This window comes from Eschrichtius robustus, chromosome 19 (genome assembly GCF_028021215.1).
Source record: "Eschrichtius robustus isolate mEscRob2 chromosome 19, mEscRob2.pri, whole genome shotgun sequence".
Taxonomy (NCBI): domain Eukaryota; kingdom Metazoa; phylum Chordata; class Mammalia; order Artiodactyla; family Eschrichtiidae; genus Eschrichtius; species Eschrichtius robustus.
This window is the reverse complement of record NC_090842.1, coordinates 63719789-63857834: the sequence shown is the minus strand read 5'-3', so window position 1 is coordinate 63857834 and position 138046 is coordinate 63719789. Positions and strand designations below refer to the sequence as shown.

General features: G+C 54.0%; 7 protein-coding genes and 3 non-coding genes across 11 annotated transcripts in view; 6 read left to right on the top strand and 4 right to left on the bottom strand.

Annotated features, from left to right (window-relative positions):
• LOC137753725 (Friend virus susceptibility protein 1-like) overlaps positions 1 to 3898 on the top strand; it is a 6205-nt gene extending 2307 nt beyond the window's left edge. Inside the window, exons 3-4 of one of the 2 annotated variants that reach the window (XM_068529029.1) lie at positions 1121 to 1150; positions 2596 to 3898. In XM_068529029.1, the coding sequence (XP_068385130.1) occupies positions 2607 to 3440 (834 nt within the window). In that variant the 5' untranslated portion in view covers positions 1121 to 1150; positions 2596 to 2606 and the 3' untranslated portion in view covers positions 3441 to 3898. The remainder of the gene's footprint in view (positions 1 to 1120; positions 1151 to 2595) is intronic. The other variant, XM_068529030.1, reaches the window with a different exon arrangement.
• Positions 941 to 1036, top strand: LOC137753983 (small nucleolar RNA SNORD88). The gene has a single exon (XR_011071665.1). It is a non-coding gene; the product is annotated as a small nucleolar RNA SNORD88 (small nucleolar RNA).
• LOC137753985 (small nucleolar RNA SNORD88) lies at positions 1954 to 2042 on the top strand. The gene has a single exon (XR_011071666.1). It is a non-coding gene; the product is annotated as a small nucleolar RNA SNORD88 (small nucleolar RNA).
• LOC137753981 (small nucleolar RNA SNORD88) lies at positions 2434 to 2524 on the top strand. The gene has a single exon (XR_011071662.1). It is a non-coding gene; the product is annotated as a small nucleolar RNA SNORD88 (small nucleolar RNA).
• A 1873-nt stretch (positions 3899 to 5771) lies between the features above and the next one.
• Positions 5772 to 12259, bottom strand: ACP4 (acid phosphatase 4). The gene is given in 14 exon segments (XM_068527163.1): positions 5772 to 5923; positions 6002 to 6180; positions 6419 to 6543; positions 6981 to 7063; positions 7146 to 7278; positions 7969 to 8064; positions 8253 to 8320; positions 8323 to 8366; positions 8670 to 8688; positions 8691 to 8799; positions 9995 to 10081; positions 10155 to 10259; positions 11831 to 11947; positions 12137 to 12259. Coding segments are annotated over 14 exon segments (1440 nt in total).
• A 15034-nt stretch (positions 12260 to 27293) lies between these two features.
• Positions 27294 to 28279, bottom strand: GPR32 (G protein-coupled receptor 32). Its single transcript, XM_068527162.1, is given in 6 exon segments — positions 27294 to 27329; positions 27332 to 27388; positions 27390 to 27598; positions 27601 to 27735; positions 27738 to 27871; positions 27873 to 28279. Coding segments are annotated over 6 exon segments (978 nt in total).
• Positions 28280 to 45000: 16721 nt separating this feature from the next.
• On the bottom strand, positions 45001 to 47562 carry CLEC11A (C-type lectin domain containing 11A). Its single transcript, XM_068527807.1, has 4 exons — positions 47007 to 47562; positions 46564 to 46753; positions 46058 to 46249; positions 45001 to 45677 (listed from the first exon to the last, which is right to left on the bottom strand). Exons 1-4 carry the CDS (start codon positions 47151 to 47153, stop codon positions 45232 to 45234), a joined length of 975 nt encoding a protein of 324 aa, XP_068383908.1. The 5' UTR covers positions 47154 to 47562; the 3' UTR covers positions 45001 to 45231.
• A 3702-nt stretch (positions 47563 to 51264) lies between these two features.
• SHANK1 (SH3 and multiple ankyrin repeat domains 1) lies at positions 51265 to 97302 on the top strand. The gene is made up of 24 exons (XM_068527834.1): positions 51265 to 51303; positions 53788 to 54085; positions 54283 to 54486; positions 54977 to 55048; positions 56130 to 56238; positions 56336 to 56487; positions 58149 to 58316; positions 58774 to 58890; positions 64043 to 64120; positions 64364 to 64430; positions 64703 to 65033; positions 65943 to 66136; positions 69918 to 70031; positions 70209 to 70284; positions 70751 to 70777; positions 78424 to 78506; positions 78717 to 78841; positions 79419 to 79554; positions 79838 to 79918; positions 80709 to 80777; positions 81240 to 81358; positions 89534 to 89630; positions 91317 to 94410; positions 96388 to 97302. The coding sequence occupies exons 2-24, from the start codon at positions 53828 to 53830 to the stop codon at positions 97106 to 97108; spliced, it is 6492 nt and encodes a 2163-aa protein (XP_068383935.1). The 5' UTR covers positions 51265 to 51303; positions 53788 to 53827; the 3' UTR covers positions 97109 to 97302.
• Positions 97303 to 99894: 2592 nt separating this feature from the next.
• On the bottom strand, positions 99895 to 109857 carry C19H19orf81 (chromosome 19 C19orf81 homolog). Its single transcript, XM_068527161.1, has 6 exons — positions 109778 to 109857; positions 108555 to 108622; positions 102517 to 102589; positions 102293 to 102413; positions 100943 to 101082; positions 99895 to 100090 (listed from the first exon to the last, which is right to left on the bottom strand). Exons 1-6 carry the CDS (start codon positions 109855 to 109857, stop codon positions 99895 to 99897), a joined length of 678 nt encoding a protein of 225 aa, XP_068383262.1.
• A 7231-nt stretch (positions 109858 to 117088) lies between these two features.
• Positions 117089 to 130300, top strand: SYT3 (synaptotagmin 3). The gene is made up of 8 exons (XM_068527842.1): positions 117089 to 117239; positions 120589 to 121114; positions 123366 to 123753; positions 124434 to 124652; positions 127090 to 127210; positions 127611 to 127782; positions 127892 to 128024; positions 130235 to 130300. Exons 1-8 carry the CDS (start codon positions 117089 to 117091, stop codon positions 130298 to 130300), a joined length of 1776 nt encoding a protein of 591 aa, XP_068383943.1.
• The last annotated feature ends 7746 nt before the right edge of the window (positions 130301 to 138046 follow it).

Below are 138046 nucleotides of genomic sequence, written 5' to 3'. Positions count from 1 at the left end.
CCCAGTGTATGTTTTTGGGTTTCAGGGAAAAGGACTAATCAGAAATCTAATTTTCAAACTCAGCAGAAGAAAAGAAACAGAAGGGCTCGAAGCATTATCACTCACACTGCAGGGCGGTGGGGGTGGTTTGTAGACTAAATACAGTGTACCTGTCAGCAAAGATTATGCAGCTTCCTGTGCATCATGCATATGTAAACTGATACAGTTGTTACGGTTACCCTCAATTTATACAATACTTGTTGTCAGAGAACATGGTTTATCTGGAGAATGTTTCATAAATGTTTCACATTGGAGACAGTTTCACAGATGTTTCAGAGAGCTAAATAAATCATCAAATGGGCATGGGTATGTGTGTTACCCAAAAAGAAACAAGTGTTCCCAGCTCTAGGAGGGTTTTTTTCTCTGTTCAATGAGGTCTGGACCTAAATCTATATTCCCATTAATAAGGATGACTTTTGATACTAATACAGGTATGTCTTCACCTGTATTTAGATTACTTTCTAAATACATAATATGGAGAACTGGAAGTGTAGTCTGTGGGGTTCTCAGAGGTTTAGATTCTCGCTGACGGGTACCTCGGGGGGGTGAGAAGCTGCGTCCTGTGAAGGGTTAGCTCAGAATGCGGATCATCTGAGCATCTTTCTGGGGGGCTGTTCTCTTCATCCGAGGTGTCCTCTGCAGAGCTCTGAAGGTTCGCTGTGGGCTGAGAGGGAATTTCTGGGATAGTGTGGAGTAGGGAGAGTGTCAGTTGGGCAGGGATGTGTGAGGGGGGTGAGAAGAGGAAACCCTGACAGCAGGATAGGGAAGCCCGAAGGGATGTGTAACATCTGTCGATTTCTGAGGCGGTGCCGTCCAGCAGAACTGGCAAAAGGGAAATGTTCTGTTCTGCATTGCCCAGTCCGGGGGCAGCGGAGTTGGGGTGTGGGGTTTGAGGGTACTGGGACCCCCATGATGTCCAGCACTGGGCTCTGATCTCTGTTGAGGACACAGTGCCCCCCGGGACCTTTGACACCCGGGGGTCTGAGTGGGGGGGTCCCGTCTCTGGGGAGGGACGGATGGGGGCCATGGTTGCCCTGCACCCTACTAACCTCTCCATTCCGCCATCCCTTCCTGTCTGTAGGTGGTTTCCCCAGGAGTTGAGCAGCCCTCGGTAAGAACAGAAGACGACTCCCCTTACTATTAATACTGTAATAATCATATTAAGCGTATTATATTATAAATTTATTGTTAGTATGGTAATATTAATATAATAAGGATAGATGCTGAGTACTTAGTCTGAGCCAGGCCGCGTTCCTAAGTACTAGATTCAGTTAATCGTCACAATAACCCTATTATTTGAAATAGGTGCAGTTTTGTCCGTATTTCACAGGAGATGGGGACACGTAGAGGTTGTGGTTTGCCCACACTCGTCTCCTTGTGGCGGGAAGGGGGCTTATTTCTGCAGCCTCCATCCACGTTCAGGTGCAACAGGGTGATGGGGGCTTTCTCTGCCCCCCCCCCCTTCCTACAGTTGAGGATACAGGACCAACGAGTTTTGAGCCCCGGTTTTGATCCCCGGTTCTGCCACTTTTGGCCTTAGGGCGCCTCCGTGATTTGTCTGCACGACCGGGCTGAGGGGTGGGCTCCCTGGTGCGTGTGCTGTGGGCCTCCCCTCCCCGCCGGCAAGGTCCCGGGCCCAGCCCCTCCTGGGCTTGTGGAGATGCCTCAGCTGGTACTGCGGGGGATCACCGGGATCGTTGAGCGCCAGCCTTTCCCCGCCGCCCCCAAGTGCTGCGTCGTGCCCTGAGTTCTGTGGCATCCACTGCAGAGATGGGGGTGGGGCGCGTTAGAGGCGGCGGATGCGGGCGGGGCAGGGATGAGAAAGGGATGAGAAACAGCCAGCCCGCGGTGGGGGGGGGGGGCATGGTTTGCAGTGAGATGTGCTCAGGTGGTGCCTGAAGGGGCCGTGCTTGGGGACCCCTGTGATGTCCAGCTCTGGGCTCTGATCTGTGACGACACGGTGCTCCCCCGGGACCTTAGACCCCCGGGGCTCTGAAGGGTCCCTGGCTCTGGGGACAGATGGATGGGGGTCATGGTTGCCCTGCACCCCGCCAGCCTGCTCTTCCCCCCCTCCCTGTCTGCAGGCAGTTCCTCCAGGAGGCCAACAGCTCCACCAGGCCTCTCGGTGAGAGCAAGTTCTTATCAATACCGTAATTATATTAAGTTTACGGTTATAAAGTGGAGAGATTATGGTAATGGCATATGTACAGGCAAATGCTGAGCACGTGACTTTCCGCCAGGCACAGTCCTAAGCACTAAATTCATTGAATCTTCACAGTAACCCCGTGATGGGGGCGCAGTGGGTGGCGTAAGGGGAAGTTGGTACAGGAACGGCTTGGGGTGGGGTTTGCGGGGAGACATCCAGTATGAGGGCTCCTGAAGGGGCCGCGCTTGGGGCCCCCGTGATGTCCAGCACTGGGCTCTGATCTCCCGTGAGGACACAGTGCCCCCCAGGACCTTTGACACCTGGGGGTCTGAGGGGCTCCCCCCGCTGGGGTGAGGCTGGGGGGTTGTGACTACTTCCCCGCCCAATGCCCCTCTGTGCCCTTCCCGCAGCTCCCGTGGCCATGGCGGGGCAGGGCGACCGCTACTACACGTACACCGAGCTCCTGGCCATCGCCCGGCGCTTCCGGCAGAACCCCAACGAGCTCATGATCACCTGGATCCTGCGGGTGTATGACCAGGGGGGCCTGGCCCTGGCCCTGAATTCCAGGGAGCTGGTGATGCTGGGCGACCTGACCGGCGATGCCGTCTTCAACTACCGCTGCAAGGCCCTGCGGGGCGACGGCAAGACACTGCTGGCCTGGCTGCTGCTGGCCTGGCGCCAGCGCTGGGAATCCTTCCTGCACTTCGAGGGCACCGAGCTGCCCTTCCGACCCTGGACCACCATGGAGGAGGGCATCCAGCTGGTGCGAGAGCTGGGCATGCTCGACTGGATCTACCGCGAGCCGCCGCCGCTCCCCGAGCCCGAGTGGCTGGTGCCCGAGGACGTGCCCTTCACGCAGGGCCTGCAGCGGCGCCTGCTGACGGCCGCGCCCTCCGAGCTGCGGCTCTCGCTGGTCGGCCTGCTGGCCAAGGGCGTGACGGTGCTGGAGGCGGTCATGGTGATCCAGAGCGTGGCCGACGTGGGCCTCCTCTGGCGCCAGAGCCAGCCGGGCCGCGCCAGGCCCACGCTGGGGCCCAACCCGACGCGCAGGGACCTCGTGGGCTGGCTGCTGAGCCACGGCATGCCCAAGGCGCGGGTGGAGAAGCAGCCCACCAAGGTGCTCCTGGAGCTGTACGTCCAAGAGGCCAAGCGCAGCCACACCCGCGACGCGTACGGGCCGGGGGAGGAGCAGCCCCCGTGTCCCCCGTACTCCGACCAAGCCTGTGGGGCGGAGCCGCCCGTGCGCCACGACTAGGCCTCCCGGGCTTCGGGGCGAGGAGCCGGACATCGTGGGGGAGACGCAAAGCCTTGGTCGGCTGCAGCCGGTGTTCAAGGAGCCCCAAAGAGGGGTGTCCTTGCCCCCAGCCCACCCCGTGGGCGTCACCAGCCAGAGCTGGCGGGGGACAGGCAGCTGGCTGGTAGCTGCTGTTGCTGGATGCCAGAGTCTGTTACGTTTCAGTCTGTTACACTTTGGCCCGATGGGCATGGTGGGGGGGCCCCCGCCGCTCTGTCACACGGGCCTCCGAAGCACTACAGGCCGAGCGGGAGACCCCGCAGCCCACGCCATGAAAGCACCTTGAAGCTTGTACCCTTTCTCTTAAGGCTTTTTGTAATGCGGTATTTTTACCTGTTACTTTATACAACACTTGGCTTTTATGGGCGCTCCTTTCCCCTTTTGCGAAGGTTTTTCTATTAAGTTTTTCTTGCAATGCCTTTCTCTTTTAAAATTGAATTTTGCGCTTTGCTCGCCTGCGAAGGGGGCGGCCAGTCCCTTCCACTTTCTCTAGCTGCGCGTGTGGCTGGTACCTCTGGGCGAGGGGTGCTGGGGCCAAGAATCCCAGCTTTGAGGATGGACAGCCCCGGCAGGCGGTACCAGGCACCCGTCAAGTAGCCCGCAACTGCGTGTGAGCTGCGGCGTCTGACTGCCAGAACCCTCCCCGGGTGAGGATGGAGAGAGGCACGGCAGCCCCAGGCAGCCCCAGCGAGGTCCCCCACCTCCGTGGCCCTCCCAGCAGTCTGCTGAGGGGGAGGCTGGGCTCACAGCCGCGGGGTCAGGTAAATCGGCTGCAACTTCCTTTGGGTCTTCCACGCATCTGGAAGCAAGAGGCTGCACCACTGCAATTCCAGCCCCGCCCCCAAGCAGGACCAGGAAGTGAAGTGCAGAGGGCATCCCTAGGCCTTCCCTCAGGCCGTGACTGTCCGGTACCAGCAGGGGCAGGGTTAGGCCACGTGCGGATGACAAGAGGCTCCCTTGGGGGCCCAGGGCAGGTGGTGCTGGGCTTGTCCACGTGTGAAGACCGGGGGGGGGGGGGCGGCTGCTGACCCCTGACTTTTCCCTCCCGTGCCCGAAGTGTCCTGGCAGCTGGGGGTGGTTCTCGTGTCTGGCTGCCCAGCCCCACCTCTGACCCTCCAAGCCTCCCCCATCTAACGGGCACCAGTGGCGGTTACAGAGTACACACTGCACACCGGGCTGCCCACCAACAGCCTAATGGCGTGTTGGCACGTTTGCCTGATGATGCAGATACGATCATTGGTGCCCCAGACTGCTGCCTGGTGCTTGGCGTGTGGGGAGGGCAGAGCCGCCTCCTGGGTTGCAGGGCTAAGTGCAGCAGCGCAAGTACTGACCTGGGACGGCCTGGTCTGCGACGAGCACCGGTAGCGGTACCTTTCCTTAACGTTCAGTGCTGTCCCGTGGAAGCTCCCTGTCTGCGCTGCCCGTTACCGCAGCCACTTGCCGCGTGTGGCTAATGAGTGCTTGAACTGGCCAGTACGACTGGGACCTGAATTTCACATTTTATTTATTTACACGATGTGAATTCAAGCAGCCACGCGGCAGCCAGTGGCTACCGTACTGGACAGTACTTGGGTGGGATCCCGGGATCCTGCCCCCTCCAAATCGGAATTATAGCAAGTGCTACGCCAGGTAGCCCAGAGGGGATGCCACGGCCCCCCTCCGCTGCTGGCTGCCCGGAGGCTGGCTAACCTGATGGAGGCGTCGCGTGCCAGAGGAGACGGCGGTGCAGAGACGATGCTTAGCCCAGAGTCACAGCCTCCGGGTTGGTCCCAGCAGGCTGGCTGTGTGGCCAGGCTCCGAACCCCGACCTTAGCTCTCCCACTACCAGGCGGGCGCCAAAGCCAGGCTGAGTGAGCTGGACCCCGGCCGCGCATGGCCCGCGGTGGGGAGGGGGTCACCCCGCAGGCTCGCACACATCACATGTGCTGCACCTACAAATAGAGGTTCCTGCATGTACACCATGCGCTTCCAGGCATGTATAGAAACCTGCACGTAAACACTGATGCGCGTATCACCCGCACATGCAAAGCACCACATAAGCGTGTGCGTGTACGCCGAATACGTGTATACACAGATCCGTGCAGGAGCATATGCATGAATAGACATCCACGTATGTGCACGCGTACACAGACCTGTGCATGTGCATTAACACGTATATGCACACTTAAGCCCACACGTACATAGGACCGCTTGTGACTTCCAGGCCTGGGAGCCCTCCCTGTGTTCCCCCGGCGCGCACAGTAAGTCACAAAAGCCAGAGCAGCAGGTGAGCAGATGTGTTGGAACCCAGTGTCAGCTGCGGGGGAAAGGGTGCCGGTTCCGTGGCTCACAGGGGCCCCCCCCCCAGGCCCGCAGGCAGCCGGCTCTGCAGGCCAGCAGGCCCAGCCCCATGCTGAGGGCTGCCAGCACGGCCCCAGCCCCAGCCAGCAGGGGCACCACGGTGGCTGCAGGGAGAACGGGGTGGGGGTGTGAGTCTCCAGACCTGAGCCCCCCACTCCCAGCCCAGCACCGAGGGCCGTCACCTGCGGGGGTGGCGGGCTCGTGGAAGCCATGGCAGGGGATCCCGCGAGCCGGAGGCCGGGCGGGGGCAGTCAGCTGGCGGAAGCGGCCTAAGGGGCAGGCCTCCGGGCACCCGGGGAGGCTGAGGGTCAAGGGTAAGCCAGCAGAGTCGTTGCGGTAGAAGAGGGAGATGGTGACATCCCTGGAGGGAGAGAGGAGGTGGTGGTACCCAGGCCCCTCCTTGCCATCCCTACTGCTGGCCTGAAATCTGGAGAAGAGCAGCTGGATGGAGAACTGGGCCCCCGACTCCTACTTCCTGGTACCGTCCCCAGTAAATCCCCCTCGAAGCCTGTGCCTGGGCCATGCCCTCTACCTGGCACCCCATCGCTCCTCTTGAGAGTTCTGGGCCTGCCCGTTCCCGGGTACCACCCCCTCCTCACCCTGCGTCGTCATCCGGGTCCCCAAGGCGCCTCCGGAACTCAAAGCCGAGGCAGGCGGCATAAGGCGGTGTGTGCCCGTCATAGAGACCCAGGGCCCCCTGGAAGGCCAGGAGAGCGCTGTCGCGCTGCAGGCGGATCCAGGGCTGACTCGGGGCTCCTCCAGATGTCTCCTCTCTCCTGAGCTTGTGCATCCAGCTGCCACCCAGATGTCCCTCAGACCCCTTAGAACCAGTCCCCCCAAACCTGCTCACGCTGGAGGCAGCCCCACCAGTTACAGGTGGTCATTTAATACAGATTGGTTAAATAGACACGAAATATGATGACACCTCAGTTAAAAAGCCAGTCCTTCCAGAAAAACTGAATTCTTTCCCATGACACCATCACCTCCCTCCTTCCAGATTCCACGCCTCTAGTGATATGGTCCAAGAGTATGGTTTGGAGATATGAGTTACTCAAGGCATTAGGCTGAGGTTCCATTGGGACCACAAGTCCTTCCACACCCAAATTGCCCCCCCCCCATCCCTGTGCCCACGTGGTACTGCCTCCCTCCCCAAAGACTCACAGCCGAATACATAACCATCTTGAGGGGCAGCCCCAAGTGCTGCACCCGAGAGAAGTCGGCAAGGATGGCATCCAGCAGGATTCCTGACAGGGCAAGACACAGAGGGCTAAGAACTCCCCAGAGGAAGGCACCTCAGCCTCCCAGCCTCCCGGCTCCACACCTCACCCCCAGACAGCTGGGCCTTCTCTGCTGCCCCGGGTGGGCCCACGTGTGCCCCAGTATCCAAAGCCGAGATCTGAGCTAGTGTCTGCAGGACATCCGGGGAGGCCCAGGATGGGAGGAGGAGACCATGGGCTTGCTGGGGAGAGAGAGGGAGGGGACAAAGTGACCGCCACCTCCTGAACTCTTCATGCTCCCCTTAGGCCCTCCTGTGTGGCCCCCATCAGCTGCAATCCTCTCTCCCAACCCTCATCTGAACCCCTCGTGGGCTAGGTCTGGTCAGGAAATTATGGGGTGGGCGATAGCGATTATTAATTAAGCATAGGAATGACCATCATTCCAGAAGGCCTTATCCAAAACCTTGGGTCCAGAGCTGTTCTAGAATTCAGACGTTTGGAATTTTAGAAAGGTACGGTGGTGAGGATACCTTATACCTCATAACACACCCAGTGGGGTCTGGGGCAGCCCCCGTAGACATACATTCCCATAAAGTGGGGTAAGAAAGGACTACCAGCCTCACGCAGCTCCTGCCGCCGAAGCTTCAGTTACCGGCGCTTTTCCGACTATGGAACTGGGGGATTGGAGTTGCAAGCACGCAGACTGAAAGGCCTCACTGTGTGCCAGGCGCTGTTCTAAGGCATCACGTGAATTAACCCGTTTTGATCTAAACAGCAACCCAGGGGGTGTTGATACGTGTGTCGCCATCCCCACTGTGTAGATGGGGAAACTGAGGCACTAAAGGTTAAGTGACTTGCCTGAGGGAACAAAGCTGGGATTTGAACCCAGGTGCCATAAACGACTTGGCTGCGTGGGTAAGGCAGGGACCCACCTGGCAAATAAGAGGGTCCAGAACTTTCCACGCCCTGCGGAGCGGCTCCCCGACCAGCGACAGCCCCGTGAAGTTCTCCAGGTGAGTCAAGAAGTCCTGGACGCACCGGACTGGGCTGGGTGAGCCTGACAGACCTCCGAGCCCGGCGGGTCCCACGAGGTCCTGCCGGCCCCGCCCCGCTCCACTGGCCCCGCCCTGCACCGCAGGTCCCGCCCTATCCCGCCAGCCCCGCCCCGTCCCGCCGGCCCCGCCCCATCCTGCCCCACCGCACGGGCCCTGATCACCGTCCAACCGTCTAGGGCGGTCTGGTACTCGGCGGCCTCCGTGGCCTCCCTCAGCAGCTCCTGGTGTGGGGACAGCTGCGTGTAGGGAACCTCAGCAGCTGGAGGAAACGGAGGCTCAGACGGGACAGCAGCGTGACCGGGGCCCGACTGCAGGCGGGGGGAGTCGGGCTGTGGGGCCCTGTCTGCGGTCCAGCGTCTCTCCCAGATCCGGCTGCACAGTGCGGGGTAGGCAGCTCACCCCATCAGGGCAGCTCAGTCCCAGGGAAGGTCTGGGTGCTCTGGCTCCCGGGAGCCACCCATCCAGGCCCCGAGCCTCCTCTCTGAGCCGCTGGCCCTCTCCATCTCTCGGGTCCCTGTCTCTCTCCATCCCTCCCACCTCCAGGCCCTGTCCAGGCCCCTGACCTTGTCCTCAGTGACGGCACCGTGTGCACAGGGATGGCCTCCAGGTGGCCTCGGAGCGCCCTGGGGCGGCCTCAGGGAACAGCCCCACTAGGTTGGCCTGAGCGCTCTCCAGGGTCCGGTCAAAGTCTGTGCTGCGAATGTACACCTGGGTGCGGTGGGGAGAGGCCAGACCAGGGTACCACGGTCAGGGTCAGAGGTCAGCTATAGCAGCAAACCAAAAGCTTCAGATTAAGTTCAGGGTCGAAGTTCAGGTGTTGGGGGTCAAAACTCAGGGTGGGTTCAGGGGCTGGCCTTCAATGTTGGAAGTTGGGATCAAGGGTCAGAGGTCAATGTCAGGAGCAGTTGGGTTGGGGGTCAGAAGTTGGGTGGACATGGAGGATTAAGGGTGTCAGTTGAGTCAATGAAAGTCAGAAAGGAATATCAGGGGCTTCCCTGGTGGCACAGTGGTTAAGAACCCGCCTGCCAATGCAGGGGACACGGGTTCGAGCCCTGCTCCGGGAAGATCCCACATGCCGCGGAGCAACTAGGCCCGTGCGCCACAACTACTGAGACTGCGTTCTAGAGCCCGAGTGCCACAACTACTGAGCCTACGAGCCACAACTACTGAACCTGCGAGGCACAACTACTGAAGTCCGCGCCTAGAGCCCGTGCTCCGCAACAAGAGAAGCCACCGCAGTGAGAAGCCCGCGCTCGCCGCAACTAGAGAAAGCCCGCGCGTGGCAACAAAGACCCAACATAGCCAAAAGTAAATAAATTAAATAAATAAATTTTTTTAAAAAAAGGAATATAAGAATCGCTGGAGGCTGGAAGTTAGAAGTCAAGATGAGGAGGGCAGATTGGAGGTCATGGGGTCAGAGTTCAGTACATGTGTATCAGGGGTCAGAGGTCAGGGGTCAGGAGGAATGATCCTAATTGGGGCTCTGTCAGGAGACAGAGGAAGGTATAGGAAAGTCAGATTTGAGGAAGGGTAGAGGTCAAAGGTTGGAGTCAGAAGGGCAAGTAGGATCAATGAGGGTCAAAGACAAGTTGAATCAATCAAGTTTCGGAGTCAGAGGTCAGAGGGTCTGGTTGGAGTCAGGGGGAGTCAGCACACAGAGGTGGAGGACAGAAAATAAAGTCAGAGATGATGGAGGTCAGAGGTCAAGATGTGACTCAGGTTGAGATAGAGTCAGAGGTCAACGTGGTTTAGTCGATGGTTCAGGGGTCAGAAATCAGACATAAGGTGCAGGTCTGGTTGATGGGGGTCAAAGGCCAGAGGTGGAGGCCAAGGGAAGCACTAGAGTCAGTGGGAGTCAGAGGTGGAAGGTCAGGAGGTAAGATGGAGGTCAGCAAGGCAGTACCTCCTCCCACTGGTACTCGGGGCTCAGAAAATCCTCGTAGCGACTCCCCAGGAAGCGGCCCAGCTCCAGCTGCTGGCGGACCCCTTCCTGGGGACAGAGCAGGCTCAGCGGCCCCCTCTCCGCCCTGCCCCACCCCTTGCTCCCATCCCCAGCTTCTCACCCCGGTCAGCTGGCCCAGACCACGTGGCCACAGGGTAGATGCAGCCTCCTTGTGCGGGTCAGTGGGATAGGAGGCCAGCGGGGCCCGGTCGCCATGGCGGAACACCTGGGGAGGGGACCAGGTCAGGGCTGGTCGCCCTGGCCGCCACACAAGTAAATATGGGGGTGGCCCACCCCACCCCTCTGATCCACTTTCCACCCTTCTCTGTCCAGCTCTGTGCCCTTGAGGAAGCCTCTGTCTTCATCTCCATGCTGGACCCCCTGCCCTCTGGATCCCCTTTGGGGTCAGCCAGGGAGGGGAGCAGGAACTCCTAGGATGAGAGGTACTGGCTGCAGTATAGCCTCCTTCGGGGAAGCCCCTGTCCCTTGAGGTTCTGATGACATGGATCTCACCCCTTGACGCCTAGAGGTGTGTATTGGTTTGCTAGAGCTGCTGTGACAACCACAAACCGGCTGGTTTAGACATCAGAAATTTATTGTCTCCCAGTTCCGGAGTCCAGAAGTCCGAAATCAAGGTTTCGGCAGGGTTGGTCCCTTCTGAGAGCTGTGAGGAAGGACCTGCTCCCTGCCTCTCCCCAGCTTCCGGTGTTGCTGACAATCTTTGGCTTATAGAAGCATCCCTCCAGACTCTGTCATCATGTGGCCTTTGTGTGTGTCTGTCTCTGGGTCTCTCCTCTTCTTATAAGGACACCAGTTATGACCTGATCTTAACTTGATTTACATCTGCAAAGACCCTATTTCCAAATGAAGTCACATTCACAGGTACCAGGGGTGAGGACTTGATCTTTGGTGGGACTCAATTCAGACCCAGCTGGGTGGCAACAGCTCCCCAAGTTTCCTAAGCCCAGTGCTGCGCTGTCCTGCCAACTGTGAACGTGGGCCCTGCATTAAACTCCCTCCAATTAAACCTTTCTGAGCTGCGCCTGCCGCTTTCTGCTGCAACACTGAGTCAGCACGTCCTTCCAGATTTTTCAACACACACGTTCTTTTTTTTTTCCTGCCGCACCACGCGGCATGTGGGATCTTAGTTCCTCAACGAGGGATCGAACCCGTGCACCCTGCAGTGGAAACGCAGAGTCTTAACCACTGGACCGCCAGGGAAATCCCCACATTTTAAAAATATATGTACTTTTACCAAAATGAGATCATATCGCACATGCAATTTTGGAACAATCTCCCCCTTTCCATGTCAATAACACTTTCATCTCATCTAACACCCACTCTCCTTTCAGAGGTCCCCAATATCTCCCCAAATATCCTTTACAGCTGATTTATCCAAACCAGAATCCAGTTCAGGATCACCCATCGAATCTGGTCTTACGTCTCTTATGGATTTGTTTAAGTAGAGCAAGTCCATTTGCCTTGGTTTTTTGGGGGACACAGACTTGTTGGAGAGACCATGCCAGTTGCCCTGTTCAATGTCTTGACTTCTGGAATTTTCTGGTTGGTGCAGTCAGGTATCATTTCACAGCTGATTCTTGTCATTTCCAGCATTTATGTTGCATAAAGTCACTGGGAACGCGGGATTAGCAAATACTGAATCATTGCTTCTAGGGAAAATGTGTGTGTGTGTCACGTAGATTATAATCTTAAATCCAAAAAACTACTCATCCTGGTAGATCCTTATTTTTTTTTCTTTTTTTTGTTTTACAAACTAGAAAATTTGCCTCAGGCCACCCACTCACAGGTGCCAGAGCTGGGATCTCCAAACCCATCCCTCTGGCCCCAGAGCAGGAGCTCCTCCCCAGCACTGACCCCTCCTGTCTCCAGCCTCTGGGCAGCTCTCTGCTTGAGCTGAAACAAGAGAGCAGAGAATTGTCACCTTGATCAACCACAGCTCAAACTTGTAGCCACTCTGGGCAGAGATGGAATCGCGGATAATGAGGGCTGACTGCACTGGTTTCCTCTGTCCTCTGTGTTTCTGGTAACCCCAAAGTTAGTTCTAAAGGTGTGATGGACCCAAAGAGATTTAGGTCTACAAACTCTCGGGAGGGCTGGCGGAGTAAAAGCCAGGGACCGCCAGAGGGCCATGGGAGTCCCGGGCACATCACCGTCCCCGTGGCCCAGAGACGGGAAAGCTGCTGCCTCTGCCACGATTTCTACCATTATAACTGCTGCTCCCGTCCCCAAACTGGTGACCAGGCTCTGGAAGGCTCGGTCCTCCCCCTGCTGTGTCCTCTAAATCTTGCAACTGGCAGATACCATTGGAGGAAAGTTTGCCTGGACCACCTCATCTGCTCTCTGGCTTCCAGTCTCTTCCTGCTCCAAGATACTTCTTTTTTTTTTTCTTCACTTTTTTCTTTTTTCATTTTTTTTTTTTTCTCCAAGATATTTCCGGCACCCAGAGCTCACCCCGTCCCTCCCCTGCTCGCAGCCCTCTCACGGGTCCCCAGCACCCTCCAGGGTTGCAGGTCTGGACTCTCCCATCTCAAATGTCCCCACTCCATGTGACATTCTGTACCCAAATGCCGCTCTCCCCCAAGCCTCTGCCCCAAGGTCCCCTTACCCAGAATGCCCTTCTCTTGTCACCATGGCCACCATTCTGGTCTCCCAGACGACCCTCTCTCAGGTTCTGCTGGCTGATCTTTCCTCTCTGGCTCACAGGCCCAGGAAAGGGAGAGGGAGGCCAAGCAACCCTGCGGCTGAGACCTCTGACCATGAATTTTCAGGAAGTGAGGAGGGGTCCGGCAGGGGGAGGGAGGCCTGGGGTAGGGGTTGGGAGAGGGAAGGGAAGGGATGGGTCCTGACCTCTGACCCCTCCACCCAGAACGTGACCCTGGCCATAGCCGTTTTCACCATCCTCACCTCCATCTACTTCTTCAACAAGGTGAGTGGGAAGAGGGCGGGGGTAGCAGGCTAGATCCTCGGTCCTTTTGTCTTCACGTTATCATCCTGGCCTCTCTTTCTATCCCACGTTTCTGTGTATCTCTCTGTCTCTTTTCCTCTCTTAGGCTCAGCAATGAGAAGAAACAGAACCCCTAATCCAAGAGCCCTGCCTCTGCCCTGACTGCGACTCTGGCCTCTGAGACCAAATAGACGTGACTGAACCAACACACCGTGGCTCCATCCCACCGGCCCGGCAGGCACACAGCCTTGGGCCAACGCTGTCTGAGGGCCAGGCTTCTGGGTCAGAGAGAGGAGGCCTGGACTCCTGGGTCTGGGGACGGTGGGGACTAGGGGGAGAGACTATCAGGTTTGAGGCTAGGTGCCCAGAAACTGAGCTGTGTTTTGAGGGATGAGTAGGAGTCTGTCAGGAGCATTTAGAGAGGGGGAAGGACACTCCAACTTTGAGTGCAAAAACACGGGAGAAGGAGCAGGGATGATTCACCACCTGGTACCAACACCGACTGCTGTGTACTTCAGATTTATTCCTTCTCGCTGAGTCTTGGTTTTCCTCTCAGTCAGACAAAGGTGAAAATCTTGGACCAGTGGGCCCCAGAAGGCCATGGCAAGGACAGCCTGAGATCAAAGATGTGAACGGAATTTGCAAGCTGCAAAGGGTCTGTAGTGATCGTCTTCATTGCTATATTGTATCAACACATCTTTCTCTTTTCTTAGCAAACTCCTGTTCAGCCTTCAATACCTACTGTAAATGCCCCTTGCTTATAAAACTGTCCAGACCTCCAGATATACAGTCAGTTACCAGCTCCCTCACTAACCGCCTCCTTCCCACTCCCTGTCTCCATCCCCAGTAGGTGGAATGCCATGGGTGACACCCCAGCCTTTGGTCAAGTTTCATCCATTTTTCTCATCAGATAAACAATTTCATTTCTCCTCAAGATCTGAAAAGGCAGCTTCTGAGTAGGGTGACTGAACATCCTGGGCTTCCTAGGAAAGGCCTAGAAAATTCCAATTAGAAACGAAGTTATAGTTTCACTGTAATTTTAATTGGTAATAGTGTCCTCTTTAACTCTCCTAAGCGTCCTGATTTAGAAGACAGTCTTACTTATAGGAGACCTTGGTTGCAAAGCTAAGAATAACCACACGGAGGCGGTGTTGTACAATGTTCCCAGCCAGAAGTTGGTCGGCCCTGCTCTAGCAGGGAAGTCGATTTCCGCAAAACAAGAATTCTGACACCTGAGCCGGGTGAGCGGTCCTTGAGGCTTCGTGCCCTCTCCCAGGGGGCTTCCTCTCTCCCTGGAAGACCTTCAGTCTTCATAGGGGTCATTCTACAGGCAGAGGTGACCTATCCTTCCCACGGCTCCCCAGAACCCCTGGGACAAGAGTCCCAGCCCCTCAGCCTGGCATAGGAAGCTGTGTTTTGGGGTTGGTTGGTTTGTTTGTTTTTGGCTGCGATGTGTCTTCTTTGCTGCGTGTGGGCTGTGGGCTTTCTCTAGTTGCTGGAAGCGGGGGCTCCTCTTCGTTGCGGTGCACGGGCTTCTCACTGCGGTGGCTTCTCTTGTTGTGGAGCACCGGCTCTAGGGGCGCAGGCTTCAGTAGTTGTGGCACGTGGGCTCAGTAGTTGTGGCTCCCGGGCTCTAGAGCGCAGGCTCAGTAGTTGTGGCGCACAGGCTTAGTTGCTCCGCAGCATGTGGGATCTACCCAGACCAGGGATTGAACCGGTGTGCCCTGCATTGGCAGGCGGATTCTTAACAACTGCGCCACCAGAGAAGTCCCGGAAGCTGTGTTTGACCTGACGCCCTCCCGTCTTTTTCTTTTTTTAATCGCACCCACCTCTTACGCCCCCTCTGTAGTATATCTTAACATATATAACTCACAGATGGTTTAAAGAAAAAAAAGCCACACCCCAGGGCCTTTGCACATGCTGTACTCCCTGCCCGGAGTGCCCTTTCCCTCCTACATTGTGTGTCAGCTCCACCTGGAAGGCTTCCTAAAAACCTCTCCCAATCAGAGTCAGCTTCCCTGCCTCTCTTTCCACCCCCCCACCCCACCTCCTCCCCACCCTTCTTGGCTGTGACTGGGAGCCTGAGGCTGGGGGTGCACAGAATAAATCTGACTTCTGCTGGACCACCAGCTTGGGTCTTGGCTATCAACGTTTGGAAAACAAACAAATATTGACAAAGAAATCGATCTTTGCGTCCCTCCTCCCCACTTCCACCTCCAGGGTTTTCAGCCATTGAGTGCTGGGTTTCTCAATCCCCTGGGAGCTGCCAAGGTTGCATTTGCACAGCCACAGGCACTTGGAGATGGATGGGGCTCAGCCCGCTGCCCGTGGGACTTCCTGGCAAGCTTTTGAAACTCCCAGAGACCAGCTCTACCCTAGACCACTTAAACCACAACACCTGGGGATGGGGCCTGGGCATTGATTTGGATTTTAAAAGCTTCTCTGGAGATTCTAACGTGCAGACAGGGTCAAGAGGCATCTACTATAATGCATTTTCCAAAGACGGAAGAGATAGATTTTCCCCCTTGGAGCTTAGTGCATTTCTGAGGTAGCACCATGGATGCATCAAACGACTCAGAACGTGGCGCAAAAATTAACCTTTAGTTTGGAAACATTTGGGAGTTTGAAAACCAAAGATGACCAACAACATCCTTTTCCAGGGGCGGGGGCATGGTTAGGAGGCGCGTGCATATTTCAAAAGGCAGCAAGAGAAGACGAATGATAACTAGTGTCCTGGAGACCCAGAAAATCCGGTGGCCAAGTACTGTCCTGTGTTACTCGGTTCCACTTGCAGGGACCACGGCATCCCAGCGTGCATGAGACTTTCCCGGTTTTAGCTCCGAAAGCCCCATAGCCCAGATATTGTATTGCTAAGTCCTGGCATACCCAGGATGGTCGGTCGCAAATTCCTAGCCCATGTCTATAATCTTGTGTTTAGATCCAGGCCCGTGTCTGTCTGTATGTCTGTCTGTCTCTCCCTGTCCATCTGTCTCTCTCCCCACTCATTCTCCTCTCCTTCAGTCAGAGTCTAGTTCTATTTCCATCTCCTCCTGGGTCTTTGTCTCCGTATCTTTTTCTGTCTTGTCTCCCACTTGGTCCCTCCCGACAGCCTGACCCGTCTCTCGCGTCCTTTCCCTGCCTTGGCCTCCGTCTGCCACCGCGTCTATGTGATGCTGTCACGTCTGCGTCGGTGCCCATTCCTCCCTCTCTGCATCTCTTCCTCCACTTGGCCTGCTTTCTCTTTGCAGCCTTGTCTCCCTCTCTCTGGGCCCCTGCCCCCCACCCCGGGTCCCTGTCCCCCTCTCTCAGCATCTCACATTCTCTGGAGTTTGATAAGATGGGAGACCCCCCCACACACTCCCCCTAAATGTCCCCAGCACCCCCCCAGGAATTTCCCTCCCGGTCCCCACAGGACACCTGGGCCTCCCTCCCCAGTGCCAGACCCACCCCCCCCCCATCTCCTCCTCAGACTCCCCCACCTGGCAGGGCCAGGGGGCCCGCCCGGCGCAGGTGCTGCCTGGAGGCCTGGTCCTCTCAGTCATAAAGCAGCGGGTTGACGCAGCCACAGGCCCCTAGCAGGGTGAGCCCCAGGGGGCTAAGCAGCGCCCGCACGTCCTCTGTGTCCAGCCCGGCCTCTCACATCCCCACCAGCATCAACAGAAGCAGCAGGTGGAAGCAAAACCCGCAGAGAAACGGCATGGCCCCCGTGGCCTGTGGTACCCCTAGCAGCCGGGGCCTCCCTGAGAGCCTCGCCAGCTGCAGCCTGGCCTTCAGGAGGCTGTGAAAGGCACCCAGCACCGCCAGCGGCACCCCAAAGCTGAACGCCAGCTGACTCAGTGCAGGGCTGGGGGACGAAGATGGCTGGGGAGGCTCCCGGGCAGGCGTCTTGTTAAAAGGGTCGTCCCGGTTCACCTGGCCCCTCAGGGTTCACAGGGCTGATGTGCCCACGACCAGAAGAAGGAGCCCAAGACCCCCGGCCCAGAAAACTGCCCTCCAGGCTGTGCGATGGTTCTGTGCCCAGGTGGGCTGGAGCGCAGAGGTGTAGCGGTCCGCGGCTGCATGGGTCAGTGGGCCGCCACTGACGTAGAATGTCAGGAAGACGAGGCCGGGGTCCAGGTGGCAGAAGATGCCACCCAGGGGCCAGCCGGAGAGCGTCCAGGTGAGGGGCAGGGGCAGGAGAAGAGTGAAGGCGGCATCGGCCATGGCCTGGTGGCCAAACCAGTCTGCGGACAAAGGGGGAGGCAGGAGGGGCCCTGCCCCTCGGATCACCAGGAGGTAGGAGATGAGGGCGGCCAGGGAGTAGAGGAGGAAGAGGGCCGTCCCCGGTGGGCACAGGGCTCCAGCGGGTGACGGCTGCCAAGTCTCCAAAGGGTCCTCCACGGGCTGGATGATGCTGTTGGGACCCACAGGCCTCCACGTTAGCAAGTCCCACGCCCCGCCCCCCCACCAACTTCCCCGTGTCCTCCATCTCAGGGACGGCCCCACCGTCCACCCAGACCTGGGGCGCTGTCCTCTCTCCCTTCCTTCCCCTCACCTCTCACAGTCTCACTCTGATTCTCTCTGCCCCGTCCCCTCCGCTCCGTCCCCATCGCCCTGGCCTCCACCTCACCTGGCTGGACTCTCAGCCCGGCCTCCTCCCAGTCCTCCCTGCCTCCAGTTATCCCATCCAATGCAGAGCAGACCTACCCCTCCCCTGATCGCAGGCCTCCCATGGTTCCCCAGTACCCCTGGCCAAAGTCCCAGCCCCTCAGCCTAGGGTGGAGACCCTGGGTGGTCTGACCCACCCTCCTCTGCACCCCTTTTCCTGTCCTTAATGCATCATTGCATCAAACCACTCCCAGAGCTAGAGGCTTGCTCCAGTCTTGTGCACTTCACCCCTGGTATTCTCCTCCATCCTCTCAGGAAGCCTGTATCCTTCAAGGACTGCAGGATCCTGGCTGTGCCAAGCCCCACGAAGTGACTACTCTTATTTTTTTTAATTTTTATTATTTTTTTTAATTATTATTTTTTGGCCGTGCTTCGCGGCATGCAGGATCTTAGTTCCCTGACCAGGGATCGAACCCATGCCCCCTGCATTGGGAGCGTGGAGTCTTAACCACTGGACCACCAGGGAAGTCCCGAGGTGGCTACTCTTAACAGCTCCACTTTTCAGATGGGGAAACTGAGGCTCAGAGGACGAGATTCGCTTGCTCAAAATCAAAGCAGACAAAACAGAGACCAAGCCTGGATTTGCACCCGTATCTGTGTGACCTCAGAGGCCAGGATGTTAACTCGGGGGTCCTGATCTGTTTGCGGGCCTCAGTTTCCCCACTCTGTTTCCTCGTTGTCCTGAGCCCACCAGCAGGTGGGAGGCGGGCGTCTTCCAGGGTGTCTGAGCAGGAGCTGGAGGCCTGGTCTCCCCTGGAGGACCCAGGATGGGGAGGCTCACAAGTGGATAGAAATCAGAGAGCTGGAAATCGGAGGAGCCACCACACAGGGTCTGAGCATGGGCCTCAGTTTCCCCATCTGTGAACTGAAGGATCAGCTTGTTTGCTTGGGCGCTGTCTTCCCACTGCCCCCAGGATGAGGTCTGAGCTGCTCAGCCTGGCATTTGCAGCCCTAGTTTTTGGGGCTCCACCCACATCACCAGCTGCCTAGCTCACCACTTCCCTTCCTCCTGCTCTGGAGTTCCTAGAACAAGCCACATGGTTTCATGCACACATGCACACACGCAGCCTTTGTCCTCGCCATTTCCTCATTCTGGACTTGACCCTATCGGTCCAGCCAACAAACTCCTACTCAAGCTTCAGAACCCGACTGAGTGCCACCCTCCCCAGAAACCCTTCTCTGACTACGACACACCCCACCAGACTAAATCAGGTGTCACCTTCATTGCATGTTGGGTCTCTGAGAGGTTCATGCTAAGCCAAGGGCAGGAATGAAATGTCAACTATGTATGGGGCAATGTGCTATGACCTTCACGTGCATCATTTTAATTTATTCTTCCAAGAACCCTGTGAGGACGATACTATTGCTGTCCTCATTTTATCAAGGGGGAAAGCTGAGGCAAACTTAAATAAATGAGCCATTCAGTAAATGAAACAACTCAGAAAAGAATCCAGGTTGACCGACTCCAGGATCTGAAGTCTTAACCATTGTATTATTTTGCCTAAACAAAGACTTTTTTTTTGATGTGGACCATTTTTAAAGTCTCTATTGAATCTGTTACAATATTGCTTCTGCTTTATGGTTTGGCTTTTTGGCCCTGAGGCATGTGGGATCTTAGCTCCCCGACCAGGGATTGAACCTGCACCCCCTTCATTGGAAGGTGAAATCTTAACCACTGGACTGCCAGGGAAGTCCCAACAAAGACATATTGAATGAATAAATGCATGAATCATTCTTGAACAACCAACCCACACAATGCCTCAGGACATGTTTGTAAAATGAAATGAGTGAATGAATGAAGGTATTCCCATCTTTACCTGGCAAACTTTACTCATACATCAATTCCCAACGCAAATGCCCCCTCCTCCAGGAAGCCCTCCCTGACTTTTCCAGGCCTAGTCCTTCTACAGTCCCTCTTCCTCCCTCGGATCCCCTTAATCCCTCCAGACTGGAACTGTCTGTGCCCTATTTGTCTCCTATACCAGCCTGGGAGCCCCTGGAGGGCTGATTCATATCTGTGTCCCCAGCATCTCCCAGCTCAGGACCAGGTCACATGAGACCTCAGGATGTATTTGCATGCACAGCTCATTGTCTGGTGACAGATCAGGAGGAAGAAGAGGCTAAAATCCAATGATGAGGAAGACATACAAAACCTCAGGGCGGTCCTCCAGAAAAGACATGGCTGGAGCTTCAGGGCCTAGAGCAGGCTGAGTGAGCACTATACCAGGAGTCCAGAGACAACCCACCTCCTCGTATGACCAGATCCCTCATCTCTGAGCTCCAGTTTTCTCAGCCGGAGAACAAGGGTCCATGGACAATTGGGTAGTGAATAATGAGCACATCACAGACGGCCATATTGGATCCTCCCAAGGGCTCCCCATCACCCTCCCCACCCCCCATTCCTCCCACCTCTAGGCCTTTGCACCCGCTGTGCCCCCTGCCTGGAGCGCCCTTCCCCACACCTCTGCCTCACATCACTCAGGTCTCCACTAACGGTTGCCTCTTTCAAGTGTCTAAACCCCTCAACACTCCCTCTCCCCTTAATCCTCCTGCTTTCCTCTCCATAGCACTGATGACCATGCATTGATTTTTTGAATTGTAATTGTTTAATTGTCTGTCTACACCCCTTCCCGCACCCCACCCCAATGCTGTAACAGAGGAATTCCATAAGAGTAGGGATTTTCATCCTACAACAGTGCCTGGCACATAGTAGGTGCTCAATAAATATTGTTGACTAAATGAATGGATAAATGTGAGTAGGGAACCTCATGTTCACTGTAGTAGGCAGATGAATAGCCCCAAAGATGTCCACGTCCTCATCCCGGAACCCGTGGGTATGTTACCTTATATGGCAAAGGGGAATGAAGGTCTCAGATGGAATTAAGGCTTCCAGTCAGATGACCCTAAAATAGGGAGAGGAGCCTGGATTATCCAGGTGGGCCCAATATAGTCACAATATAGGGATCCTGATATGTGGGAAAGGGAGGCAGAGAGAGATTTGAAGATGCTATCTTCAGGGCAATTCCCTGGCAGTCCAGTGGTTAGGACTCCTTGCTTTCACTGCCATGGCCCGGGTTCAGTCTCTGGTCAGGGAATTAAGATCCCGCAAGCCGCGTGGCATGGCCAGAACATAATAATAAATAAATAAATGAAGATGCCACCTTCAGGCTTTGAAGATGGAGGCAAAAGCCATGAGCCGTGAAACGGGGGCAGCCTCTAGGAGCTGGGAAAGGAAAGGAAATGGATTCTCCTCTAGAGCCTAGTGACACCCATCTAGGACCTCTGACCTCCAGAATCATGAGATAGATGTGTGTTGTTTGAAGCCACTAAGTTTGTGGGAATTTGTTACACCAACCATAGGAAAATAACACACCCATTTTATAGACCAGCCATTTGGAGGCTCTCTGAGGGCCAGGCACTCAATTGCTGAGTTTGCCCCCTCAGTAAGAGGGGATAGGAAGTTGGGGACAGGCCACAGGGAGAGGGGCATCTGGACCCAGAATGGCCAAAGGAGAGGCACGGAGGGAGGGGTCAGGCTGTGGTGGGAGGGATGGGGCTGGCTGTGGGGAAAGAGGGGATGCGAGTGCTGTGCTCTGCCAGGCTGCATCTTGTGGCTCCTGTGGGCTTCAAAGTGCCCACGACTGGGAGGGGGAAGGAGCAGGAGGGGGTCCCGCATTAGATCCCACTACCAGCCTCTCCCTCCCTTCACTCCCTCCAGCCCTGTCTGTCCCACTCTCTCTTCTCCATCCCCACCGCCTGGTCCCTGCTCAGGCCTCCTCCTCTTTCCCTGGACCCCTCCCCGCTCCCAGCCTTCTTCTGGCCTCTGTTCACCCCCACGGGGGCCCCAGAGGATTCTTTCTACACCCAGGGTTAACCCTATCCCTCCCCTGCTCACACACCTCCTATGGCTCCCCAGTGCCCCTGGGCAAAGACCCAGCCCCTCAGCCTGGCGTTCCACTGTCGCGCATCAGAGCCCCCGATTTCACCTCCCACGGCTTCACCCTAAAGCTCTGGGCGCCACACACCTGGTACCTGCCCTGTCCCAGCCATGACCACCTTGGTTCTCACTGTGTGTGTCCGTCTCTGCCACCAGTCTGCAGCGTCTTCGAGATCAGGGTTCTGGTATTACTCCTCCGGGGTCCCCAGCACCACCCACCACAGGGGAGGCACGTGGTGGGGGGGGGTCCCCACTTTCGAGTGAATCATTTAACACTCTAGAAACCCAGGTCTTGGTCAGCGTGAGTCTGAGGGGTGCAGGGCAGCACAGCATTCATGACAGGCCATGTCCCAGGCATGGAGGACACAGAAACAATGACGCAGACGAGGGTGTAAGGCGGTCACGTTGCCGTCCCTTCGTTTTATTCCACACGAACAAGAATGGGGACCGGGAGATCCGAGCACAGCTCACCGTGACATCCAAGGTGCTGAGTTTGAATCCCGATCCTGACATCTTGACCCCGGCTGGGACTTCGGGTAAGTAAGTCTCCACCCCAGTAAGGCTGCGTGAGAATTAGAAATCATGCGGGTGCTCAGTCAACAGGAGTAGAACCTATGACTTTGCAGTCGCAGGGGGAGGGTTTCAGGTGTCAGGGGGTGAGGTGTCTCATGACAGCTATTTTCCGACATTTGATGACAGTCTGTCTGTCTCTCGCGTCTGGGAACATCTCAAACCAGGCCAGGTTCGGGGCGCCGCCTTTCCTCGATCCTTGCTGGGAGAAACAGAGGCAGTGATTAAGAGCGCGTAATTGCCTCCCTCCTGCCTGGGAGGTAAATACCTTTCTGTAGGGTCCTACTGTTCAGGACTGTCTTTCCTAGGCTGTGAGCTGCGTGAGGGCAGAGGCTGCGTTCTTGTCAGGAACGCTTGAATCCCAGGGGATGGCAGAGATTTGTACCTACTATGTGCTCGGTCAGTACTACGTAGGGACAGAGTACGACGTGGAGGTGGAGGCTGTGGACCCTGAAGGCTAGAGAACGTCAGCCCCTCCCCCCGTAATGTTGGCCCCGCCCTCTCGAATGTCGGCCCCGCCCAAAGAATATCTGTGCCTCCAAGGTGGGGGTCTTTGTCTCCTTCAGCTTTTATCTTTAGTGACTAGAACCACGCCCTTCACCTGACAGGCACTCAGTAAACATAACTGGATGGATTAGTGCAGTCAGACCGCTCAAGTCTTGACTACCACTCACTCGCTGTGTGACCTTTGGTAAGTGACTTTACCTCTCTGAGCTTCAAGTTTCCTCATCAGAGGGCATAATCGTACTACCACCCTCAGTAAGGTCGAGATGTGGAGTTCACACGTTTGTAAAGCTCTGGACAGGACCTGGTGCCCAGGACACGATCAATACTTGTGAGCTGTCCTTATGGGATGAATGAAGGGGTGAATCGCCTTCTTAGATTCTCATAGAAATCCTATTAGAGAAGAGTTTTCAGTCCCTAGTTGGTAGAGTAAGAATCCGAGGTTTAGGGCATCGTCCACCTCCCCCCACCCCACCCGCTTCACAGAGGTTGATCAAGGAAATGCTGATTCTCGCGCTGGGCCACGCGGAGAGGCTGCTCTCTCTCTGGGTCTCAAAACCCACGTCACCAACCATGCGAGGCTCTCCCCAACCAAAGACCACGATCTCCCCAGGAGAATCCTGAAGCGGCTGTGAAAACCACAGAGTCTCCTTGAAAGACTGCTTAACCAAATTCATTAGAAAATCAATGCAAATTAAAAACCTCACCGGAATCCCACTATTCACCTCTGAGAAGGTGGAGATCAAAGAGTCTGACATCGCGGTCGCGTTGGCGAAGCTCTGGGAAACCGCCTTGCCTTTCGGAGCTCCCTGTGGAGGAGTCTAGTAACATCTAACACGCCCTCTGCCCCTGCCAGTCCCCGAGGAAAGATCTATTCTAACAGATGACAAGATTGATAAAAGCAAATACGTCACACCTCCGAGGTGCCAGGTACGAACTAAACGCTTTATCCACATCAATACACATAACCATCCCAGTGACTCTTTGAGGGAGGCGCTGTTATATCTCATTTCACTTAGGTGGAAACTGAGGCATAGAGAGTGAAAGCAACTTGACAGGTGTCACCCAGCTATAAGCAGCTGTCATGCCATTCTGCCTTCTTGGAGTGTGCACCAAAGTACACAGGTACAAATGTAAAAGGATACTATTGTTGGAGAGACAGAGAGGACAGCTTCTTTATACTATCCACTTTTTTCTTTTTTGTTAATTTCCTCATTAAAATCTATCCATGAGGACTTCCCTGGTGGTGCAGTGGTTTAGAATCTGCCTGCCAATGCAGGGGACGGGGGTTTGATCCCTGGTCCGGGAAGATCCCACATGCCGTGGAGTAACTAAGCCTGTGCGCCACAACTACTGAGCCTGCATGCCACAACTACGGAAGCCCATGTGCCTAGAGCCTGTGCTCCACAACAAGAGAAGCCACCGCATGAGAAGCCCGTGCACCGCAAGGCGAAGAGTACCTCCCACTCGCCGCAGCTAGAGAAAATCCGTGCGCAGCAACGAAGACCCAATGCAGCCAAAAATAAATAAAAATAAATTTTTTAAAAGTAAAAGTACTTTCCTTTTAAAAAAAAAATCTATCCGTGCTTTCTTTCAAATTTTAGTGCGCTTATTTTATTGTTCTTTTTCTAGCCTCTTGAATTGTTTTGCTCATCTCCTTTCATGTGAGCATTTTTCCTAATTAGCATCTGAAGCTCTTCCTCAGAGTACAGCTTTGGCCCCACCTCACAAGTTTTGTTGTGTAGTGTGCTCATTTCTAAATGAATGGCACTCCAGTTTTATTCTTCCATTTAACCCAAGAGTTACTTAGAGAGTGTTTTGAAATGTGCAAAACAATCTGAGTGTCTGTGGTTATTCTTCGTTATTAATTTCTAATTTTGAACGTGGCCTGTATTATTTCTGCTTTTGGCAATCAACCTGTGCTGTGTTTCTGACCCATAGTCTATTCTTGGGAAGGGGGGAGAATATCATTGCAGGACTCTGATTTTTTTTTAATGCTATAAAGTTCATTATTGGGACAACTAGGAAATTTTGAATTTGGATTGTTCATTAGATAATATCAATGTTAAAGTTCTTGAGGGTGGTAATGATATTATGGTTGTGGTGCAGAAATGGCCTTGTTCTCAGGAGACACAGATTAAAGGATTTACAGATGAAGTAGCATGATGTCTGCACCTATTTTCAAAAGGTTCAAAAACTTCTAGAGGTGCTTCTGACCGCTGGGTCCATCAAAGGACAGCGAATGTGCTGAGGGCTCCTTCCTTCAGCCTCCCAGAACTCACATCTCCCTATGGGTCTGTTCATCATGGTGGATGTACCATGGTATGTGTGTGTGTGTGTATGGAGAGAATAGATAGATAGATAGGTGTATATTTAAAGAGAAAAAGAGAGAGATACACAGATGATAAGTAGAAAAAGAGAGAGAGAGAGGAAGAGAAAATATATGGGGATGGGCAAATATTAACATTTGATAAATTTAGTTGAAAGGTGTATTTTATTATTCTGGTAACTGTAGGTTTGAGATGTTTCCAATGAAAAATTTGAGAGGAAAAAGGCAAGGCAAAAAAAAAAAAAAAAGAAGAAGATTTACAAGAAAAGTTAGGATACAGGTTATCTCTGAAGGAGATGGAGGAGTCATTGGGAGGGGGAGGGAGAGGAGTGCCAGGGTGGGTGACAGTGTTCTATTCCATGACCTGCAAACTTGCATGGATGTTCGCTTCATGATAAACCAATTCCTCCACTTCTGTTTTTGTATTGTTCAAAATGTGGGTCATATGGGATAACTTTAAGTTTCAGAAATATCACTGAAGCATATTCAAAGAAACCTAAATGCTCATCAGTAGAGGGTTGATGAAATAACTTTGGACACAATACATCCAGACCAGGAAATACTTGACCACCAGCACTGAAAAATAATGTCAGTCCTCATGTATTTATATGCAACCATCTCCAAGACATAATTTTAATAAAACACATGCACACACAAAATGTTAGATAATGTATACACATGTTCTGTTTGAAAATGCTTATGCATGCATACCTGGGGTATCTGGAAGGATACACAAGAAACTGACAACAGTCTCTAGTGAAAAGAAGTTAGAACGGAGGAGCTGGAGAATCATTTTCTTTTTTACTCTGTGCCCACATTATCTTAAAGTTTTATTTTTTGATAAACTAATTTCCCAACTTATTTTTTTAAGATGCTTCTATCCTTCCTGATACTCAGTCATTGTATCATTTTGTCCTCTCCTTATCCATGAAAGATGAAGGCATTTGGTCTTATTTTACAGAGTCGAGAGAACTGAGGCTCCAGGTGGGAAGTTCTCAGGGCTAATCAGAGTAGGACCAGAGCACCTGCTTCTGATTAGGTACAAGTTGGATGATAGCTTTTGATTAGGATGAAACGAATGTTTGCCTCTACCCAGAACCAAAGGAATGGTCCACTGTGACCAAGGACCACCAGGATTTCTGTTCCCAGAAAGGAGTATTTATTATATGTATCAGTAGGGCTGCTGTTGGTTTCGAGTAACAGAAAACCTGACTCCAAATGGCTTCAACAATAAGGATATTTATTATGTTGCTCACACAAGTTCCGAAGGTTGGCAGCATAATAGTTAAGGTATTGGTTCAGCTGCTATAACAGAGACACACACACAAAAAACAGTTGCTTCGATGAGCTAGAAATTGAAATCTCTCTCTCTTCACAGCGTGGATGTAAGTATTCCAGCCCTAGTATGGGGACACAGTGACTTTCCACATAGTTCACCACCACAAATGCTGTGGCAGGTTGCAAAAATGGCCCCAGTTCTGCACACTTTCCTGTATCTATGCTCCTTTGCAATGTCACTTTGCAGATTTTCCCTTTGAGAGGTGGAATCTATTTCCCCACCCCTTGAAACTAGTCACGCTGTGCAAAGTGTCAAGGGTAGGTCTTATGCTTCCCCTCTTGCTCTTGGAACCCTCCCCAGCCACCAGTCAGCCTGCAGGACGATGAGAACTACATGGCTTGATCAATCCCATCATCCTAGCTGAAGGTCAACAACCCCTCCCAGAAACAGAGTCACTTAGCTGACCCATAGCTGACCACAAATGCCTGAGGAAGCCCAGCCAAAACAGAAAACTGCTCAGCTGAGCCCAGCCCAAGTTGATGACCCAAAGAAATCATAAAAGGTTATTCTTTTAAGCCTCTAAGTTTGGAGACATTTGTTACACTGCAAAGCTAACTGATACATCTGCATTCTAGACAATGGAAAGGGGGAAATGGAGGAATGGCGAGCAGGCATCTTCCATTAAGGGCACCTCAAGGAAATTACACTGATTACTTTCACTCACATACTATTGGCCAGAAAGTAGTCACATGGCCCTATCTAGTTGCAAGGGACACTGGGAAATGTAGTCTTTTTTTCCTTGGCTAACCACGTGAATCGTTTAAAACAAGTAGGAGTCTTACTATAAAGGAAGGATAGGATGGATACTGGGGGAAAACTAGATGTTTCTAACGGAGAGATTTAGATAAGAGATTGCCGGGAAGACTTCCTGAAAGAAGAGGCAGGATTTGGCAGAGTCTTGGAAGTCAGCCTAGGGAAGGGGCTGCAAACTAAGCAGGAGGTTTTCCAGCTTGTACATGAAGGTTTCCATCATACCCTGGGGGCTTCACCTTGGGGACAGGCAGACTGAAAAACCCCTCCTCACCAAATGCTCTGGCCAAGGCAAAAGGCAAAGACTGGAAAAACCTTTTCTTGGCAATCTCTGCCAATGAAGACATAGAGGAAAGGGTTGAGGCAGCTGTTGAAACAGCCCAGGGAGAAGGTAGCCCAGAGGATGAGCAGCATCTTAGGGTCAGGTTCGTTTTGTGGTTGCTCCAGTTGGACCAAGAGCGCCATGTTAAACGGGAACCAGGAAATGAAAAAGGTGCTCACCAACACCAGCAGCAACCTCTTTGCTGGCTGGCATGGACCCAGCCCTCCTGCTGGAACTTGGTGCAGGTGAGGTGGGCACAGGTACTGATGATCACCAAGGGCACCAAGAAACCCAGCAGGAGGTGAATGATGGCCACAGTCATTTTCCTCTTCGAAACCACTCACTTCCTATCCTGGGAGCTGGATTCTCCTTCCCCTTATTCTCTATGTCAATACTGAAGCAGCAGTAGACACATCCTTTCTGTTCTTCAGTGGTCTGGAAAATCAAGTATGGAGAGCAAGTGATAGCAGCCAGCCAGCCAACTTGCTTGCTGTGCAGTGCAGTGGTTTCAGGACCAGATAGGATAGAGGACAGAGACGCAACTGTCCATAGAGATGAGGACCAAGAGGCAGATGCTGGTAAAGAAGCTGAGGGCCAAGAAGGTCATGTAAAGCTTGCAGGCCACATCGTTGAGGAGCCACTGACCAATTGCTACACTCTGTATGGTGATAAGCAGGGACAGTAAGACAGTGAAGTCGGCAAGGGCCAGGTTGAAGAACCAGATGGTAGTAAAAGTTCGTGGCATTCGGAAAACAGTCATCCAGAGCACCAGCCCATTCGCCACTACACCTACCACAAAGGACACAGACACGATAACTGTGGTCAGCTGGTGGAGGCACTCTGTCTCCTGAGGATGGCATTTGGGAGCAGAGGTAGAATTCATCTTTCTAGAAGAGGAAGGACCACATATCAGAGCTACAAGTTACCTTTCACTGCTATTCAGAGCCCATGGCCTCCTCTGAGACCCCTTCATTCATTTTTCCATTCAATATATTTTTATTGAGTGCTTATTATGTCACTCTGATACTGCTCTAGGTACTGGAACTGAGTCATGTAACAAAACAGGCCCTCATAGGACTTATACCCTAGTGGGAGATGTCAGATGGGAAACACAGTGCGTATAATAAATAAATCCATGATGTACAACTTTAGAAGATTACAAGTGCTGTGGGGAAAAAGTAATGCAAAATAAAAAAGAGTGGCCTCTGACTTTTATGTCAGAGCAGCTTTGTGAGACAGTCTGGCAGATTAAAAAAATTATAAAATCTGTACGAAACTTTAAAAATCAATCCACTGTTTGAAGACATTGGAGAGTGATCAAAATCGAGCATAAACTGGAGGAGAGTCTACCCTTAATAGGGTAACTGCATGAGGTCACAGTTGTGAGTTTGCATCTTTTGGGTATGAGCATTTTGCAATTGCTGCATCCTCATTGGCTTCAGGTGTGAGAGGAGAGAGATATGAGCTGGCAGATCAGCCAGAAAAATAGTGAGAAGGGAGGGAATTGTGGAAGGAAGGGAGCCCCAGGGATGGTAAACTCCAAAATCTGCATATGAAATCCATCCAAATCCTTGACTGACTAAATTATTTACGTTCAGGGGAGATCCCAGGATGCCTGGTGAAAAAGCAACAGCTGGAATTTGAAAGAACTAAGCAGAGATCTCAGCTGTTGCCCACCATAGAGATTAGAGTTTGGAGTTTGAGTCCAGCCAACTTAATTGCCTGCTAGGACAAGAATCACTCTTCAGAGGAACAAAACACAATGCAAAGTCTCTACAATATATCATGCATAATGCCAGTATCCAATTAAACACCACTACAGGGACCACCTGGTGGTCCAGTGGTTAAAAATCCGCCTTCCAATGCAGGGGACGCAGGTTCGATCCTTGGTCGGGGAACTAAGATCACACATCCTGCAGGATGACTAAGCCTGCGCCCTGCAACTACTGAGCCCACGCACTCTGGAGCCTGTGCATCACAACTAGAGAGAAGCCACAACGAAGATCCAAAGCAGCCAAATAAATAAATAAATAAATAAATAAATATTAAAAACCACTACACGTGTGAAGTAACAGGAAAGCATGAGCCATATTCAACAAAGAAAGGGGTCAATAGAAAACAAATCCGACGGAGTTCCTTGGTGGCCTAGTGGTTAGAGTTCCAGGCTTTCACTGCTGTGGCCTGGGTTCAATCTCTGGTCAGGGAACTGAGATCCTGCCAGCCATGCAGCATGGCAAAAAAAGAAAAAGAAAGAAAGAAAGAAAGAAAGAAAGAAAGAAAGAAAGAAAGAAAGAAAGAAAGAAAGAAAGAAAGAAAGGAAGGAAGGAAGGAAGGAAGGAAGGAAGGAAGGAAGGAAGGAAGGAAGGAAGGAAGGAAGAAAGAAAGAAAGAAAGAAGGAAAGAAAACAAATCTGAGATAACATGGATATTGCAATATGCAAAGACGTTAAAGCACCTAATACAAATATGTTCAAAGACTTAAAGGAAAAGATATGCATAATTAATAAACAGTTGGGGAAACTTAGTAGGAAAGAGAAACTGGGAAAAAAAAGAGTCAAATGGAAATTCTAGAGCTGAAAACCATAACAATTGAAATGAAAATTTTACTGGCTGGACTTCACAAAAGATTGGAAATGACAGGACTTGCCTGGTGGTCCAGTGGTTCAGACTCTGTGCTCTCAATGCAAGGGGTTCAATCCTGGTCTGGGAACTAAGATCCAGCATGCCACACGGTGTGGCCAAAAAAAGAAAAAAAAATTGGAAATGACATCAGTGAACTAGAAGATAGATTGATAGAAATTATCCAACCTGAAGAACAGAGAGAAAAAAATATTAAAGAAAAGTAAATAGAACCTCAGACACCTGTAAAATAATATCAGTCAGTCTGCCCTACAAATAAGTGGAGTTTCAGAAGGAGAAGAAAAGAGAATGGGACAGAAACATATTTGCAGAAATGATGGCTGACAGTTTACTAAATTTGGTGAAAGACATTAACTTACAGATCCAAGAATGTCAATAACCTCCAAGCAAAACAAATAAAAGAAAATCACTCCCAAGCACACCATAATCAAACTGTTGAAACCCAAAACTAGACAATCTTGAAAGCAGCCAGAGAAACATGACACCTTACATGCAGAAGAACAATGCTGTGACATTTGAGCAAAGATTTGAAGGAGGTGAGGGAGAAAGCCATATGAATATCTGGAGGAAGAGTATTGCAGATAGCAGTAATAGCTGTGCAAAGACCCTAAGGTAGGCTCATGCCTACTATGTCCAAGGAACAGTGAGAAGGTCAGTGAGCAATGGGGAGAGGGGTCGGAGGTGAGATGAGACAGGGGATGGGGTCAGTTCATGTAGCATCTTGTGGGCCACAGTGAGGACTCCCGCAGATTTTACTCTGAATGAGGTAGGAGCCACAAGAGAATCTTGACAAGAGGAGGGACAGGTTCTCACTTAGATTTTTAACAATCACTGCAGCTTCTGGGTTGAAACTAGGCTGAAGGGGGCTGGGATGGAAGCAGGAGGCCAGGTGAGGAGGCTTCTGCAAAAATCCAGGTGAACAATGATGGTGCCTCAGATCATGGTAATAGATATCAGAGGAGGTAGTAAGAAACAGAACCTGGATGCATCTTGAAGGCACAGCTGACCAGATTTGCTAATGGGCTGGATGTGCAGAGTGAGAGGAATAGCAGAGTCAGGGGTGACCACAGATGGTTGAACAGCTGGAAGTTGGAGCTCCATCAACTGATGGGGAAGACAGTGGAGGGGAGGACAGGTTTGGGGTAAGACCAGGAGTTGAGTGTTGGACACGTTAAGTTTGAGTTTGCCTGTTAGACATCCAAATAGGCAGTTAGATATTGGCAGTGAGATTACAGGAGAGATTTTCCAGCTAGAGACATGTGGGCATCATTAGAATTTAAATGTTATTTACAGCCTTGAGCCTGAGTGTGAACACCAAGGATTAGTGTAGAGAGAGAAGAGACATCTAGTGTTGGAGAAAGCATGTGAGCTTAGACATGGGACAGTCATAGGCGGAAATTCTAGTTGAGACGCTGGCTGTGTGATCTTGGGCAAAGAAATTTCCTTCTCTGAGCCTCAGTTTGCTCACCTGAGATAGGGGTGTAGAATCCTTGAACACCTCTCTCTCTTCCCCCACCTCCAATTCATCACAAAGTCTGGTTGATTTTGCCTCCAAAAAGCCTCTTGTGTTTGTGCACTTCTTCCTGTCTCCCCAGCCCCTCCGTCCAAGCACCCAGCATCTCCCACCTACTACTGATCTTCCTGCTCCTGTACTTGCCCCCCCCGCCACAAGACATTTGTCACACTGCAGCCAGAATGATCCTTCAAAGGTCCAACTGAAAAACTGTTGTGGGTCCTCATCGCTCTTGGGATAAAGACCAGTGTCTTTGACACAGCTTCTGAGGCATGCATGGTGGGGCCCCTGCCAACCCCTCCAGAATTCTCTCTCACTCACTACACTGCAGCTTCCCTGCTCTTGTTTCCCTTACTGAAACTCACCGTGTTCCCTTCCACCTCCGAGCCTTTGTACATACTGTTCCTTCTGTCTGGAACATCCTTCCTTTCCCTCTACTTTTTAAAAGTTTACTCTTTCTTGAGATCTCAGCAAAAATTTCCCTCCCTCCCCCAAAGCCTTTCCTGACCACCTTGACTGAAGCAGACTCTCCTGCAGAAGCTTCTCATCTATTAAGAGATAGTGATCAGTAGCAATTAGACCCGAGTTTGTTGGATTATCTGATTCGCATCTGTCTCCTCCACTAGACTCTGAGCTCCGTAGAGGTGAATCATTCACAAGCCCCTAGCACATAGTAAGCACTCAATAAATAATTGACAAGTGATTGGCTAATATGCATTGAGCCCATAGTGTATGTCACACACTCTAAGCTCTGGGGGTGCAGCAGTGATGAAAATAGTCAACTATCTCTTCCTTGGTGGAGCAGACATGAGAGGCATGAGAAAGTTCTTCACCCGGAGGAAGTGTTCCAGAACTCTTAACCTCTTTTGCCACCTCCTCCTCTTCGTATACCCCTGCTGCATGTCAACTGTCCTTGCTCTCAAACCCCCATCCTCTGACCTCCCTGAGGCCCTTCCCTCCAAATCCCAGTCCCGCCCGTGTCACCGTTTGCTGTGTCCGAGGGCAGGGGTCAGGCTGAGAGAGCTCTGTCTGTCTCCTCTGTCTGTCCTGGGAAGTCACCAGCCTTGAGCCCATGTTAGAGTCAGGGGGCATATGGCCAGAATATGGCCAATGAGTTTGGAGCAGATAAGGTCCAGGAAAGAGTCTTGAGCAAGAGCCGTGGTGGCCCCAGAGATCAATATCAGAGCCCATGAAGGGTTATTAGATGTGGGTTCTGATAGGCCCTGGGGGCTGGGACCTTGGTGGGGCCAAGGAAGAGAGGGGCTCCAAAGACATCCTTTTGCTGTACTGTTCCAATTCCCCTCATCTGTCCTTTCTAGTATCCCAGCCCCCTGCCCCACCTCAGGAAGAAAACTCAGCCTACTCCTCCCTACTTTAGGGAGCTCCAATTGTCCTTTTCTTAGGAACTGATGGTGGATGTAATAGTGAGTAAGGTTTTTCCTTTTTATAAGCCAACATAAAAAATATGTGTCCTCCCCACTAATTCTCCCAATGCGTGTATGTATGTGTGTGGGGTTGGTGGTCCACAGAATCTCAAGCTCTAAGGTGTGAGTAGTTACCCAGATGCCCAGGGTCAGTAGGGATATGTAGCAAAGCCCAGCCCAACCTTCAGAACTGCCCATAGAATCATGAGAGAAGACATGGTTGTTGTTTTAAGCCTCTAAGTTTTGGGGTGGTTTGTTTAGCAGCAATGGCTGACTGATACACATGGGAAGCAGCCCCTTTGGTTCAACCTTCATTGACTATGTGTCAAGCACCTGCTGTGTGCCAGGCAGTGGGCTGCATGTTGGGGAGAACAGGGTAAACACACACAAGCTCGGTCCCTGCCTCCAGGAAACACTGAGTACTGAGAGAGACAGACATGAAACAAATACACTGACAACAAATGTGTTTATTTACAAATGGGGCTAAGTGTTCTGAAGAAACACTTGCTGAGTATTGCAACAAAGGAAGTGGTGTCATGGCTGGAGGTTTGCTGAGGAAGTGACACTCAGGGTGAGATCTGAAGGCTGATAGGTATTTTCAATAGGCAAAGAGGGAGGGAGCAATGTTCCAGAGAGTGGAAATGGCATCTGCAAAGGCCCTGGTGATCATACCCACTTTTCTATCGCTGTCAGAGATGACAGAGCCTTTTCTCCTTCTTACCTTGCTGAGATTTCTTTTACCAGCAGTTTGGGACAGCTGAAATTTCCTAAACCAAACACCAAAACTGCCTCAGTTTAAAGTAAGAGAAAACAGCAGACCTATAAGGCTCAAAACACCAATATGGGAAAGAAATACATGAAAGGGATTCCCAGCCAATAGAATACGAAGCATGAAATGTTTTCATCTATGCAGAAGTCAAGAAGTCAGCTTTGGGAAGGTCCAATAGTCTAAAAACTCAATTGCATTGAGGTTAAATTTACATATAATAAAATTTCCCATTCTCAGCATACATTCATTTGGTTTCTTCTAAATGTACACATCCATGTAACCAGCACTATAATTAAGACCCAGAACAATTTTATTCCCCAAAGTTCCCTCTGGCCCCAAGTGGCCACTAATCTGTTTTCTTTTTAAAAAAATTTTTTTTTAATTTTTCTTTTTTTTTTTTTTCCAATTATTTATTTATTTATTTTTATTTATAGCTGTGTTGGGTCTTCGTTTCTGTGCGAGGGCTTTTTCCAGTCGTGGCAAGCGGGGGCCACTCTTCATCGCGGTGCGCGGGCCTCTCACTATCGCGGCCTCTCCTGTTGCGGAGTACAGGCTCCAGATGCGCAGGCTCAGTAATTGTGGCTCACGGGCCCAGCCGCTCCACGGCATGTGGGATCTTCCCGGACCAGGGATCGAACCCGTGTCCCCTGCATTGGCAGGCAGATTCTCAACCACTGCGCCACCAGGGAAGGGAAGCCCCCCCCCTCTAATCTGTTTTCTGATATCATAGATTAGTTTCCCTTTTTCTAGGTTTCATGTAAATGAAATCAGACAATATGTACTCCTTTTAAGGTTTCCAGATTTAGCAAATGAAAATACAGGATGTCTAGTTACATTTGAATTTCAGGTAAACAAAAATTTATTTAACGATTTCATGGGGGATTTCCCTGGTGGTCCAGTGGTTAAGACTCCGTGCTCCCAATGCAGGGGGCCCGGGTTCAGTCCCTGGTCAGGGATCTAGATCCCGTACGCTGCAACTAAGACCTGGCGCAGCCATATAAATAAATATTAAAAAAAAAAAAAAAGATTTCATGGGATATACTTATGCTTAAAAAAATGTTGTTTATCTGACATTCAATGGGCTTCCCTGGTGGCGCAGTGGTTGAGAGTCTGCCTGCCAATGCAGGGGACACGGGTTCGAGCCCTGGTCTGGGAGGATCCCACATGCCGTGGAGCAACTAGGCCCGTGCGCCACAGCTACTGAGCCTGCGCGTCTGGAGCCTGTGCTCCTCAACAAGAGAGGCCGCGATAGTGAGAGGCCCACGCACCGCGATGAAGAGTGGCCCCCGCTTGCCACAACTGGAGAAAGCCCTCGCACAGAAACGAAGACCCAACACAGCCATAAATAAATTAATTAATTAAATTTTTTTTAAAAAATGTATAATAACATTATCACACCTAAAAAATAAGAATAACTCCTTAACACATACAAAATAAGTTCTGTCAGTGTTCACATTTCCAATTGTCTCCGAAATATTATGACATTTTTTGAGAGGACTCAGCTCTTCTGGATCACTCAGAATCATTAATGTCCATATATTATATACAGCACCATCCTCTGTGCCACCTAGATCAGTGGTGGGCAAACTTTTTCCTGTAAAGTGCCAGAGAGTAAATAGTTTTGGCTTTGTGGGCCACTTGAATTTCGTCAAAAGTACTCAACCCTGCCTTGTGGGAAGCATTTCCACAGATAACAGGTGAATGGCTGGGCATGGCTGTGTGCCAGGAAAACTTTATTAGTGGACACTGAATTTTCAGTTTCATATGATTTTCATGTATCATGAACATTATTCCTTTGATTTTGTGCGATCATATGAAAATGTAAAAACCATGCTTAGCACACATGGGCTGTACAAAAACAGGCAGTGGGCCATGATTTGCCAACCTCAGCCCCGGTCTAGATTTGGTGAGGCAGTGTTTCTTTCAAGATGACAGGTGAAAACTAAAAACCATTGCTCCTGGGCTCTTGAGGCAGCTTTGCAATTACATACAGTGGCCTGCTACTGATTTCTATTTCCAGGGCATTTCCAAGCATGACTTATTCACCACTGACCCACACCCCCCAACCCCATGCACACCCAGTTGGTTCCCAGGAGCTCAGAGTGCCCTGCAGTGATATGCAGGATTTTCTTCTAGGCTTCAGACACCCCTTCTGCAGGAGTCTGTGCCTTGCCAGGAGCAATCAAGCAGTGGCAGTCACTGGAAGATGCCTCCCCGTTTCAGACGGATCAAGATGTGAGACAGTGTGATTCTCAGAATAGATCAAATGCGATATACCTTTTTGATGTTCTCCTTTATCAAAGCCAGTTCCTTTTTCCAAAGGGAACACCAACACCGCCGGCAGCTGGTAAGCTGATAATTGTTCTCACCAGGCTACTCGCTGCCTGGATTTGGGGATTGCTTCCTGCAATGGTGAAATCCTAAATAATATATTCAAGTGGGTAGCTTTGTTTTGCATAACTGATTTCTAGAAGCAAGTATTTCTCCCGCTGCTGTAGATTCTTCAACCTTTTAAAAATCATAGTATCCCATGCAGGGATTCTGACATTCTCACCCAATTCCATCTCAGCACAAATTTAAGTTATTCTCCCCGTCCCCACCCCGACACCACGACCACCACCGTGTGTTCTTTGTTTTTGTTTTTGTTTTTCTTGGCCGTGCTGCAGGGCTTATAGGATCTTAGTTCCCCGACCAGGGGTCGAACCCAGGCCCTCAGCAGTGAAAGCACGGAGTCCTAACCACTGGACCGCCAGGGAATTCCTGAACAAACATTTTTTTTTTTCCCACTACGTGTTTTGCAGTTATAAATAGTGCTGCAAATAACATCTTTGGGGATAAATCTTTCTTCCATGTTTAGGATTATTTCTTTGGATTCCCAGAAGTGGCCCCCAAAGAAGAAAAGATCTTGGCTTTTTTTTCCAGAAGGATGTGAGGATGTACAACAGGGCAGGTCTCGCCCACCACCTCTGGGTCTTCTAGTTTAAAAATTTCTCCTGGTTATTGACTTACTGGAATTTTTTGATTTCTTGTGTGATGCACTATCTTCTTGAAATGGTTGGTTACTCACTATATTCCCGCTTTTGGGAACTGTCTTTTCATGTGTTTTGCCCACTTGCCTCCTGGAATCCAACTGTTGTGTTCCCTCTTCTGTCACTTTATATGATAAGATTATTAACATTATCTCTGTCACATAAGGTACAATTTTTTTCAAGTCTATTTCTTCTCTTCTATTTTTAGTGTGAGTTGTTTTTTATACACAGAGGTTTTAAATTTAAGGTTGTCAAATCTGTATCCTTCATACGAGACAAAAAGGAAAAAAAATCTACGTTAAGTATTTTTGAAATGAAGGCATTGTTTGCATACAGTACAATCCACACTTTTAGATGCAGTTCTAGGGTTTTCACAAATGCATAAGTTGTGTCACCACCACCCCAACCAAGACACAGAATGGTTCCATCGCCCCCAAAATCCCTTGCACCCTCTTTATACTTTAAGTATTTTAAAATCCAAGAAAGCTAAAAGAATTGACATGATGAATAGGCAATTCTTTTCTCCTAACCATTCTATGTTTTTAAATATTGAACCCAAATATAGAAGGTCTCTAGCAGATGGTGTAACAACTATTGCTCTTATTGACACCATTACACAGGCCAACATAAGCATAATGGGAATACCAGAGGAGAAGAGAGAGAAAGGAATAGAAAAATATTTTTTGAATAAATAATGGCTGAAAACCTCCCAAATTTATTACACCAACCTACACATCTAGGAGACTCAATGAACTCAAATAGGATCAATGTAAAGAGACCCACAATCAGATACATCCGAGTAAAAATGCTGAAACTCAAAGACAAGGAGAAAATCTTAAAAGCAGAAAGAGAAAAATGACTTTACACATACAAAGAAACCCAATAAAATTAATAGCTGATTTTTCATCAGAAATGTTGGAGGCCAGAAGGCAGTGGTGTAACATATTCAAAGTGCTCAAAGAATAAAACTATCAACCAGGAATCCTATACCCAGCAAAGCTATCTTTGAAAAGTGAAGGCAAAATAAAGACATTCCCAGATAAAACTGAGAGAATTTCTTGCTAGTAGATCAGCCTTATAAGAAATGTTATTCATCATTAAAAGGAATGAGGTACCTTACATACCACAACCTGGATAAATCTTGAAAACATGCTAAGTGAAAGAAGCCAGTCACAAAAGACCACATATTTATATGATTCCTTTCATATAAATGGAAATGTCCATAATAGGCAAATCTACAGAGGTAGGAAATAGATTAGTGGTTTCTTAGGTCTGGGAGCGGATGGGGAGATAGGGAGGTGATTGCTGAATGGTATAGGGATTGAGATGGTGAAAATCCAATTCACTGTGGTGATGGTTGTACACATCTCAATATACTAAGAACCATTGAATCATACACTTTAATTGTGGGAATTGTATGGTATGTGAATCTCAATAAAGCTGTTTAAATAATCCAAGTAGAAATTTTTTGCAATTGTATTAAATCTATAAATTATTTGTGAGGTATTGACACTAGTATAATATATACTCACCCCAACCAAGAGTGTAGCATGTCTTTGCTTTCATTCAATTCATTTTGGGGTCCTTTATTAGATTTTAAGTTTTATTAAATTTATTAGATTTTAAGTTTTCTTAAAACTTAAATTATTAGATTAATTAGATTTTAGATCCAATAAATCTAATTATTTATTAGATTTCAAGTTTTCTCCACAGAATCTTATGTTTTCTTATTTGCCAGTTCCTAGATGGTTTCTAGATTTTGTTGGGATGGTGAATGGTATCTTTAATTACATTGTATGTTTGTTTATTGTTGGTGTAAAGCAAAGGAATTGATTTTTGTAGGTTAATCTTGTAAATGGGGACCTTGTGATATTTCTCATTATTTGTTCTCATAGTTTGTTCATTCCATTGGTTTTACTGGGTATATAATTATACCATGTTCAAATAATGACATCTTTCTCTATTCCCTTTTAGTCTTTACACCTTTCTTTTTCTATTTGACTATAACTTCGTATACTTCAGTACTTATTGGTTTACTCAAGATCTCTATTTTTGTGTAATTTTTAGCATTTTATATTTTTCTAGTAATTTAACCATTTCACCTAGATTTTAAATGTTAGCCCATTGTTAGCCATAATCACTATTTTGTTCTTTTTTATATCTCTGCCTTGGTCAATATTATTTCCTCTTTAACAGTTTGTATTTTATCTGCAGCCTATCTCTTTTTTTCTTATTTGATTTTGCTAAAAGTCAGTTTATCTTAGTAACTTTTTCAAAAATTAAACTAGTTTTTGGTTTTGTTAATCTTCTTTTCTTCCCCCATTCATTTCATTGATTTCTGCCCATATTTTTAAAATCGTTTCTTCTGCATTTGTTTCTGTGGTTTTGCTTTATTGCTTATTTTCCCACTATTTGAGTTAGATGCTTAACCCATTGCAGAAAAATATATCTGTTGAATAAAGTTTTTATCAAATGCTTTTTCTCCATCTATGAAGATTGTCATCTGTCCATTAATCTGTCAAAGTGGTGAATTAATTAATTAATAGATTTTTCTAATGCTAAACAACCTTGCACATCTGGTATAACCTCATCAAATATCATATTTTTAATATATTGATGAAATCAAATGGTAATATTTTTATTTAGGATTTTTTTGATTCATGTGAGAAATAGAAATAGATTCTCCTTATTCATGCTGTTCTTGACTTTTTTGTATTAACACTGTATCACCTTGGGGCAGGGAAGGATTTTTTAAATGATCCCCCCAAAGTACCAAGTGAAAGCACTTGGAAATTTGACTACATTAAAACTAAGAACTTCTAATCAATAGACGACACTATCAAGAAAGTAAAAGAACAGAACAAGTCACAGATTTTTGATTACAGGAGGCTAGGTAAGAGAATATCTCTATTCCTAAGAAATACACACTGAAGTATTTAAAGGTAAAGGGCCATGATGTGTGTAACTAACCCTTACATGCTTTAGAAAATATATGGGGCTTCCCTGGTGGCGCAGTGGTTGAGAATCTGCCTGCCAATGCAGGGCACACGGGTTCGTAGCCCTGGTCTGGGAAGATCCCACATGCCGCGGAGCAACTGGGCCCGTGAGCCACAACTACTGAGCCTGCGCGTCTGGAGCCTGTGCTCCTCAACAAGAGAGGCCGCGATAGTGAGAGGCCCGCGCACCGCGATGAAGAGTGGCCCCCGCTTGCCACAGCTAGAGGAAGCCCTCGCACAGAAACGAAGACCCAACACAGCCCTAAATAAATAAATAATAATTTTTTTTAAGAAAAGAAAATATATGTATATTGAGAAATGAAAACCAGCTGGGATTAAAACTCTGCCCCACCATCCATCTATGGACACAGATAAAGCCAGCTGTAAAGTTAACAGGAAACATCTCTCCCAGGGATATGCTGCAGCTGTAGTGTTCTAATAACTCCCTTTATGGGTGACTAGGGCTATTTTACTCACTGAGAAGCTTAGTTCTCAAAAATCATAGGCTTTTGGAAACTTCGCTATTTGAAATTATATCCATAAGAATTCAACAGGGAATTCCCTGGCGGTCCAGTGGTTAGGACTTGGTGCTTTCATTGCCATGTCCTGGGTTCAATCCCTGGTTGGGGAACTAAGATCCTGAAAGCCAGTGCCACGTAGCCAAAAAAAAAAAACAAACTAAACATTCTACTCTTGCCTGTAAGATGTAAGTCACTTTGACACAGACAAGAAGCCTGCATTTCCAGCCCTAATACAGAGCTTTAGATAGAGTTTCTAGACACAACATGCCACATTTGTCTTAACTTTGTAGTTTCCAAGGAAACAGGACCCTGAGTCCACTTTGCAGTCCAGACCTGATGTTGACTCATTTATACAAATCCCTGCTTTGCTCCCAAGCTATTAAAACACAGCTTCACTTAAATTTCATTCAAATTCCTCTCCTCCCCCAAATTCTATAGCTCGATCCAGCTCCTTTTTTGGGACGTGGTCTCTTTCATTGCAGTGAGTCAATAAACCTGACTTTGGTTTGTCCCTGGTGATTGGGTTAAGATGGAGCAGTGGGTGATGAGTGGATGGATGGATGGTTGAATGGATAGACAGAGTGAAAATAGAGGAAAACTTCATTTGAAATGAATTCAGAAAGCCCAGAAGAGAGAGCTCTCATGCATATACCACACATTGCAGCCTGAATAACCAGAAGGAAGATGGAAGATAAAAATTATTTTAACAAGGTCTGCTCATATAGGATTCTTTGTACAAAATTCTCTTGGTCTCAACTTCTTATGCATGATGATAAGAATGTTACTTTTTTCCTTCTGGGACAGGAGAGTACATTTTTTCACATGGGAATTTCATCTCCTGGTTTTAAGAAAAGGGAGGAGGATTCCTCCTTGCCCCAGCGAGAACCACTAACCACTGTTTGCAGTCAACAAGAAACCACCACGGGGACTTCCCTGGCAGTCCAGTGGTTAAGACTGTGCTTTCAATGCAGGGGGCGTGGGTTCGATCCTGGCTGGGGGACTAAGATCCCACATGCCCTGTGGCAGAGTCAAAAAAAGAAAAGAAAGAAACCACCACAACCTCAAAGTATTGTTCTTCTCCAATAAACTCTTATTCAAAACAACCCTCCCCAATTTCCTCCTGAAACCTAATAAAAGCTGACCTGCTGTCCACCTCTTCGGACTTGCCTGTGGTTCACCACAGCTTTCTCCGCTCGAACTGTAATTCTTCTGCTATTCCTGAATAAACTCATTTTGCTGGTAAAATAACTTGCTACTTTATTTTTTCAGGTTGACAATAGATTGAGGATGATAAAGCTAAAGCAATGGGGTGAACTGTTAACGATAAATAAGTCTGGGTAAAGGGCATATACAAAATATTATTTTTATTTGTGCAGGTTATTTGTAAGTTTGAAATTATTTCCAAATAAAAAGTTTTGGTTCTTTTAAAAGAGGCTAAATTGGTTTGGACTAGTTTTTAGCAAATCTTTTGCAGGCCAAGGAAGAATTTTTTTTTTTTTAAGTAATTTATTTATTTTATTTTTGGCTGCGTTGGGTCTTCGTTGCTGCGCGCGAGCTTTCTCTAGTTGCGGCGAGCGGCGTCTGCTCTTCGTTGTGGTGCATGGGCTTATCATTGCAATGGCTTCTCTTGTTGCAGAGCACGGGCTCTAGGCGCACAGGCGTCGTGGCGTGCGGGCTCAGTAGTCGTGGCTTGTGGGCTCTAGAGCGCAGGCTCAGTAGTTGTGGCGCACGAGCTTAGTTGCTCCGCGGCATGTGGGATCTTCCTGGACCAGGGCTCAAACCTGTGTCCCCCTGAGTTGGCAGGCGGATTCTTAACCACTGCGCCACCAGGGAATCCCCCAAAAGAAGAATTTTTATGTTGTGTTTTATATTGTAATTCAGTACATACTCAAGAACTCAAATTATGAGAACTATTTCTTTCCACTTTTTCTTCATTCTGATATTTTCTATGATTTCACTTTTTAAAAAATGCTTATGATACACCCGTGGAAATTCACCCATATTTTGAAACACTCTCGTAGTAAGATCTGAGCACCCATTACTCTCTAAGCCTAATGGAATGTTAGACTCCGCCGATTCATGTTTTCTCTCCGTTGACTCGGGACCGGACTACATTTCCCAAAGTACCTCGGGGTGAGACCTGGTGGGTGGGGAGCCAGGGTCTGAGCTCTGATTGGAGATTGCGTGTGGTCCTCCAATTTGCAGGGAAATGTAGGCGATCCCCACGCAGAGGAGGGGGCGGGGCTTGAGAGAGGATCTGTACGAAGCCCCCGATGGCTGCTGGGAAATGTTGTTCTGGGCAGGAGGTGGAGGGCCTGCCGCTCAGCCTCCTGGGATTTGTAGTCCTGGCAGGCCGGTGGAGCCCTGGTTCTTTATCTTCCCGCTGGGTCATTTCAGGCTTTGCGCCCTTCCTCCATCACTTCCCTGGGATCCCTTAACTCATTGATCCCGACCAACTGCCGAGGCCTTCTCCGGTCCGCGGCTCGGAGCTCTCAAACGGCAGGTGCTCCACAGAGAGCCAAAGAGGTGGCATTGGCAAACGCTGGCCCTTGAGAGGCCTGGGAGGGCTTCTTGGAGAAGGCAGCAGGGTTCCCATATGCAGACCGGAATCAGCCCAGAAAGCAGCGTACAGGCGAGCTGATCTGATGCGTTAACAGTCCTTGCAAATGCCCTCCACTCCCCACCCCGGACGTCTCTGTGTCCACAACTCTTTGTCCCTGGGCTGGTATGACAGACACTGACCAAACAGTGGCACCTAGAGTGATGGGAGGCTTGAGGAGGAAAGCCCCCGACCCAGTGGGAGCCCAGGTGAGTCGCCTGACTGAGGCCTGGGGGACGCCAGGGAGGAAGAGAAGCAGTTAGAAATCCAATTCATCTCGGGGTTCCCAACATGGCCCCACACAGGCATCTTCCTTCATTCAAAGAACTCCCACATGCCAGGGGATGCTGGGGACACGGAGTTGGTCATACCCAGCCCTGCCCCACAAGGGTCCCCAGTCTGGCGGATCAGGGTTAGCTAGGTCATGAGAGGAGTCCGGGGTTCTGGAGCACCAAAGGCAGCACCTAACCCTGCTGTGGGAGCTAGGGGGTAGGCAGGTTGTTCAGGGTGTCACATTAGCCAATTCTTGGAAGGACTTTTGCATATGCAAAGACAGTGTCTGGAGAGAGCAAGCAGAGGTGAAGGTGAGGTTAAAATAGCCAAGTAAGGATCAGAGCTGATGTTACAGAGGCCCCTCTGTGTCTGGCACTATTCTAGGAGGCAGATGTTATCACCCCCATTATACAGATGGGGACACTGAGGAACAGCAAAGTTATGTCTCCCTCAAGTTGCACAGTAGGTTAAGTGGCTGAGGTAGGATTAGAACCTGGGCCATCTGGCTCCAGAATCTAGGCAGGTAACCACTGAACTGCCCCCATCCACTGACTTCCCAGAATGTCAGGTCTGTGAGGGTGGACCTCTCCCGAGCAACATCAGATATTCATCAATGTCTGCCTAATCTGCCCTTTGATTTTCTATAAGACATCCTGCTGCCCCACTGCAACCCCGGGAAACAAGCTTAGAGGGGGGATGAATTTTGAGCAAAGTCTTCAGTCCCCTGATCAAAGCCTTCCTGACCAGAGGCTACCCCCCCCTCTTCTGTACCTCCTATGGGGCCTGTGGGGCTGAGAAATGACTCCTAAAGGGAGTGGGTGGCTTGTGCTCCCCCCTTCTGGAGATGACAGAGTGGCTCATTCCTCCCACTGGAAGATCCAATGGTGACACTTTAGGTGGGTGGTGCCATGGCTGATGAAGGGGAAGGGACAGAGATGTAAGGACAGACAGGGTCACACTCTGATTCCTGGGCTCTATGAGGATATCAGGGTCCCGACCCTGATGCCAGTATGTGGAGAGACACTGGGTGTTTCCAAAAGAGCTCTTCCCCCAAAGAGTGCTGTCCACAGTGCTGAGCCCAAGATGGGTCTGGGTGTCCTCACTGCCCCAGGGGATTAAGGTACGAAGAATGGTGAGGAAGAAAATGTAGCGTGTGGCTTATGCGCCACCATTTCCCAAATGCTCACTTTCCTGGGCTCATGTGAACATCCCAAGAGCCATACAAGGTAGGGGTAATGTGCCCATGTTCAGATGAGGAAACTGAGCCTCAGAGGGAGGGAGGGACTGGCTCATGGCCTCACAGGAAGGGAGTGGAGGACGGATGAGGAGGGAGCCTAAGCTTCCAGGCTAGGTAGTTCCTCGTGTTTGTGTCTAAACACATGCTCTGGAGTTGGGGGAAGGGGAAGGGAGTAGTCATGACCATAATGTCATGACTTTACATGACATTATGGTACCACCTGGTGAAACAAGTTTGAGACACACTAAAAAAAATTAAATGGGGGTCTTTCCTGCAGGACTTGTCAGAGCCTTTAGCTCCTTTGTGCCTCCCAGATCTCTTTGATCAGGACCAAGGCCAAGGCCTGGGACCATGACTGACAGGCCCTGGGTCCCAAAGGCCTTGAGTGGGGCACGATGGGGGTGGAGGCGTCAGCAGCGTGTGCACTCGTGTAGTCCAAACATGTGTGTGCAGTAGCGGATGACCATGTGTACCTATGCACGTGTTGTCCATCACTCTGATCTGGGGCTCAAATAATACCTGTAAAAGGCGGACGGGACCTTGCCCTTCCTGCCTTGCCCCGCAGAGAGATAAAGGCGAAAAGTGCCTCCACTGCCTGCTCAACTCAGATTCCACAAGGCTTTATTGGCGCCGGACCTAGCCTGGTGCCCACCGCTTCCAGGAAAGACAGGCAAGGAAGGGGTTCCCGCCCCGCAGGAGCCCCCCAGGGATCGGCCAGCCAGGGAGAACACACTTTCATCCGCGGGCAAGGAGAGAAGGGCGTCTTTGCGGGGTGCACAGCCCAGGCAAAGGGCGGGTGGTGGGATGGAGTGGAGAGGCGGGGGGCCGGGCCCGCTTAAAAGGGGAACTCGCAGACATAGTAGAGGCGCCGCTCGCAGTCGTGGTCCCACCAGGAGCCGTCGTCCGAGGCCTGCGCCACGCAGTTCTCGAGCGTGCCGCCGTTAGGCTGGTTGGGGCTGAGCGGGTGCGGCGCGGCGCTGGGCCGGGCGCCGGGCTCGGGGCTGGGGGCGCGGTGCCAGGCGAAGAAGGACACGCGCTGGCCGTTCTCGAAGAGGTAGAGGCCCTCGGCGCGCCGGTCGTGCACACCCAGCCACACGGGCCAGTTGTAAGGGGCAAGCGCCGCGCGCAGATAGCGAGTGAGCGCTTCCATCTGCTGACGATCCGCCGGCTGCGCCAGGCTTCCGCCCCGCGCCACGCACCGCGCCTGCGCCGCTGCCTGAGCCTCGAAGTCGCGCGAGAGCAGGAAGCACTTGTGGCCAAGGCGCACCCCCTTCAGGCAGCCTGCGGGCGGGGCGGAGCGGAGGCGGGATTAGTGTCTCAGGGGCGGAGCGGAGGCGGGCTCAGAACCGCCAGGGGCTGGGAGATGGCGTCAGGGCCGCCAGGGGCGGGGCCAGACTGTTGGGGCGGGACTGTAGGGGGCGTGGTGCGGCCAGAGTAGTTTCGGCTCAACAGCACCGTGGGGAGCATTCCTCCCCACAGCCCGTCTGCTCCCCGCATTCACCCTCCCCATCAGCCAACACACCCCAAATCTGCAAGAACCCCCTCGCCCCTGGCACCCAGGGTCCTCACGTCTGCTCAGACTTTTCCGAACCCGTTTTGCCACCAGTCCCCCACCTGACCCGGATCGTCCCTCTTTCCCCGCCCCGCACGGTGCGACTCACCCTCTAAGCGGCCATGCTCGCGTTCGGAGCGGCTCTGCGCCTCCTTCAAGGCTTGCAAGGTGTCGCGGTTGTCACCCGCCACCTCCCGCAGCTGCCGCAGCCCCCGGCTCAGCTCGGCCACGCGGGTGTCCAACGCGTGCAGACGGACGTGCACCTGGTGCAGGCCTGCGTCCAGGCCGGCCAGGCGACCCACTGCGTATGGACAGGGCGCACGCTGGACCGTGACCCTGGGGGCGGAGCCAGGGGACCAGAGGACCTGGGGGGACCAGGACCTAGGGCTTCTGGGGCGGAGTTGGGGGGGGTGGTACTCAGGACTCCTGGAAGGTAGGGCCCGGTGGCTCCGGGCTCTGGGGAGGCAAGGCCGGGGACCCGGAGCTCCTGGGGGTATAGCGGCTCCGAGCTGGGCAGTGGGCGACTGAAAGACCCCGGGGCAGTGAAAGGACGGTTCGTTTTTGTGAAAATGACCACGGAGGCCTGGGAGCAGGGCGGAGCTAATGATTACTCACGGATATAAGTGAAGGTGTCTTCAGAGGTGGGAGAGGGGCTGGGGCTGAAGTAGGGAGTTGTGGTTGGTTCCTCCTCGCCTTCCTCCCCCACACCGTTCTTCTCAGTCGCCCAGGCCCCTTTGCCTTCAGGGTTTCCCTTGGGATTTTCGTCCGCACTCCTAGCAGGCAGTCCTAGGGCTTCCTGTAAATGCTGAGGCAGGGGAGGGATGGTCAGGGCCAGCCTGGCAGCTGCATTCTGACCCCCCAGACACTCCAGCCACCCCTTTCCAGCTGTAAGCTGGCTCTCTGCCCCGAGCCCCTACTCTGAACCCATCACCCTCATCCTCTGAGCCTAACCCATCCCTCCCGTTGCCCATTTCCCTGGCCCTCAATTACGCCCCTCCCAAGCCCACAGTCACCCAGCCGCGTCCCCCCACTAGAGTCCCAACACTCCCCTAACTCACCTTCAGCATCAGGGCCTCCCTCTCCCGCTCCTCCTCCTGGGAGCCACCCCACGCCCCCTCCCACTCCCTCTCGGCTCCCCAAGCTCCATGACGGAAGCCCAGGAGCTGGGGTACCACCAGAGCCCCGAGGAGCCAGACTGCCTGCATCAGGCTGGGCTCGGAGCGCCAAAGGCTGCAGAAGGATGTCCCTGAGGAGAGGGATGTTTCTGGGGACCGGAGTGTGTGCAGATCACCAGCCCCCTGGTCCGTGCCTCTCCCAGCTTCTCTCTGGTCCCTCTCCTCCCAACTCCCAGCTCCTGTCTCGTCCGTGCTCCGTTGGTCTCTGCTCCTCTGTGTGTGTCTCTCCCCGCCTCTCTTGGCTCCCCCGAGGCCCTGCCTCTGTGGCCGGAAACCTCCAACGTTCCAAAGCTTGGATCCCGCCTGCCTTGGGTCTCCACACACACCCTCCTCTTCCCACTTTCCAGAGCTTGCTTCCGTCCTGTCCTGCTCTTTCCTTCTGCCACAGCCAAAGCTCCAGAAGGTCAGGAAGAAGATGGAGCCGGCTCCCCAAGGGATCCTGGGGCAGAGCCTCTGCCCAGGGACCTCCTCAGGGAGTTGTCGGGGCTGGGCCCTGCTCCCCTCTCTTCCCCCTGGCCACTGCTCAGGACAGGGGAGACCTCAAGGTCTTGCTAAGGTTGTTATTATCCTGTGGCCACCGTCGCCCACACACCCTGCGGGAGGAGGCATTCCCACCATTCGCAAGCTCTAGACCGCCTCCTGTCCCCAGATCTCCCATCCTGCCCTCCAAGCCCTTGCCCCAGATGCAAATGAGCGTCTATGCCTGTCTGTGGGGACACATGCGAAGAGCACGCGTGTGGCTGTGTGTGTAGCCCTAGAAGGTGGGGCTTTTGGATCCATCTGCCTTGCTTTCCTGGAAACCTCCTGCAGGCCGGGTCCTGGGTGGGGCGACGCTGGGGATTCCAGCTGTTCACAGACCAGCAGACAGACCCACAGGGTGAAGGGCTGGGGCAGAGGGGAGGGGAGAGGCTGGGTGGGTGGGGTCAGGAAAGCTTCTTCCGGGAGGTGGAGTAGACAGATGGCCAGGCTGGGTGCACAGAGAGTTCTAAGCATTCAGCAAGGTACCTCATCTCCCGCCTGGACCACTGCAGTCGCCTCCTCCTGCCTCTCCCCCTCCTTCCTCCCAAGCCCCTCCAATCCACACAGATTGCCGCAGCCAGAGCAATGCTTCCAAACCACCATAAATCAAATCACATCACGCCCCACTCCCCTGCTCCCCCCAGCTTCCCATCATATGTGGGAGGGAAGCCAAGCCCTGTCCTCTGCACAGGCCTGGCCTGCCCAGCAGCGGGGGCTGGGAAGGATGGGTCCTTTACACCTCTGAAAGCTCATCACCCCCATTCCCCTGGTGCCCTAACTCCCCTCATCCCGCCCCCACCCTCCACAAGCTCCAGCCACACTGGCCTCTTCGCTACTTCCTGAATGCTAAGCTCCTTCCCACTTCAGAGTTTTTGTGCTAGCCTTTTCCTCCTTCTAGAAGGCTCTTCCCCCAGCTCCTTCTCATCATTGAGGTCTCGGCTCAGAGAGGCCTTCCCCAAGTTAGTTTATTCAAACACCTCATTTTATCTTTTTGGTTGAATCAAGACTGGCATTGCCTTGTTTGTTTGTTTACTTGTTCAGTGTCTGTCTCCCGCCAATGAAGGCAGGCATCTGTGTTCATTGCTGTATCCCCAGAGGTAGAACAGGGCCAACTCTGCACGTAGTAGGTACTCAATCACTTGAGAGAGGAAGGAAGTAGTCTTTCCTGCGGGGTAAGAGCTCAGCCAAAAGACTGAACACTGGATGGTTGTGTTTAGGTGGCAACTCGAGCTCCCCGTGGCACTGGGGTAGGGGTGGCAGCCAGGGTAGAGGTGGTGAAGGCAGTGGAAGAGAGGCTGCAGAGGCAAGGGAAGCAGGAGGGCAGGCCATGCCCACTCTATGTCAGACCCGTGCGTCATGTAGGGCTTTCCCACCCTCAGCCCGGCTGGTTGTGCAAGAAAACATGGAGCTCACGGGCCAGGATCGCAGGGCCCACTCTTCAAGGGAGAAAACCGAGGCTCAGAGAGGGGCCAGCTCAGCCTGCTGGAGGTGACCAGCGTGGCGGCAGCTAGCCAAAGCTTCTGGCTCTAAGCAGAAGCAGGGCATCTGCCCTCAGCTGCCGGGAGCCCTAGGAGGGGCCTTGGAAATCAACGCATCCAGGCTTCCATTTTCCAAGAAAGCAGAGGGCAGTGTGACCTTGGGCAGGCTGCCCACCACCTCAGAGCTTGGGCCTGTCTCAGGCGCCCATGAAGGGCCTGGGGACCCCTCACTGAGAGAGAATACACAGGCCGGAAAGGCCTTGTAGGCCGTGGAAGGGTACACAGCCCCTCTCACAGGCGGTGCCAACACGGGGCAGCTGTTCTCTCCCCAGGCCCAGCTGCTCACCACCTGGGCCGGTGGCTGTGCATCCAGAACCGGGCCTCCTGGGGCTGGGCCAGCACCTGCTCCAGCTCATACCGTGGTACCCACGAGCCTGCAGCTGGAGGTGCACCCACAGGCTGCTTAGAACTGCCCTCTGCAGGTGCCTGTGCTCTGGCTGGTGGCCCTGTTGGAGCGGGGAGAAGGGTAGGAGCCCGGGCTGTGGCGGTGCTCTCACCGCTGCCCTACGGGATCTGCCCCGTCTCTGTGGGTGTGTCCCACGCACCAAGGAGCCGAGCTGCTGAGATGGTTGGGGGCATCCGTGTGAGGAAGAATGTCAGGCAGCTATGGAGGGCCCAGTGCTGGACCACAGCGGTCTGAAGACTTTGAGCCAGGCTACCTGCCTCTGATCCACCACCTCTTTCTGACTGGGTGACCTTGGGCAAGTTCCTTAACCTCTCTGGGCCTCGGTTTCCCCCTCTGGTAAATGGGGATGGCGCAAGTCCGCAGCCCAGAGGACTGGTGTGAGACGCTGAAGAGCAAATCCAGAGCAGAGCCTGGCGCACGGGGAGTGCTCAGGAAATGTCAGCAATAATCCTCACGGAGGGGAGCGACGGCGCAGGGTCGTGCCTCTAAATGGGCATGTGCGCACCTGTGGGACGGAGGGCGAGGTGGGTGAGTGTAATGGAGATGCAAGCACTCATCTCCCTCCAGTTCTGTGTCTCTGTTTCAGGGTTGCGTGTGAGCTGGAGCTCTGAGCAAGCACAGCCGGCTGCGTGCCCGTGTGTGTGTGGGGTGGGTAAATGCGTGTGCTCTGCCGTGTGCATGCTCCGGCACGCGGGTGTGATATGTACATGATGTAGCTGGGTGTGCTCATGGTAATGTACACTCAGAGCCCTGCATGCCCTGGAGAGAATGTATATGTGGAGATGTCTGCAGGGGCAGGGCCAGCTAGTGACTCTCTGCACCTGTGCCTCGGAGGACGGTGTGTGTGTGTGTGTGTGTGTGTGTGTGTGTGTGTGTGTGTGTGTGTGTTTGGGGGGACAGGACAGGAATCTGCAGCTCTCACCATCCAATTTGGGCGGGGTAGAGTCTAGCAACAAATATTTAATTGTGCCCTACTGTGTGTAGAGGGGGTGGGGGCGATCTGGGAAGGGGCGGTCCCGGGGGTGCGAGGAGAGGTACCCTTGGGGGGCGGGTCCCCATCGTCGGGGTACAGGGGCAAGCAGGGGTGGAGTCAGGGTTAGGGGATCCGGCGGCTGAGAGGAGTGGTGGGGGAGGGGGCGGAGCCGGCGGTGGGGGGGGATGGGCGAGGTTTGGGGGCGCGGGGAGGGGCGATGTCTCCTCCGCCGGCTCCCGGAGGGAGGGGAGAGGGCGGAGGGAGGGGAGAGAGGGAGGGAGAGAGAGAGAGACAGGGTGAGGGAGAGACAGCGAGAGCGAGAGAGCGAGAAGGGAGGCAGAGGAGGCGCGGAGCTGGCGGCGGCGGCGGCGGCGGCGGCGGCGGCGGTGGCGGTGGCGGCGGCGGCGGCCCGAGGAAGAGGAGGAGGAGGAAGAGCAGGCGGAGACGCGGCGCCCGGAGCCGGCCGGACCGAGCCGGGGGCGGGCTAGCTAAGAGGGGCGCGGCGGCCGCGGCGGAAGGGGGGGCGCTCTGCGGATGGCCAGGCCCGGCCCGCGGGGGGGGTGAGGTCCTCGGCCCCCCCGCCCGCCCCCCCGGCCCCCGCCCGCCGCCTCCCCGGGCCCGCTCGCCCTCCGGGGCGGTGGGGCATGGCCTGAGGGTCCCCCGTCTCCGGGGGGGTGGGGGGTGGGGGGAGGGGGGAGGGGCCGCGGGCGCCGCCGACCGGGACTCAGCAGCCCCGCCAGGCAGGTAAGGGGGCCGAAAACCGGGGATCTGGGGGAACGGCGGGCGCGGGGCCGCGGGAGGGGGCGGGGGCGCCCCGGACGTCCTTGGCTGAGCGCCGGGCTCCCGGCCCGGGTGTGCGGTGGGGGGCGGCGGGGGGGTGAGGAGGGGAGCGTGGCCCCGGGCGACGTCAAATTAGGTTACGCCCCGGTCCCCCGTGCCCCGTCCCAGATCGCAGACTTGGTGGGAGGATGCAGCCCCCATCCGCCGCCGGCAGAGCCCCCTGCCCGAAGCCGCCTGCCCGCGCTCCTGGGCCAAGGGCTCGGTCGCTGTACCCGCCTCTTGGCCCTGCCCGGCCACTCCCCCGCCTCGCCCATCCCGGCCCATCTCGGCCCCTCGGCCCTTCCTGCGGCCCCACCCCTCGAGGCCCCTTCCCCGGGTCATCCCGGTGACCGTCTCCTCCAGGGGGGTCTGGGCCTTGGCCTCCTCCGCCCCCTTCGACCCCCTGTAGCTCCTGCTTCTCCTTCGAGACTCCTGCAGTCCCCTCCCACCCCTTCACAAGCTCCCCCCCATCCCCCCCCGTCCCCTCTTCCTTCTCCGCCGGCCGGCGCGCCCCCTCGGCTCCTGCCCCCGAGTCCCGCTCCCGGGTGCCCCCGCCCCCTCTCCCCGGACCGGGGCTCTCCCCCACCAGCTTCTCGGCCCCAGCCCCGGCTGCCTCTCCCCGCCTCTCCCCGCCTCTCCCCGCCTCTCTCCGCCTCCATTCATTCTCCCGGGCCGGCTCTCGGCCAAGCCAGCCGCCCCCCGCCCCCCCGCAGCCTCCCAGGGCACCCCCCCTCCCCTTCTCCCCCCCCCCCACCCCGCCGATTCCTCAGCCCCGTCTCAGTACCAGCTGCGTGCCAGCTATTCTTAGCCGCGGAGCGTTTGATTCATGCCGCCCCGGCGGAGTGTGCCCGCTCCCTCCCGCTGGGCCTGAGGGGGAGGGGCCGGGGAGTCGGGGGCAGCCGCACGCGCGGGGGGACCTGGCTAGCTTTGCTTTCAGGCCACTGGCCACCCCATTAGTGTCCGGTTGAGGCTGAGGGTCAGCCAGGGTCAGCGGAAGGGGAGTGGCTGCCAGCCCCAGGTCCGGAGGTGGGATGTGGAGTCGAAGGGTAGGAGGAGGCCGGGGTCTCCGCAAGGGTAAAGCAGGGGCAGCTCTGCGGGGTACCTAGAGGGGGAGGGGGCTTCAATGCCGTGGCCACGCTTGAGGAAGGGGTTGGACTGCCCACGGTTAGATGCTGGCTCGCCCACAGCTCTTAGAACTCTCCTCCCCGCCACACATTTTGTCCTCCCTCCCCCAACCCCCCAGCCCATCCCCACTCCCCCAAAGTCAGCAGTACCCTCCACTGCTTCCCATCTCCATGGCAACGTGCAGGAGCCGGGCCTGGTGTGGGGGGGAGGGACAAGACCAGACATTCTGGTTTCCGGTGCTAGGATGGGAGGGGGGGAGAAAATGAGAGAAAAGGACCCCATCTGGGACTCACCCTTATAAGACTCCCTCAGGGGCAAAGAATAGTGGGGATCTGGAGAGGATCTCTCACCCCAGTCCCCCAGAGTCTCACCCCCCTCCTTAGCCTCCCTCCCAGCCCCCCAGTCTCCCTCACAGTGGGGCCACCAGTAGTACCAGGCAATGCCACTCCACCCACCCGGCAGCGCCAGGCCTCAAACACACTCACAGGTCATCTGCAGCCACCCGGTACCGACAGGGTGACTGTCACCTGGACAGCGCTCCCAGGGCCAGCCTCCCCACCCCCACACACACCCTCTCAAGATGCCCCCAGAAACTTGCATAGGCAACCTCTTGTGGTTCCCCCGGCACACCCCTTGCATGGTACTCTGCCCCGTGACACCCCCATCCCAGTGCCCCTGCCCCCTGGGACACCGGTCCCCCAGCAGCCCTCTGCACACATTGTCAGCCGCGCTTCAGTGAGGTCACCAGCTCCACCCTAGGCTCAAGGCACCTCCCTCTCCCCCTTACTACATCTCAGCCTCACCCCAGTTATCCAGGAGGAAGATGGGAGGACCTCAGGTGAGGGCCCTGGCTGGGGCCAGGAGGGCAGGATGCCGGTGGGTCGCCCACCTGTCTGTCCTCAGCTAATTTTAGCTGCCTTCTCCGTGGCCTGGCAAAGTGGGCCAGTAGCTCCCGCGGTGATTCTGCGGTTTCTGGGACACCACCACGCTGGGTCAGCGGCAAAGTGGGGCGCAGGAGGGGCGGGGGGCTGCGAGCAAGGCCAAGGGCAGGGAAGGAGACGTGCAGGCAGCATGGCAGGGTTGGGTGTGTGTGTGTGTATGTGTGTGCGCGTGCGAGAGAGAGCTTGGAGGCCGTAGGAGTGTCTGGGGGGTGTGTCCAGCCTCCTTCCTGCCTCCCTCGGGCAGGGTGGGGCGGCTGCCCTTGATCATTTGTCCACTGAGTGCGCCTGTGGCCTCCAGGGGGTCCGGGCTCCTAGTCTGACAGCCGCCCTTGGCCCCCCGCAGCCGCCTGTGATGCTGCCGTCCCCCGTCGCCCCGTGGCCCCATGATGACCCACAGCCCCGCGTCAAGCGAGGACGAGGAACGCCACAGTGCCAGCGAGTGTCCCGAGGGGGGCTCAGAATCCGACAGCTCCCCAGACGGGCCAGGGAGAGGCCCCCGGGGGACCCGGGGCCGGGGCAGCGGGGGACCTGGTAGCCTGGCCTCGGTTCGAGGCCTCCAGGGCCGCTCCATGTCTGTCCCAGACGACGCCCACTTCAGCATGATGGTGTTTAGGATTGGCATCCCTGACCTGCACCAAACAGTGAGCCGGCTGGCCGGAGTGGGGGTGGGGGGGACCCGAGCCCGCACGGGGAGGCCTCCGGTACTGGGTGTCCTCACACGTGGCCCCCAATTTCCAGACCCCCCACGTATTGCCCCCAACACCCACTCTGTCCCTGGAATCACCCACAGCCCCTTCCCGCACCACCTCAGGCCCCTTCCTGTCGCCTCCCCCACCAGAAATGCCTGCGCTTCAACCCAGATGCCACCATCTGGACAGCCAAGCAGCAGGTGCTCTGCGCCCTGAGTGAGAGCCTGCAGGATGTCCTCAACTACGGCCTGTTCCAGCCGGCCACCTCGGGCCGCGACGCCAACTTCCTGGAGGAGGAGCGGCTGCTGCGGGAGTACCCCCAGTCCTTCGAGAAGGGGGTGCCCTACCTGGAGGTGAGGCCCACGGCCTTCCTGGCCCCTTCACAGATGACAGAAGACGTGTCCTGAGACACATCTGCCCCCTCCCCGTTTTTTCTCCCAGCCAAGACCTTGACAAGGGAAAACCCAGTGGGCTCTTCTGGATTCGGGGGGGCACCTAAGAATCAGAGTCAGAGAGGCCTGAGTTCAAATTACCGTGCGTTCTGCCTCTGACCGGTGGAGTGACCTTGGGCAAGTCATTTTCCAGCCCCAAGCTTCCCGTTATCTATCAAAGTGGGAAAGGATGCCCAATTACAGTAGGTATTCTAGAACATTCCCCATGGGGTCCAGACTCCTTAGGGGTTGCCATCCACATGCCCCTAGTAGCCCAGCACCGCTCTGCCCACCCAACCAAGGCTCTGGGGCTGTTTCCACCCTGACCCAGAGTTGACTCCTGGCTCAGAAGGGGGTCCAGACCCCTGATTTTGAGTCTCTGTCTCTCCCCTTACCCCACCCCTGGCCTCAGTTCCGATACAAGACCCGAGTTTACAAACAGACCAACCTGGATGAGAAGCAGCTGGCCAAGTTGCACACGAAGGTGAGAGAACCCTGCGGACACTTGCCCTCCCACCTGGAGCTCCCTGCCCAACCATTTTCTCTCCTATCTCTTCCCAACAGCCCTCCAACCCTTCTCTGCCTCTGCCAGGGTGCCCCACTTAACTTGGAATGCTGTGTCACATTTGGGACAACCCCAAATGCCCCTGCTAACCCTATCACAGCCTTTTTAATCTCCTCTCTTTCCTCCTTGTGCCTCTGCTCAGGCTCACACCATTTCCACCTGGGTCCCACTTTCTTCATCTTTGGATTCTCCCCTCTCATCTCCTAGGTCCCCTATATCCACTCAGGGCCCCCCCTTCCTTGGCCTGTGACTCTGACATCTAGCATCCCTCTGCCTAGGGGCTGTTTCATAGACACCCTGCAGTTCCCACAATCCCAGAGCCTAAATCTCTACCAGATCCGAGGATGCTCTCCTCCCCAGCCACGTTTATCCTCCTGTTATCTTGCCCTCCAGTTCTCAGACTATATGTCCCCTGCGTCTCCTCTGGTCCCCTAAAAGCTGGGAAGAAGCCAGGGGGCTGCTTTGGTCAGAAGTGAAGTGAAGGATCCTTGACACTTGGGAAGAAAGCTCCCAGGCGGCATCTTCTCATCCCCATCCCCACCCCACCATGCATTTGTCTCTGTCCTCCCCCAAATATTCCATCCGTCCAGACCTGTACCATCCACTGCAGGTGCTTCCAGACACATACGGCCCCCCGGGTACCTGCCGTGTGGCAGGTCCGGACTGAGCCTGGCTGTGAGTGTGAAATACACACTGGATTTCGAAGACTCAGTACCCCCAAAAGTAAAATATCTCATTAATAAATTTCATGTGGATTACCTGTTGAAAGAGTAATATTGTAGATAGAGTAGATTAAAAAGAGATAGGTCATTAAAGTGAATTTCAATGTAATTGAAAGTTCCCCTTCCTTTTTTTTTTTTAAAAAAAGGCGGCTACTAGGGACTTTTCAATGACATGTGTGGCTTCCTGTGTATTTCCACTGGCCAGCACTGCCCCAGAACCCAGCTTTGCTCCCTTCCTCCCTGACCGGCCTGTCTTCTCTCTCTTGTCTATGCCTCAGACGGGGTTGAAGAAGTTCCTGGAGTATGTGCAGCTCGGGACATCCGATAAGGTGGCACGGCTGCTGGACAAGGGGCTGGACCCCAATTATCATGACTCGGATTCAGGAGGTAGGGAGGGGGCCGGGCGCTTTGGGAGGCCTGGAGAGTCAAGAACAAGGCCTAGGGGCTGCATGTGACCGGCCTTTCCCGTCCCCCCCCCTACCAGAGACCCCCCTGACGCTGGCTGCCCAGACAGAAGGCTCTGTAGAGGTGATTCGAACCCTATGCCTGGGCGGGGCCCACATCGACTTCCGGGCCCGGGATGGCATGACAGCGCTACACAAGGCCGCGTGTGCCCGTCACTGCCTCGCTCTCACGGTGAGGTGCCAGATCCTCCCGGGACCCTCCCCAGAGCTCAGAGGCACCCCCAAATTACCATGTTTCTTGCCCTGACTGCATTGGGCCAGTTGACCCAGACCCTTCCTCCACCTCTCCTCCATTGCTACTCCTCTGACCGAATCTGATACCCTCCTGGGACCTCCAGGAGCGCCCACCCGCCCCAGCTCAAGGCTCATGATCAGCTGTAGTTGATGGTCGTGTGGACCCTTGCCCTACACGCAGGTAGACCATGTTAATTTCCTGACACCCAGAACTTCTCCATTCCCTCTGACCCAGCTCTACACCAACACCTACCTCTGTCTCCCTGACGTGTAGACTCTCCTGGTGGCCTTGAAAATACAGAATGACCTCCCTGCTGTGCCCCCAGATACAGACCCTCCTCCATACACACCCTGCAGACACAGCCCCTTCATCTGCCTCCTCCAGACACTGGCCCTCCGCCCCTCCATCTACCCTTCCCAACCTAGCAGCTCACCCCCCAAACACACCCCCTTCTCTCACAGCCCCCTCCTCCAGTGCAGCGTCTAGAATGTGCCTTCCCAAATTGACGAACCTCGTAGACCCTCAAAATACATACACGGAGTCAGCTCGCCCGGTCTAATTTTTAAAAAGTCTTCTTTTCCCCCCACCGAAGGGCACTTGATCCCTCTTCATACACAGGTCAGGCTAGACCGCCCCCAAAGCTGCTGATAAACACCAGGATTCATAGACGCTCCAGCTTAATGGAGCCTCTTTTGCTTTCTCCAACCCTTTCTTGAAGATCCCTAAACACCAGCCACAAAGATCTGCCTTACAGCCCTGGAATCGACAGACCCTCTTTATGTACACCCCTCCCCCAGACCCCGCACCTGCTCGAACCCCGCCCCTACCCCCCAGGCCTGCGCTGTCCAATCCAGCAGCCACCAACCACATGGGGCTGTGTAGATTTCAATGGATTCAAATGCACTAAAATGAAAACTTCCGTTTCTCAGGCTTACTAGCCACATTCAAGCACTCAGTAGCCCACACGCGGCTGCCATATTGGATCGTGCGGTTGTAGACTATTTCCATCACCACAAATGGTGCGAATGTGCTGTTGGACAGTGCCACTGCAGACTCTCCTCACACAGGGCTGCCGCCAACAAACACTCTTTCCTCACGTGCTCGATGCTGCCAGCCTTCCAGGCCCAGAGCCGTTACTTGAGCGGGACCACTCCCTGCCCCCGAGCCCCCAGCCCCTGTGAGGCTGGCCCAAGTGGCTTTAACCCAAGCTTGCCCCCCTCCCAGACTTCATTCTGTGCCTCATCCTCGGGATCCTGGTCCTAATAACCCCTCCCACCCAGCCAGGGACCACCCTGCATCCAGGCTCCGTTCTCTCATTTGTCCCCCAAATTTGTCTCACCAAACGTCGCCCATGAGGGAAGGTTGGGCAGGATTTCAGAGTGGGAGGGTCCTCTGGAGGCATCTTCCCAATCCCTTCATTGTTCACAGGGATGAGAGAGGCTCTGAGAGGGGAAGGACCAGTATCAAGGTCGCTCAAGGGCATCATGGCAGAACCAGCTCTGGCACTGGCCAGTGTGGGTCACCCAGGACTCCCCTCCCCACTGGCCCTTCAGCATGAGCCGGTGCTTGTCTGACTGTCTTCGTTTTTCCCTTCCTAGGCGCTCCTGGATCTTGGGGGTTCCCCCAACTACAAGGACCGCCGGGGGCTGACTCCTCTGTTCCATACGGCTATGGTGGGGGGTGACCCCCGCTGCTGTGAGCTGCTTCTGTACAGCAGGGCCCAGCTGGGCATAGCTGATGAGAACGGCTGGCAGGAGATCCACCAGGTGCTCCTGACTCGGCCAGGAGGGGCTGGGGGCGGCATGGGTGGTTGCTGGACCCGGAGGGGGCCAGGGATCAGGGACCCCGGTCCAAGGAGCTAGGGCTCCAGATGCTGGCGTCCCCACAGAGGGGAGGGGTGGGAGTAGCATGGTCCCCAAAGAGGAAAAGATGAGGGAGGGTGTCAGCACCGGGACCCTGAAGGGGATGGCGTGGGACCTGGAAACCTCGATCCCTGAGATGAGGGGGGATGGCCTCTCGACCCTCCCAAGGAGCCAGCCCAGAGCCCTGGGCCTCGCAATGACTTGTGAAGCTGGCAGCGTGAGTTCCTAAGCAGGAATGGGGGTTGAAAGGAGAAGGGGAGGTGGACGCAGAGCTTCCTGGCCTCGAGGTTCTGAAGGAGACAGACAGATGCCATGGTCAGGTGGGTCTGTTCCAGCCTCCTCAGCTCCCAATCCTCTCCAGGCCTGCCAGAGGGGCCATTCTCAGCACCTGGAACACCTGCTCTTCTATGGGGCTGAGCCTGGAGCCCAGAACGCCTCGGGGAACACGGCCCTGCACATCTGCGCCCTCTACAATAAGGTCTGCCCTGCAGCGCCCGCCCCGGGCCCTCCTCCTGACTTCAGCCTCCCAGCCTCTCTGTGCCCTCTGTTCTTTCACTATTTCATTCATTCATTCATTCAGCAGATATTTCCTGAACACCTTCCCTGTGTCAGGCTCAGACCTGGGTGCTGAGGACACAGTAGTGATTAAGACAGGCAGCCCCTCCATCAAGGGACACACCCTGCCGTTATGATCCCGAGTGTTCAGAGGGCGGCCACCAGGAATCCAGGTCCCTGTGGGAGCCCACATCTGGGCTTGGCCTTGGGGCTGGGGTGAAGGTGGCTCTCTGGAGGACGTGCCATCAGTGCTAAGATGAGGAGTTGGCCAAGTAGAAGAGGGCAGAAAGGGTGTTCCAGGCAGAGGGCATAGCCTGTGCCAGAAAACCAGAGGGGAGAGAGTCGGGATTGCTCCTGGAAATGCAAGAAACTCCAAGGGTCCTATTTCTTTTATTTTTAATTTCTATTTTATATCGGAGTAGAGCAGACGTTCAATGTTGTGTTAGTTTCAGGTGTACAGCAAAGTGATTCAGTTATCCGTAGACATGCATCCCTTCTTTTTCAAATTCTTTTCCCGTCTAGGTTATTACAGAATATTGAGTAGAGTTCCCTGTGCTATACAGTAGGTCCTTGTTGATGACCTATTTTACATATAGTAGCGTGTATATGTTAACCCCTGAGGGTCCTATTTCTAATGGGTCTCCATTCAGCTGCCAGTGGAGCGCCGCCCACTGCAGGGGACAGGGGAAAGGCCAAACCGCAACCCCTGAAGGGGACAAGAGCGTGTCGCAAGTTGTAGCAGTTCAGGGCTGGGTGGACCATCCGCAGTTCAGGAGTTCTGAGTGGGGGTGAGCAGTAAAGAACTGGCAGAAGGGAGGGTGGTCTCACGTACCCACTCCAGCTGTGATGTAGTGGCCAGTTGGGTTGGCAAGAGCCAAGGCTCTTAGCCTGCTGACCCCGGCCACTTTACCACCTGTGCACCAGGCGATCCTGGACAGGTCAGCCCCCCCCCCTCCCGTGCCTCAGTCTCCCCACCTGCTTCCCAAGGCTCCCTGCCCTTAGACGGTTGCTGCAAGGACTTCGGAGGCCAGGGCCTGGCATGCTGTGGCTGATCCATCAGCCTCTTCCCCCTCCTCCAGGAAGTCTTCCAGAACAGCCCCAGTCCCTTCTGCCTCATCAGAACTTGCAGTGCCAGGATGTGGCAGGTAGCCACGTGCTGCCTGGTGGCAGCAAGCAGTCTGCTCTGCGCCCGCAGAGGGAGAACTCAGTGTTTGTCAGATTGCCGTCACTTCCCCGCCCCCACCCCCTCCCAGTGCATCTGTCTCTCCTGCTCCCTGACACGGGCCTCGTGTCCGGATTTTCTGACTCAGTAGCCTGTGCACAGGCCAGGATGCCCCAAGCAAGTCCCGTCCCCTCCCTGAGGTTCCATCCCGCTCTCCGAAATGGGAGTAACGTCAGCTGATTGAAGGGAATGAAAGATCATGTGTATTAAGTGCTCATCCCTAGAAGGCAGCTATACAAATAATAATTATTATTATCATTACCATTACCATTATCAATCAGGATCAGGTCAGGAGACAGAAACCACACCAGTAATCTGCATAGGGAAAATGTAGCACGTATACAGAGGGAACAATTACTCTAAGTGGGTCAGATGAGCCAGCCATTTCCCCACCTTGTGCTTCTCCTTTCTCATCTGTGAAATGGGTCAGTAACACCTACCTTGCAAAGGATCAAGGGTGTGAATGTTTTGCTTGCTCTTGTCATGGTGCTTAGCAAATAGATGCTTGACAAATGCAGGTTCTTTTCCGACTTTCTCTCCCCTTGTCTTCCCTCCCAGACTTTAAGCTTCCCAAGGCCCAGAGCTGGGTCTGAAAGATTTCCTCACTCTCTGCCCCTCTGGCCTCCTGGCATGCCCGTCTAGCCTCTGGTGGTGAAGATCAGGCCCATGTCCAGGCTGTGAGCTCCTCAGGGGTAGGGCCTAAGTCTGATCAATCGCTCTGTCCCAAGGCCCCAGCATATACTAGGCTTAGATGCATCTTTGTTGAATGAGTGAGTGAGTGAATGAATGAATGAATGAATGATGGATCAGATGCCTTGAATTTCCCCCAAGACCACGCACAGCACCCAACTCAGAACATTCAACAGGTATTTGCTTCGAGGTAGATTGAATGACTCCATGAATGAATGAATGACTTGAACGAATTGAATTTTGAATGACTCAACGCCACATCCTCCATCCTTATCCTTTCCGTGCACATTTCTTTTTTTTTTTTTTTTTTTTTTTAATGTGGGATCTTCCCGGACCAGGGCTCGAACCTGTGTCCCCTGCATTAGCAGGTGGATTCTTAACCACTGCGCCACCAGGGAAGCCCCCGTGCACATTTCTTGAGCACCTACTGTGTGCCCGGTTGTGAGATGAATCAGATACGGCACGGCGCCTGTCCTCGGGAGGGTGGGGGGAGTTCACAGTCTGGTGAAGAGGCAGATGTGTAAACAGATAATTGCGATACAATGAGATAAGTGCTAGCACACCAGTAAATACGAGGTTCTCTAAGAGTGTAGTGAATTGCTGGTTAAGCTGAAAGAGATGCTCTGGGCCTGTGCTAGGCAAGGTGGCAGTGGGGGCTGGCAGATATGCAAAAACACACATGGCACTAACTTACAGTCTAGTTGGGGAGACAGCATGTGCACACATGGACACACACACTCGCACTCACAAACACATCCAGAAAACGAACCAGGCTAACCTTACTGTCCAATCGGAGGACCACTGGACTTGGGCAATCGGAGTTGTGCTTTCACAGGAGATAGATGATAGATTAGAAGGCTTGGTTTGAGTCCTAGCTGCCCCACTGACTGGCTGTGTGACCTTGGCCATGGATTTGCCCTCTCTGAGCCTGTCCTGTAGGATGGACCCGTACAAGCATCCTTGATGGGTTTGTCACGTGAAGAGGGTGAGACCAAGCAGGTGTTTTGTGAATTCTGGTTAAATTAGCATCTTGGGGATCTGGAGTGGAGCTGAGCTGGGGGCCAGGTTGCGTTTGGCCAGGCCAAGATGAAGGGGGAGGACATTCCCTCATCCAGCAAGTGTTTATCGAACAGCTCTTACGGGCCAAGCACTATGCCAGGTGGTGGGTGCCACAGACAAAACCATGCCTCTCTGAAACGGACAACGTAGTGGGGGAGAGATGCTAGAGACGAATAAAATAGAAATGTAATTTCAGGGAGGCAGTGTTATGAGGAAAATGAGTTAATTCTGGCTTAGAAGAATGCCCGGCACATAGCAGGTATCATGTAAATAAAAATAAAGCCGGGAACTGGACAAGGGGTTATTTTCAACAGGATAGTCAGAGGGACCTTTTCTGAAGAAGTGGCATCTGAGCAAAAACATGAATCAAGTGAGAAAGTGAGCTGTACAGAGATCTAGGGGCAGACAATTCCAAGCAGAGGAAGCAGCAGGTGCAAAGGCCCTGAGGCAGGAGCGTGCTTGTCAGAGGAAGAAGGAGGCCAGTGTGGCTGGAGCATAGGGAGCAAGGAAAAGTGGTAGAAGATGAAGTTGGTGAGGCTGGGGGGTCGGGGGGCAGGGCAGGCAGATCAGCAGGGGCCTCCTAGGCCAGGGCGAGGATATTGGGTCTGACCCAAAGAGTGAGAGAGAGTGACATGTTGTGATTGACATTGGTAAGGAATTGATCTGGATGTGGATGACATCCCTTCCCCCACTGCCCGACCCTGGCCCCACTGCCCCCTTCCTTCTGGGTCCAGCAGAGTGTGTGATTAGAGCAAAGGCTTAGGAGTCAGACAAAGCTGGGTTCGAATCCGAGTGCTGATCGTCACCAGCCACATGACCTTGAGCTCCTTTTGAAGCCTTAGTTTCCTCATCTGTAAAATGGGGACAATAATTTCTATCTCTTGGAATTGTTGGGCCCTTCGGTGGCTACCTCCTCGAAAGTGCTGAGCACCAGACATGCAACATAGTAAGCCCTCCAAGAGGTTTGAATTGGTGGCTTTCAAACTGGATGCTTCTGCCTCCGAGGGGACATTTGGCAATGTCTGCAGACATTCTTGGTTGTCACGACTGGGGAGGGGAGTGCTACTGGCATCTAGTGGTAGAGCCCAGGGATGCTGCTGAAAGCCCTACAATGCACAGGATGACACACACCACCACCACCACCACCACCACCGCCCCCGCTACAAAGACTTGTCTGGGCCCTAAATACCAGTAGTGCTGAAGATGAAAACCCCTGATTGGGAGGTTGGGGTTAGCAGATGCAAACGGCTATATATAAAATGGATAAACAACAAGGTCTTACTGTATAGCGCAGAGAACTATAGTCAATCTCCTATGATAAACTATAATGGAAAAGAATAATTTTTAAAAAGGATATGTGTGTGTCTGTGTGTGTGTGTGTGTGTGTGTGTGTGTAACTGAACTGAATCACTTTGCTGTACAGCAGTAATTAACACAACATAGTAAGTCAACTGTACTTCAATAAAATAATAATAATAATAAAGAAAACCCCTGGTTTAGGTTAGTGCTGTCCGATAGGCTATAACCTGAGTCACACGTGTCATTTTAAATGTCCCAGGAGCCACTTTTAAAAAAAGGAAAAAACAAACAGGTGACATTAATTTTAGTAGCATATTTTATTTAACCCAATGTATCCAAAATCTTATCCTTTCAATGTGTAATCAGTATAAAAATTATTAGAGGGACTTCCCTGGTGGTCCAGTGGTTGAGACTTCGCCTTCCAGTGAAGGGGGTGTGGGTTCGATCCCTGGTCTGGGAGCTAAGATCCCACATGCCTTGTGGCCAAGGAACCAAAGCATAAAACAGAAGCAATATTGTAACAAATTCAATTAGGACTTTTAAAAAAATGAAAAAAAATATATTAGAGATGTTTAAATTACGTTTTTCATGCCAAGTCCTTGAAATCCGGTGTGTAGTTTGTATGCACGGCACCTCTCAGTTTGGACTGGCCACATTTAAAGGGCAAGTGGCTGCTGTCCGGGGCAGGACGGGTTTCCATCAGATGGTTCTGGAAGTTCTTAGCACCGTGTCTGTGTCCACTCATGGTGACCTTAACTGTTTGTTTGGTTTTTTTTTCCTTTCACCCTGTGCCACTGACCATCAGGAGACGTGTGCTAGGATCCTCCTCTATCGAGGGGCCAACAAGGACGTGAAGAATAACAGCGGACAGACCCCCTTCCAGGTCTGGGGCTGTCGGGGCTGGTTGGGAGGGGGCATGAAGAACACAGAGGGGGTAAGGAAGGTGGGAGACTTTGGGGTGCTGGGAGGGAGGCACTTGGTCTGGGAGAGGAGGAAGGACAAAGTTAGCGGGGTGAAGGTTTGGGGGGTGCAGCTGGCCAGAGACCTCACAGTGTTTCCTGCTTCCTCTCTCTCTCTCTGTCTCTTTCTCTCTCCTCCCTGGGCTCCCTGTAACCCCTCCCGCCAGGTGGCAGTGATTGCTGGGAATTTTGAACTCGGGGAGCTGATCCGAAACCATCGAGAACAGGACGTGGGTGAGTGAGCTAAGGGGAGAAGCTGGGGGCCTGGGGGGCTGCGTGGTGGGATTGGGGAGTCAGTGAACCTGATCTGGGGGCCAGGATGGGATCAAATACACCTTAGAGTAGCATGAACCACTGAGCAGCGGCGGGGGTGGGGTTCCCGGCACCCCACTCTTTCTTATCTCTGTCTTTCTCCCCTCACGCTTCTCCCCCACCATCTCTCGCCCCTATGCCCTCCCCACCTGCCTCTGCCTCCCTCTGCCCTCCTGCCACCATGCCCCCCTCAGTGCCCTTCCAGGAGTCCCCCAAGTACGCAGCCCGGCGACGGGGACCCCCCGGCGTGGGGCTGACGGTGCCCCCCGCGCTGCTGCGGGCCAACAGTGATACCAGCATGGCCCTGCCTGATTGGATGGTGTTCGCCGCCCCGGGGACCTCGTCCGCCGGGGCCCCCGGCCCTACCTCAGGGCCCCAGGGCCAGTCGCAGCCCTCGGCCCCCAGCACCAAGCTCAGCAGTGGGACCCTCCGAAGTGCCAGCAGCCCCCGGGGCGCCCGGGCCCGCTCCCCATCCCGAGGGAGGCACCCCGAGGAGGCGAAGAGGCAGCCCCGTGGACGGCCCAGGTAGGGGAAGGCTCAGCCCTGATCCCACAGACCCCATCCCAGCCAGATCCCCTCCTCAGAGCCGCAGCTCCGCGCCCCACCCCGGGCCAGCCCAGCTGCCTTCCTCCTGTGCCACATGTGGCTGGTCCCCCATCCATCCACCTCACTGGTCCCAACCTCAGACTACCAAGTCCCTCTCCTCACCCTTGAGGAAGTAAGTGAGGGTATCGTGAGCCACAGTCTTGCACCCGTGTCCAAGTGCACCAGCGTTTAGCTGAGCACCTACTCCATGGGCCTGGGTGGGGAGGGGCCCAAAAGAAATGTTGGACAGACAGACAGACAGCCTGGGCAAGGTGAGAGGAAGCCAAACAGAGTGGGGGTGGGCGAGGGAGTCGGGGAGGGGTTTCCAGGCTTGGAGATGAGACCAGAGGTAGGGAGGATGGGCAGGGAGCATTCTGGGGTAAAGAGGCCAGGCTGGCTAGAGGAGGACGGGAAGGGGGTGCTGTGGCTGGCCGGCCTGTCCTGAGGACGTGGGCGGGAGGAGGATCACAGCGGGGTGGGGATGGCAGGCAGAGGAGTTGGACTCAACCCAGGAGGAAGCTGGGAGTCGCTGAAGGCCCGTGAGCCAGGGATGACACAGTCAGAGCTCAGCTTCAGGAAGCTGAATCAGGCAGGGCATGCAGGACCGTGGGAGGGGACAGAGCCGGAAGCCAGGAGGCAAGAAAGAGGGCTGGAGCGGGGCCAGCGGCCGTCCAGCAGGGGGATCGCCCAAGTGCCCTCTTTCCCTGAGGACGCCAGAGCTGGAAAACGCACTCAAACTCCCTCCCCGACCCTGATGTTCCATCTCCCCCCAACCCAAGGACCCCTGTTCTCCTGGAGGTGCCCCCTCCCTCCACTCTCCCTTGCCTCTCACACCCTCTGTGTATGCAGCTCCAGCGGGACACCCCGGGAAGGGCCAGCTGGGGGCACAGGGGGCTCCGGGGGCCCCGGGGGCTCCCTGGGCAGCCGCGGGAGACGCCGGAAGCTCTACTCAGCGGTCCCCGGACGCTCCTTCATGGCTGTGAAGTCCTACCAGGCCCAAGCCGAGGGGGAGATCTCCCTGAGCAAGGGCGAGAAGATCAAAGGTAAAGGGGCAGGGCCCGGCTGGGCTGTGGACGAGGGTCGGGCAGGTGAACTAACCCTTCAGGAAGGGACCGGTCAATGACAAACAGTTCTCCAGCACCTAGCATGTCCAGTGAACGCCGGAGACCTCAGAGAGACCTAAATGCCCCTTCCACCTCGGAGGGGCATAAAGCGTAGCTGGGATGAGGCCATCAGGAGGTGGTGTCCAGGCAAAAGAGGGGCGATGAGCATTTGTGAGAAGCTGACGCCAGCAGGCACGGCCCGAGCGCTTCCCCTGCGGGGTCCCATCTCACTCACGATCGCCCTTCCAGGCAGCTGTCAGGAGCCCATCGCACAGTTGAAGGAGCAGAGCCTCACATGGATGAAATGACTTGCCTGAGGTCCCCAATCTGAGCCCAGGGTCTTTCCCGCTCTCGTGTTTGGAGAGTGAGGCCACGCCGCCTTGACTTCACCTCCTGCCTCTGCCAGGAGTTCTCATCTGAGACACGGGGTGGTGCCTACTTCCCCGGGCTCTGATAAGACGGCCAGTGTGCGAAGCCCGGCCCATGCTGAGGGCTCCCTAAATAGAGGCTGCTGTCATGGGGGTTTGCCTGTCTTCGGTTTTCCTGTCTTCATCTGGAAAACCATGCCAGTATCACCCATGTGCAGACTTCGCACCTCGCAGGGCTGTGGATGAGTGTTCTTGGACAGAATGGTGCTTTGGAGACAGGAAGTGCCCTGCAGTAGTTAATTCGAGATGGGGGAGCAATTCTTTGCCCGACTCTAGGCTTGCAGAGGAGCCGAGTAGCGTAGTGGTTGAGAGCCAGGCTGATTGGGTTCAAATCCCAGCTCCACCACTTCTTAGCGGGGCGACCTCAGGTGAGTGACTTCTCTGGGCCTCAGTTTCCTTGTCTGTACAATGGGACCCTTGCGAGGATTAGAGTCAGTTCTTGTAAAACCCTTAGAACAATGATTCTCACATAATAAGCGCCAGCTGTCATTACCATAAGCGACCCCCACTACGGGCACTTAGAAGAGAGAGACCCTGGGCACCGAGGAAGCTGGGGGAGGGGGGTGTCCTCCCAAAGGAGTCAGAGTTTAAGTGGGCCTTGAAGCATGTGCAGGGATCAGAGTATCAGGCAGGTTGTGTAACTGCATCTCTTTTGTAGTCTGTCTCCCTATCACCTGAGTTCCTGAAGACAAGGTCACCTGTCACCAGGGGCTGGGTCACCAGGGCCCAGTTTAATGACCCAGCACACAGGAAGCCTCAGTGCACACCTGCTGAGTGAAGGGATGAATGGATGAATGACCAAACGCCCAAGTTAACTGTGGGGGGCAGAGGCAGTGCCTCTGGAGGCACCGTGCCTGGGGAGCAAGTGTATGGGTGTGTATGTTTGTGTGCGTATGTGTGTGGGTCTGGGGGTGGGGTCAGGTCTGTGCTTTGAAGGAGGCAAAAGAAGAAAGGGAAGCTGAGGCCAAGTGTGAGGGACCTTCGCACAGGCAGAGGGCCATGGGCTGTATCTTCCATGTGTCTTTCTGAATGTCAAGCCCAGCAATTCTATGCACTGCCCTGTTTTCCTATCCTTTCCTTTCATTAAAAGATGCTTAATTGCCTCGAAGCACACCCACATCCACAATGTCACTGACCTTTGCCACAGCCCGATGAGGCAGCGGGCTCTCTCTGCTCTCAGGACCCAAGCCTAGTGCCTTAGCCTGGCCTGCAAGCCCCTCCTCTGCCCGCCCACCAACCTCATCTCATGCTACTCTTTCCTTCACCCGCAGGGCTCCAGGGAACTCATCCTCCTCTCCCTTCCTCAAATGCCCCAAGTCCTTTTTTTTTTTTTTTTAATTTATTTATTTTATTTCTTATTTATTTTTGGCTGTGTTGGGTCTTTGTTGCTGCACACAGGCTGTCTCTAGTTGCGGCGAGCGGGGGACACTCTTCGCTGAGGTGTGCGGGCTTCTCACTGCGGTGGCCTCTCTTGTTGCGGAGCACGGGCTCTAGGCGCGCGGGCTTCAGTAGTTGTGGCTCGCGGGCTCTAGAGCGCAGGTTCAGTAGTTGTGGCGCAAGGGCTTAGTTGCTCCACGGCATGTGGGATCTTCCCAGACCAGGGCTCGAAACCATGTCCCCTGCATTGGCAGGCGGACTCTCAACCACTGTGCCACCAGGGAAGTCCCCCAAGTCCTTTTCCACAACAAACCCTTTGCACATGATGTTCCTTCTGCCTGGAAAACCTTTCCCTCCTCTCTTTGCCTCCTCCACTCCTAGCATCCTTCAGGTCTCAGCCTATATGTCACAACCTCTGAGACACGTTTGTGGTCCCCCTTTGCCATAGGATTTATATACTCCCATCTGGTCTTTCTCCAAATACCCTTTCCTTTGTCCCTCAAGCGTTGACCTCAGTTTCCAATCATGGGGTCACTTGGAGAGTTATACCTCTAATGGCTGCCAGTCTGGAAGCTGTGTGAGGGCAGGAACCACATTTAGTGTGTCCAACAGCTCTACCCAGTTCCTAGCCTGATGTCTGACTCATGACTGGCACTAAATACATATTTGTTCAGTGAACAAATGATTGATTCCGAGACCACCCAGCCAGACATGGCGGAGCCAGCCAAGAACCCAGACACCTTGACACACATCTCCTGCTCTCTTCCATGACCTTGAGCATCTCCTCCATTTGGTTTCCCCAGGCCCTCTCAGAGGGGGTGGTTTGTGCAGGGAAAAGCATCAGATGGCCCCAACCCCAATCCTAGCGTGGCTTGAGCCATCCCTGGGCAAGAGATTGTTCTGCTCTAGCTTCAACTTCATCTTTGAAATGGGAAATCAGTTGTTACCTACCAGGTAGGTGTAAGGATGGAGTGAGCAAAGGATGTGAAGGGCCGAGTGGGAACAGAGCTGTGAAAGGTGCTGGAGAGATGGATGACTTTGGGCTTGCCCTCATCGTCATCAGGAACAGCAGCAGCAAAGTGCTGGAACAGAGAGGTAGCAAAAATAAATGACTAAAAGCATCTGCTCTGGAAACAGCGCCGTGTTCAAATCCAGGCTCTGTCGACTGCAAGCTGCAAAACCTTGAGCAGTTGACCTCAGCTCTCTGAGCCTCAGTTTCTCCACCAGTAAAATGGGGTGAATGAAAGTGCCCCCCCCACTTAGGGTCCTGGCCCCAAGTGAGAGCTGGATAAACATTAGCTGCCCCTGCTGCCCATCTTTGCTGTCGGTCAATGTGTGCTTGATGGTTAAGGGGTGAGGGCGGCAGGAAGTGGCCTCCAGTAACGAGCGGTGGAGAGAAGGAAAGAGGTGATTCTACTGTCCCTTCTAGAGCCAGGGGAAGCAAAGAGAAATGGAAGGAGGGGTCTGGGAACAGATGACAAAAGATTAAGTGGCAAGGAGACTGCAGGAGGCGGCAGGGGCAGTGATGGGGGTGTAGAACTTGACCTAGGAGCCTGGGAGGGTTTAGGGAAATTTTGGAATAACTGAGTTGTGACTGGTTACCGGGGGAGATGAGAACCAGTTGTGGGCGTGTCCCTAACCTCCAAGGACCACGTCATGGGACACAGCCCTTTTCCCCAGTGCCGTTTTGATGTCGCCACTGGGTCCAGGAAGCTAGTATGCAGAAGCGACATGATTTGTATCTCCCCCTTCCCCCTTGCCCCTTCCTTGGACATTTATTAAGGATGCCCTTGGGCCAGGTTCTGTGCTAGGTGCTGAGAATTCTGGAAAGGCTGTGCATCAAGTGTTGGGAGCGGGTGGGGGTGTGGGCAGCACAGAAATGCAGAAATGTTTCTATGTCCCTGCTCCCCATCTAGTGCTTAGCGTCGGGGAAGGAGGCTTCTGGGAAGGCCAGGTCAAAGGTCGCATCGGCTGGTTCCCCTCTGACTGCCTGGAAGAGGTGGCCAACCGCTCCCAGGAGGCAAAGCAAGGTAACGAGGAGCCCCCAATTGTCCCCGATTTACTCTAGGTTCTCATGTCCCTTCCCTCCCCCTCCTGATGGGGGTGGGGTGCTGGGAGGTAGATGGGAAGGCTTGGGCCAGGACCCCAGGGGGTGGGCCCATGGTTTCCAGAGTGAAGGTCCAAGGTCATCCTTTGTCTCCCCGCAGAAAGCCGAAGTGACAAGGCAAAGAGACTCTTCCGGCATTATACCGTGGGCTCCTACGACAGCTTTGATGCCCCAAGGTAAATGTCCTTACACCCTCGGGCGCCCCCCCGCCCCAACTCCCTTACACTCCACCTTTTAAATATTTCCACCGCCTCTAAGCCTCCTTTCTCATCTGCTCCCTCTAAACTTTGATCCAGGGGTGGGGGAAGGCAGAGTTAGCTTCAGACTACATAGCCCAATCCCAAACCGTCCTTGGCAGCCACTGAGACTGCCCAGCTCTGGGGTAGCCAGAGACCGATGAAATGGATTGGGGCAAGGTGGGGATGCCTGGGGGGCTGGGGCGCTCATGTGTATGGCTGGCTGGCGGCTTTGGTCTCCTTCATGTGCCACATCTCTGTGCAGTCCTGTGCAGCAGAAGTGTATGCATTCCTGTGCTGGCGTAGGGAGGGGGGCAGGCAGAGCTGGGCCAGGCGGGGTGGGGGCGGGGAGAAGGCACACTGACACCTTTCCCCTCCCTGGCTGCTGGCTGACTTGCTTCTGAAGCTTGATGGATGGGATTGGCCCAGGGAGGTGAGAGGGGAGGGGAAGGGAGGGGATGGGGTTAGGAATGGGAAGGAAGGGGTGCCTGGGGGTTGTATGGATGTGTGTGCACCACCAGAGCTGGAGTTTCCCTGTGCGTGAACATCTTACACAGGCGAGCATCCTTGTACGGATTCCCCGAGCGTGTTCTTGCCCGTGTGTCTCTGTAGGTGCGCATGACACGTGTCTGTGTGCATGTGTGGCTGGAGGCCCCTAGATGTCTAGCCTGGCACATGTGCCCGTGACAGCGAGAGGGTCTGTCCTGCTCTGTATAGATGGGCGCATTTGTGGCTGTCATTTATGGGTGCACGATTGTGGCTAATCGTGCAGCTGGCTCTGCACATTTCCCTGAATCTGTGTGTCTGAGAATGAGGGCCAGTGTTTCCAGAGATGTCCTGCTTACCACATGTGGGCAGCTGGGTCTCTGCACATGCCTGTCCCTCTTAACGCATGTCACTGTGTGTGCGCATTAACAGATAAAGTTGTGTGCATGCATTTGCACCTGTCTGATCTGGAATTCAGGACCTGGGGTGTTGGGGGAGGGGAGGGCAGAAGACGGGAGGACTCCAGGGCTTGAGCTTCCAGAAGGGCAAGGCTGTGGGGGAGGGATGGTCGTAAGCGGGCATCTGAAAGATGAATCCTCCCCTCCCCCACCGCTCCCCCTAATCCAGGGAAGGGTCTCCTTGTTCATGGCATCCTTCCATTAAATGTGTCCAAACCTATGTGTCTGTGTTCTGGCCAGTGGGGATGGATGGGGGGGTGGAGGGGGGAGAAATGACAATATGAGAAGAGAGGGCGGGACTGGGGTCCCACCCTGCGCCCCAAGTGTCCGAGGCGCTTGACCATTGTGCGTGTTCGCCTGGCACGTCTCCGGCTCTGGGCACTGGGTGAGTATCGAGGTCCCCACCACCACCACCCGGAGTCTCCCCATCAGCCTCTGCTTCTTGTCTCTGTCAGTGTCTCTCTGGGTCTCCTCTTGGCTTTGGTTTGGGGGTCACTTGCTCTATAGCTGGATGGGGGTGGTCCCTCTGGCCCTCAGCTACTTCCTTCTCCTCTCTCTAGCTCTGTCTCGTCGAGGGCATTTTCTTCCCTCTCCTCCACTCCTTGTGCCCGCTTGGCATGTGCTGCTGTGTTTGCAGCGTGTCTGAGCTTCTCCTTCTCCTGCCTCCCCCCCCCCTGCTCTCCGCCCCCCTGTCTGGGGTGCCCTGGCCTGTGTTGTGACCCCGCATCCCAGCTGGAGCTGTACCGTCCTCCTAGCCTGTGCTGCCCTCTCTCCTCTCCCTGGGGGTCTGCGGCTCTCGTGTGAGCCGTGGAGAGTGGATGTCCCTCCGCCTGGACTTCTTCGGGGGGAGGGGTGTCTCTCGCTGCTCTGGCGCCCAGTCTGAACGTCCTGGCCTTCCCTTTCCGGCCCTTCCAGACTGTGTTGGGGTGCACTGTGTGTCTGTCTGCGGGGGGGAGGGGCTGTGTGTCCCCTCCTGGGGTCTCTCTCACCGTGTTGTCCCTGCTTGGGAAGTGGGGCTTGGTCCGCGCGTCCCTGCACGCGGTTGCGAGGCATCTTGTGTGATGTTGTGCGTCCCTCTCCCCCCTCTCCCTCTCTCTGCACCTGCGCGGGAGGGCTCTGGAGGGGGGAGGGGGGGTTAAGGGGGAGGGCCAGACCGGAAGTGCCTCCCCTTCTCCTCCCCCCCCCCGCGCCTCGCCCCTCCCCCTTCTCCCGCCAAGGGGGCCCCCACGTTCCCCTCCCCCCTGTCCGGCCCCCTCCACCGCCCGGCGCAGGACGGCAAGGGGTTAAGCCTCGCGCCCGCCGCCCGCCTCCGGAGCTGTCCGCGGTGCTGAAGCCGGCGCCGTCCGCGGTCCTCTCGCTCCCGCCGCGGCCCGACCCCGCGCCCCGCGCCCCCGCGCCCCCCGGCATGTGAGCCCCCGGCCCTGCCCTCCCTCCCGCGGGAGGGTGCGCGCCCCCTCCCCCTCCCCCCTCCCGGCGCGGGTCAGCATGAGGCGGGGCCTGGGGGCCCGGACACGGGGGTTCGGCCGAGCGGGGACGGGGACGCGGCGGCGGCGGCGGCGGCGGGGGCGGCCGGCACCGGGACCGGGGCCGGGGCCGGGGCCGCGGCGGCGATGGCTTTGTCTGCGGGCGGCGGCGCCGGGGGTCTCGGGGGCCGCCCCGGTGGGGGCTCCCTGCCGCAGCCGCCCCCCGCGCTCTCCTCCAGCTGGCCGGCCCTGGGGCCCCGGCGGCGCAGCGTCTGGTATATCTACAGGTAACGGAGCGCGCCGCCCCTTTTCTCCGCGGCCCGACCAGGAGGCCCCGGCCCGCTGTGACGACCCTCCCCCAGCCGCTAATCCCCCATCCCTGGGACTCCTCCCCCGCCCCCAAGCCGCCCCCTCCGCCCTTCTGCCCTAACCTCTCAGCACTAAAGCCTTTCCGGACCCCTCATCTCTACCTTTCTTTTTCTCATCCGCCTCCCTGGGCCTCTCTCCCCGAGCACCCCGCAACACACACACACACACACACACGCACACACGCACACACACGCACTCTCCAGGCCCCTCGCAGGCCCTTCCAGGCCCCCTTCAGCTCTTCCTCCAAGACCTCCCTTCAAGGGAGGCCCTCCAAACGGACTCCACTCCGGGTTTCGGGCCCCACTTGTCCTTTCTGCCACCCTTAGCGCCCCCATTCTGGAGCCCTCCGCTCAGGCGCCTACACCCCAGGCCCGCGTTTCTCTGATTCCTGTATCCCCACACCCCTTCAAGGAGTTGGCAAGTCCCCCCATTCATACCCCTCTCTCCCATTCACAGTCATTTCCCCCCCCCCATCACACACGCATCCCGCCCCCGGCCTCCCCTCCCCTCCCTTCCTCTTTTTCCGCTGCGTGTCACTGTGAGACTGTGCGTGTGTTCCTGTGGCTGTGTTGGTGTGCGTGCGTGTGTGGCTGCCTGCAGCCGTGTGTGTGTGTGTGTGTGTGTGCGCGTGTGTGTGTGTGCGTGTGTGTGTGCGTGTGTGTGTGTGGCTGCCTGCAGCCGTGTGTGTGTGCGTGTGTGTGTGTGCGTGTGTGGCTGCCTGCAGCCCTGTGTGTGTGTGTGTGTGTGTGTGTGAGAGAGAGAGAGGGATGGAGAGATGGTGGGCTCCCAGCCCACCCCCAACTGTGTCCATCTGGGTGTCCCTGTTTGACGGCGTCTGTCTCTGTGTGTGACTTGGAGCGATAGCGAGGCTCTCTAGGGACTCGTGTGTGTTTGTGTGTGTTTGGGGGGGGGGGTCTGTCCCAGAGACTGCGGCTATGTTTCCCAACACCCACCCTCCTTTGCCAGGCCTGTCCTCTCCCCGACAGCTCCCCCCCTTCACCAGTGACTCCGTGTGTCTCCATCCCCATGCGCCCCTCTCCCTGCCCCCTGGGGGTCTATGCCTGTGTGGGGCACGTGTGCTGAGACACGGCTGAGCTTCTGCACGGGGAGCTGCATCTGCCTGTGTGTGCCGCTTCTCGGCATGGGAGGGGGCTGGCTTCCCAGCGTGGGGGCCTGTGTGCAGGCCCTGGAGAGGCCGGTGGAGATGGGTACGCGGGGAGGGGCTGAGTACCAGAGGGGGGCGCTATGTACAGCAGCAGGCTCTGGGCTGTGGGATGCTGGGTGTGTGAGAGGGACCTTCGGGGTGGGGGTGGAGGGAGTCGATGCTGCCGCAGTCTCTGTGTGTGGGATCTGGTGAACAAGAGCTGGCCGCTGAGCTCCAGAGGCCGCTCAGGGTCGCCGAGGCATGGCTTGGGGGAGAGCATTGTGCGCGCTCCTGCAGGGCAGGTAGTCAGCAGTACGGAGCATGAATGGGGTGCTGCGTGGGTAGCGAACACTAGGGCAGGGGTGGGGTTAGAGGGTCTGGGTAGGAGGGTGACAGGATGAGAATGGAACGGCGGTGGCGGGGGGGACACTGAAGTGGGGGGACATGGGGAACACCAGAGCATAGAGCGTGTGTGGAGTGTGCGGAGAAACGGGGTAAGGAGGGAATGCAGGAAATGTGAAGAGAATTTGGGGGTGGGGATTTAGGCAGTTTAGGGAGAGCACAGACAGAGGATGCAGGGAATGTAAATGAAATGCAGCTGCAAGCAAAAGGAGGCGGAAGGAAGGGTGTGTGATGAAGTGAATTGAGGATGCAAAAGTAGGAGGAGGTTTCCACGGATGAGAATGGAAGGGGGGGGGGACTGGGGAGTATGAAAGAAACCTAGGATGCTGTAGGGGCCACAGTGCAGGTTCTGTACACAGGCTCGAGAGGATGTGGGAGGGAGGAGGGCAAAGGAGGGGGAAAGGTGTCCTGAGAGGGGTCAGGAGGTCACAGAAATCAACGGAAGACACTTTGGGAAAGAGGATGTGCGGTGTGTGAGGGCAAAATGGGAGGTGAAGGGAGGACCCCGTGGGGTGTGATGAGGGCTTGCGGAAGTGAGGGCTGATGGGGGGTGGGTTAGGGTCCTGTGGAGCTTTCAGATGATTTGGAGGAGGGGGGATCGGGGTGCAGAGCGAGGAGGGGGCATACACAGGAGTGGGGGAGAAGGAGTACAGAGTTGCAGGAAGCTGTGAGGGCAAGAGGGCCATTAGACAGCTCAAGAAGAATGTGGTGGATGAGAGAGACGCCACACAGAGCTGGGATTTGTGTGAGAAATTCGTGGGAAGGAGAGAGGCATATGCCCAGGATGGGGAGACTTGAGAGGGAGGGACAGAGGGGGGTGCTTCGATGGTCCGGGGGTGTTTGGATATTATTGGGGTATATGGGTGGCCTGCGGGGAATTAAAATCTTGGCTTTGACATTTTTCTGGCGGTGTGATCTTGAGCAAGTTATTTCTCGGTGCCTCAGTTTCCTCATCTATAAAACGCGAATGATAGCAGTCAACCCCTCCCAGGGGTGTTGTAAGGACTGAGTGAATAAATTAATGTAAAGTGCTTGGAACGCCATCTGGCATTCAGCAATGGTTCAATAGATGTTACTCCTTGTTGTGTTACCGGCATAGCCTGGGATAAATTTCAGGCACGGGGGCGGGGGGGCACGTGCATGGTGAATTTGGGACAGATGTCTTTGTGCTGGGGTATTTGGGTGCAGTGGAGTGGAGGGTATTACTACTGAGTTACCCAGGTGTTTTCTGGGGCATTGTTGAAGACTTTTGTTCGCTGTGTGAGCTCAGGCAAGTTTCTTAACCTTTCTGTGCTTCCGTTTCCTCACTTGTAAAGTGGAAATGGTACCCACACTTACCTGGGGGCTGACTGTGGGAGACAATTAAGTCATTTACCCATGAGGGGTTTCAAATACTGCCTCGCACATATCAAGTGCTTCTTCTTGGCATCTAAAGGATATGGGAGTTTTGTTGAATTGTATCGGGGGATGGGATGTTTGGGGAAGGCTTATGTATGAAGTGTGAGGAGAATGTGTGGGTGAGAGATTCCAGGGGCAGGGGGAAATTGGGGGAAAAGTAGGGGTTTGTGGCATGCATGAAGACAAGTGAAACTTCTGTAAATGAGGAATAAAGGGGATCTGAATAGCATTACTGGCCACTGGGGGGTGGGGCCCTGGAGATCTGGAAGGGCTATGGGGGTAGCAAGGACATGAGGGCTCAAAGGAGCATGTCAGGTTACACCGTGGGCACAGAGGTGGGGACAAGGATGCCACAGAGTTCATGGTCAGGAGCCGGCAGCTCTGACTTCTCAACCAATTTCTGTCAGCCCTGTACACTCGCTCTTGGTGCCTTCTTTGCCTCTTTCCTCCCCTCTCCTCCCCTCCCCCATCCCCGTCAACCCCTTCCCTCCTTCTCTTCCAACATCCCCTCTACCCAGCTACAAAGGTGGCTGGTCCCTGGGTTGAATATAAGGTCAGGAAGACATAGCGGGTATGGTGTAGACGTGTTTATGGGACCATCGTGAACTTTGAGCAAGGGCCGTGGCGGGCTGCGTCTACACGCGCATGCCTGCTGTTGGGCCCACCAGATTATAATAAGGAGGGTGGGAGCAGGGACGTCCCTACGGTACAAATGCATGGATTTGACAGTGGACATCCTGGGGGGTCGTGGGAGTATCTGGCGTGCTTGTGTGTGTGGAGGGAGGGTGGCACCGAAATACAGCAGGAGCACCTTAAGTGTTATTGGCGTGTGCTGGTTTGTGCTCAGGGGGCGTGTTATGGGAATAGACTGAGATCAAAGCGAAGGGGAGTTATTACTGGAGCATACTGGGATGTGTCGGGGTGTTACTGAAATATACTGGAGTATTCGTGGAGGGCTGTTTTGTCAGATCTCTGGGGGCAGGCAATTGGAGTGCGCAGGGAGCATGCTTGGCTATTATTGGAATGTGCTAGGGCCCGTGGGTATTACTGGGGTACGATGAGGGGGTCTGTGTGTGTGCTGGGCCGGGTTTCTGACCTGACTGCAGGATGCTCTGGATGCAGCAAGGCACGTGTCCTGGTGGCTCTGGGGTGGGGTGACTGTGGGTATTCAGAGGAGCCTGGAGCCGGGGTGTCTGGGTATTCCTGCTGTATACTGGGGTGCCTGGAATGGAATGGATGTGTAATCCTGATGTACGCAGTGGTGACGTCTAGGCTTTGGGGCTGTTATCTGAGTGAGCCCCGGGCGGCTGTTGAGATACACGGAATAGGTTTGAGTTTAACTGAACTTTGCCGGGTATGTGAGCCTTGCCTAAATGTGCTGGTGGGCTTTGGTGGCCTTACTGGGGACCATCCACGTATTCACACGCAGTTTGCATTTTGCTAGAATCTACCGACAGCATGAAGGAGATACATTTGAGATATACCGGGAAATAGATGTCAGCGCTGTCCGCTAGAATTTTCTGCGGCGATGGAGATGTTATGTATCTGTGCTGTCCAGCGTGGTAGCCACTAGCCGCATGTGGCTGCCAGGCACTTGGAAACGTGGCTAGTGGGACTGAGGAACTGAATTTTTCGATTTAATTTTTAATTAATTTGCATATAAATAGACACAGGCCGCTAGTGGCCACCATATTGGACAATGCTGAATAAGCAATGTTACAATATGTGTGGGGACCTGGGGAGTAGTTACTGGAGCATATATATAGTCAAGGAGTTGGGAGAGGTATTATCCAAGTGCATGTGTCCTCTAGACCAAAAGACTTGACCGAAGACAGCGAATGAATTCTATTGCGCACGTGCTACGGTACCCAGCACTGTGCCGAATACTATACATACTATATATAGGGAACTTCCACAGCGACCCCATCAGGTGCAGCCTGTTATTGTTGCGCATTATAGATGAGGAAACTGAGGCGCCAAAGGTTAAAGTCGTGGGCTCAAGGTCACAGGCAGGAAGTGGCTAGCAGGGACTCCAGCCAGGCTGTCTGGTGATCTGGCAGTTTAGCCCTCCACTCCCCACACTGTGCTTTGCTGAATGGATGGGTGGATGGATGCACCGATGGATGAATGAGGAAAGACTGAGTGGGAGAGCGAGCTCTCTGGGCTCTGAGGGGGAGGCTTGTCAGGGCTGCTGCGAGCATACACATGTGGAGTGGGTGAGGAAACTCCTCGGAGGGGGGATGACTCGTTCTGGAGCTTGGGCTCAGGTCACCAGGTGGCTGGTGGGGCACGGGCTCTGGGTCTCATGAGCCCTTTTCCACCCGCCCCACCCCTGCCCCTCCCCCACCCTCCCCGCCAGTGATTACATCATCAAGGAGAAGACAGTTCTGCTGCAGAAGAAGGACAGTGAGGGGTTTGGGTTCGTGCTCCGGGGGGCCAAGGGTGAGTGCCGGCCGGGGAGGGCACGGGAGAAGGGCCCTCTGACCCAGGGGGAAGGACAGGGAAAGGGACCCCAGCCTGCCCACCACCCCACCCCAGGGTGCTGGTCCCTCAGCTACGGTGAGGCCTCCGTGACTTGGGTCTGAGCCCCATCCCCTGCTCGGCCTCTCCACCCCCTCCCCTCCGACCCCGCCGGCTCCTCCCCATCTGCAGCGCAGACCCCCATCGAGGAGTTCACCCCCACCCCGGCCTTCCCGGCGCTGCAGTATCTGGAGTCGGTGGACGAGGGGGGCGTGGCATGGCGAGCCGGACTGCGGATGGGAGACTTCCTCATTGAGGTGAGCCCCAAAGGCCTCTCCGAAGACCCTACCCCTGGCCCACCTTCCACAGACACCGCGCTCTCCTCTGGGCCCCTAGCAACAAATCCTCAGACCCTTCGTGATCTATGCCAGGATGCGGCTGCCCAAATCCAGATTCTCCTTTGGCACCAAAGCTTCCCAAACCCCGCCCCCTCCCCCCCCCCCCGCCCCCCGCAGCCAGCCTCTGCTTCTTCAGTGATTCAATCTGAAAGCGTTTCTGAAGTATCTCAGATGACAGAGCTGCCCCCCGGGCACGCGCTTGCACACATACACACACACACACACACACAGTGCTGGAGGGCAAGGAGGGAGAGAGAGGCAAATAGGGTGGGCCCAGCCCCTTCCCCAACCCCTTCCCCAACCCTGAGGCCAGGAGAGTTACAGGAGCAGCGAGTTGGGGGCTTGCAAGGCAGAGGAGGGTCAAGGGGAGAGAAGAGTGACCGCCAGTGCCACATACAGGGCAAGGCAGGAGGAGGCCACTTCGATGGGGACCCTGAAGTGGAAAGCATCCCTCCCCTCACCTACTGGATGTGCTCTGGGGGTGTCTGTGCCACAGGTGAACGGGCAGAATGTGGTGAAGGTCGGCCACCGGCAGGTGGTGAACATGATCCGCCAAGGGGGCAACACGCTGATGGTCAAGGTGGTGATGGTCACCCGTCACCCGGACATGGATGAGGCTCTTCATAAGAAAGGTGCTCCTCTCCCCACTTGTGTGGCCGGGCCCGGGTCCCCCACTGCTGCTAGACTACAATCCTCAGGAGCCCGAATGGCCCAGTGGCCCCTACCACCACCAGCAGCCTTCCCTCCCCCAAGGCTGCTTGTGCATGACCCTCTGGAGAGGAACTGAGTGAGGGCTCAACATGCGGATGGCATCTCTCCTCCGAGCTCTGGGAGCGCCGCGTGGTGAACGGTGGGGGGGAAGGTCATGGGCTTTCTTTCCGTGGTACTGATGCCTGACCCCGCTCATTTTTGCAGCACCGCCGCAGGCTAAGCGGCTCCCGCCCCCAACCATCTCCCTGCGTTCCAAGTCTATGACCTCAGAGCTGGAGGAGATGGGTGAGCTTGCGGGGCTGCTGGGGCCCAGGTGCTGCGGAGGGAAAGGGGCAGAGGGAGGCGGGACCATCCCTGGAGTTTGTTAGTGTTGTTAGTGACCAGGGGTCCTCGTCCTGATCCCGTCCCCCGGTCCATGGGTCAGACTCTCTCTGGCCTGCGTGTGTGTCGCTGGGAAAGGGCGTCTGACAGTCGACTTTCCTTCGTCCTCTTACATCTGTTTCTCTGTCGGGGTCTCTCTCTGCGTCCGTACGTTCCTCTCTGCGGGTCCCTGTTTCCTTTCTAGCCCCTCTCCCTCTGTCCCACCTCAACCCCACCGCCATTCTCCATCTCCCCCTCCACCAGCTCCCCTCACTCCCACTAACAGAAAGGAAGGCGAGCCCCTCCCTCCAGACGGGGCCGAGTGGACCTGGGGGGTCCTGTTTCCCCTGCCGGGGGCGGATCAGGCCGCTAGCTGACCGCCCTCACCCCAGGGCCCTGAGGGAGGCGGGCGTTCCAGAAAGGGGGCCCCTCGCCTCCCCCTGAAGTCCTAACTCTTGGCTCCTCTACTGCCTCTCCCCCGGGCTAGTCTCGCCCTGGAAGAAGAAGAGTGGTGAGTGGGCACAGGACTGGCGGGAGGGCCCCCGTCCCCACCCCGCCGGCGGACTCGCCCCTCCCCCGCCCCGGCCCCTCACTGCCCCACTCGCGCTTGCGCACGCCCGCTGGCCACGCCCGCCGGCCACGCCCGCCGGCCGAGCCCGCTCCGCCCCGCCCTCCGGGGGCGCCCCTGGGCTTCATCCGCACCCTTTGCCCACAGAGTACGAGCAGCAACCTGCGCCGGTGCCCAGCATGGAGAAAAAGCGGACCGTGTATCAGATGGCTCTCAGTAAGATGGCCCGGCCCTGCTCCCTGGGCTGCCCAGGGCTCCGACCCCACACCCACCGGGGTGCCGCATCCGCTCCATCCCTCTCCAGGCCCGCGCCCCCTTCAGCCACCCCCCCCCCCCCCGCCCTGATCACCTTCACGCCTCAACTTGGCCCCAGCCATCAAGTCTGAGTTCCCACCTCTGTTTTGAGCCTCTCCCCACTACCTTCTGCCTCCCTTCCACCCTCCCTCACACGATGGCTGTCCTAGTCACCGCCCTCACCCCTTCCCATCGCTGGGTCCTGCCTGCCGGGCTGGAGACTGTGTCTCCAAGCAGGGCCGTCGGGCCACCGGGAGGGAGACAAGGGTGCCCTTTTCTGGTTCACACAAGACACTGAATGGGCTCCCGGCAGCTCTGTCTCTACGCCAGGCCAAAGCAAACTTCATTTCTCTGGCTCTCCTTCCCTCTTCCGCCTCCCCCTAGACAAACTGGATGAAATTTTGGCGGCAGCTCAGCAGACCATCAGTGCAAGTGAGAGTCCTGGGCCTGGTGGCCTCGCGTCCCTGGGCAAACACCGACCCAAAGGCTTCTTTGCCACTGAGGTAGGCAGCCTGGTCTGGGGAACTGGGCCCTTGGGGGGAAGGAAGCTTGAGGGATGCACAGGGCAACTTGGAGCCTTTACCTCTCTCCTTGCAAATCCTTCCTGACTCCCCCGTGTTTCATGCCCGTCCTACGGGGCACCGCGCTTCCTGGGGTTCCCTCCTTTCTCCCCACTCTGGGCGTCCCCTTTCCTCTCGGCCCATGCTCTTCCTCCCTGTTGTCCCCCCAGATCCCATCTCTCTCACCTCCCTCCACTCTCCATCCTGACTCCTCATGTGCTGCCTCTCTTGCCCAACTCTTTCTGTTCATCTCCATCCCACCTCAAGGGTCTCAGGGAAGGTAAAACGATGTCATGGATGGCGCTCCCTGGCCCAGGCACAGCACATAATAATAGGTGCTCAACAAGTGGTAGTTATTAAAATATTAATTATCATCTCTGTCTGCGCTCTGCCTACTAACCTATAGTGGGTGTTGATCACATTTCTGACACGACGTTTTTACGTGGCTTATCTCATTCGTTCCTTGGAATCATCCTGTGAGGTACACTCGGTTGTGATACAGAAGGGAAACTGAGGCACAGAGAGGGAGCCAGGATTTCAACCCCAGGCAGTCAGGCCACTGGATCCGTGATCCAGCCATGGCCCTGGCTCTTCGGGTGGGGAGCTGCTGGTCCCTTCCTGGCTGCCCTCCTCACTGGACTGTGCCCCTTCATGGGGACACATCCCCCACCAGCCCTGCCAGCGCTTCCCCCCCTCCACCCTCCAGAGGCCACATGGGGCCCTACCCTCTGTCTCAGCACTTCCTTCTTCTCTGCCCAGGCCCTGCCCTCTGACCCCACCCTCTGACTCCCTCCTTTTACAGGCCACACCCACCACTGGTGACCAAGGGACCACTGACTCTAAAACTGGGTGCTTTGACTTTTGCGGGACCATGGACCCCTTTGGCAGGCTGGCATAGTCCTCATAATAATGCTTATAAATGCATAAAATAAAACATAATCTGTAAGGTTCAAGAACAGTACATAATCATGGGGAGTGACAATGGAAGGGTGTAGCCTCGAGGGCAGTGCAAGCCTGAGCAAAGAGTTCGGCTCTTGTGAGTGGATGAAGTTAGGTTACAAGTCCCTTGAACCAAAAATAGAATTTAAAAAACTACATAAGGTAACAAAAGAAGTCAGTTACACCGAAATACAGTTATCAAAATATTTTTTGAAAGCAAAATTTGCGATATAGTAATGTCGGTGCCTTTTCTTCGCGTGGTAGCCAGAAAGATCTGGTGGTGGATCTTGACTACTCTAATTTCGAAGTCCTAAGAAGCATAAACACTATTTAGAGAAATCTGCAGCCTCTGCAATGAAGGATACAGAAATACCTGTGATTTCTGTTGGGGATACAGTCACAGGTTTTGCTAAGACTGACGTGGGCTGTTGCCTACATCCTTAATTGAGAAAATGTTGTGTTTTAGTTGGAGAATAATGAAAATAAAGATGTAGGTTTTTTTTCCCCATCCAAGTAAGCGTGCAGGGCCCCCCTGAAATCTATCCATAGCCTTCTTAAGGGCTCAACCACCTATTCTAGAAGGCCTAGTACTTTTTAAAAATTTTTATTTATTTATTTATTTATTGGCTGCGTTGGGTCTTTGTTGCTGCACGCAGGCTTTCTTTGGTTCCGTCGAGCGGGGGCTACTCTTTGTTGCGGTGCGCGGGCTTCTCCTTGCGGTGGCTTCTCTTGTTGTGGAGTGCGGGCTCTAGGCATGCAGGCTTCAGTAGTTGTGGCTCGCGGGCTCAGTAGCTGTGGCTTGCGGGCTCTAGAGCGCAGGCTCAGTAGTTGTGGCGCACGGGCTTAGTTGCTCCGTGGCATGTGGGATCTTCCCGGACCAGGGATCAAATCCGCGTCCCCTGCGTTGGCAGGCGGATTCTTAACCACTGCGCCACCAGGGAAGCCCCCTAGTACTTTTACAAGAGCCAAATGCAAGTGGCAAATTTTGTATCGAGACTCCTAGAATTTCTCCCAGATTTAGAGGCAGAGGGTCCTTGGCCACTTCTCAGGGCTCGGCAGAGGGCCTTGCATGCAGGAGCCCTCACACCCGTCCTTGGATTTGCGAGGAATTTGAAATCTCTGGCCCTATTAGGGTCATCTTCCGTGCCCACCTCCCCCCAGGGTCAGTGTAAGGATCAAAAGTCCATAGGTAAGGGGGAGGGATAAATTCCGAGTTTGGGATTAACAGATACACACTACTGTATATAAAACAGATAAACAACAAGGACCTACTGTATAGCACAGGGAACTATATTCAATATCTTGTAATAACCTATGATGTAAAAGAACCAGAAAAACTGAATCACTTTGCTGTACACCTTAAACTAACGCAACATTGTAAATCAACTATACTCCGATACATATAAAAAAAAAAGTCCTGTCCAAACATAAGAAAGTACATGGGCAGTAGACCCAGGCAAACCTGCCTTCAAAGCCTGACCGCCTCTAACTTACTATGTCACTTGGCCCACGCTTTTTAATTTCTCTGTGCCTCAGTTTCCTGTTCTGTAAAATAGGGGTAAAGCCAATCTTGCTGGTTCTTAGGAGGACTGAATGAGATCAGCTTCTAGCACAGGGGCTCTCAAGGGATGGTGAGCCTCCCCAAGCCATCAAATAACAAACCGCAGACCCTACTGTGACCCCCGCATGTGCCCCAGAGACCCCGCAACAACATTCCAGGCTCGGTACGGAGTCTCTAGTAACAGATTAGGGCCAGTCCTGTTTTCATTTATTCAACAAATGCATGGAGTACCCACCAAGTGCCAGGTTGCCAGGGTGCCAGCCCCTCGCTGTGTGAACCTCCATTACAGGACAGACAAGATCCTGGCTCCAAAGACACCCCCAGGTGGGCCCAGACACTGGCCAATAATATAATCAGCTGCCCGCCTGCCCCCATCTCCTAGAAATGAAACACCTGAGGTCTTCACGGGGCCTCCCTTTCCTCTGGATCCTGGAGGCCAGTGGTCGTTTCCCCTTTTCTTCTCCCTCCTGGGGTCTGTCCCTGGGCCTCCCCCAAGCCCTCCCTCTCATGTTGCGGGCTCTCTCTGCCCCCATCTCTGCCCCCACCTCCCCCAGCCACCCTGATCTTAACCCCTGAGTCAACACAGGGACCCCTCTGCGACCTTCCTGCATCTCCGTGCCTCTCTCAGTGGGTGGTCTTGTTCTCATCGGGGTCTCCATCTCCCATCTGTTTCGGCTTCTCTCCCCTCTTCACTCTCCCACTTGGACTCCGCTGCACCTAAACCAGGGGGCAAGCAGGCAGTGTGGAAGCCCAATGTGGCCCCCCAGGCTCCTTTTAACGGGCCGGCACCACAGTGGACAGAGCAAAAGATTGTGCAAGACGCCACTGTTTAAAAACTTAAGGATGGAGAGATTTCAACCCTCCCTGAAAAACACACCTCTGCGTAAAACCTAAGGGGGGCTGGGAGGACCCACTGCACCAACAGTGGGTGTGCAGACCCCAGGCAGATCCGCTGAAGGTCAAGGCCCCTCTTGGGCTCTGTCTTCTCCTAGGGCTCTGCAGTTCATCTGTCTGTCCTCCCCTCTGCGTGGCTTCGGTTTTCTTGGCTACTGTCTGTTACCTGGTGACTGACCGCCCTTGCGGGGGGGGGGGGGTCCCCTGATCCCCACCGCCCACATCTTGGTCTGGGTGGTCTGGGTTCCGGTTTCAGCCATTCTCTGGACTCAGTTTCTCCCTCTGGTTATTTTTACCATATCATCTTGGTTGCATCCTCTGCCTCTTCCCCTCCCAGGGCATGTCTGGACCTCCTGGCTGCATGTCTTTCCCTCCTAAGGTAGCTCTGGCCCTCTCCATGGCAGAATCTCTCAGGACTGCCTTTTTCTCCCTGCCTTGCTAGGTCCCTCTTTCTTGCCATGGCTGTCTCATGTCCCCTCCTGTCTCTCCCCGACACCTCTGGAGCCCCATCTCTGCCTCTGTCTCCCCACCTCTGTCTTTGTCTTGCTCTGTCTCTCCATCTGTCTCCCCCTCCGATCTCTTCCCCCTCACCCCTTTCAGGGGCTGGCTCCCTAACGCGAATTTCCCAGCCCATCTTCAGCCTCTAGCCTGTGCACAGCACCAGGGCACACTCTGCCGTGGAGGCACGCGACTCACAGCCGACCCACGAGGTGGCACAGGAGGAGGGCGGGACCTCTGGTCAACTCGCTGGGGAGGAGTCTGCCCGGCAGTCGGTGACGTCACACACCTGGCACACTCTGATTGGCTGCCCCCTCTGCGCGGGAGATAGCGCTCCCCGTTTGTTGAGGGAGGTCAGCCTGTCTCACCTTGAGTCCGTCCACCCCTCAGGCAGTCACTCCTAGCCTCCTCAGACGCTATTATGGCTCCTCTGTCAGTCAGACATCTCCTCTGCCGCTATGATCCCTCTTGTGCCAAGCTAACCCATTATTTGATCCCTCTTTTTCCACTTAGAAGGTCTTCTGCCAGTGTGCCAACCTGATGCCTCTCCCTTGAGTCTGGACCCTCTTCAGCTAGGGGAACCCTTCCTCTATCACTCTAACCCTTCCCCCGTTATTCGGTCCCCTCCCCTGTCACTCTGACCCCTCCCCTGTCACTGTGATCCTTCCCCATCACTCTCTCAAAGGAACAGGACTAGGGTTACATCATCGGGGTGCTCCCCCCATTTTGTCAAGGTGTCCTTCATTCTACAAATATTTATTGAGCAACTACTATGTGCTGGACCTGCTGCTCGGCCCTGGGAGTATAGGAGGGAACCAGCCAAACAAAGTTACCTCCCTTGGAGAATTGACACTGGCGGGGCAGTGGGCGTATTTTGCAGAATTGGGTTCTGCTGTATATAAGAGAAACCCCCAAATAACAGTGGCTTGAACAAACAAATGCTTGTATCTCTGTCGTCTTGAACAAGTCTGGAGTAGGGAGTCTGAGGCAGGTGTGGTAGCCTCCATGGTCTTGAAGACCTAGGATCCTCCTCACCCTAGCCACAAAGTCACCTCATGGTCCAAGAGGCTGCTGGAGCTCCAGCTATTGCACCAGCATTCCAGGCAGCAGGAACAAGGAAGAGTGAAAAGGCAGAAGTGCAAAGGAGGGCACATTGTTGCTTCTTGGGTTACCTCTGATGAGACTTCCCAGAAGTAACACACAACACTTCCACTTATGCATCTGGGCCAGCCTTAGTCCCATGACCACACCTAGCCACAAGGGAGGCTGGGAAATGTAGTCTCTCAATAAGTGCCAAATAAGATTGGGGTTTTCTTATCAAAGAAGAAGAGTAGAATGGGTACTGGGTAGGCTACATGCCCAGGGGGACAGACCATAAACAAGTAAGCAAATAATTATAATAACTCTGACCTAGGATAGGTGGAGGAAATTATGATGCAGACTAATAGAAGGAAGGCTTTCCAGGGAGGAGACATCTGAAACTACCAGATCCCACCCAATGTCACCCTGCTACCACCTGTCTGATGTCACCTCCCACCCCTCAGCCCTTGGCTCACCCACTCCAGACACACTGGCTTCCTAACTATTCCTTGAACACAGCAGGCTCAGTCCCACCTCAGGACCTTTGCACTTGCTGCTCCTTCTGCCTGGAATACTCTTCCCCTGGATACATCCCTCGCTCCTTCCTTCAGGAGTTTGCTCAGGTTGTACCCTCTCAGCGGGGTCTTCTTGACTGCCTTATTTTAAATTATAATCTCCCTCTCTTCTGTCGCTTACCTCCATCTGACCCACGTCGTATTTTACTAATTTGTTTATGGTCTGCCTGCCCTTCATGTGGGCAGGGACTTTTGTCTGTTTTGTTTACGGCTGCATCTGCAGCATCTAGAACAGTCCCTGGCATAAATCAGGTGCTCCATAAATATCTGTGGAATGGATGAATGAATGAATGAATGATGCAAACATTCATGCATTTTGCAAATGATGCAAACTGGGACAGAAATAGTCCCAGTCCAAGGTGAGGGCAGTGAGAGGGGTAGCACAGGTGCTACCCCTGTGAAGGTCTAGAGCAACACTGTCCGGTAGAGCTCTCTGTGATGATGGAGATGTTCTCCATCTGCACTGTCCAATATGGCAGCCACCAGCCATGAGTGACGATCGAACACTTGAAATGTGGCCAGTGTGATGGAGGAAGGGAATTTTCAACTTCAGTTTATTTAAATTTATTCAAATTAATTGAAATTGACATCTGAATGGCTAGTGGCCACTGGATTAGGAAGTGCAGGGCTAGAGGAAGGGGGTGGCCAGGCCAGGGTGGGGGCCAGGACGACAAGGAGTTTTCCCCTAGCCAAGAGTGGGGAAGGGATTTTCCAGGCAGAGGGAACAGCGGATGCTGAGGCTGTGAGGTGAGAAACAGCACAGGAAATTCAGAGAACGGGGAGTGGTTAGAGCAGGGGGACAGCAGGGGGCATGGTGGGGAGGTGAGGGCAGTTAGGGTCACACCCCAAAAGTGGGGACCCCATCCAAAGAGGCCTTCCTTTCTATGAACTTCTGGTCTCAAAGATGGAGAAGGAAGACACATGGGGCCACCTGGCAGAAGCAGGGGAGTCGGGGCCCCAGAGTGCCTGACATTGGCTTGTTCATTTGACACCAGCTTATAGAACATCAGGCCTGTTTGGGGACTGGGGACCTAGCAGTGAACCAGACTGATAAAGTCACTACCCTCAGGAAGGCTGCATTATGACTTCTGTGGGCCTTAGGCACTTTTGCCTTCATGAGCCCCTCCTTCCTAAAAAAAAAAACAGTTAAAAATCAATGTTTTATGACTGTGTTGATGCAAAGCTGAATATTATCCAGGCTGAATTATAATTATTTTTCCTTCCTATTTGAAAAGAAATTAAAACATTTCCCCTAAAAGTATTGTGGGCCCTTGACCCTGTTCCCATGGTGCCTGGGATAATGTCTGGTGCCTTCAGGGAGCTGACATTCTCACCAGGGAGACAGACAGGCAGTAAGCAAGAAGTGAGAGAAATGTCATGAAGAAAACAGGACAGGGAAATGCAGTAGGCAGTGACTGGGAGGGATATTTGAGCAGAGGACATAAAGATGGAAAGGAATCTGTGATGATTAGGAGGAAACCATTGCAGAGAGAAGATCTAGGACTTGTCGGTGTCCTAAAGCAGGGATGAACCTTGGGACACTGCAGGAGCAAGAAAAGGTGGGCGTGGTGGGACCAGAGTGGGAGATATAGGCAAGGGCTAGATCATACACAGTGTCTTAATCACCGTGATTCTTAATCTAAAATCAGAGCCTGAGATAAGGATGCTTGAGACAACGATTTCCTAAGGGGGAACCTGTAAGGGCATGGGGGAGACAGGATGGGCTGCAGAGAAAGTCAGCAACCCTGGTCCCCACTGGAGTTTGCCTTCAGCCTGATCCCTTGGGGAGCTCGGGAGTGTGAATTGCAGGATGGAGATAATCCCTCCGTAGACCTTCCTGTCAGTTGGCTGCAGGCTGCTCCCAGAAGTGGGGGCACGTAACAGCTTGGGCACGTCAACTCCTTTGGAGGGGGAGTGATTCTTCAGAGCAAGGGGCAGCCAAGTGTTGCAGGCAGGTGACACTCACAGTGGCTGGGGATGGGCACAGCATCCTGGCTGAGGAGATCTGGGTGGGCACAGGCAGTGTCTACCGCAGTGGGCTTTGAAGACCAGACTTGGGAATTCGGATCCCCTCCTAACTGATGTGAGATGCTACTGTAGGATTTTAAGCAGGGCAACAGCATGACCAGAATTTCTTCTAGAAAGATCCCTCTGACTCTTGCGTGGAAAGCAGACCAGAAAGGGGTGGCGGGACAGGGGTGGCAGCCAGGAGACAAGGAAAAGGCTACTGCAGTCATCCAGGCAGACAATGGTGGTAACTTGGACCTGGGCAGCGACAGCAGGGGTGGAGAAAAGTGCCCAGATTAGTGATCGGCTTGGGAAGCAGAGCAGACAGGCTCAGTTGATAATCTGACTTTTTTCCCCTCTCCTTCTCCCCGCTGCTGCTGTCAGGACTCAGAAACCTTTCCCTACCCCAGAATTCCCTACCATCTCCTTCACACCCCTCTCCCTTCCTGCAGAGGCTGGGGAAGGAATGGAGGATGGCTGTGTGGGGAATCCACGGATCTTAATGCCCTGGCTGATTTTTCTCTGCTCTCTTTTCTCTCTCCTCCTCTGACTGCCAACCCAAAGTCGAGCTTTGATCCCCACCACCGCTCCCAGCCAAGTTATGAACGTCCTTCCTACCTGCCTCCAGGACCTGGGCTCATGCTCCGGCAAAAGTCTATTGGTATGTCACCTGCAAGGGTGGGTGTAAGGGATGCCAGTGGGGAAAGGGGAGGCTGGGAGGGTGACAGTTTACGGGGAAAGCAAGGGAGCCTGGGAATGTTCTTTCCTTCTTCCATATGTGACCATCAAGTTGGGCAAAGAGCTCAGGCTTTGTTGCTGGGCAAACCTGGGTTTGAATCCTGTCTCTTGTCCGTCCTGGCTGTGTGACCCAGGGCAGGCGGCTTCACTTCTCTGGGCCTAGGGCTCTGCATCTAGAAAATGGGGACATCATTGCCCCTGCCTGGATGCAGTTAAGTCGAACCCACCACAGACTCTGGTTCATTCTCTCTTATACCAGACTCCATCCATTCATTCATTCATTCATTCTACAGATGTTTATTGAGCACTACCATATGCCAGGCTAAACTGCTGGGGATTTGTCAGGGAACAAAACAGACTAAAGGGTCCTGCCCTCAGGGAGCTTACCTTCTAGCTGGGGAAGACAGACAACAGATTATAAGGATAAGAAATAAGAAAATGATATAGTATGTTAGCTGTGTTAAGTGCTATGGAAAAAAATAGGAAAAGAGTAGAATGAGAGAGGTCAGGAGTGCTGGGGGGCAGGTTTGAGCTGAAACTTGGAGATGAAGTGGGGAGTCATGGGGCTATCTGGAAGTAAGGCATTCCACACAGCAGGAACAGCCAGTGCAAAGGTCCTGAGGTAGGTAAGACTGAGCTGCCATTTGCTAAGAGAGCAGCTTGGGAAGATCGTGGGAGGAGATCAGGAGCTCAGTTTGGGGCCTGCTGAGTTTGAGATGCCAGTGAGACATCCAAGTGGATGCAGCATTTGGATATAGAAGCCCGGAGCTCAGGGGCAAGGACTGGTTCCGAGACAAGCATGGGAGTCTTCAGCAGGGAAGCAGTGAATGAAGCCGTGACACTGGTTGAGATAGTCAACGGAGAGTGAGTAGTCAGAGGGGAAAAGGGAATCAAGGACTGAGCCCTGGCAGTTGATAGATAAGTAGGCAAAAGATTCCACTCCTCCAGTTTCCTCCAAGTTGTTTTGCTCTTTGGATCTAGCTTTTCCCCAGCTTCAGTGTCCATAGTCCACCAGTGTGTGTCATTTGCCTAATATCAGTTAACCTATACATCTACCTGACATTTCTTACCTATGAATTGGCTCCCTCTTTTAAATATTAGCCTCATCCTAAGCAGTGCTGTGAAATCACAGATTTGATGTGCTAATTCCATTTCTTTTCTGCATGTACATGAAAAGAAATCTATAAGTATGCCCAGAAACACGATATCTCTTCCTGGCTCAAGCCATTTTTGCTCATCCCAAGCGACCGCCAGCATATATCGCGCCTTTGGGCGAATTAGAAAAGGCGCCCCCCTCCTGGCCCTGGAAGGAAGTTCAGCTGAATCCCCCCCCCCCCCCCCCCCCGCCCCACACACACACACAGACACACCCACACACCTCTCTTGCTCCCTCTGCCGTTTGCTGTTGTGCAGTGCACAACCTGTATTACTGTATCAAGCGGATTTGGATTTATCACAGCTGGGTAAGCTCTAGACTAACCCACGTTCTTCTTACCATCTACTGGTGTCATTATTATCATTGTAATATTGAAGTTCTGTGGGACAGGGGAACAGAGAGGCCACCCCCTCCCATCCCCACCCTGCTTCTGGATCCTCTGTGTCTTCCCAGGGGCTACAGAAGATGAGAGACCCTACCTAGCACCCCCAGCCATGAAGTTCAGCCGCAGCCTGTCTGTGCCTGGTTCGGAGGACATCCCGCCGCCGCCCACCACGTCCCCACCAGAGCCCCCCTACAGCACACCTCCAGCCCCCTCTTCCTCCGGCCGCCTCACTCCCTCTCCCCGGGGAGCGCCCTTCAACCCCGGCTCAGGTGGCCCCCACCCCGCCTCGTCGCCGTCGTCCTTCGATGGGCCCTGCCCTCCTGACACCCGTGTAGGGAGCCGTGAGAAGAGCTTGTACCACGGCGGGGCCCTGCCCCCTGCGCACCACCCGCCGCCCCCCCACCTGCCGCACGCTCCGCCCCCCCAGCCACACCACCACCACGCCCACCCGCCGCATCCCCCGGAGATGGAGACAGGCGGCTCCCCCGAAGACCCCCCTCCCCGACTGGCTCTGGGGCCCCAGCCCAGCCTGCGAGGCTGGCGGGGCGGCGGGCCCAGCGCGACCCCGGGGGCCTTGTCCCCGTCGCACCACGGCAGCGGGGGCGGGGTTAGCGGCTCCTCCCAGGCCCCGGCCCTGCGCTACTTCCAGCTGCCTCCCCGGGCGGCCAGCGCGGCCATGTACGTGCCGGCCCGTTCGGGCCGCGGGCGCAAGGGCCCGCTCGTCAAGCAGACCAAAGTCGAAGGCGAGCCCCAGAAGGGCGGCGGCCTCCCGCCCACGCCCTCGCCCACGTCTCCGGCGTCCCCGCAGCCGCCGCCGGCCGCGGCCGCCCCGTCGGAAAAGAACTCCATCCCCATCCCCACCATCATCATCAAGGCTCCATCCACCAGTAGCAGCGGCCGCAGCAGCCAGGGCAGCAGCACCGAGGCGGAGCCCCCGACCCAGCCCGAGACCGCGGGCGGCGGAGGGGGCGGCGGCGGCGGCGGCTCCTCCGCGCCGAGCCCCGCCCCGGCCATGTCGCCAGTGCCACCGCCCCCCTCGCCCGTGCCCGCCCCCGCCTCGCCCAGCGGCCCGGCCACCCTCGATTTCACCAGCCAGTTCGGAGCGGCCCTGGTCGGGGCGGCTCGGAGAGAGGGGGGCTGGCAGAACGAAGCCCGCCGGCGGTCTACGCTCTTCCTCTCCACCGACACGGGGGACGAGGATGGCGGCGAGAGCTCGCTGGGCCCGGGGGCGCCCCCGGGCCCCCGGCTGCGCCACTCCAAATCCATCGATGAAGGCATGTTTTCGGCCGAGCCCTACCTCCGGCTGGAGTCCGCAGGCGCCGGGAGTGGCGGCGGCTACGGGGGCTACGGAGCCGGCAGCCGGGCCTACGGAAGCAGCGCAGGCAGCAGCGCCTTCACCAGCTTCCTGCCGCCGCGGCCCCTGGTCCACCCGCTGACGGGCAAGGCCCTGGACCCAGCCTCCCCGCTCGGGCTGGCCCTGGCCGCCCGAGAGCGGGCGCTGAAGGAGTCCGCGGAGGGCGCTGGGGCCCCCCAGCCCCCTCCGAGGCCCCCGTCGCCCCGCTACGAGGCTCCGCCGCCCACGCCGCACCACCACTCGCCCCACGCCCACCACGAGCCAGTGCTGCGTCTCTGGGGAGCCCCGCCGCCGGACCCGGCCCGCCGGGAGCTGGGCTACCGGGCCGGGCTGGGCAGCCAGGAGAAGTCCCTTCCGGCCAGCCCGCCAGCTGCCCGACGCTCCCTGCTGCACCGCCTGCCCCCCACCGCCCCCGGGGTCGGGCCCCTCCTGCTGCAGCTGGGGTCCGAGCCCCCCGCCCCGCACCCCGGGGTGAGCAAGGCCTGGAGGTCCGCAGCCCCGGAGGAGCCCGAGCGGCTGCCCCTCCACGTGCGGTTCCTCGAGAACTGCCAGCCCCGGGCCACTGGGGCGGGGGGAAGGGGGCCCCCCTCGGAGGACGGGCCGGGGATCCCGCCGCCCAGCCCACGCCGGTCCGTGGCCCCCTCGCCGACCTCCCCGCGGGGCAGTGACGAGAACGGGCTCCCCCTGCTGGTCCTGCCGCCCCCCGCCCCCTCGGTGGACGTGGAAGACGGCGAATTTCTCTTTGTGGAACCGCTGCCCCCGCCCCTGGAGTTCTCCAACAGCTTTGAGAAGCCCGATTCGCCCCTCACGCCTGGGCCTCCCCACCCGCTGCCGGACCCACCCACCCCGACCAGCCCAGCGCCCCCTGCCCCGCCCCCTGCCGTGGCCGCCGCCCCTCCCACGCTGGATTCCACCGCATCCAGCCTGACTTCCTATGACAGCGAGGTGGCCACGCTGACCCAGGCGGGCCCCGCAGCTGCTGGGGACGCGCCTCCGCCGGGCCCAGCAGCCCCAGCCGCCCCGCCTCCCCCTGCCCCACAGCCTGGCCCGGACCCTCCAGCTGGCACAGATTCTGGTATCGAGGAGGTGGACAGCCGGAGCAGCAGTGACCACCCGCTGGAGACCATCAGCAGCGCGTCCACGCTGAGCAGCCTGTCTGCCGAAGGCGGGGCTGGGGGCGGGGTGGCCAGTGTGGCCAGTGGGCCGGAGCTTCTGGACACGTATGTGGCCTACCTGGACGGCCAGGCCTTCGGGGGCAGCGGTCCTCCTGGCCCACCATACCCACCGCAGCTCATGACTCCCTCTAAGCTCCGGGGCCGGGCGCTTGGGGCCAGTGGAGGCCTGCGGCCTGGCCCCGGTGGGGGACTCCGAGACCCTGTCACTCCCACCAGCCCCACCGTCTCGGTGACGGGGGCTGGAACCGATGGGCTGCTGGCCCTGAGTGCTTGCTCAGGACCTTCGACGGCAGGTGTGGCCGGCGGTCCAGGGGCTGTAGAGCCAGAAGGCCCACCGGTGCCCTTGCCATCCGCCTCCTCCCTGCCTCGGAAGCTGCTGCCCTGGGAGGAGGGCCCGGGTCCACCGCCACCACCCCTGCCTGGGCCCTTAGCCCAGCCTCAGGCCTCAGCCTTGGCCACAGTAAAAGCCAGCATCATCAGTGAACTCAGCTCCAAGCTTCAGCAGTTTGGGGGCTCCTCGGCAGCTGGTGGCGCTCTGCCCTGGGCCCGGGGAGGCGGCGGGGGAAGCGGGGACGGCCACCACGGGGGAGCCAGCTACGTCCCCGAGAGGACTTCCTCCCTGCAGCGGCAGAGGTGAGCCGGGGGCTGGAGGTTGGCAGTGGAGGCCAGAGGGGCTGGCTGTGGGTAGCAGAGACCGTCTTCCACATAGCTGTGTCCCTTTAGGGTCCCAGGTGGTAGAAAGGACACAGAGGCCGGGCTGGCTTGGAGAAGTTTGCCCTCAAAGAAGCATGCTTTCCCGGCCACTTTAAATTTCCCTTTATCTCAGTAGCTTCTGTGGTCGTCTCCCGTCACCATGACAACCCACATTCCATGATGAACAAAAAGAGTGATCAACAAAGGAGATTGGAGCACAACTTGCCCAATGTCTGTTTCCTTGGTGGGTTGTCAGTTCTGACAATCCCTGAAATCTTCAAGTCCCTTGAGCCCCGCGTTGGTCAAGACAAGATGCTTTAGGGCACGGTCGGTGGTTACAAGTGTGGTTCTGGAGCCAGGCTTTTTTGGATCCTGGTTCCAGCCCCGCACTTTCTAACTGGGTGACCTTAGGCAAAGGAATCCACCTCTCTGTAGAAGAGGGACAGCATAGAACCCTTCTAAAAGGGTTTTTGAGGCCATTGTTGTACCATGAGATGGGGGAGGGGAGGGGTCTCTTACAAAAGCCCAGCAAGTATAGAGGGAGAAATCCGGGAAGACGCAGAAGTTTTCTAAAGCAGCTAGCGAGTTGGAATTGCCACAGAGTTCAAGCTCATTCAAGACCTTCTAATCTTAGGGAAAGTATAGAGTCACATTCCTGATTCAGACACACAGAGCGAGTGGGGAGAGGTTTTTTTTTTTTAATCCTCTTGTTCTTCTGCAGAACTCACTCTAAATTCTCCTCGAGGGTTTGATATCCACACGGTGATATCCTGAGGTGGTTTTTGAGGTCTTTGAGATCTTAAGGCATCTCATTGACGATTCTTAAGTCTTCTGGGTAGAGGAAAGGACGCTCGATTTAGTTAACAGATCCACCAATAATTGATTTGCCATCTATTCTGTACCGGGTGCCCTTCAGGGTGAGAGGGACCCCACAATGGACAAAACAAGCAAAGCATTTCCCTCATAGACCTCACAGCCTAATGAGGCAGAGGTGGGGGCCAGGCAATAAACAAAATCACTGTCATCATCCTAGGGAAAAAAATGCAATCACGCGATGGTTAGAGAAAGTCTCTCAAATAACAGGCGAGCTGAGCAGAGACTGGAGGAGGGAAGGGAGCAAATCGTTTGGCTCCCTGGGGGAAGAGAGAGCTAGGCAGAGGGAACTGTTCAAAGGCCCTGAGGCAGGGACTGTTCTGGAGGGAGCTAAAGGGATGAGGGGAACCTTTTCCTCCCCTTGTTTCTTCTCTCTTTCATCTCCCTCTCCTCACCTCTCTCTCTCTCTCTCTCTCTCTCTCTCTGTCCCCTGTCCCCTTCCATCTCTCTCCCTTGAATGCTCATCCTCTTTTTGTTCCTCTCTCACTGTCTCCCTGTCTTCCACTCTGCTGTGACTGGCCATACCCGGAAAGGCAGTATAGGGTAGTGGTTAAGAGCTCAGACTTTGGTGCCATATAACCGGGCTCTGCCACTTCCTGGCTGTGTGTCCTTAGGCAAGTTACTTAACCTCTCTGTGCTGCTGATAATAATAGTAACCTGCATCAGGGCTGTCACGGGGATTCCATTGAGATGGCGATATGTAAAAGCACTTAGAACAATGCCTGGCACACGTGAGCATCAGTAAGTGGTGGTGATTATTATTATTATCACTTAATGTCTCTTTTTCTTTCATCTCTCTTGACTGTCACCCTCTCCCTGTCCTCTCATTTTTCTCTCCCTTCATTTTCTGTCCTGACATCCATCTTACCCCCTCGCTTGCTCCTTCGATCTCTCCCCATCTCTCTCCTCCAACTCTCTACCCCTGCCCCATGTCTCTCTTCCTCTCCCTATATCTTGACCTCTGCCTCTTTCTCACCCGCCTTTGCACCCCCCCCCCCCCCCGCAACCCTTCTCCTCCACCCCTGCCCCGTTGTCACATTCCAGACTCTCTGAAGACTCCCAGTCCTCGCTTCTCTCCAAACCTGTCAGCAGCCTGTTTCAGAACTGGTCCAAACCACCTCTGCCGCCACTCCCCACAGGAACCGGGGTGTCCGCTTCAGCCGCTGCAGCCCCGGGGGCCACCTCGCCTTCGGCCTCCTCCTCCTCCTCCACGTCCGCCCGCCACCTCCAGGGCGTGGAGTTCGAGATGCGGCCACCTTTGCTCCGCCGGGCCCCTAGCCCGTCACTGCTGCCCGCCTCGGAGCACAAGGTCAGCCCTGCACCCCGGCCCTCCTCCCTGCCCATCCTGCCTTCTGGACCCCTCTACCCGGGCCTCTTTGACATGCGCGGCTCCCCCACCGGAGGGGCAGGAGGCTCGGCTGACCCCTTCGCCCCTGTCTTCGTGCCACCGCACCCCGGGATGTCCGGGGGGCTCGGTGGGGCCTTGTCAGGGGCCTCCCGCTCCCTCTCACCGACCCGCCTGCTTTCCCTGCCCCCGGACAAGCCGTTCAGCGCTAAACCTCTGGGGTTCTGGACCAAGTTCGACGTGGCTGATTGGCTTGAGTGGCTGGGCTTGGCTGAGCACCGAGCCCGGTTCCTGGACCACGAGATCGATGGCTCCCACCTGCCCGCCTTGACCAAGGAGGACTACGTCGATCTGGGGGTGACCAGGGTGGGCCACCGCATGAACATCGACCGGGCTCTCAAATTTTTCCTGGAGAGGTGATGGCTGGCCCGGACGGACCAGCCCGTCCACGGAACCCCTGAGCCTGCTGGCCTCTTGACCTCTGAACCCTGACCTTCATTCTCTCCCCGGGCCAGGGACTCTGCTAAAACTGCACCCTGACTCTTGTCTCCCAAGGCCGGAGGTCACCAGGTGGCCTGATCTGGCCAGACATTGGCACCTCACAGGAGGGGGCAGCTGACACAAGACTGTGTGTGTGTGTGTGTGTGTGTGTGTGTGTGTGTGAAGCGGGGAGTGGAGTGGGGGGGGGTGGGATGGAAGAAATCACAGAGGGGGATGAAGAAGGAGGGAAGGGTCAATTCTGGGGAGGAGGGGACAGACAGAGCCATAGAGGGTCAGCCCGGAGCCTGACCGGATGGGGGTCGTCCCCCAGGCCGCAGGGGAAGGGGATGCCCTCAGATTCCACCACCTGCCACCCTCTAACAACCCTTCCCCCCCTCTCCATGCCCCTCGGCTCTCCCCACCCTCCCCTCTCCCCAGCACACACAGCAGCCCCCCCAGGCTCTTGCACTCTCCTTTGCATGCCTGCTCACCTCTCCCCCCTCCCTGGGCTACGATTTTGCACAAACTTGCCCTCTCACTGTCTTGCACACTTCGCCTTCACTTCCGGCTTGCGAGGCCCCCTCAGCTCTCCAGCTCATGCTGTTTCCCTGGCACGCCATGCGTCTCTTTCCCCACGCTCCACACCCCCTGCTCTCTCAGACTCTTGCTTGCACACGCTTCCTCCGGGGCGCCCTCCCTTCCACCCCTCACTCCCGAAAAATCTCTGGGCCCTTGCTGCAGACACACTTGGGACACCCTTTTCCTCACCCTCTCACAGACTGTGCGCCTCTCCCGACACTCTCACCTCCATTCTCTTCAAGCACTTTCCCCTCTTATTCTTGCAACCCCGCATTCTCACCCTACTCACCCCTCCCTCACAGGGGCACTGACGCCCCTCCTTGCCCCTCCCCCTCTCCCACTGTTGCTTGCACCCGTGCCTCCCAGGAACCCCCAGGAACCGAATCTCTCGCAAGTGCTCATGCCTCTCCGCTTTGCCAGGCTCCTGACTCCCTTGCACCTTTCTTTCCCAAATCCTTGTCCGTCTCCATTGTCAACTCTTGGGTGAACCTTCTTGCATGCTCGCTCTTGCGCACTCACCCTCCCCAGCACGTCCGTCCACTGCTCTCCCGAAGCTTTCTTCTCTTCCTTGAACAATGTTCTTGCCTTTCATGGCCCTGCTGGCACACTCATTCTTGAATTTCTACTTGTTCTTGTCAGCTCCTGGGTGACTTTTTCCATCTCCCTTGGGGAACTCTACTACCTCTTTCTTTTTGCACACTCATCTCATTGCACACGCGCTCTTGGGCTGTATTGTTTCTTTTCCTGGCACTTTTTTTTTTTTTGGTCCCGAAAGACCAGCTCTTCCGGTCATTCACACTCTGCCTATTCTCTCAGCTCTTTCCGCTCTTTTTCTCCTTCTGGCAAGAGAAGACCCTACGCACACTCACTTCTTGCCCACTTTGCTTCCATACTTCCTCTCCCTGCCCCGGGCTTGGCCCTCTCCCCTCCTCCCTCCTCTCGCTCTCCCAGCCTTCCGGTCCATCCATTTTGCACGAAGACACCGCTCCCTCATCTCCTAACCTTTCTGGCTCTTCAAGAAACCCCTCCCTCCAGCATGGCTGTTCCTTCCTGCACGCCTCCCCCTCCCTTTATTCCTAGGGCTTGGGAATTTTAAGCCACCCCTTCCCCTGGAAAACCCCCTCCCCTACTGTGGGCGAAGGGGGGAGGGCATCGCCCTCAGGTTCCCCCCACCATGTTCAGCTGCCAAAGAAGAGAGCTCCCCCTCCTTCCCCCAATCCCATTCCCCCTCTGCTGCCCTCTACCCCCGAGGCGGGGGCGCTCCGTCCACGGGGGGAGGGTGCTTGCAGCCCTCTCCCCTCACCACGTCAGGGATCTGCGGGGAACCGTGTGGGAGGGTCGTGGGAGGGGGGAGGGGTGGCGAGGAGGGGGGCGGAGGTCGCGCTGGGCCCCTACCCGCCCCCTCCCCCTTGTCCGCAGGATGCCCCCCGTCCGCAGGGGGCCTGCGCGGCGCCCGTCTATCAAGGGCTTGTTCATTCTGGATGGGTGCCGCGGGGTTGGGGAGGGTATGGGGGGTGGGGAGGGGGGAGGGGAGGTTGGGGTGGGGAGGGGGAAGGGACTGGACGGGGGGCAGCGCGGGGCGAAGAGAAGAGACAAAGCAAAAAGAGGAACGATAACAAAGGAAAATACAAAAAAAAAAAAAAAAAAAACTAGAACACACACAAAAAAATCCAGAAAAAAACCTGAAATAAAAGCCCGAGAACTGTCTTCCAAGGGGGGGTGGGAGGAGGAAGAGGAGGGGGGCGGATGAGGACGTCTGGTTCTCGCTGGGACAAGGACCGCACGCGTTCAAAGCCCCGGCGCCCGGGTCTTCCCTCTCTCGGGCCTCAGAGTTCATCCCTCAAGGGACTGGGACCCAGGCGTCCATTTCCAGGGACGGGGGGAAGATTAGGGAGGCGGGATTATATCATGGGGGTTCGTCCCTACCCCCCATCACCTCCCACCCCCTGACTCCCCACCAAGATTTTGCAGAGAGAAATGGCTTTTGTACCAGGTCATTCTTTATAATTAAACTCACAGTATCCACCCCCTCGAGCCGACCCCGCCTCCTTCCTGGGAAGGCAACGCCCCTTTCCTTCGGGGTTCCGGGTGGGTCGCCTGAGCCCGCTGGGCGGTGCGCAGGCGCAGCCGGGGCCCGCCCCCAAACGTCAGTCTTCCTCGGTCGGCTCCGCCCCCAGAGCCTCGAGCATGCGCCGTCGGACCAGGGAGCGGCGCAGGTGCAGGCGGTAATCGCCCAGCAGCAGTTCGTCGTGGCGCACGAGAGGGTGCTGGAGCCCGCGGAGGCGGAGCCCCGAGCGCAGTAGGCGCGAGCGAGTCTGGAAGTCCGTGACCGTGATGAGCCACCTGCAAGGGGGCAAGGCCAAGAGGAGAGGGGCGGGGCGGAGACGGAAGGGGAATCGCTGGCTTTGATTGTCCCAGAGTCCCTGCCTAGTCCCTGTTCGTTTACCAACTCCAGTCCCTCAACCCGTCACTACATCCCTAAACTCTCCAACCCTGCACTCTCGCCGAGGTCAATCTGTACGTCGACCCTCACCTGGGTCAGTCTAGGTCCCGTCTTCTCTCTCAGCCTGGCTCTGTCGAAGCTCCATCTTTTTAAACCGCCGCTCCAGGGCCCTATCCTCATCCAGCAACTCCAGGTCCCGCCCCTTCAGTGTGGCTTTCAGGCCCGGCCCCGCCCCCAACTAGACACTCCAGGCCCACCCGATCACTCTGGCCCCGCCCCTGCAAAGCGCCCAGTCCCGGCTACGCTCCCGCTCAGAGCTGTTTCTCATGCTCCGACCACACACCTCGGTCTTGCGCATCCCCGTCACCACCCGGGTCACTGAAAGTCCGGTTTCTCACTCCAAATCCCACCTTCTTTCCGATCTCACCTGACCCTGCCCCTTCACTGCGCCCACTCTCGCCTTAGCCCCTTCTCGGCTCTCACTCTCAGCAGGGTCTGGATCCTTATACCCACCAAGCCATTCTCCGGGCGCCCCTGGCCCCGCCCCCTCACTGCCCTCACTTCTCCGCCCCGCCCCTCACGGAGCTTACTGTTGGCTCACATCGCCTATGAGCTCCCGGCCACGCCCACTCAGAGCCTCCGCCCCGCCCCACCTCTCACCGCCCTCACTCCCCTCCCGGCTCCCCCATCGCGTTCACCGCGGTCCTGCCCCTCCCGGTCGCTCCAGGCCCTGCCCCCCGCCAAAGGCTCACCGGTCCCGGCGCCCGGCAGTCCCACAGATGACGTTCATGTTCTCAAAGCGGATGCTGCTCACACGCCCGCTCTCCATGGCCCCGGGGAACTCGGCCTCCAGCGCCTCCAGCACCTCCAGGTGGGTAAGGTCCTCTTCGGGCTGCGGAGGTCGGAGAGAGAACCTCAGTCAGTGACACCCGGAGTTCAGTCCGGGTGCGGAAGTCCCCACCCGAGACCCCACCTGCAGAGCCTGCCAGAGCGGGGAGGATAGGAATCTTTCAGGTAGAAAGGCATCTACTGCCATTCTAGGTCATTCTCCAAAAAAAAAATCAGTTCTCACCAAACCGATTTGCCAAAAGTCAATGAACAGTTGACTGAATGATTCACCAATTTGGCCAACTTTGCCGATCTACTGAAAACTTTTCCAGCAACCTGCGTTGGATGGCGAGATTTAGGCAGACCTTGAAGATTTCCGCAAGGATTTAAGCCGTAAATTTGTCCTTTTATAGTCATATTAGCATTTTAAGAACTATTCAGTTCTCAAAAAATAAGGATCGTAGGAGGATTTGACATCTTGTCAATCTGTTTTACATTCAGAAACATATATTGATCATTAATCACGCCTTCAGTCTGAGATCACCATGTCGAAGGCGATGCCATATGTCATGACACATAAAATTGCTGAGAAACCACAGTGAAATCATGAAATTGGTCACCTGCAGGAAGGCAAGCCTTGGATGTGTATGTTGGGTGTGTGTGTGTGTGTGTGTGTGTGTGTGTCTCATGTTCAAAAACACAAAGAAGAGGAGCAATAGGGTGGGCACTGGTCCCATAAACAAGAACAGCAGTCCCTGTGTTGAGGTCAAGTCACACAGATCAGCTGAGGAAACACTTCCGAGGCTTGTGCCTGGCAAGCCTTGTTTAATTCTCAAATGGGTGAGACCTTAATAGACGCCTCCTCTGAGGCAGGAATGCCCAAAGGATCCATACACCGAATAACCACGTCACTGAATTTGTCAAAAAACGGGCTTTTTGAAATGAATTTTTGCGATATCTGTAAATTTTACAGAATTTCATAATAAGTGAATTAGCGGGACTCCCTCTGTCCTCAGTGTCCCCTCCCCTCTGTCCTCAGCGTCCCCTCTCTCTGCCTCTCGGTCTCCCCTCTGGGGTCAGCAGTGATAAATTTGATGATGAACGCTTTGACAAATTCACAATCAATTTTCAGCCACTTATCCTGGTGCCAAGCCCACAGCCGATAAGCTGCAGAACCTGGATTCAAACCCCGTCCACCTCACTTCTGAGCCTGTGTCCTTCCCACCACGCCACCAGGGGCCTGGGATCATGGGGGTTGGTGGGGGGACACTCACTGAGGTCTCCATGCACAGACAGAGGGGCTGGGCGGCAGGTGGCACGGGGAACTTGCGGATGTATGGGAGCTCTCGGTCCAGCGCCTCGTATTCTGCAATGACCTGGCGCAGATACTGCTTCCTGGGAAGACAGCCAGCGGACAGGGACCTCCCAAAGTCAGGGGTCCATGCCATCGCACTCAGAGGAGCTGAGATCAGAAATCACGGGGCCAGGGACCACTCACGAGGATTTGACAGGTCTGCCCAGGCTCCGAGCCTGCGTCTCCTCTAGGGTCTCTAGGTCCACAAGAAGTGCTCCTGCGGATGGAAATCCCAGTCTCAGCTGCCTTGAACGCTCCTCGCACATCATCCCACTTAAACAGCATCACCAAATGACTGTCCGTGCCACCCCCAGGATGGCTCTTCTGCCAGTTATTAAGCTGTTGTCTCTCAGCCCCAAACTCCGACCTACACCACCCAGCTGTCCGATACCCCAGGGCTGGGACTCTACCAACCCCATTTCCACTCGGACAGTTGGGGTCCTGTTAGGCTCTGCCTAAAGGGGGTGCTAGAGGGAGACTGCAAGGCAGGAGGAAAAGGAAAGGACTTGCTCCTTTTTGCTTCCTATTCCAATCACCCCAGCCTACCTTCTTCCCTGCAGCAGCATTTGAATCCAGTTTGTGGTTTTTCCAACACTCTCAGAACTGGCCTCCTGATTGGAACTTGATTCATAACAGCTCTCAAATCTGGGCTCTTCTACACAACCCCTCCATCAACTAACTGGTCTCTTTTATGGCCAACTGCTAGTTGTCCCACATAATCCATTTCCCTTTCCTCTACAATCCTAGAGTTTTATCCAGCTGGAAACAACAGTTCCCAGCCTCCCTTGCAGCTAGGTGTGGCCACATGACCAAGTTCTCGCCAACATTGTTAGCAGAAGGGAAGGGTGCAACTTTGGAATCATTTGCTTAAGAGAAATTTTCTTGGCTTAAACTCAGTGCCCCTTCCCTTGGACTGGAATGTGCATGTAGCAATTAGCCAGCTTTATTCTTGCTAGAGATGATGGAGCGCCATGGGTCCCTGTATTCTCGTGGGGCTGAGATATCCCACCCATCCAGACCACCTTCCTCCTCTTACACGAGAGAGAAACCAACTGTTTTCTTAACGCCATTGAGTTTGAGGGTCTCTTTGTTACAGTAGCTGAAAAAAGCAGAAAGCAACCCCTGACAGCCAGGAGCTGGCCTGGCACTCCCAGAGAGACCCTGGTGCCCTCCCTTCGGACATAAGGAATTTCACAGAATACCAAGAGCAGCCAAGGTCACTCTGTGACCATGATGGACCAAGATAAAAATAAGACCCCTCTGGAGTCATGTCTCAACACAACACAACATCGACGCTGCCCAAACCACAAAACTGACCAAATATCCCCCTCTTGGCTCAGGGCTGATGCCGCTTTTTTCCCAACCAGTGTTAGTGCCATTCTGATTGCTCTCATGTCATGGACTTGCCTCTGCTTCCTGCCAGCATCCGATCCAGAGCAAAGCCTGCTTTCCTGATTCCTCCCCAAGTCACCTAACTCAGCCCAGGTGTCTAAAAACCTCTTACTCAGACATTGATGTGTTACTATCTCCCTCATTCAGTAAACTCAGTGGCGTGCTGGTAAATGTCCTCTCTCTCTCTCTCAGCATCTGCCAGTTTCCTGACCAATTTTATGCTACCCATGGTTTTCACAACCAGCTTGCAAAATTCACCACTCGGCTCTTGTGAGCTGGGACAGGCTCTCTCCAGCACAGGGCTATGCCCCAGCTATGCTCCTAGCGGTCTTTGGCTTCAGCACATCAGCACAGCTTAGCTTGTACCATAGTAAGCCCCCCTCTCTGGTCCCTGTTCTTCCACCTCCCATCTGTTTTGGCAGGGCAGCTAGGGTGATCTTTTCCTCTCAGCACCACCAGAGGCTTACAAACCGCCAGAGGCTTCCTCTTGCCTTCAGGATAAAGTTCTCCCTGTGATGGGGACTCATTCCTCAATGTGTGGTCTGGGGAGCATTTCAGGGTCCACCCCAGACCTATTGGGTGAGAGTCTGCATTTTAGCAAGATCCCCTTTGAGAAGCACCTGCCCTGCGTGTGGTCACTCTGATGACCTCTCTGATCATTTTTCTCCAGCCATGCTGGCCTCCCTTCCATCCCTCCAACATAGTAATCTCCTTCTCAAATCTGTCCACTTAACAATAATAATAACTACGTGTTTACAGCCCCCTTTAAAAAGCCAAGCACCTTTTAAAGTTTTTTCCACTGAATCTTCAAAACAGCCTTCTGAGATAGTGTAGTTTAACAAAGGATGAAACGGAGGCACAGAGAACTTAAGTGACTTGCCCAAGGTCACACAGGCCAAGTGATAGAATCAGGATAAAAATCTAGGCACTGGATCCAGAATCTGTGTTCTCAATCCCCCAGTCTGCTGCTTCTCACCCCACTATTGTCTAGACAACAGCTTCCTAACTTCTCAATATATATCTCTCTCTCCCTCTTCATTCACCCCATCAGAAGCATTTTGAAATGTAGATCTGACCACATAGCCGTCTCCATTTCCTCAAAACCCTCCCAGGACTTCTCATTGTCATTGGGATAAATTAAGACCAAGATCACACATGACCAGACCCTGCTGATGTCTTAAGCCTGATCAGACACTATCGTCCTCCTCACTTGCTGCATTCCAGAAACATTGCCCTTCTGTGACTTGAACTCTCCATGCTCCCTCCTGCCACAGGACCTTGGCACATGCTCTGACTCCACGTGGAACTCTCCTCCCCCTCACTTAGCTCATCAAGTCTCCCTAAGTGTGTGAACAGTTCCTGTCATGAACTCATGACACCATGTATTTGCTCTCATCACAGTTGCAATTTTACATTTACTTCTATGAGTCTCTAATTATAATGTGAGCAGCATGAGGTCAGGGACTTGTCTTTCGCTCTTGGCATCTAGCAAAGCGCCAGGCACCTAGTTGTAAGTATTTATTGAATAAAGACTGAAGGAATATAACCATCAAATGCAATATGTCAACTTTGGGTCTTAATTAAAACAAACCAACTGTGAAAAATAAAATTTTTAAATAATTAGGGAAATTTTAAATATGTACTAGGTACGAGACGATATTCAAGAAAAATTGTGAATTTGTTAGGTGGAATTAATGGCATGGTAGGTCTGTTTTCTAAAAATCCTTAGCAGTTAGAAACACATGCTTAAGTATTTATGGGTGAAAAGGAATTATGTCTGGGATTTTCTTTAAAACAAATTTGTCCTATAGAATGTCCCCCCAGAAAGTGTGTGTGGGGAGGTTGCTTAGATGAAACAAGATTAGCAAAATTACATTGTCTCTATTTTTGTGTATGTTTGAAATTTTCCATAATAGAAAAAAATCTTTTAAATGTCTATCACAAGTAACTTAGAAATAAAATTATATGCCCTGGAAATGTGTGTGAAATGGCTAAAAAACTGACTCTAGCAGCATCAAAGGTGTATGTTTAAAATGTGAATAAAACTGTTTCTCATGAAATGTGGCATTAGAAATAAAGATTTCTAAATTACAACTGTGATTTTAATATATTTGTTTCAAAGTATATGTGTAACTTAGTAAAGGTATAAATTTAAAAATAAATACTTATTGAATAATTGAGGAAACACGACACTTTCAAACTTCAACAGGCATCTCCAAGGCCTCCTGTGTACCTTGGAGACTGCTGCAGACCAAGAGATTAATGAGACCCCAGCCTGCCCTCCAAGAGCTTCCAGCCTGGTGGGGGAAGTGTTCACTATAAAGGGCAATACTTGCTACAGTGGACGTGTCACGAGGTGGAGAGGAAGCCCAGTCTGGGGGCAATCAGGGAAGGCTCCTTAGAGGAGGCGATGTCTACAGCAAGACTTAAGGGATAGGAGTGGGATAGGGAGGATGGGAGGGAGGCTCAAGAGGGAGGGGATATGGGGACATATGTATGCATATGGCTGATTCACTTTGATGTACAACAGAAACTAACACAGTATTGTGAAGCAATTATACTCCAATAAAGATGTATTTTTAAAAATAGTAGAAAAAAAAAAGACTTAAGGGATAAAGGAGGAGTTTGCCAAATAAAGAAATGGCAGAGAAAGGGATGTTTTATGCACAGGGACCACGGGGTGGGGGCGGGGGGTGGGTGCCAAGGTCTCTAAGCGAAAGAGAATATTCCCAGAATTCTCTTCAGGTCCAAGGCTAAGGAGTGCTTATTGCAATTGTAGGTTATTAATTATCTGTGAGATGGTGTGTTTCATGTCTGTCCTCCTTGCATGAGAACCAGCTGGGTCATTTCATTCATTACTATAGGCAAAACACTTGGGACCCATAGGCTTTCTAATGGCCTAAGCCAAAGTTTGCAACCTGACAAGCTAAAAGTGTTATTGGTTTCAAAACACCACAAAGAAAACAGCAAAACTGAAATGAACAAATATTGATCTGCAAAACGAGCCAACTGGTCAACTCAATTTCACTCATCTTTTCTGGAGCTACACATAAAGTATACTTATCAGATGGGTGCCTCAGTCTAGGTTAGAGATGATGTGGGGTGGGGCGTCTCCAAATGAAAGAGGTCTTCAAAGACACTAAAAGAGACCTGAGGACAGAGAAACTGTCTGTTTTGCCACTAGAGCATTTGCTATGCCTAGCCTAGCACCTGGCACAGAAGAGGTGCTTATAGCCGACCCCTAGGAAGGAGACCCCGTCAGCCATTCCCATCCTTCTTCCTCCATTTGAGGAGTGTCTATTCCCCACCCATGCAACCCGGTGAGGCTGACCAAGCCCCAGTATCCTCAGGGATATCCCATCCAGTGTAAACCAATGCCTTCTGACCCTTACTGTTCATCATAATTACCTGGCAAGCATTCAAAAACTGTAGTTGCTAGGCCCCACCGCGCTAGAGATTCTGGTTAATTGGGACCTGAAGTAGGATTAGGTATAGGTTTTTTAAAAACGTTTCTCCCACCTGATGCGTAGCCCCACTGACTAAAATAATCATGATAATCTCGTTCCTTTTGCCAGGGGTTGAGACAAGAGTGAGTGGATGACTTAGTGCTGGCCAATGAGATGTGAGGAGAGATTATTGGGGGTTCTTAAAGTGAAGACCTCTGGAAGTGATGCCTGAAACTGTGGCAGCCATTTTGTAACCATGAGGTATGCAAGCTGGTGTGCAAAGGGGATATATCCCAGACCAAAAAGCAGGGACATAGAAACTGGCTTCTCAGTGACATTCACTGAGCTGCTGACCCAACCAAACACAAACCCTGATCCACCTCTGGGCTTCTTTTTGAGTGAGACAAATGACTTTCCTATTTTTATACTGCATTAAGTCCAATTTTCTATTACCTGCTAGCCAAATGAATCCTCACCAAGATATTACTTGAGAAATGTTGAATGAGTGAATGAATGAATGAGCTGTGCTAAAGTAGAGTAGAAGTAGGGAACCCTGGAATATGAGCCTGTCAGCTAGCGTCAGGCCACACCGGGCCTCAAACACCAGCTTGAGGGGCTAAGACTCTACCCTGGGAGTGATGGGCAACATGGGAGAGCTGTGAGCAAGGGAGAGACAGGGTTAGTGCTGGGTGTCAGAAAGGCTCCTCTGGAGCTATGTGGGGGATGGGCTGGAGGGGAGAAACTGGAGACCAGGGAGTTAGGTGGAGAAAGGGTCCAACGGAAGAGGACAAGACCTGAGCTGGGGCTGTGGGGAAAGAGAAGTAGGGACAGGGCAGAGAGAGTAAGCAGGAAGATGGGGCTGGGACTGATGGCTGTGGAGGTAATGGGAGTGGGGGAACAAAGCCTGGGGTCTAGACTGGGTCTAGACTGGGTTAGCACCATTCAAACATGGGAAGCAGGGAGGAGGAGTGGCTTTGGGAGAAGATGCTGAGGTCAGTGTGGGAGACAAGGAGAGTGTGAGGGACCAGGGCAGGGAGTCTATGGGGGATAATGGCCTCAGAAGAGTTGTTACGGCCCCAGAGATTCATGGGAAATGTAGTTCTGGGTCCAGAACATTGGTCAGGGAACTGAAAAGCCTCATGGGAAATGTAGTTTGAGGTCTAAAGGGTACTGCTCAGGAATCTGGTAGACATAAGAATTTGGGGTAGCTCTTTCTTTGGAAGGCCAGTGACTCACTTAAGGTCACACTGAAAGCCAGGGCTGTGACACAATGCTCAGATGAAGGACCCCACCCGCCCAACCCCACACTTGGATACAAACACACAAACAGACACGGCTCAGTACCTGCCTCCCTGTGCATGCTGGGGTTGCCCATGGTGGAGGAGCAGAGGGGTTCCACCTCGTGTTGCAGCCTGAGAAAGTGGGTAGGGGTTGTCTCAGGAGGATGGGGAGAGGAGCTCTGCCTGGGCCACCCACCCCAGTTCCTTCTCCCCACTGCTGCTTCCTCTTTCTTGTCTTTGAAGCCCCGGGAAAAAAATATGGAAGGCTGAGACCACATGGAAATCCAGGTTCCCTTAACCTCTGGGACTCCCTGTGTGCCCCAATTATTTCTTTCCCACTTTCCTGCCTCCTCCTCAATGTCTCCCAGTCTCCTCGAGTTTCTTCCCCCACCCCTCTCGCACTCTCTTCCTCATCCACTCCCCATTTCTCTGCCCCACTCCCTCCCTCCCTCTCTCCCCATCTCTTTATCCTGATCTCTCCTCATCTCTCTCCCCATCTCTCCTCCACTCTTTCCCTTGATTTCTCTGCCCTCTTTCTCCCCACATCTCTCCCCTTCCCTTGTTCCATCTCCCCAGTCTCCTCCATCAGTTTCCCCAACATCTCCCCAGCCCCCTGTCCCTCTCTCTCTTCACAGTTTTCTGCCTCTCTCTAACCCTATCACCCCCTCTCTGCCTCCCTACCTCTCTCCCCATCTCTCCCATTCTCCTTTTGCCCTCTCTCCCCATCCCTCTTCTCTCATGGCTGCCTCTGCTGGGCTCCTTGCCTTCCCTCCCTCTGTCATCCCTTTTCTGTTCCCACTTGCCCTCCACTCATCCCTGTTTCACACAAGAACTGGTTAGGTACAGGTGAGATTCAAACAGAAACTGGGTTCTATATGGAGGAGGGAAAGGTGAGCAGGGGGCCTGGTTGCCATGGTACCTCCAGTGGATGGGGGAGGGGCTGGGGGCTCCTGACCCCAAGGGAAGGAGTGAAGGAGTTTAGCCACAGAGGTGCCCACTGGGCATCCCTTCTTTGTGTCTGCAGAGCTCTCAGCAGGAACCATGGGAGAGGAGCGCAGACTTTTTCAGTTATTTTGTCTATCTCCCCAGTCTGTCTCTGTTACCTGTATCTCTAGTCTTCTCTCGAATTCATCTGGTCTCTGCCTTAACTGTCAGTTATTCCTGCTTGATAAACATTGATTCTCTGCTTGTTAGGCAGTAGCACCTTGATTTTCTGAGTCATTTGTCCAGGGATGAGCTTAAAAATCAACGTAGGATACAGATTTAACCCTTGGACTTTTGCCGGACCTGTTACAAAAGAGGATCTTTCTTTTTCCAATGAGGTTGCCAGGCTGGTCGGAGCCTAGGTTGGAGCTGCTGGGGACCATCACATCGCCACATGGGGAGAGAGCCTGCCTGAAAGCAAAGACAACACGAGGAAAGCAGAAACCAAAGATGCAGACAGATTCCTGAGGATGATTGAAGACACCTAGATCTAGCTGTCCCTCAAGCCCTCATCCACCCAATTAATTCCCTCTTATGCTCAGGTTATTTGCGTTTCTGTCATCGGCAATTACAACAGTCCAGACTTAAATGGACTAATTTCCAGACCCAGTTCCTCTGTGGCCCTGACTCCCTGTTGGCATCCTTATGTCTTTTTCTCTCCCAACAGGCTGTCCTTCACTTCCAGTTGCCAAGTCCATCCCCATAGGACAGGAGACATCTTTCATTCTCATGACCACAGGCACACCTAGCCCCCACAGCCCATCAGTCTCCAAACTCTATCCCTTCTGCCTCCTGACTCTGCTATTTCTTCTCTTCATTCCCACAGCCCCACACCCACTCAGGTTTCAAGGTCTTCTCCTTCCTGGACCTTCGCCCCAGCCTCCTTGCCCTCACATCCTCCAGTCTCTCCCCCCTCATTCCCCTCCCACAAGGTTTCAGAGGGGTCTTTCTGCACTTGGAGATGACCCTGCCCCTCCCCTGCTCTCAGCCCTCCCATGGCTCCGAGCTGCATGATCTGGTCCCAGCTTCCTCTCTCACCTCATACCTTCAAACATTCTTCAGTCACCTTTTATTAATTACTTTATTTAATTAATCCCTCCCACCCCTCACTCCTGTCTCCACTCTCCACATGCTGCCTTCTGCCCTTTTCCTGGTGCCCAAACGCCCTCATCCTTTCATAAGAAGCTCAAGTGCCCCCTCCTCCAGGAAGCCTTCTCTGACTCCTCCTCCTACCAGTTGTGTTTTCTGTCTCCATCCTCTGCATGTTCTTTATCTGCTCTTTTTTTTTTTTTTTTTCAGATCTCTGAACAATGTGCACTCTGCCTGTCTTGCTCAGGAATTTGGGACTGTGTCTGCCTCCCCCTCCAGACCAAGGGCCCCTGACTCATCTCTGGCTCTCCAGCATCAGGGAAGTGCGGAACATGTATGTTGAATGAATAAACAAGTGACGATTTCCCTCTATCGCTGTGACTCACACTCAGTACCCCCTAAGCCCACTGCCCTGTGTCTCTTGGTCTGCATGAGGTAACATAGGATGAAGAAGAGAATATGGACTCTGTAGTCAAACAGGCTAGCATCAAACGCCATGCCCAGGCTGTGCAAACTTGGGCAAATGTCTTTCCCTCTCTGAGCCTTGGTTTCCTCATCTCTTACCAATAATGCTGCCTTGAAGGGCTAATGGTGCTTAAATAAAGCACGATACAACAAGCCCCCTCATGTGAGCCAGGCACACAGGAGGCACTCAGTTGAAGGTTGCTCCCTTTCCAGAGTTCTTTACCTCTGTAACCAGCTTTAGCTGCCTCTTCTGGATCTCTCTCTTCTTCCTTCTTTGGGTGTCTTTGTCTTTCTCTCTCTCTCTGCATCTGTATGTGTGTGTGTGTGTGTGTATGTGTGTGTGTGCGTCTGGCTCTCTCTCTCTCTTTTTCCCTCTGGTGTCTGGGTCCCTTAAGTTCCCATCTCTCTGTGTCTCCATTATTTTTCTTCCTCTCTCTACTTGTCTCTGGAACCCTTCCTCATCTCTCTGTGTGTCTGAATTTGAATTTTTACATCACGTGCCTCTGACTTTCTTTGTCTCTCATTCTCTGTGTCTCTATACCTTTCTGCATGTCTCTATCTGTCCGTGTGTGTGTGTCTCTCTCTCTGTGTCCATCACTTTATTTTGCCATCTCTCTGTTTCTCTCTCTACCTCCTTCCCGGTCTTTCTGCCTTAGCCCCACCTGCCTCCCTCTGCCACTCACCCCAACTCTCTTGGGCCATCCCTGTCCCACTCCCTGGCCTGGCAGGCAGCCCGGGACACAAATCCCTGAATCAGCATTTTCCTTCTATTCCAGAAATTATGTCAGCGCCGCAGTTGGGGGCGGGGGGGCTGGCTGTAGCTCTGGTTAGAGGGTTTGCCTTCCTTCATCCTCAACCACACAGGCCATGGCCAGCTTGGTCTACCTCTGTTCTTGGTGTTTGTTCTCCCAGGGTAGCACCAGGAGAAGAGGTGAATCTGTGTTTACACACAACGTGCATGTCTCTGGGTGTGTGTCTGCGTTTGTTTGCAGGCACATTTGTGTGTGAATCTGTAGGTACTTTGCAAACTCATCCGTTCACTCCTGCATGGATGCATGCATGCATCCATCCAACGATCCACTCATCCACTCATTCAGCTATCCATCCATCCACCCATCCAACTCATACATACATACATACATACACTTCTCTAGTTATCCATCCACTTGTTCATTCATTCAACCAACCAATATTAATTGAGTGCCTACTGTGTGCCAGGCACCATATCAGGCAGCGGGGACACAGCAGTAAACAAAAGTGCTACCCCCCATGGAGCTTATGTGCTCATCAGTCCTCCTCCATGTGCCAAACTCGCTCCTACCCCAGGCTTTGCATGGACTGTCCCCTCTCCCTGGAGCAGTCCTCTCCCCTCCCCCATCTTCACCTCGCTTATGCCAACTCAAATGTCACTTGCTCAGAGAAGCCTTCCATTGACCTCCTTCTCAGACACACAGCGCCCTGGACTTTCCTTCCTAACATTGATACCCATATGGAGTTATTTAATGACCACCTGTCTCCACCACTAGACCATGAGTCCTCCCAAGGCTGGGATTTTTGTCTGCTTTGTTCCCAGCCAAATCCTTGGTGCCTAGAACAGTGCCTGGCAGTCAGTAGATGCTCAGTAAGTATCTATCAAATTGGGTGCGTGGATTGAATGGAACGAATGTCTCTGTCTCCTGGTTCCCTGTCCAGTGCTCTGCGCTCTTCTACACCCCTGGTGGTGATGACAGGCAAGGTCCTTAAACTTCCTATATGCAAACAATGTAGGCTGAACGCAAGGAGTCTAGAGCCGGACCACATGGCTTTGAATCTCAACTCTGACACCTCCCAGCTGTGTGACCTTGGGCAGGGCACTTCCCCTCTCTGAGCCTTAATTTCCTCACTTGTAAAATGCAGTGAAGGAGTCCATGAGCAAATGCATGTAATTACTAATTATGACAACAGTAAACATTAACCATTTTCTCTAAGCATCTCTGGTGAATTTAATTCAATCCTCGAAATAACTTAATGAGGTGGGTTTTAAAAAAGATTACCCTCCCAATAAAAAAAAATTAGAAAAAAAGAAGATTACCCTCTTTTACAGATGGGGAAACTGAGGCACCAAGAATGTAAGTTATTCACCCAAGGCCACAAATGATGAAAGAGCTGGGATTTGAACTCAGGTACCCCACTTCCAAAGTCACACACACAACCAATGCACTACAGCTATTCCTTGATACCCAAGTGCCTCTTTGGGAACATGTCATGGGAGTCTGACAAGCCCATCTGTGTGCACATCTCTGAAAGTGTGCATTGCTGCATACTCCTTCTGTGTGTCTCTCCCTGTGGAACACAGCTGCCTGTGGACCCTGGGCGGAGGTCTGGCTGTGAGAGTGGTATTTGGGGTGCCTGCACTTGTGTGCACATATCTGTGGGTGCACCACCCCCCCATGCAAGCTTCCCTGGGTGCAAATGTAGGTCCATCCGGGAGAATACAAGAAGCACTGAGGATAGGATTCGGAGTGAACCCGGAAGGCATTTCTGGGGCATTCAGAAATATGATGGTGACTGCAACATGTATACATAGGCATGAGTTGGGCGGATTATCTAATTAAAGGGAGGGCCTAGGGGACTTGTCTTAAAGTATTTGCAGAAGAAGCAGCAATTTTTTACTTGGAGATTATATTTATATGGGTGTCACTGAGAGGCAGGGGGCAGCACTGAGGAAGACTGGGGGTGGTGAGGGGGCTCCAAGTCACCTCTACGGGCTGCCACTGAGACCAGGTAGCTCTGGATCTTCTTCAAGGGATTTAACCTCTGTGGGCCTCAGTTGTCTCTTCTGTGAAATGGGAATAACATAACTGCCCCCATCTCAGAGGGCCAGAGTGAAGATTAACTCAGAGAATGCCTTCAAAGCACTTAGCGCAGTGCCCAGATCACAGTGGCAATTGTCATTCACTGCTATTACTATACCGGTAAAGGTATACTTGCTGCTTTTAAAAAATACTCATTAAGCACCTACTTGGTGTCAATGTTCTCCCTCTATATTGACTGGTTTTTCAAATCTCTGGGTCCCTTAGGAAACAGGTTTATTGTCTATATTTTGTTGATGAGGAAACGAACTCATAGCAAAGAGTGCAAGGTCACAGAGGCAGTGGCTGGCGCTCAGTAGATGCTCAGCAAGTATCTGAGAATCTACTCAGGAGCCGGCCCAGGAAGGACTGAAATCCAGGTCCTTGTTTCTACCTCCACATCGGGCTGAGACTCAGGACCGCTGATTCTGAGGCTCTGCCTCCCCCCCCCCCCCCCCCCGCCCACCACCATCCCTCAGAGTTCCTCGGCTGGGAGGACTGGAAGTCCTGGGTCCTGCGGAGAAGGGGGCTGGGGAGTCGGGACTCCTGGGTCCCCAAGGGAGGAGGGAGCAGGAGGGGTGGATTCCTGGATCTGAGAATGGAGGGAGTTGGCAGCTCAGTACCCTGGGTCCTGGGGGAAGAGATGAGTGGGGTCCCGGACTTCTCTGAGAGAGGAGGGGCTGAGGTCCAGGACCCTTGGATCCTGGGGGAGCAGAGGGTCATGATCTCAGATCTCTGCATCCTCGTCTGTGGAAGAGCGCTGCGTCTCAGACGCCTCGGTCTCGGGAAATCTCCCTTCTTCCTCGCTGCGGCCGCGCTATTTGGGCTTTGAAGCCTCAGGTTCCGAGGGGAAGAAGGAGGGGGTGCAGGGGGAGGAGCCGCGGACCTGCGACAGGGGCGGGGGGAGGAGCCGAGCTGGCACCTCGGCCGGCGCGCGGGGCTGCGGCGGCGGCGGCGGCGGCGGCGGCGGCGGCGGCGGCGGCGGCGGCGGCGGCGGCAGCTCCGGGTGAGTCTGCTCCTCCCCCTCCCCCTGCCACAGCCCCCGCCCCAGCCCCATCCCGGGGGGCGGCCACGGCGCGTGGGGGCGGGGGTCGGTGCAGAGGTGCGCGGATCTCCCGCCCGGGAGTGGGAGTGCTGCAGCGTTTGCTGGTCGCCCCGGGGGAGGGGGCACGTGGCCCTGGAAGGGGGGTGTCCCGAAACACCTGGGTGTACCCCAACCTCGCCCACCGATCCCCCGAGCGTGGGGATGGTTTACCCACTCCATGGCCCCTAAGGACTTAGGACTCCGCGGCTTCTCGAGGTCCCAGACATTATTCCTCTCCCCTGCAGCGCCTTGGGACCCCGGCATCTCATAACCCCCCCACCTCCAAAAAAATTCCCATCTTCTCCGCAGCCGGGAGAGGTATTAAGGACTTCAATTCCCATCAGTCCCTGCAGAGCCTGGTCTATGAAGCCGCAGCAACGCGAGCGCAAGGCCTGCAGGGAATTGTAGTCTTTAAGGCCCCCCCCCACCTCCCCGGAGCTGGGGACCCGGAGGTGGGAAGGGGTGGCTGGACTTCTCGGGGGTCGCCTGGGGTCGAGCGTCTGGCCCGAGTAGGACAAGATGTGAGTCTCCGACTGAGCTTTTTCTCACGACCACGACCCCCAGATCCAGCACCCCCTCCCACCACCTGGCTCGTAGGGACAGGCCCGCAGCCCCCATGGGCTACCGCCAGCCGCCGCCTCGGCTGCCATCCAGGACACAGCAGGGATAAGCGCAGGTGAGTCTGATATGCCTGTCTCGGAGTCCTGGCCTTCTGCAGCACCCCAGGACACCTATCCCTCTGTGAGCCCTATCTGTCTGTCCTTAATTTCCCCAGCGCCCTCCTTCCAGCCCATCTCTGATGTCTAGTTCCAAACCATGTGTCGCTAATTCCCCTTCTCCCCACAGCCACCTATTTCTCCTGGTCCCCTCTCTTTTATGCTCCCCCCTACCAATCCAACCTTCCTTCTGCACCCATGTCTGTCTGCCCGGTCCTTCTCTGTATCCTTTTGTCCATCTGTGATCTCTGGCCATGATTTTTCTGTCCTTTATTTCTGCACCCCATCCATCCTCTTGTCCGCTGCTTGTCTCTCAAAGATATTTCTGTCCATGCTCTTTCCTGGCACTTATCACTGCCCCTCTGTCCACCCATCTCTCACACTCCCATGAATTACACACCAGCTTATTCTTTATGGTTTGTCCATCCCACGTCTCAATCCTTAACTTTCCCTCTGTCTGTTCATCCGTCCCTCTCTTCTGGGCCCCAGTCTGCCCTTCCCATTATCTCTGTCTCCCCTCCCCTTATCTCTCCCTCTCTCAACTTGGTCCTTATCTCTGCATCTTTCATCTCCATCCCTCCCCAGCCAGCACCACACATAACCATCTCTTATCTTTCTACCCCTATCCATCTCTCTCTCACCCCCCCTCTCTCCCTGTCTACACCTTCCTGTTCCCTGGACCTACCAAGCCCTTTCCCACCCTGGGCCATGGCTCACGCTGTTCCTGCTGCTTTGAATGCTTTTCCTCACTCCAGCCCCACTGCCCCCTGCCCATGGCTGGCTCCATCTCATCCTTCAGATTTCAGAGAGCTCCCCCAACTGCCCACCTCCAGGTGCCCTTGTGACACATCCTCCAACTATTTCTTTTAGAGCACTTCTCACAGTCTGAGGGCTATGTGTTTATGTGTGCCTGTTTGTTTATGTGTGTTTGTTGATTTGTTTACTCCTTGTCTCCTCTCATTGCATTGTGACACCAGGAAGCTGGAGACCGTGTGGGGTTTGTTCCCTGCTGGATCTGCAGCAGCTGGCACAGTGCCTCTCATGTAGCTGGTGCTCAGTGAATATTTGTTGAATGCACGAATGAGAAATGGCTGTTCCGCTGTCTCTCCCTCCCGAAATTCCGTCCCTGCAACTGTGCAACCCTAATCTTTGTCTCCTTGTCTGTCCACCCCTTTATTTATGCATCCTTAATCTCTGCCCCTTGACTGGCCTTCCCAGTCTCTTCCCCCTTGTCCATTTGCCCCTAATTTCTTTTTCCTTGTCCAATCCTCCCCTAATCTCCATCCCCTTGTCCATCCACCCCCAATCGCTGTCCCCTTGCCTATCCTTTTTCTGTCTCTTTCCTCCCTTTATCCACCCCTCTCCCCCATCCCATTCCCCATCTGCACCCTTGCCCGGCCCCTCCCAAGAACAGGACCCGCTGGCCACCATGTCAGGAGACTACGAGGATGACCTCTGCCGTCGGGCACTCATCCTGGTCTCGGACCTCTGTGCGCGGGTCCGAGATGCTGACACCAGTGACAGGTGCCAAGAGTTCAACGACCTGCGAATCAGAGGCTATCCCCGGGGCCCCGACGCAGGTCAGCATCCCCAGCCGTCTTGGCCAGCCCCCTGCTTCCACTATAGCCAGGAGTTTTAGAGATTCACAACAGCCCTGCTCAGCTTTCTGTTCCTTATGGGGCCAGACCCTCTTACAGTCTTGCCTCCATCCTGCCTGTTGCTGGTCCCCCAAACCTCTGATCTAAGAAGAAGGAGCTCTGTGGTCCATCTGACCTGTGGGCCTGCTGTCCGCCCTCCCTCGCCACCACTCCACTGCTGCCATACATCCCCTTCAGGTATCTTTGTGCATTTCACATAGTGCTTAGAAGCTCAGGCTCTTCAGTCAGTCTGTCTGACTTGTCTGGGTTCAAATCCCACCTCCCCCACTTACAAAATGAATGGCTTCTTCTGTGCCTCGATTTCCTCATCTGGAAAATGGGGATCATAAAAGTGACGACTTCATGGGGCATCTGAGAGACTCAAATGATATAACACATGTGAAGTGCTAAGAACAAGCTGGGCGCACAGTGGTCATTCAATATATGTTGGAATATACTTACTGAGCACCAGCTGTGTACCAGACAGTATACAAGATCCACTACCCTTTGTGGTACATATAATCCCTATTTTCTCTTTTTTTTTAATTTTATTTTTTAATTGAAGTATAGTTGGTTTACAGTGATTCAGCAAAGTGATTCATATATATTCTTTTTCAGATTCTTTCCCATTATAGGTTATTACAAAATACTAAATAGTTATAATCCTTATTTTCAGTGGGGGAAACTGAGGCTCAGAAGGTGGAGTGATTGGCTCCAGGTAACCCAGCTAGGAATCAGCAGGGCTCTGAGAGCTAGGGAATATCATGAGTGCCCTCGTCCAGATGAAGAACCTTCAGGAAGCATGAGCTGGGAGGTTACAATGACAGTCACACTTGCTGAGTGCCAGGGCGGGGCTCAGCATCTCGAGTGCAGGATGTCCACAGAACAGTGATGAGGAATGAGGCCCAGAGAGCTGAAGCAGCTCGCTCAGAATCTCATAGCCCGTATGCAGGAGAGCCAGACTTTGACCCCAGGAAGTCTAGTACACTACCGCAATTATGGGGGGCGGGGAATCCCAAGACCACCCTCAGGTTCAATGATTCCTAGGACTCACAAAACTCAGAAAAGCTGTTATCCTCATGGCTACATTTCATGACAGCAAAAGGAAGGAGATTAAAATCAGCAAAGGGAAAAGAGGCATAAGATAAGGTGCAGGAGAGACCAGGTATGAGCCTCCAGTTGTCCTGTCCTGATGGAGTCATGCAGACAGCGCTTAACTCTCCCAGCAACAATGTGTGACAACATGCACAGAGTAGGACGCACTAGGGAAGCTCACCAGAGCCTCGGTGTCCAGGGTTTTTACTGGGCCTCTGTCATGCAGACAGGGCTGACTGTCCATGTGGCTGAACTTAGTCTTAGCCCCTCTGAAGGTCAAGCTGATAACACGTGGCCCAAAGACCCCACCATCCATCACATTGTTACACAGACTATCTGATGTGGCCCAAGTTTCTCGGGTAAATAAAAACGCTCAGGCAGGACCTTCCAAGGGCTTAGAGGTTCACCCCCAGGAGCTGATCAAGGGCCAAATGTTTCTTTGGGCAAGGTTAATATTTTACTGCACAACTACACTGTCTTGCCCAACCCAAATGGCTCCCCAGTCCAGGCAGACAGGAATGAGAAATCTGCCAGAGTTTGGAGGATTGATGTTTTGACCTGGACAGGGTCCGGGTCAGGCTGACAGTGGGGGAAAGCATCTCTTCAATTCTTCTCCCCACTTCTCTTCCAAAAGAGAAGGCCCCCTTTTCTCAATTCTTTCCATGTTCAGGAGGCCAGAGAGTCCTTGCTCCGGTTTCTAACAGGCCCCCAGAACTCTAAGTAGATGTCGGTCACTTCGAAAGGAACACCCTAAGGGGTTGGAGGTGGGGTGGGAAACTCAGAGTTCTGCCACTGCCCGCCATGTGGGCCTGCAGGGTCACGTCCTCTCTCTCAGAGACTCAGTTTCCTTATTTGTAAAATAGGATCCATCATCCTTAGGTTACATAGGATCCTGAGGATTAACACCATGGGCCACTGACTTAGATTCACTGGGCAACTCAGGACTAGAGGGCATCCCCTTGCCACCAAGAGCTCCCTGAGGTGACACAGCCCTTCCACCCAGCTGAGCTCGCTGCCAATGGTTTAGTCACCTGTTCCTCCCCCTGCCCCCCATAATCCATGGTCTGCACAGAGCAGGAATTTCCCCCGTGTCCCACCTCGCTGACACCCGCAAGTCAACCCCAAATAAATTCACATTTCCTTGAAAAACCCCGCTCCTGGTACCAATTACTGAATGAACCAGAAACCTGCAGTTCAAGATCTGGGCTGTCCTTGGGTTTCTCTGAAAGGCATGTCAGCACATAGTAGGCATTCAGAATGTGTTAGCTGCAGTGGCGGTGGTGTTGGATACACGTGGCAGCAGCAATAAGATTTACTATTCTAACAAAAATTCATGTTTGAACTACCATTTATTGGGAAATACTGAGGTGTGGTAGCATAATGGTGAAGACGGTAAAGCCAGGCACCCAGACTCGAAGCCTGACTCCCCTGCTCCAGCTCTAGGGCTCTGTGTCTTTGGTAACTTCGTGTCTCTTGGCCTCAGTTTCCTTTTGTGGAAAATAACAATGGGCATAATAATGTTGCCAGCCTCCTAGCGTGCCTGTCAGGCATAAGAAAGCTAATGCCTATAAAGCAGTTAGGTGTCCAGAACATAGTAACCTCTCAAGAAATGTTCACTATTATCTTCCCCAGCTTGCTCTGCACACCATTTACTCCCTGCATTCCTTAAAAGCACCATGAGAGGCAGAACTGATTTTTCCCATTTGTCAAATGGGGACTGTCAGGCTCAGAGAGGTTAAGATATGTTCCCAAAGCCACACAGCAAGCTGGGATTTGAACCCTGACCTGCCTAACTATGCCATACAGTCTCCTTTCTCCTTGATCAACTCTTAGCATTTTAGGGAACCTTGGTCCTACCTCGGATCGTGTATTCCCTTACAGAGAGTCACTGTGGGCTAGCAATCAAGAGAATAAAAAGATTAAAATCCGAAGACAGACTGCCGGTTCAAATCCCAGATCTGTCACTGACCACGTGTGCAGCCTTACGCAGGTCACTCAACCTCGCAGGTTCCTCATCTTTAAAATGGTTAGATAGAAACACCGACCTTGAGTAGTCGTGGAGTTTATACTAAGTGTTACAGGTAGAGTGCTTAGGACGGTGAGTGGCAAATACTAAAGGTTAGCTCTTGGGGACAGCAATGGGAGGATAAACTCTGACCCCGCCCTGACCCCTGACCTTTGTCCTCACTCTCTCCAGACATCTCCGTGAGCCTGCTGTCGGTCATCGTGACGTTCTGTGGCATTGTCCTTCTGGGTGTCTCCCTCTTCGTGTCCTGGAAGCTGTGCTGGGTGCCCTGGAGGGACAAGGGAGGCTCAGCGGTGGGCGGTGGCCCCCTGCGCAAAGACCTAGGCCCTGGGGTCGGGCTGGCAGGCCTGGTCGGCGGCGGTGGGCACCACCTGGGGGCTGGCCTGGGTGGCCATCCCCTGCTGGGGGGCCCACACCACCATGCCCACACTGCCCACCATCCGCCCTTCGCTGAGCTGCTGGAGCCGGGCAGCCTAGGGGGGTCGGACCCCCCAGAGCCCTCCTACTTGGACATGGACTCGTATCCAGAGGCCGCAGCTGCCGTAGTAGCCACTGGGGTCAAACCGAGCCAGACATCTCCTGAGCTGCCCTCTGAGGGCGGCGCAGGCTCTGGGCTGCTCCTGCTTCCCCCCAGTGGTGGGGGCTTGCCCAGTGCCCAGTCACATCAGCAGGTCACAAGCCTGGCACCCACCACCAGGTGAGACAGGCTACTGGGCTGGGGGTCCACTCTGAACTTCTGGTCTTCTTGTGTGTCTCTTTCCCATCTATGGCTCTCACGAGTCCTGGGGAAGGAGGGAGCTTGGGGTGTGGATTCCTGAATCCTGGGGAAAGAGGGGGCTAGGGCTCCAGACTCCTGAGTTGGAGGGAGGAGGGGGCTAGAGGTCTAGGTTCTTGGATCCAGAGGTAGGAGGAGGCCAAGGACAGGACTCTGGGATCAGGAAGGTGGAAGAGAATGGAGATCAGACCCCTGAGTCCCTGAGGCACAAAGCAATTCATCTCTTTCTCCCTAAGCCTGGATTGGTGGTGGGACCTGCAGTTCATCCATCCATTATTCATCATTCTGTACATGTATACTGAGCACCTAATATGAGCTAGAGCTGAGCTGGGTGTTGGGAAAGAATAGAGGTGAGCATGGCAGACAGACCCTGCCCTCATGTCACTCACAATCCAGGGGAAGTGGGTCCCCAAATCAGCTGTCCCTATCCAGCCAGGCCAGGGCTGCAGTAAAGCAGCCTAGGGGACGTGGGCAGGACCAGATCACACAGGGTCTTGAATGCTGGACTGAGGGCTTGGCACTTTGTCCTAGGGCACTGGGGAGCCACAGAGGGCTGTGAGCAGAGGAGGTCAGCTCTGGGTGTAGAAAGACCTCTCTGGGGCCACACAGGGGACAGACTGGAGAGACAGATTGGATACCAAGAGTCCAGGCAGGAGAGAACAAGGCTGAACTGGGGATGGTGGAGGAGGAGATGAGGTAGAGAGAGTCAGGGGGCCGAGAGTCAGGGATGGAACTGGGGGCTGACAGCTGTGGGTAGAAGGGGGTGGGAGGAGGTAAGACCAGCACCCAAGGGTCTGGCCTGGTGATGGATTGGGTGAATGGTGGAGCCGTCAGAGGATCTAGGAAGAGCAGCGGGTTTGAGGGAGACCCTGAGCTTATCTGGGTCTTGTTGAATGGGAGGGGCCTGGGGGAGCGTCTGGGGAAAACTGCCTCCCGGAAGGATTGTCTTGGACCCCAGAGGTTCATAGGTGATTCTTGTCCAGGGGGCTGGCCAAGGGCTCATGGAAAATATAGTTTGAGGTCTCTGGGGAGGTCTTCCAGAGGTTGATGGATACACCAGTCTGAGTTCCTCCTTCCCCCATTATACAGATGAAGAAACTGAGGCCCAGAGGGTGTTAATCACCTCCTCAAAGTCACTCTGGGAGCAGGGAATGGCCCACTGATCAGTAGCTGAAGGCATCTCACCCGGCATCCCTTTCCATGGCTTGGTACCCTCCCACTTCCCCCAGCCTCATGCCTGCCTCTCAGCGCATCTGGGGCTGCCATGTCCGGTCATGACTGCCCATCACTAGGGGCCCGGGTGTGATGGTCCATGCAGGAGAGGATGGATGAGCAGGGACCACAGGGATGGGGAAATTCAGGAGATGGCAGGGAAGGGATTGGAGGGGAGAGAGGAGATGAGGATGGCCCCAGGTGTCTGACCTGCAAATCTAGGTGGATTCTGGGGAACTGGGAGAGGAAGTGGGCTTGGGAGGAGGCACTGAGCCCAGCAGGGGACACGAGGGGTATGTGGTGTCTGACGGGCAGCTGAGGCTGGGGGCTGAACCAGGCTGGAGCTCAGAAGACAGATTTAGCAGACATCAGGCTGCTGATGGTCGTGGAAACCTGGGGCATAGCTGAGCTTGTCCAGGGAAAGCGTGTGAGTGAGAAGGGGAGAAGATGGCAAAGATAGTTAAGGATGGAGCTTTGGGCTTCCAGAGTGTTCTACCAACACAGACAGCCAGAAAAGGAAGTTGAGAGAGAAAGAACAGCCCAGGGGGAGCGATGGTCAGGTGGCAGAGGATGAGGCTGGGACTAGGACGGGTTAGGGAGATTTGGAGAAGGGCAGGTGCAGGACCAGGGGGTCTGGGCTGTGTGAGGCCCCAGGGGTCCATAGAGAAGTTATTCTGGGTCACCCCTTGAGGTCAGAAGGAGGCTTCTAGAGGCTGGTGCAAGCCCAGGTCTGGGGTGCAGCTAGCTTAGAAAAGGGGATAGGTCACCCTCCTCACACAGATGGGGAAACTGCGGCTCAGAGAACTCAAGTGCCTTGCTCAGGGTCACAGTGGGCACAGGTGGGGATCTGTGGACACCTGGCTATGGGGTTTGGGGAGGAGGCAGGGAGCAGCCTCCCAGGTCTTCAGATGCAGCAAAGATCGGAGCCACTGACTGCACCTTGTCTTCCCCACCCCCGCAGGTACCCGGTCCTGCCCCGGCCCCTCACCCAGCAGACCCTGAGCCCCCAGCCTGATCCGGGCAGTGAGGAGCGGCCGCCCGCCCTACCCTTACCCTTACCAGGCGGTGAGGAAAAAGCCAAGCTCATCGGACAGATCAAGCCGGAGTTGTACCAGGGGACTGGACCCGGTGGCCGGCGGGGCGGCGGGGCCCCAGGTTCCGGAGAGGCCGGCGCGGGGGCGCCCTGCGGCCGCATCAGCTTCGCCCTGAGGTACCTCTACGGCTCCGACCAGCTGGTGGTGCGGATCCTGCAGGCCTTGGACCTCCCGGCCAAGGACTCCAATGGCTTCTCAGACCCCTACGTCAAGATCTACCTGCTCCCTGACCGCAAGAAAAAGTTTCAGACCAAGGTCCGGAGCGGTGGGCTGGACATCCGGGTCCCAGGGAGGAGGGGCTGGGGGCCGGGACTCCTGGGTCTGAGGGAGGAGGGGTTGGGGGCGGGACTCCTGGGTCTGAGGGAGGAGGGGTTGGGGGCCTAGACTCCTGGGTCTGAGGGGGGAGGGGCCGGGGGCGGGGACTCCTGGGTCTGAGGGAGGAGGGGCCGGGGGCGGGGACTCCTGGGTCTGAGGGAGGAGGGGTTGGGGGCCTAGACTCCTGGGTCTGAGGGGGGAGGGGCTGGGGGCGGGGACTCCTGGGTCTGAGGGAGGAGGGGCTGGGGGCGGGGACTCCTGGGTCTGAGGGGGGAGGGGCTGGGGGCGGGGACTCCTGGGTCTGAGGGAGGAGGGGCTGGGGGCGGGGACTCCTGGGTCTGAGGGGGGAGGGGTTGGGGGCGGGGACTCCTGGGTCTGAGGGAGGAGGGGCCGGGGGCGGGGACTCCTGGGTCTGAGGGAGGAGGGGGCGGGGGCGGGGACTCCTGGGTCTGAGGGAGGAGGGTTTGGGGGCCTAGACTCCTGGATCTGTGGGGGGAGGGGCTGGGGGTCTGGATCCTGGGTCTGAGGAAGGAGGGGGCAGGGGTCCGGACTTCCGGGTCCTGGGCAGGAGGGGCTGGTGGGCATGGTGTCTGTCTCCCTTCCTCGCCCACCCCCTCTAGGTACACAGGAAGACCCTGAACCCCGTGTTCAACGAGACATTTCAGTTCTCCGTGCCCCTGGCTGAGCTGGCCCAGCGCAAACTGCACTTCAGCGTCTATGACTTTGACCGCTTCTCCCGGCACGACCTCATCGGCCAGGTGGTTCTGGACAACCTCCTGGAGCTGGCTGAGCAGCCCCCCGACCGCCCGCTGTGGAGGGACATCGTGGAGGGTGGCTCGGTCAGTGGCTTCTGCATCCCCCATCCCGGGGGACCCGGGACCCCTCAGTTTGCCATCTCCTTGCCCTCCACTTCATAACCTCGTAAACTCCTTGATCCTGGAGTTTTCTTTTTAGCTTTATTTTGTTGTAAAATATTGCAAACGTACAAGCAAGAATGGAGACTGATATAATGGACCCCAATTCCCCATCCGCACTTTGTCAAATATTAATATCCTAACTGGGCCCCAGATTTCCCAACTTCTGACACCACCACCTCACCCCACCCCCACCCCATTGACATCTGATGGTGACCATTGAGAAAATTATAATAGACGCCCATGTACCCACCGGCCAGCTTTATCAAACTTCCATGCCATGACCCCATGACGTCTGCCCTCTGGCCCTAGATTCCTGACCCTCCAACTTCCCAAGCCCAAAGTTCTTGGCTTTTGTTTTCCCAACTTCCTTCCCCTCACAACCTCCCAATTTTCCAATTCCCAGACTTCCTGAACTCCCCCAACCCCTCTGATCTCTGGACATTTTGTTTCAAACCCCTGACTTTCAGATTCTCTAATATAATCTAATCCTCTGTCTCTTCATGATCTCCACTAGAATCCTGATAGCCTGATGCCCCAAGCCTCGGACATACTGGGATCCCCAATATCCTGACATCTCCCCAATTCCCCCAACACCCCCCATGGGCTCCTTCCTCATTTCTTACAACCTCATTCTCCTGTACATCCAATCCTTCCCCAAATCCCGCTCCTAGGTCTTCGATGGGTGTCCTGACCCCTTCCCCGCACCAAACTTCACACCCTCCCAACTCCTCAGCCCTCTCAGTTCCAATCTGTGGGTTTCCCAACATTCCAGCTCTCTGCCAATCTGGGGTAGCTGTGTGTGTCAGGGGTGGGTGAGCCCTGTCTTCATATCACGAGAGGGCTGGTTTTGCCCACCTGATGGCCCTACTCAAGGTCCTTCCCTTCTCTGAGCCTCAGTTTCCCCATATGTACAATGACACGGTTGAACCAGGTGCCCATGGCTCTTCCTAAAGTACCCTTCACTGGACTCTCCAGAGCCTGCTTGCTCAGTCCCCCAAGCCCGGCCTCTGAGAACCACGTGCCTAGTTGTAGGGTCCTGATCCCCAGGACCCACGTCTGTCCCACCAACCCCCGCTCCCTGTCATTCCCCGAGGCAGCCCCACCCGAAGGCACCCTCCTGCATCCATCTTTGTCTCCTTTGGTCACCTCTCGTTTTCTCTCCCCCTCCTGATCGCTCCAGGTATCGCTCATTCTTTCATTTATTCGTGCATTCCTTCAACAACTGTTTTTTTTCAGGATCAAGACCCGGGGACCCCAGACAGTCCTCGGGAACTGTGGGTCTAGGTTGTCACACAGTTTGCTGTCAGGGGTCAGCACTATGGGGACACACAGGGGGAGAATCTGCTCAGGGCTGCAGGGAAACTGGGAGCTTGTGGGAAGAGGTGACAGCTAAGCTGAGGCTTGTTGGCTGAGAGGAGATGGGGAGGAAGGGTATTTTAAGCCAAGGGAACAGCCTGGGCAAAGCCTCAGGGGACTGAGTGGGGAGTCTAGGGACCTGGGCTCCTATCAGTGTGGGTGGGAGGCGAGGGGCCGAGATGAGGCTGAAGGATGGGGCAGGCGGGTCATAGGTCCCCTAGCTCTGGCCACTGTTCCAGGTCCATCTGTGTGTGTCACAGCGGAGGGTCTGCCTTCCTTGTAACCTCTGTCTGGTTCTTAGCTGTCTCCTGCCTTAAGACTGACCTCTCTGTGTCTTTTCTCTGCCCCACTCTCTCTGGATCTCTGTCCCTTTCTCGATGTAGGTCTCTGCCTCTGTTTCTCTCTCTCTCTGGGTCTTTTCCCCTCCCCTCTCATTCTGGGTCTCTGTCACTCTCTCTGGGTCTCCATACCCCCCCCCAAGTCTCTGTCCCCCTCTCTGGATCTCTAGTCCTGCCCCTTGGGGACTCTGTCCCCTCCCAGGCCTCGGTGCTCCCTCTGAGTCTATGCCCCTCTTCCTCCTACCCACCCCCTCTGTGCTCCCCTCTCTGGGGCTCTACCACCCCTCTCTCCTCTGGGTCTTTCTGACTTTAGAACTCTGTGGGTCTGTCTTTCTGACTATATCTCTCAGAGTTTGCATCTCTGTCTCAGTCTGTTTCTCACCGTGTTCTTCTCTCTCTCTCTCCCTCTTTCTGTCCCTCTCCTGCTCTCTCCCCCCACCCATGCCTCTTCCAGTCTTCCCTGCAGAACAAATAGGATTTGACGGTGGCAGGCAGCTGTGGCCGAGGAGTTACCAGGTTTGGCCCGAAGTCAGATTGTTAAGTAGATCGGAAACCTGAGCCCTGGAGATGTGGGAGGAGAGCTGGAGTCTGGGGATGGGAGGGAAAGTCAGGGAGAGACGGGAGGCTGAGGCAGGGCATCGCTGACCCTCTTTCCCCAACTGCAGGAAAAGGCGGATCTTGGGGAGCTGAATTTCTCACTGTGCTACCTCCCCACGGCCGGGCGCCTCACCGTGACCATCATCAAAGCCTCTAACCTCAAAGCAATGGACCTCACCGGCTTCTCAGGTGGGTTCCGGGAAGGCGCTGGCATCTGAAGGGGGGGGCGCTGGGACTCCTGGGTCTGAGGGAGGAGGGGCCGGGCGCCTGGATCCTGGGTCTGAGGGAGGAGGGGCCGGGGGTCTGGATCCTGGGTCTGAGGGAGGAGGGGCTGGGGGCCTGGATCCTGAATCTGAGGGAGGAGGGGCTGGGGTCTGGATCCTGAATCTGAGGGGGGAGAGGCTGGGGGCCTGGATCCTGGGTCTGAGGGGGGAGGGGCCGGGGGCCTGGACCCCTGGGTCTGAGGGAGGAGGGGCTGGGGGGGAAAAGGCTGCGGATCCAGACCCTTGGGTCTGGGAGAAGAGGGGTCTGGGGTCCGCAGTCGGGTCTGAGGAAGTCGAGGTTCAGTGCTCTCCACAACCGCCCCCAGACCCCTACGTGAAGGCCTCTCTGATCAGCGAGGGGCGGCGTCTGAAGAAGCGGAAAACCTCGATCAAGAAGAACACGCTGAACCCCACGTACAACGAGGCGCTGGTGTTCGACGTGGCCCCCGAGAGCGTGGAGAACGTGGGGCTCAGCATCGCGGTGGTGGACTATGATTGGTGAGGGCGCGGGGGGGGGGGGGTAAGGGGGGGGCGAGAGCAGGGGGCGGGGCCGGGCCTGCCTCCCTCCCTCTCAGGTGCTCACCGACCCCCCACCCCTGACCCCCAGCATCGGACACAACGAGGTGATCGGCGTGTGCCGCGTGGGTCCCGACGCCGCCGACCCCCATGGCCGCGAGCACTGGGCCGAGATGCTGGCCAACCCGCGCAAGCCCGTGGAGCGCTGGCACCAGCTGGTGGAGGTGCGTGGGCGCCACCCGAGGCCCCTCCCCCCGCCGGTCGCCCCCTCACTCACGCAGCGCGTCACGCCTCTGTGTGCTGCGGAGTCAGCCTAGGTTCCAATCCCCGCTCTACCATCTCCAGCTGTGTGATTTAGAGCAAGTTACTTGAACTCTCTGTGCCTCAATTTCCTCTGTTGGGAAATGGGACCATTAATAGCACCTATTGTTAGGATAGATGCGAAGATTCAGTGAGTTAATGCAGGACTAAGTGTCTGCCTCTTAGTAAGGGCTCAGTAAATAGCTACTGTTATAATTATTACCCATGGTGCTAAGTCCCAAACGAAAGGAAAACACTAGGTGATAAAATAGAGCGGGGGTTTTCTTTATTTGTTATTTAAAGCAGGCTGTGAAAATTGGTGGATTGTGGTTTACTGGGTAGGGATCAACAATTTTTCTTTTGAAATGAATAAGAAAATAAAGTTGAAATAGAACAGAACAGACATTTTCACAGGGCAGCAAACCAAGGATCATAGTATTAATTTATTTTTCTCTCTGTCAGATTCCAAACGTTTTGGAATCTGGGAGGTAGAGGGAATCTGGATGGGGGATGGAGGATGCCCTTTAGGTTAGGGGGTCATGGAGGGCTTCTTGGAGGAGGTGACATTTGAGCAGAGGCCTGGAGGTTGAAAAGGAATGGGCTCAGGTGAAGAAGATTGTAGGGAGAGGGCAAGGCTGCCCGTTCTTCGGAATCATCGAGGAGGCTGGTGTCAGCGGTGAGCCTGGAGCAGACGAAGAAGGGGTGCGAGCAGATCCCAAGAGGCCTTGTGGGTCATGCAAGAACCAGCCTGACAATTTTTAAATTAAAAATTTAAGATCACTTAAGATCATTACTTGGTCAAGAGAAATTTTCAAACGTGGTTCTCTCATTTGAAACCAAGAAAAGCAAAGAAGTAGATTTTGAAACTATTGATGAATTTGCTGTCACTAAAGCCAAGAAAGTAAAATTATACTAAATTCTTTGTAGGGTATAAATTAAACATTTAAACTTAAGACAATGTGAATTTCAATACACTTACTCTTCTTTTTTTTTCAACATTTTCTCAATTATTTTAATATGCCAGGAAAAAAAAATTTTTAATACAGAAAAATCAGGTGCATATTTCTCCTTTCGTCTCCAGTTCTTGAGCCCAGGAACTGACCCTTATTTACAATTTAAATAAATTTTAATTTTAAATAAATAAAATAAATTTTAAATAAAACAAGTTTCATTTAAAATTTATTTTAAATGGCACAGGACTGGCTTTTATTTAAAATTTATATTTTGCTCATCCTGGATTTTTTTTTTTGCATTAATTTTGATTTTTTTTTAAATTGCATTACAATAGCATTTATCTTGATTGCTGAGTTTGGATGCACCTTAAATTTTACACTAGGAGTCAGTTCCTCACTTGGAATTGACTAGTCTGGCCCTGCTTTGGACTTTTTTCCTGGGTTGAGGGGGCGGGGGGATTTAAAGGGCTGAGCACAGGACTCAGATGTGAGTTTTGAAAAGACTGTGATTCTACTTGGATAAACAGATGGCAGCTTCTCCGTCCTTCCGTCACCCACTCTTCTAATTCACTCACTCATTTATTCACAAACTTCTCTGGAAGCTCCTGTGTGCCCTGCTCGTGCTCCTCAGCAGAGAGGAGCTGAACCCCGGCAGAGTCTGGCCGTGACCTTGACTTTCAGCCAGTAGTGTTATGTGGCCCCACAGCATCTTTCTACTCCCAGAGCTGACCCTGCCCCTTCTCTGCTCAGCCCTCCCATGGCTCCACGGCAACCCCAGGACTAGGTCTCAGCTCCTCCGAGGCCCTGCAGGGTCTTCCCCATCACCCCAGTATCCTCATCTCTCCTCACATTTCCCCTGACTGCTTCTTTGTGTCTCAGTTTCTGCATCTGTAGAATGGGACTGTTGTACCGCTTGTCCCATCACTTCAGAGCCAGGCAAAAAAGAGAACTGTAAGTGATGAAAACAGGGAATTCCCTGGCAGTCCAGTGGTTAGGACTTGCGCTTTCACTACCGAGGGCGAGGGTTCAAGCCATGGTTGGGGAAGTAAGATCCCACAAGCTGCGCGTCGCAACCAAAAAAAAAAAAGATGAAAACAGGTTTGATGTCTTATTAGATTGATTATTAGCAACTGTTTTGTCTCTGTCCCCCACGCCTGAGCCTTCTGGATTTCCCCTTTCAGGAAAAGACTTTGACCAGCTTCACAAAAGGCAGCAAAGGATTGTCAGAGAAAGAGAACTCAGAGTGAGGGGTAAGGAAACCAGACCGAGGGTGGGAGGGGCTGGACTCCTGGGTCTGAGGATGGAGAGATGTAGGACTGGGATTCCTGGGTCCCTGGGGTGGTGATGGAACTACAGCAGGTCATGGGCCAGCTCTCTGCCATCACTGATGTTTCCTCCCTGCCCGGTCCTGCAGGTCTGGCCTAAGCTCAGGATCGGACCAGGCCCCCTCAGGACCCCATCCCTTCCTGCCCGGACTGTGAATTCATCTCCTCGAAGCCATAACGTCCGAGCCACGTGGTGCGGGGCAGCCCTGGGCCTGCCCATCCTTCTACCCCTGGAGGCGTGGGGATGGAAGGCAGGCGGGCCCAGCTCCCTGTTTCAGGGTGGGGGGCATTCAGTCTCCACTGTGTCTGTCCTCCCTTCCCCGGGGCTCCCCATCCAGGCGAGGGGCCGTGCATGTCTGGGGGACCCCTACCCCTCCCCAAACCTCTGTCAGTCTGTGTGTCTCTTTGCTGTTTGTACAAGACTTGTTGTCCTAACCCTTGTTCTCACCGTGAATGTCAATAGACCAATCCTCCGTGTTCCCCTAGACACACGCACACCTGTGTCTACCCTATCTGTTCACCACATCCCCCGTCTGGCCAATCCCCCCACTGCTGCTGCTATCAATGCCAGAATAAACACATACCGTGGGTCTCACTGCATCTAGGGCTCCTGTCCTTTCTGGGACCGGGAAGCTGGGTTGGAACATCCTGGCTCTGCATTCAGACAAATGTTTCATTCACTGCCTGGGTGACCTTTGGCAACTTAATTGATTTATCTGAGCCTTTCTAAATTTCACATTGGCCAGGACCACTGTGATTATAGGACACAAAATGTAACCCAGGGGCTTCCCTGGTGGCGCAGTGGTTAAGAATCCGCCTGCCAACTCAGGGGACACGGGTTAGAGCCCTGATCCAGGAAGATCCCACGTGCTGCAGAGCAACTAAGCCGGTGCGCCACAACTACTGAGCCCGCGCGCCTAGAGCCTGTACTCTGCAACAAGAGAAGCCACCGCAGTGAGAAGCCCGCGCACCGCAACACAGAGTAGCCCCCGCTTGCCGCAACTAGAGAAAGCCCACGCACAGCAATGAAGACCCAACGCAGCCAAAAATTAATTAATTAATTAATTAATATTTAAAAAGGCAACCCAAACTACTGTAAGCCACAAGCAGAATGGAAAGACATCCAGGCAAGTCTGAGCGTACAGAAGGACTTCAGGCATGGTTGGATCCAGGTGTTCGAGTGATTCTGCTTTGTCCTTTATTGACTTCATTCTCAGGCAGGTCTTTGTGGTGGTAATAAATGGCCATTTGGAACTGCAGGCTTATAAAGCTGCGTCTGCCATCATGCCTTCAGCTGCAGAAAACAGAAAGAGCTGAAATGGTAGAGATTTCTTTTGCTCATCTCACAAACATTTTAAAGATACAAAGTCACAGGGTTAGTTCAGCTGCTCAGTGTCAGGCATGCGTTGGCGTCTGTGAGAATTGTTTCGCTTTCCCCTCATGGGTACAAACTGTCTGCAACGGTACCACATGTTGTGTTCTCAGACGGTGACATCGAAAGCAGAAAATGTGGACAGGGGCCTCCCCTTATGTGTTCGCTTTTTTTCCTCCCCAGAAGAGTTCTCCTTCTCATTTGCCAGAGTGGGTTCTATGGCCAGCCTGGGTTGCAAAGCAGTCTGGAAAGTGAGCATCTGTCATTTCTAGTCTATATCGTGGGATGTAGCCCTTGCCAGCAAGGAAGCCCAGAAAGGGGAATGATTGTTGGGTAGGAAATTAACAGGACCTGCTGCAGTTGCAAAAAACTTGGAAACAAAATTAGGATAGTCTCTCTCTCTTTCTCTCTTTCTCTCTCCCTGCTTCCATATCATTCAGGAAAAGGATTCTGATTGGTCCTGCTTGGCCTTAGATCATCACCTCAAGCTAAGCATGTGTCCAGTTGGCAAGCTTGCTCTTGAGCCTTCCCCCTGCCATGGCTGATTCTTCCTCCGCTGCCCATCTCACCTGGATTGGCTCAGACCCCCTCAGGAACTCATCCCTTCTTGCCTAGCTGTGAATTCATCTCCTGAAGTCATAACGGTTTGTTAGGAGAGAACATGGGGGGGTCCCTTGATTGACAGCCCCAACAAAATCACATGGCAGCGCGTGCCGCAACTACTGAGCCCACACACGCCGGAGCCTGCGCGCCACAACTAGAGAGAAGCCCGCACGCCGCAAGGAAGACCCTGTGCACCACAGCGAAAGATCCCTCATGCCGCAACTAAGACCCAACGCAGCCAAATAAATAAATAATTTTTAAAAAAGAATCACATGGCAGTAGTCAGGGGACCGTCCTTCAAAGTAGTGAATGTCCACTACATGACTAGTTGACATTAGTTCACACCCGCTTGCCCATACACACCATTTCAAAAAATTCTACCATGAAAAAATAGTACAGCCACTGTATTCATTTGCTAGGGCTGCCATAACAAATTACCGCAAAGTGGCTGGCTTAAAACGACAGAAATGTATTCTCTAATAGTTCTAGAGACCAGAAGTCTGAAGTCAAGGTGTCAGCAGGGTTGGTTCCTGCTGAGGCTCTAGGAGAGAATTCGTACCATGCCTCTCACCTAGCTCCTGGTAGCTGCCTGAAATCCTTGGCGTTCCTTGGCTGGTAGATGCGTCACTCCAATCTCTGCTTCTGTCTTCACATCGCCTTGTCCCCTGTGTCTCTGTATCTCAAATCTCCCTCTCCCTTTCCCTCTACTTTAAAGCACATAGAACACTGATTTTTTTTTTTTTTTTGCACTCTAATAGGAGCACATGTACTCTCTTTTCTTGAGGAATGAGCACTTTTCAAAACTCTAATAAATGTCAAGGTTAGAAAGGTACAATACTATTTGTAAAGTTCAGCTTAAAGGCAAACGAGGCAGCCTATTAGCATCCACAAGAATTGCAAGTTGATTTTAACCTAATAAATATCTTGAAAATACCCTTAGGAAGACAGTCTATCATGCCAAACTTATCCTTTAAATTAATGTCATACTCTACTGGGCATGCTGCTCGTTTATTCTTTTTGCCAACTTTGATAATGCCACTACGTTCAGCAAGTTTATCTGGTACACAAGTGAGCTTTGTTTTTTGTTGTCGTTTTTGTTTTTTGTTTTTTCTGGCCACACCACGCGGCTTGCAAGATCTTAGTTCTCCCACCAGGGATCGAACCTGTGCCCCCTGCAGTGGAAACGCGGAGTCCTAACCACTGGACCGCCAGGGAAGTCCCTACAAGTGAGCTTTGAATTTGAGCCTAGACTCAATTTCTTCTCCCCATGTATTAGCTCTGGGCACAGACTTTGGGCAAAGTATATAACCTCTCTATGCCTCAATTTCTTTAACTGTAGGGTAGAGAAATGATAATACCTACTTCACAAGAATGTTATGCAGATTAAATGAAATAATACACGTGAGACACTTAGCGTGGTATTTGGTATATAGTAACTGACTCAAATGTTAGCTAATAATATGGATAATAATGGTGACTATACTAATAATTATTATATATTATTAGAATACATTTGTGCATTAGGAATCTTCATAATCACTTTAATATTGACTGACCTAAAATATAAGTACCAGCTGTTCCAGAAGAGAGAAAGATGTTTCAGGGTAAGGAAATGTAAGCAGGACAATTTTTTAAATCACTAATTTGCTTTGAATAGGCATAAGTTGGTTACAATCAACCCTACATGGGGTTTGTGGGGGGTTTTTTTTGTTGTTGTTTTTCTGCCTTTCTCTTATAAAGATACCTGTCATTGGATTTAGGGACCGCTCTAAATCCAGGATGATCTCATCTGGAAATCCTTAACTCAATTACATCTGCAAAGACCCCTTTTCCAAATAAGATCCCATTTGCAGGTTCTGGGGAGTTACGACAATGACATATCTTTTGAGAGTCACCATGAAACCTCTTGCAATCACCTCGAAAAACAGTTTATCAGTTTTTCATAAAGTTAAACACAAACTTACCATGTGACTCAGCAATCCCACTCCGAAGTAATGTTTACCCATGAGAAGTAAAAGCATATGTCCACACAAATAGTCACAGCAACCTTATTCACAATAACCCCAATCTGGAAAACTGAAAACAATGGAAATGTTCATCAACAGGAATGGGTAAACAAATTGTATGTCCATAGGATGGAATACTACTCAGCAATCAAAAGAACTACGGACTGATATGTGTGACATCACAGATAAATCTCAGAAACAGTGTGTCTTGTGAAAGAAGCCAGACAGAAAAGAGGACAAACTGTATGATTCCATTTCTATGAAATTGTAAGAAGGGAATACTAATCTCTAGGACAAAAGTCAGATTAGGGTTGCCTGGAGCCAAGGAGTGGGGATGGGGGATTGATTATACATAGGTAAGGAGGAACCTTTTGGGATGATGGAACCGTTCTATATCTTGATTGTGGAGGTGGCCGTACACTGTATATACTTGTCAAAACTCATAGAAGAGTACACTTAAAATTGGTGCATTCTTTTAAATTATGGCAAAATACACATAACAGGGGCTTCCCTGGTGGCACAGTGGTTAAGAATCCGCCTGCCAACGCAGGAGACACGGGTTCGAGCCCTGGTCCGGGAAGATCCCACATGCCGCGGAGCAACTAAGCCCGTGCGCCACAACTACTGAGCCTGCGCTCTAGAGCCCGTGAGCCACAACTGCTGAGCCCCCGAGCCACAACTACTGAAGCCTGCATGCCTAGAGCCCGTGCTCCACAACAAGAGAAGCCACCGCAGTGAGAAGCCCACACCCCGGAGCAAAGGGCAGCTCCCGCTCGAAGGAACTAGAGAAAGCCTGTGTGCAGCAACGAAGACCCAACACAGCCAAAAAAAATTAAAAATAAAAAAAAATACACATAACATAAAATTTACTATCTTAACCCTTTTGAAGGTTCAGTGCAGTAGTGTTAAGTACATTCACATTGTTGTGCAACCAATCTCCAGAACTCTTTTCATCTTGCAGAAACGGAAACTTTCAGTAAAAGTTTCACTTTTACTGATCACTCAGTAAACAACTCCTCAACCCCCACCCACCTCAGCCCCTGGCAACCGCCATTCTAGGTACCGCACGTAAGTGGAATCATACAGTGTTTTCCTACAATTGTAACAAATGTACCACACTAATGCAGGATGTTAATAATAAAGGGAATTAGGAGAGGGCATATCAGGGTGTAGAGAATTAGGGTACAGAGTTCCCCTTAGGGTATACGGGAACTTTCTGTACTTTTCGCTCAGTTTTCTTCTGTAAACCTAAAACTGCTTTTTAAAAAAGCCTATTAATTTCTTTTTAAACGATAACAGATGCCAATCAGGCAAAAACCACAGGTGTCCGTTATATGGGTCCATAGTTGCAGTAGGTGTCCACTCTAACGATAGTATGCACGTCTGGGGATGATTATGGAGATTGGAAAGGATAATAAAGGCGAATGCCCTTTGCATATTGAAGTATTTGAGACCAAGGTCATTCCTTATTCCTGGGCACACAGTTTCTTTCTTCCTGCGTCCTCTAGACCTCTCTTACGACGGCTAGGGCAGAAAAGATGTAGCCAATCAAGAGTGGCTCGCCAGTGACGTCACCAGTCACCAAGGCCTCCAAGGGCTCAGCACACCGTGGCGCCCTCTGGCGGGGAAAAGGGAGGCTGTATCTGAGAGAGAACCAATCTGGTCAGCTGACTTTGGCCGAGTTCCAGCGCCCGGTGCAACACCCCTCACGCCCCCTGGCAACTCAAGTCACTTTCCATCTCCAGAAACCCTACCAGGAGAGAGAAATGCTGAGAGGAAGGAAAGATCAAGAGTCCCTGGCATCCAATCAGATACAGGAATTAACTCAACAGACATCCAATCGGATTAGCGATCCAACCAAATAGCGCAGGTATCCCTTTAGACAGAGGAGAGTTGCCATGACAACACGAGTCTCTATAGAGTTTGCAGAGTCCCTAAGCTCAAACGTTTGAGCGCCATCTGGCGCTCGGCAACTCTTGGCCACTTACTCCAGCAAGCGCCCGCTAGTTGAAGGCAGCCAATAAGGCGGGGCAAAGCCTCCGTGACGTCACTAGTTGCGGAGCCGGTGCCTGGAGAGCGTGAGCTCGAAGGCGAGTTCGTGTGAGCTCCTGCGAGCCCGCTGGCGGGTCGCGCACACTTTCTCCAGTACAGCGGTTGGTGCGCATGCGCTCGTGTTTCTTTTTCCTTTTTCCTTTTTTTTTTTTTTTTAAGCGTAAGGAAGCAATAAAAGGCGGGAAAGGGCATGAGGCGAGGCGTGAGGCGAGAGGCACAAGGTGGACGGCTAGGCTGATTGACTGACAGATGGACCGAGGGGGGGCCCCCCTTGGTCCCAGAAAAGGCCTGAGAGACGGTGTGGCCCCATAAAATCTTGCTGAGGGACAGAGCCCCAGAGATGCCAGAGACTGACTAGAAGAAAGAACTCCAAAGGGACGGAGACCTCCCCCCATATGCACACCTACAGGAACAGAACACGTTCAGACACGATAGAAAATCGCAGTGATGGAGAAGCGGGGAAGCGACAGAGGAACATAAATGACGCGACCAGGGGAAGGGCCCAGAGGCGAGAGAGAGAGTGACGGTGATTGGGAACGATAACGGGCGGTTGTTATAGAGATGGAGGGGACAGAAGTAAGTCCATGGTCACAGAGGGCCTGAAGGCATGGGGGACCGAGGCGAGGGGAGTGAGGACAGCGGCAGAGAGAGAGAGAAGTGGGATCGGCCATGATGAAGAAGATCATCGGAGGCAAAGGAAGAGTAGCAGAGAGAGAAGAGAGTGAGTCAGGGTGAGGTAGAAGTTGCAGAAGTGATGGACACGGAGAAGAGGTCAACAGAGACTGAGGGGACTGAGACACTAAGACCCCAAGAGTCCTGGACAGAAAGCAAGGGGTCTAAGAAAGAAGGGAGAGAGACCAAGGGGACCGTAATACAAAAAGAGAGAACAGTGTCATGGGGAGGAAGAGGACGGTGACAGAAGGGACAAAGACCAAAGGGACAGTGGCAGATATAGAGAAGGTGATGATCACAAAGAGAGAGAAGACAGACTCAGAGGTGATCAAGATATAGAGGATAGTGACAGAGAAAGAGAAGACAGAGATAAGAGATGGAAATAATGTGTGGGAAAGTGACAAAAATAGAGGGAAAGGTGTGAGAGTTGAAGGCAAGAAGGACAGCGGCAAAGAGAACAACTTCAGGCAGAGGCGGCGGAGATAAAGGAAGGTAACGATGTTAGAGAAAACAATATATATTAGATAAGGAGTGGACCAATCTACAGAGGGGTCAGAGAGAATGGAAAGTGGCAGAGAGAGAGATGAACAGAAGTAGAGGGGGCAGAGACAGAGCTGTAGGAGGGTCAAAGACAGAGAGGGGACCATGACAGAAATAGAGGACCAGAGAACACAGAAGCAGAGTGGGGGACCGAGATGGAGGATTCAGAGTGGGAGGAGACCCAGACACAGACAGATTGAGAGCGAACGGAAACAGAATGCACAGACTCCGAGTAGAGAGCAAAGTGGTGACAGCACCGGAGTGGAGTAACAGAGCACATTCAGTGACACAATGACAAGTGAAGAAATCGAGACAGAGAGGATGGTGACAGAAGGGAGTGATGAAGATGATGAAGACAGATTGTAGAAACATAACAGGCACAGAGACCAGGAAGGGGAGTGGGGCAGAGACAGAGGGATTGAT

Excerpts from the sequence above, each read along its gene's own strand:
- CLEC11A (XM_068527807.1), bottom strand. The coding sequence starts at position 47,153 with ATGCAGGCAGTCTGGCTCCTCGGGGCTCTGGTGGTACCCCAGCTCCTG. Across the intron at positions 46,754-47,006 it reads GGGAGGCCCTGATGCTGAAG|CATTTACAGGAAGCCCTAGG; the intron begins GTGAGTTAGGGG and ends CCCCTGCCTCAG. Across the intron at positions 45,678-46,057 it reads CGAGCATGGCCGCTTAGAGG|GCTGCCTGAAGGGGGTGCGC; the intron begins GTGAGTCGCACC and ends CCCCGCCCGCAG.
- SHANK1 (XM_068527834.1), top strand. The coding sequence starts at position 53,828 with ATGATGACCCACAGCCCCGCGTCAAGCGAGGACGAGGAACGCCACAGT. Across the intron at positions 54,487-54,976 it reads AGGGGGTGCCCTACCTGGAG|TTCCGATACAAGACCCGAGT; the intron begins GTGAGGCCCACG and ends CCCTGGCCTCAG. Across the intron at positions 70,032-70,208 it reads CTCCCAGGAGGCAAAGCAAG|AAAGCCGAAGTGACAAGGCA; the intron begins GTAACGAGGAGC and ends GTCTCCCCGCAG.
- C19H19orf81 (XM_068527161.1), bottom strand. The coding sequence starts at position 109,857 with ATGGTCCCCAGCAGCTCCAACCTAGGCTCCGACCAGCCTGGCAACCTC. Across the intron at positions 108,623-109,777 it reads AAGATCCTCTTTTGTAACAG|GCTGCAACACGAGGTGGAAC; the intron begins GTCCGGCAAAAG and ends CCACTTTCTCAG. Across the intron at positions 100,091-100,942 it reads ACTGCCGGGCGCCGGGACCG|GTGGCTCATCACGGTCACGG; the intron begins GTGAGCCTTTGG and ends GCCCCCTTGCAG.
- SYT3 (XM_068527842.1), top strand. The coding sequence starts at position 117,089 with ATGTCAGGAGACTACGAGGATGACCTCTGCCGTCGGGCACTCATCCTG. Across the intron at positions 127,783-127,891 it reads GCGGTGGTGGACTATGATTG|CATCGGACACAACGAGGTGA; the intron begins GTGAGGGCGCGG and ends CCTGACCCCCAG. Across the intron at positions 128,025-130,234 it reads GCTGGCACCAGCTGGTGGAG|GAAAAGACTTTGACCAGCTT; the intron begins GTGCGTGGGCGC and ends TTCCCCTTTCAG.